Genomic DNA, 144,179 nt, shown 5'->3' on the forward strand with positions numbered 1-144,179 from the left:
TTCATTTGACAGATGAGGAAACTGAGACAGAGTTAAGTTACTTGCCCAGGGTCACATAGCTAGTATCTGAGGCCAGATTTGAACTCAAAAAGATGAGTCTTCTTGACTACAGGCTGACATTCTATCTGCTGCACCTCCTAGCTGCCAGAAGGAAATACATATGTGAGTGTGTGTGTGTATGTATCTATATGGAGACATATATGTATCTATCTATATATATCTATATCGAGACATCACACACACACACACACACACACACACATATATATAAAATAGATAACTATGTGCTAGGTACTATGCTAAACGCCTTACAATGATCTCATTTGATCCTTACACCAACCTTGCAATGTAGGTGCTATTATACCCCATTTTACAGATGAGGAAACTGAGGCAGACAGAGCTTGATCAGACATCAAAGATGCTAAGGTCATCTACTGTGTCTCAGGGCATCACGAATCCAGACTTTTGTCTTGCCACTGAACTGGAATGACTCTGAAAGAGTGAGACTGATGACTGTGCAGCTCTGCCTCAATTAAATCTAATTCAGGTGCAAGTCAAGACATCACAAGGTGATGTCATTGAGCCTCTTTGAAAATAAAGTCTGAACAACAATAACATATGTATATGTGTCTACACATGCATATATACACATACATACATAACACATGTATATATGTATTATGTGTGTGTATATATATATATATACACACACACACACACACACACACACACATATACATATTTGTATATATAGTTTACTTCCAACAAAATCTTCCTCTGATGCCTCATCATGGCATGGAAAATGGTCCTGTCCTTTTAAAAGTTATGCCAACAAAGTATAAGATCTACCTACTATTGACAGACTAGGCCTGCCTGACAGCTTAGTTGAGTCTCTAGATGGGCTGTAGACTGATAAGTTCTTCTGTCATGGTCTGACCATCGACTAAAGGAAAAACAGGTTGTGATCAGCAGAGGGCATGCCTGCACCAGTGAAATCATAGCCCCATTAAGCTTTAAGGTTTACAAAGCACTCTCTTCCCAAGGTCCCTGGTATATATACCTGCTTCTCATCTGGTATCCCATGTCATTTATATTTTTACTCTATCCCATTCTGTAATTGCAAATTTTAGTCACTTAAAAAAAAACCCACCCCAAAACCAAGACTTTGGACAATATGTTCTATCCTTTTCTTTCCAATTTATTTGTTCCTGGGCCTGATTTTTAGGGGAAAATTTTTGTGTGGGTGGACATCTGTGTGGGTGTAACCAAGTTGCAGCAAACAGCAGGTAGAAAAATGTGTTTTTCCCTGACTTGGCTGGCATCAGTGTAAATTACAAGAGCCAATATAGCAGTCCCAGGGATCTTAATATACTTCTGTCATCTAATGCCCCATTTTTAGTTTGTGCTAACATTTCTTGTACATGCAATGAATGAGAAGTGCTTTTGAAACTTTGCAGAAATGGGAAATTGTGTATCTTGAATATTATTGAGTCATATAATTAAAAATTTTTTAGGTTCTTTGTAGTATTTCAGAATTATAAGCTGGTGTCTCATTTTCACCTTTCAGAAATATATGCACAGAGTGTACTTCCAAATTAAAAGTGCACATATATTTTCAGATTTCTTACCTTTCCCTTTGTGATTTTGACTGTTTTATTCCATGTATATTAATACTTGGTTAGAATAGGTACAATATACATTTTATATATGTTATATAAACCTGACATGAAGAAAATAATATTTTACATTCATTTAAAATAACTAAAGTTTATTTATAATTTTTTTTAAATCAGCTTGACATACATATGTACCTTTAAAAATAGTTAATTGTAGTTGATTTTTTTGGGGGGGGTGGTCAGTTGACAATAGTTTTATACCATACTGTGATGAATTTCCTCTTATTGTATGGACCCAAAGTGTAATGTCTTTGTGATAATTGAGCTGAAATCTTGTGAAGATGCAATATTTGACAATAGGGTAATTAATTGTAAAGGTTAATGGATAAATTGAAGATGTTTCTTTGGCTTCTCCAGCAGGAACCAAAAGGCTTTGTTTCTGGAAAAAAACCAACAATAAATCAAAGGCAAACCCAACAACTCTGTGGACGAGAGCTATAGAATAGAGAGGGAAAAAAATTAGTTTAGTAGAACCTGAGCAATAGAGAAAGTCTTCTCTTCAAGGAGAAATCAGCTGGGATCCCACCCTGCACCAGAAGGAGAAGCAGAAAAGAAATGAACTCAAGAGTGAAGAGACCTGGGTTCAAGTCCTACTCCATCACTTGCTCAGTAGTTCTGTAATCTCTCTAAGCCTCTGTTTCTTCATCTGTAAAATGGGGGGGAGTAATGCACTATGTACCTGCCAGGGGCCATATAAAGATCAAGGCAAGTCTTGTATTTCCTTCAGCATATGACAATGTATTGAATATAGTAGGGAATTCAGCACTCTTAAATTAATAAAGGAGAATGTTTAAAACCATGAGTCCTTTGGAATCCTCGGACCACTGTGAAGCCCTGCACAGATGTCAGTTACTGAGAGACACAGAATTTTTAGGTGCATAGACAGGTGAGAGAAGTCTAAACAAAATCATAAAAGTTTCTGGTGCCCATGAAAAGCAGGGCAAAAATATTTCACTCCATGGGTATGCCCACAGTGACATAAGCATTGGAGTACCACGTCACAACAAAAATTCAGGGTCACCTGGCCAGCATGGACCAACGTACAAAACCTCTCTGGTGAACAGCATGGCCACAGAAGCATTGTACAGGTCAGGAACGACAGAGGGATGGAGTGAAAAGAGACTGAGCAAGTTCATGTAATAAGAGAGGCAGACAGTAGCTGGAGCACCTACAGAAAGATCCCAAAAGATTAAAAGAGAAAAGGGAAGGGGCAGCTAGGTGGCACAGTGGATAAAGCACCAGCCCTGGATTCAGGAGTTCCTGAGTTCAAATCCGGCCTCAAACACTTGACACTTACTAGCTGTGTGACCTTGGGCAAGTCACTTAACCCCCACTGCCCGGCAAAAACAAAACAAAACAAAAACAAAAGAGAAAAGGAAGCCGGAATCTGAAAATAGGGTCATTTAAACAAAGGCAGAAATGGTGAGCAAGGATGCTAATGTACGCGGTAGGTCTGCATGGGAGAAAGACCTTGTGTTTTGGATTAGATGGAATTCAGTGGCTCGAACCTCATGAGTGGTACTTCCAAGCTTCTCAGAAAGCTTCAAAAAAACCTCAATAGCATCTTTGTCTGGCATTTAAGGCCCTCCACAATCTTCCACTACTCTGTCTTTCCAGCCTTATCTCATTATTTATTCCCTTCCACTCCATGTTCCAGCCAAACTGAGCTATATCTTCTGAATGCACCCCATGCTTTCTTACCTCCCTGCCCCCTATTCACACCATTCCACATTCCCTTAACGACCTTCCTCTTTTCCTTTTAGATTCCTATTCACCCTTTAAAGCCCAACTCAAATGCCACCTACACCATAACACCTCTCTGATCACCCTGGTTGGTAGTAACCTTCCCCTCAGACCTCACAATGCACTTTGTTATGGACCCTTATCTCTTGACTGTCCCCTCTTGCCTGGAATGCTCTCTCTCTCTTCATCTCTACCTGTTTCCCTGGCTTGACTCAGCTCAAATCTCACCTTCTGAAGGACCCCTATCCCGGTCCCTTCCACTGGTAGTGCTGTCACTCTGAAATTACTTCCCATTGACAATGTAAATATCTTGTGTGTACATAGCTATTTGCTACCACACTTCAATGGAGCTGTGGTCTCATTGAGATAGATATTTCTACCATCAGCTGGACAACCTGTCCATGCATCATCCTACATAATTCTTGTCCCTGTGCACATAATGTGCTAGACTTCTTCCTCTGGATTTTTTTTTCCCATTTCATGTGAACCAGTGTAAGCCTTAAACTATCCTACTTTCCCTATTGCTACATGATCAACTCACCATTTTTATTATAAATTCGCTATCCTACCCAATAAACTCCAGTAAATTCCTATGCCTCTAAGATAAATTATAAACTCTTCCACTTAAAGTCATTTTATAAACTGGCCCCAACCTACCCCCCTAGCTTTGTTTTTCTGTTTTTGTTTTTGTTGTTGTTGTTGTTGTTGTTTTTTGGAGGGGATGAGGGTTAAGGGACTTGCCCAGGATCACACAGCTACTAAGAGTCAAGTGTCTGAGGTCAGATTTTAACTTGGGTCCTCCTGAATCCAGGGCCAGTACTTTATCCACTGAGCCACCTAGCTACCCCTAAAATTGTTTCTTGAGGTCTTTTTTCTGGGGGGTGGGCGGGGCAATGAGGGTTAAGCCTAGCTTTGTTATATATGTTACTATACTTCTCATATTCTAAATTTTACTGTCAGCCAAAATGACCTTCTTGCTTATTCATAAGCATGATACTTCCTCAGTGTCTTTTAATGCCCTCCCTTATCCTCTCTGCCCTGTAGAATTGCTCACTTCCTTTTTTTATTTTATTTTTTTTTTTTGGTGAGGCAATTGGGGTTAAGTGACTTTCCCAGGTTCACACAGCTAGTAAGTGTCAAGTGTCTGAGGTCTGATTTGAACTCAGGTCCTCCTGAATCCAGGGCCAGTGCTTTATCTACTGCACCACCTAGTTGCCCCCCAGAATCTCTCACTTCCTTCGAGAATCAGTTCAAGTTTTATCTTCTCTATGAAACTTTTCTTAACCTTTCTCCTGCCCCTATTTGCCAGGGCTCTCTTTCTTTCTTTTTTTTTTTTGCAGGGCAATGAGGGTTAAGTGACTTGCCCAGGGTCACGAAGCTAGTTAAGTGTCAAGTGTCTGAGGCTGGATTTGAACTCAGGTCCTCCTGAATCCAAGGCCAGTGCTTTATCCACTGCGCCACCTAGCTGCCCCCCAGGGCTCTCTTTCTTAAAATCTCCTGTATTTGCTTTGTATTTATTCTGTACTTTTTTATATGTGTGTTTCTCTCCTGGTGGAATGTAAACCCCTTAAGGACAGGGATTTTGTAGTCCAAGTGTAGAAATCGTTAACTATCCTGCTTTGAGAAGAAAGATATCTAGCAAAAGTCTGCACAATCAGAATCCCTTATTAGTATTGCATATCACCTCAGACTCAGATTTATGTACTGTTTCCTTAACTCATCATCTATTTCCTCTTTTTGTTCAGGTGGTCTATAGTATGCTCAGATGACAATAGTGATTCTTTCTCTGCCTTTCTTTATTTTCATCCATATTCTCTCTTTTATGCTTCCCCCCGTCCCCCTTTGACTTCTTATATTCCTCCCAGGAAAATATTATCTTTATACGCAATGCTACTCCTTCCCAACTTTTAGCCAGCTTGTTCCTTTTGAATGAGACATATATAATCTTCCAGAGCCATATTCCAGTCTGGGTCTCATTTCACCAAGTCTCAGGGATACTTGTAAACTCAAATTTGACTTGCTTTTTTTATCCAGTTCAGAAGACCTGGGTTTGAATCTTAGCTCTGCCACTTACCATCCGTGTGACCTTAGGCAAGTCATTTCTCTTTGGTTTTCTCATCTGCAAAAGTAGGTAATTGGACTAGGTTTTCTCAAGGTTGCCTGAAACTCTAAAACTGCATGAAGCAATTATAAATCAGCTGAAGGCTTAGACAATTATGTCCAGACTGGGGAGATTAAGAATTACTGTCTCCCAAGCTAGACAAAGATAAACGAAGTGCAACATGGCCATGATCATCTATCATTTATAGATTTATTTATCCTTTTGACCCATAATAAAGCACTTTTTACTACGGTCATGACAATATGAACCTGTGTTGTCATTATTGTGACAACCTAGTAAGAGGAAGAATTTAGGAGACACAGGCAAGGAAAGACACCTATAGGAAACCCAAAGACAAATCTTGAGTCTTTTGCTCATGTCAGAAGACTACCTCTGCTGTTATATAAGGCAATTGTACAGAAAAGGCACATCTCTGAACTCTGAAAATGTTGGGGCAGGGGAGGTGGGGAAAGGGAGAGATTGAGGAGTCAAGTGTAATCCATGGAAACTGCCAGTGAGAATAACAACTAATTAGTGGGCAATGTTTTAAAAAAAACAGTGTTTGAACTTTCAAAATACTTCTTGTTACTTTGTTATGTTAAGAATTTTTTAAATCAAGATGCCAGAAATTCATTACCCTTAGAAATTTCAGAAATTCTGGAATCTATTTTTGCCGTCTGAGTGTTTCAGACAAAGTGGAAGAAGTCAGGAAACTCTGGGTTTAAATCTTGCCTCCCACATTTATTAGAGGTATGACCATGAGCCGGTCACTCTCTGAGCCTCAGTTTCCTCATGTGTAAAATGGGAGTAGTAATACCCATTACGTCTCATTGAATTTTAAAGATCAACGAACTAAAAGATGGCTCAAACCTTAAAATACTATGTCATTGTCAATTCTTATTATTGTCTGAGAGTCATAATAGCATGGCGATCAGAGGACCAGCCTTGGAGTTAAGAAGACCAGCCTTCAAGGGATGCTTGTGATGAACACCAGCAAAGTGACTATAGGGAACCACTTCTCCTCTCCACACAAATCTCTAAGAAGATCAATCAGACAAGCTGCTGATCTGCATCACTGGAAAGATTTTCCATTCTAGGGAGTCCCTCACACCAATAAAATCATAGGTCCAAACTCACAATCCCAAATCATTATTGCTTAATAGTGTTATTTTTCTTTAAGCTCCCTCAGTCAGTAGAGTTTTCCCAAAGTATAGAAAATTGGGGCTAGTCCCTCCCTCTCTTGATTTTCAACATTCAGGTTGTCCCCCTCTCTACTCTTGGGATGGGGGAGGAAGAGATGATGTTAAAAATTAAAAAAAAAAACATAAATTAATGAATTAAATTTAGTTAAAAAAATAACACACCTGAGCATCCTCCACAAATAATAAGTTAATAAACCTCTCTAGTCAAACCAAATGAGATAAAATGTATGAGATTGGCCCTCTTCTCTTCCTCTGAGCCCTGGATCAGAGTGCTAGACAATTTATAATAATAATATAATAACTAGCTATATAAATATATAGCACTTTAAGGTGTTTACAAATATTTCATTTGATCCTCACAACAACCCATGAAGTAGGTGCTATCATCGTCTCTGTTTTATAGATGAGAAAAGTTAATGACTTGTCTAGGGCCAAACAACAAGTAGTGATATTTTTGCCCAGACATGGACAAAAATCCCTCCTTCCCTGAATTCAACAGAGATACAGAAAATATTAAAAAAACTTTACTAGAGAATCAAGGGGATAGTAAAATAAGGCCAATTAAGGCACAGAAACTCGAGACCATCAAATATAAAAAAGATGTAATTATCTTCAATAACCTTGTCTCAGGTCCCTTCTTACCCCTGACTTATCTCTATGACTAGGCATGGTGGCAGCTGGTAGCACAGTTGATAGAGTGCAAGACCTGGAGTCAGATAGACCTGAGTTCATTATTAGCTGTGTGACTCTGAGCAAGTCACTTAAAAAAATCTTTTTGCCTCAGTTTCCTCAACTGTAAAATGGAGATAATAATGGCACCTACCTGCACTTGCCTTGTTGTAAGCATTAAATGAAATAATATTTGTAAAAAGCACCTAACATATATTAAGTGTTTAATAAATGCTCGTTTCCTCCTCCCTGAACTCCCTAGCACTGGAATGCCTAGTAGTTATCCCTCTTTCTGACTACATAAATAGCCTAGCTCCTTTTCTGATTATACCTGAACTTTAGAAAATAAAGACACTATACAGCAGTAGTTCTAATCCAAAAGAGTAAGAGTTCAGTTTTTTACAATGAACTACACTTCATATATTTATCTATAACACTGAACTTGCTTTCATCTTGTCCCATCACTGATCTCTTAATTATTTCTCATTACTACTTTCTAATAACAGCACACCTTTATATAGCACCTCTGAGGTTTTCCCACAACAGTCTTCTGTGGTTGGTAGTATAGTTATCCCTTCCACGTCATGACTTTCCACATCTCAATATTCCCCATTGCCATTTTGATAAATCACAGGTCAGCTTAAGAAATTAAATGGGAATTTGGGGAGGGGGAGTTTTGCAGAAGCCACAGACAGCATTTGAAGGCCAGCAGATGACACAGAAATGACTAAAATGTATGTATAGTATTGTAAAATATATGCATAGTATTGTAAAATATCAAACCAAATTTTACCAAAAGTTACTGTGAACACCCCCATAAAAGAAAAATAAAAAATTCTGACTTCTTCTCTGATACTTCTTCTTTTGGGAGGGCCAAAAAATTTTACGTGGATTTTCCAGATCATGGACGTGTGGCACCCTGACCCCAGAGATGTGGAAGGGATAACTGTATAAACATTCATACCCTCATTTTAGAGATAAGCAAGCTGGGGCTCAAGGAATTAAATGATGGCCGGGGTCACACAATGAGAGTCAGGGCTAGGACTTGAACACAGGCCCTCTGATTCAAGACCAAACCTCTTTCTGTTCCCCTATACTGCTGAAATCATCTACAGTCAAAACTGCCCAGTATGCTCACGTGTCATTCATTCCATGATTAGCCTGATGAACATGCTTCTGAAGCTTTCATTTTTTGTCCCTTCTTTGTTCTGTTGTGTACAAGTCTTCAGGCATGTAATTATCCAGCACAGAACCAGCTGCTCAATCGTTACTGGGTAGGAGCTTAACTTTTTCTTTGACACCTTCTTTGGTTCCGTAGGCGTTCCTCAGACCCACACTGGCGATGATTGTCATTAGTTATATGCAGGGTTTTAAAAAAATGTGCTAGATGTAAAATGAAAGCTTTGCCCCACCCCCAGCAGCGTTTGCGGGTTTCTTTAGGAGGAACTAGGAAAAGAGGAACTGACAACAAGCGTTAATTGTCCACTTCCAGGTCACACAGACCCAATTCCACTGATCTAGCTCCCCAGCTTGACCCTGACTTGTCCTGTGCTTCCTTCTCCCCTGGTCTGTTTTTCTCGAGAAGGCTCTTAGTGTCTCTGAGCTTTGCCCCTCTTTCTGTCCTGACTCTGGAATGTTCATTACTTAAAATCTACCCAGTGCATTGCATCCATATCACATTAATCACATTGTTATCTGCCCTCGATTACCTTTCACAGTTGGATAATCTCAATTCTTTTGTCTTTTTTATTGGAGAAACATGTTGGCATGATAGTAATTTACTGGAAGTTTATGGGGAGCATATAAAAAGGTGATTGAGGTTCCATAAATGTGTTTGCAAGAGCATGAGGGGCTCACAGGGACAACCTTGGTCTACTAAGTCCACACACCCTAGCTGAGAAGTCAGACAGCTTAGATTCCATTGCCAGATAACGGTTTATTTTGTAATCTCAGGTAAAGGCTAAATGACCTCAATTTCCTCATTAAAAAAATGAAAATAATAACCAGCCTTTATCAACTATACAAAAATGTGGGGTGTTATTATAATAGAAAGAAAAAAAATCCATTGGACTTAAAGACACGAAGACCTGGATATGAGTCCCAATACTGATATTGGGTGACCCAAAGGAAGTCCTTTGACGTCCCTGCACCTTTGTTCCTTATCTTCAAAATGGTAATATACACATTGGTGATTGGAAGAGTATCCAGAACAGGGGTTTTGAGTCCTTGACCCTTTTGGAAGTCTGCCAAAGCCTGTGAACTCCTGATAATAAAGTTCATAAGTATATAAAATAAAATTCATAGGATTACAAAGGAAACCAGTTATATAGCAAGAGAAATAATTATTTCTCTATTGGATTTGTTAACTAATTATTGAATTAGGATCAAAATTTTTCCCCTCTTCTACTTCCTTATCCAAAAATCAGCCAGTGTGGGATATCTTGCTCAAAGACTTAACCCAGCCAGGAAAGCTAAGATCTAATCAAAGACAGTTTAAAAAATTCTAAATTTAAGCAAATGAAAGGATTCCTGCTCATTGTGTCTACTCAGACAGGTCTGGGAAAATGTGGATTATCCCTTTTGTCAGATGGGTGATAGGGGAATTGATAAATCTCTTTAACAAAGATTTGGGTGTTCAGTGTCACATACCTCAAGACCCTCATTGGAATAAGCCCATATTTCATTATAATGTTCATTCTTTCATTATTTATTAACCAATCAGAGTTGATTGCCACCCTCAGAAACACCGGCTCTTCCAACAGTATATCAACTGTGAACTCACCGTCATAATCTGTCTTTGACATTTGAGAGTGTCACTGACCCATTTTATTGGCAATATGCTAGCATTAGTGATTAAATGATTAATTACCCAGAAACTATGCCTCCTGAACTTTTAAAATGTCACAATAGAAATATTAGTTATCAGAATATTTTTGTAAGTGTTCATGGGTCCCAGATTAAGAACTTCCAGAAGACAACTAGGGCAGTGAAGAGCTTGAAATTCATGCCATAAGTATCTGTTAGAGGAACTGAAGACAGCCTGGCTGTCTTCAAGTATTTAAAGGTGTATCACCTGGAAGCGTGATAACACCTTATCTCTTTAGCCCCAGGAGGCTGATTTTGGAGCAATAGGTGGAACTTGTATAGAGGACCTCCTAATATTTAGAATCAGAAGTAGGCAGCCTCAAGAGGGAGAGGGGCCTCCCTCCCCAGAGGTCTTCAAAGAAAGGTTGTGCTTATCAGGTAGAAATAGACAGGAAAGTAGGGTAGGGGTGGGGAGAAGGAAAGAAACAGAGAAAGGGACAAGAGAGACAGTGAGGGAGACAGAGAGTCAGAGAGAGATAGAGGAAGAAAGAGAAAGGGGGAGGGAGAGAGAATTATTGTACAAATCAAGTTGTATAGATTGTTAAACATTTGCCAGTACACCGGATCTAACCCACATTAACAAAAAAAAAATTGTGGAGTGGGGAGAGGATCCTCAATAACTTTTTAAGCATCTTGAGACCAAGGGATTCCCTAGTCCCCAAGATTATGATTATGACTTGCCAGAGACTTGGAAAGTATCCTTATATTGATCCAACATCAGATGGCTTTATCTTATTGTTTATACCCTGTTTGTTGTGCATTTTTTAAAAAAATAATTTGCTTTAAATTCACTTGGAACGAACCAAGAAAAAGGCTGCACAGGTGTTTAGAGTGCTCAAAAGCACCCTTGTTTTTAAGATCCCAGGGAGTCCAGACATCTCCTGCCCCACACCAAGGGGCACATTTCAGAATAGAAAAACTCCTTTCTGAGTCACTGCAAGTCCATCAAGACTGAAATTCAAAAGTTTCTGAGTTCCTGATCCTGAGCTCTAATGGTATGAACTCTTTTCATAACAATTGTTACTGCAAATTAAGAAAAGTCATCAGGATAAAGCATGCCTCCTGGCTCCAAGCAGAGAGGTGATGTACTAGAGGAGCAGAATAAGACATACATTTTCAGACAAAGTGTTGATTTTTCCCCTACTTGTCTAAACTTATTTGTTACAAAGGAAATCCTGTATTTGGGGGGAGGGGGCAAGGAGGGGGAGAAGGGGAGAGTTACTGGGAAGTGAGAGAGGAAAAAAAATACACAGAAAACAAAAAGAAATTTGAAAAGGGACACCAACAAAGCAATGTTATTACCTTTTAAATTGAATACTTCAGAGAAGTTTGTAGTTTCATGTGCAAGTCTCTTTTTTCTTTGAATATTGGAATGTTTACGTTTGTTGATGATTAAGTTCAAAGTAAAAAGAAATTTATTTCCCCAAAAAAAAGGGAAGAAAGAAAAGAAATCTGGAGTGCTTTTCTGTGGTGCCCAACACAAAACAAAGGAAGGAAATAAGCCATCTTCCTGAATAATAATCTTTGTCTCTTCTTAGTGAGAAGCTGCATGGCATAGTGCATGGAGGAAACTCTGGGCCTGACTCTGACACATATTGACTGAAACCCTGGGCAAGTCATTGAATCCCTTATTGCTCGAAGCAACTCTGTGAGCTTCTGCATTTCAAAGACAGTGCCAAACTGCTTTGGTAGAAGGAGATGCCTCATCCAGAAGTCCCCTGTATCAACAAAATGATAGGTCTAGTCTCTGTCTCTATCCATCCTAGTCCTAGTGACTTATTTTTTAGGGGGCAAGTAGGTGGCACAATGGATAGAGCTCTGGCCCTGGAGTCAGGAGGACCTGAGTTCAAATCTCACCTAAGTAGCTACGTGACCCTGGGCAAGTCACTTAATCCCAATTGACTCAAACATCTGGGGCCATCTCTAGTTAGTCTTGCCACTGGACCCAGATGGCTCTGGAGGAGAGAGTGAGGTTGGTGACCTAGCACAGCCCTCCCTCATTTAAATCCTATTCACTGCAAGCCATGATATCACCTCCCAATGTAATAGTCCTCTTCAAGAACAAGGACAAACAACAACAGTAACTTATTTTTGAATAAGGAATCTTCTTTGGAATACAAAAGAAGACCATTAAAAATGAATGACACACCCTCAGCCTCCTACAGTTTTTAGAGGTGCTCTTGAAGGTCAGTCATGACATCACTTCTCATACCAGGTCAGTTACCAAATCTTATTAATTTCAACTCTCTCTCTCATCCATCCCTTTCTCTCTAGTCCTACTTTTACCACCCTAGTAAAGGCCCTCATCACCAATCCAACTCTACTATTGCAATGTCTCTCTACTAGGTGTTCTACTCTCTAATCTCTCCATTCCATTCTTTTTTGTTTGTTTGTTTTTGGTTTTTCAGGGCAATGAGGGTTAAGTGACTTGCCCAGGGCCATACAACTAGCAAGTATCAAGTGTCTGAGGCCAGTCTCCATTCTTTTTGAGTAACCTTCTTCATGCATAGCTCTGGTCATGTCATCACTGCTCAAAAGTCTTTAGTGGATCACACAGCTGATGTCTGAGATCAGATTTGAACTCAGGAAGATGAGTCTTCCTGACTCCAGACCCCATACTCTATCCACGACACCATCCAGCTGCTAGAACCTCTGTCTTAATCCAACCCCCATCGTTTTATACTTTAGGGAACTGTTTTTCTCAAGGTCACGAAGGTACTCAAAGTCAGAATCAGGATTCGAATGCAGGCCTTCTAACCCCAAATCAAGCAATCCTTCCACTGTGCAATACCTGGAGGTGTTTAAGCAGATGTTAGATAATCATTTGTTAGGGTTACCGTAAAGGACTATTCATAGGCAGGTTGGTCTAGATGATGTCTGAAATCCTTTCTGATTTCAAGTTAATGATTCCACACTGTTTACACCGGCTGTTTATAGTTTTCCCTATTGGTGTCTCACCATTGACCCATGGCTTTGATTTGAGCCATGGGTCAGCACTAATCACAACTTAGCAATCAACATTACTTTAGTCTTTAGTTTGACTCTAGCATCCTGAGCTTGACCAATTTAACCAGTGAAATGGGATTGTATTTTTATTAAAGAGCAGGAAATACATTTAAATTCTACTGGACATACCAAAGAATAAAACGATGCCATTGATGCCATCTTTTCTAAAGCAAACCTCCCGTCCACATCACGGCCCCCTCCCTTTCCTGTCCCAAGTACTGTCTAATGGGTATTAGCAAACTAGGTTCCACACTATCCTAAAGTGACAAAGGAGGAAAAAAAATTGTTTTGCCCTTTAGGAGTAACAAGTTCTGTGCCATAGGTCTGGCTGTGACTGTGGTCTATCATGAACACCTTTCCCAAGTTCTGAAACACTGTCATTTAGCCCACAGGGGAACTTTTTGTCAGGGTTGATAAGAATATTGAATGCTCTGACACACTGTAAGTTCCTTATTGTGGAAGGTTCTCTATTCATGCCTAAGGACCCTATCCTGTGATCTTTCCATAAGCAAGACCCTTTGGGTTGGGAACTATATGATGATTTTTTCCAATCCCTGCTCTGTGGCATACTGCCAGTGAGACTGTGGGTGAGTCATTTCCCTTCCCTAGGCATCAGATCCCTCATTCCTAAAACGAGGGAGTTGGACTGGATGGCTTCTAAGATCAATTCTAGCTCCAAGTCATATGCTGCTGCTGCTGTTCTGAGATTTCATGTTATTGAACATTTTGCATATTAAGGAAAGTTCTCCATATCTAGTGTCCATATATAGTGTCAAAGTGATTGATGCAAACAGCTCCTCCATGCAGTGGTCTACAAATTTCACATACAAGCATCTCTAAGAGGGGCATCCCGAGGACTCCAGCAAAGGACTTCTAGGAGCTGTGAATTACCCTTTGGCCACATGTGCTCAGAGCCTCACCCCATATTCCTCTATGTACTTGAGGGAGAATATATTAAAGACTGGAAGGGGAGAATGATGGGGAGGAAGGATAGGGAATACTTGTACCAATTGTTCTTTCTTATTCTACCACCTTAGTAAATACCTTTCTAAAAGCTAATTGAAGCTGCCTTCTCTGAGCCCATTTCCTCCTCATCAAAATGAGGCTAATAACAGTACAGGGTTATTAGGAGAATCACTTGAGATATTGCATGCAAGGTCTTTGCAGACCTTAAAATGGCAGTTATTATGATGATGCTGATGAGCTACTAAAAGGTTTAGCTTTGAGTTGCAATGTAGAATTATCTGAAGGTTTTTACAAAATGGGATTGGACTCCTAGTGCTACATCCATGATCATGAGAGACATAAAATGAAAACCAGCATGATAGGGCCCTTCCACAGCTCCTAGTGCCCTCCTTCCTTCCCAGTCTCTATTTTTTATGTATTTTGATTTGTATTATGATAAATGTAGGCATTGATTGCATGGATAGAATGTAAGTTCTGTGGGGGTTGAGACTTTTTCTTTCTTTTTTTTTCCTTCTCTTCCTCCCACTCTTTCTTCCATTTTCTTTCATCTTTCTTTCTTTCTTTCTTTCTTTCTTTCTTTCTTTCTTTCTTTCTTTTTCTTTCTTTCTTTTTCTTTCCTTCCTTCCTTTCTCTTTCCTTCTCTCTTTCCTTCCTTCTTTCTCTTTCTTTCTTTTTCTTTTCCTTCCTTCCTTCCTTCTGTTGTTTCTTTTTTCCTTCTCCATCAGCCCAGCATTTAGTACAGTACCTGACACATAGTAGACATTTAATAAATGCTTGTCATTTGCTCGACTGATGAGGAAGACAAAGCATAATAAGGAAAATATATTTTTTCTACTGTCTATACAATTGACTTTCTTTTGGACTTTTCACTCTTGACAGATCCCCATAAGTAAAATGTATAGTTAATGCACAGGTATACTTTGAAGTCATGCTTAAGAAAATCCCTGAAATTCAGGTTACACCATTAGAGACACAGGGTCAAACATCTATATTCACAGCAGACAGAAGGATCAAGTAGTTGCCTTGAGCTCAGCCCTTTGTGGATGGCTTGCAGCAAGGAAGGAAATAACAGGCAGCTTCCTTTCAGAGAATAGGGGCCCTGGAGAAACACATGCAAACAGACCTTGCAGGCTTTCTGTTAGCTAAGGTGCCTGCAAGGAAGAGATTTCTAAACCATTGCTTTCCTAGTGCTCATCAGAGGCCTTAAAAACACATAAAAGATAGAGCTTCAAATGGTGATGCAGAACCATATGGGGGCTGATGCTGTTTAGGATGTAAAATAAATGTTGCATAGTCCTTAGTTCACAGTGCATCACCAGTTATTTCTGGGTTAATTTGAGTTAATGGTCCTTCTAATTATTCTGATGGGGTCAGCTCACAGCACTAATACCCTCTTTCTATTTAGCCTCATCACATAATAGTACCTTCCTGTGTGTTTCAAGGAAGTCAGTGCAGAAGGAGGCAGTCCTGTGTTTTCTGAGTGGTGCCATTGTCCAGTGGAGTTTAGAAGGTCTCCAGATGTTTCCTTATATTCCCTATTGACTTTCTTATGTTTTGTAGGCAATGTAAACAGTAGGGAAGGATCCTAGGATCCCAGAGTCAGAAGGGACCTCCAAGGTTATATAACATGACTGCCATAGGAATCCCGCCTCAGAAGGTCTTAACCTGTTTGTGTGATGGACCCTTTGGGAATTCTCTGGAGAAGCCTATGGGCCCCTTCTCAGAATTCCGTCTTTGAAAAAATAAAATTCATTCTCTTTTAAATGAATAAAATATTTTACACTTTTACACATATAATCAATTCTATGGAAATACAGCAATCAAAATATTTTTAAAACAAGTTCACAGCCCCCAGGGTGAGACCTCCTGCTCTACAACATCTCTTTTTTTTTAATCATAAAATTATTTTATTATTCTCCAGTTACATGTAAAGATAGTTTTCAGCATTTGTTTTCATAAGATTTTTGGTTCCAAATTTTTCTCCCTCCCTCCCCCCCTTCCCTATGCCCCCCAAGACAGAAAGCAATCTGATATCGGTTATATATGTACAATCACATTAAACATATTACTACATATTACATCTCTAATGTGACAATCCAATACCTGAAAACTCCTAGTAAGGGGGAAACCTACCACTTCCTGAGGCCATCCATTGCACTTTTAGTTCTATTTGTTAGGAAGTTCTTCTTGTTATCAAGCCTAAATTTAACCTCCTTGTACAGTCCAACCATTGTTCCTAGTTCTGCCCTGTGGGATCAGATAGAACAAGTCTAATCCCCCTTCTGCCACATTACATGAGGCATCAAAGGTGACTCAGTGGATAGAGTGCCAGATCTGGAGTCTGGAAGATTCATCTTTCTGAGTTCAAATCCAGGCTCAGGCACTTAGTGGCTGTGTGATCCTGAACAAATCACTTAACCCTGTTTGCCTCAGTTTCTTCTGTAAAATGAGCTGGAGAAGGAAATGGCAAATTACTCCAATCTCTCTACCAAGAAAACCTCAAATGGGGTCATGAGGAATAAGACATGACTGAACTGAATTATCATCATCATCAACAAAAAAAAAGTGAAGGAAATTGAGTAGTTGAGGATGATATAGTTAGTCCTATTTAGCAGTCTTTAAACTGCAGCCCATCCAGTTCCTTCTACTATGCGTTGATTAGCCATGTTGTTGGGCCTCTCTTGAGGATCCAGTGTCTCAGGTACTCTACCCCCGCCCCCCCAACCTTGCATTTATTTCCAAATGGCAAAAAAATATATAAAGGAGAGCAACACTTTCTATGGAGTATTCTTGGGAGCTAAGTGGAAAATAAGATTGACAGCCGCAATCAGTTGTCAGTTTTGACACTGAAAATGGAAAGAAAAAGAGAAACAAGAACCTCGTGTAATTTAAGGGGGGAATACAGTGTTGTAGGGGGAAGTGAGAGATAATTCTTGCCCAAAAGTTCTTTTTACAGAATGCGTTCCCCACAGTGCCATGCAATTCTTTTTATCCTTATTCATAATGGAACCAATAACATAAATCTTCCTAAGAGGAATGAGAGTTCTCTCCTGTCCTCTTGACCAGCTGTCTGGTTTTGGCATGCATCTGGATCACGTTTCTATGACAGCAGATGGAAAGCAGGCGACCTTGAAGGGATGGCTATTCATTTAACAACTCACTTTGTCTGGAAAGGCTGCTATGGCTTGGGCCTTGCCAACAGTCATTTAATTTCTGAATAGATGACCTTGGCTTTCCTATGTGAACCTTTTTTCAGTGTAAAACTTTGGACCTTCTGTTCTCTCACTTGTTGAGTGCAGTCATCAGAAGGGGCTCCCTGACCTTTACTTAACTGACCCAAGAGTTGGATTAGGTTTGAACCAGTTAGATCTGGTCCTGTGATATTTCTGAAAACACCCTACCTGAAGCAAATGTCACCACTTCCAGTGTTTCCCCAGTCTTCTCCATGGATTTTCTGTTGTTATGAAAAACAACTTATGTAATAGCTTTGTCAGGTTGTGCCTTCTGTGAGACTCCCTCCCTGTTGAAGCATATTTAAACCCTACCTCCTGTGCCCCTTCTGGGATACTCCAGTCCTTCACTTTTGTGTGGTGTCCTGAATTGCAATTATCTTGCTCACCCCAATTAAAGACCCTCATTGTCGTTGCATATTCCTCTTTATTTCAGGTTGCTACACCATTGTTTCTTTCTGTCATTCCTGAACTATCTTTGAGTGGTGGGTATGCTATAAATAGCAGAGATCAGACAGGGTCACAGGACCTCCTTTTTTAACAGATTTTCCAGGACCAGTAGAAACCTCATGAGGTGGGCAAATCATCAACACTCTATGCCCCTTAACAAAACCTTGGCAGCAAGGTGGAGCAGAGGGTAGAACCTTGGACATGGAGTCAGGAAGACCTGAATTCAAATCTATCTTCAGACCAGCTATGTGACCCTGGGCAATTCACTTCATGTCTGTTTGATTCAGCTTCCTCAATGGTGAGGACCAAAGGAGATAATAATTGGAAAGTACTCAGCACAAAGCCTGGCATATAGTAAGCACAATATAAATGTTAGATAATATAATAATAATAATAATAATAGCAATTATAGGGGGCAGCTAGGTGGCACAGTGGATAAAGCACTGACCCTGGATTCAGGGGGACCTGAGTTCAAATCAGGCCTCAGACACTTGACACTTACTAGCTGTGTGACCCTGGGCAACTCACTTAACCCTCATTCCCCCCCCCCAAAAAAATAGCAATTATATAGCACTTTAAGTACTACAAGATCCCTTACACATATTATTTCATTTGATCCTCACAAAAATCCTGGGAGGTAGGTGCGATATTAGCCCTATTTTACAGATGAGAAAACTGATGCAGACAGAGCTAGGAGGTATCTGAGGCAGGATTTGATCTTCCTGACTCCAGGTCCAAGGCTCTACTCACTGCATCACCTAGCAGAAGAGAGAACTGGCCTTGGAATGAGGAAGGTCTGAATTCAAATCCTGCTTTGGACACACACTGGCTATTTGACCCTGGGCAAATCACCTAAACTTTGAGGGCTTTGGGCAACTATCCTAAGACTGTGAGTTGCAAGATGAATGTCCTCCATTGATAAGAGTTTACTCACCCCAGAGTATTTAAAATAATTAAATCACAGATCTAGTCTCTATCCTACTTCCTAACTCTAAAAAAGTATTATACATAAGTACAGAATGCTAGACTTAAAGAGTCAGGGAGACTCAAATTCAAATCCAGCTCCAGACCTTTACTAGTTGTGTGATCACTCACTCAGCCTCAGTTTCCTTATCAGTCAAATGAGGATAAAAATATCTATATTACCTAATTCATGGATTTATTATTATGGATAAATCACATGTATAATATGTGTAAATCATATGGAAAATTTTAAAGCACTATGTAAAATATTAGTTGTTATTATGGCCTGTAAATTTCAAGAGTCACTTACCCTGAGAGCTTTTTTTTTTTTTTTGAGAGAAGATATCCAGTAAAGGTCCACTACCACAGTAGAAAGAGCACTGGAGGTGGAATTGGGGTTAGAGGACCTAGCTGGATAGCCTGGGTTTCTGGATCATTCAAATAGCAATTTTATGGATTAGGTGGTTTGCTATTTATTTGGTTGTTTGTAATATAAATATATAATAATTTTTAAAAGGGTGAATGGGAAGTATGATTTTTGTCAGTAAGTGGCATGAAGATTTTTGTGATGTATATACATGATTTTATTTCATTAAACAATAATGATTATGCCCATTAAAATGAGGCTTGTCAAGGTCTTGCTGAAACATCAACATTTGTATCCATTACTGTAGTTGGGGTGCTGTATCACACTGTATATAGAAGGATATCTACCGAAAAATACTCACAGACTAACAAGAGGGGAGTCATTTAATACTGAAATCCAGTTAACATAAAGAGACTGAAATTGCACAGCAAGACATGACTTCAAACAATACTGCATAGAGTCACTTACTATCTCTTACATAGTTGATTTTGTTTTTCATACATTATTTTGGATCCAGTAAAAAGACATAGAAGGGACTTCAATAAAAGCCAACCAAGCAAGAATCTTCCCTAGACAAAGAATATCCACAAAGAATACATAGATATTTGGTGATGACACAAGACACCATCAGGACAGTCAGCTTTGAGTTCCAGAGATGCTGCATTAAAACTTAGCAAGTATACTGTAAATGATGAGCAACGTAGGTTTGCTTTGCTAAGAATCATTTTGCAAATAGAAATCACTCCTTGGGCAATGGCTATGTACAAATTTTCTGAAATAAATGCAAATTATCCACTTTTCCCCCCAAGAGGCTTTCCCCCCTTTTTGGCCCAAGGAATGTTCCACGGCGCTGCCATCCAAACGTTGGTGACATCCAAACGTTACAGAAAACTGCAAACGCATTAAAGCACTTGATTCCACAGTATTCATGTCCTTAGAATGGCTGTGGGCTTTCTCTTTGACACCAGTCACTCAGGCAGGGCAGTAGGATCTCTCTTGCCTCCCTCTTGGCTAGCAGAAGACATGCTGGAATGTAAAGGATCCATTTGTGCTTGGATTCCATACTTGAGCTTGAACTCAACTCTCTTCAGAAGTCCTCCGAACCAAACACAGGCTGGCGAGCACTGAATTTGCTCAGAAACAGTCAGACCGTGGAGTCCCTAGCAGACTTTAGGTGTGCGATCTTGGTCCGGCTAACAAATGGGTAGGCAGTGCAAAGGCCTCCGGCCGCCACGATAAAGCCTAAACTGCACCAAGCACAAAATATAGACCAGCTATAGCCATGGTCCACGTCATCGGGCAGGCTGTAAATTAATTTGGGGAGCCGGTTCAAATCGTAGGAAATACTGGCAGCATAAGTGCAGAGAGAAATAGTGCAAAATATTCCTAAAAAACAACACAAACAGAACACAGAGATCAGTTAAAGTCTTTTCTGCTGGCAGGTTAATGTCAATCTGGATTTGCTTCCATTCACGTCAACCATGACTTGTATGGTTTCAGGCAAGTCATAACTGTCCAGTCTCATCTCTAAAGATAAGGGGCTGGAATGTCATAGTGTAAAGAGGGATACATTTGCAGTCCAGAAGACTTGGATCTCAAGCCTGTCTCTAACATTTACTAGCCGTGTGATGTTGGACAAGTCATTTCAACTCACTTTGCCGCAGTTTCCTTAACTGTAAAATGGAGATGCAAGTAGTACATGTGGTACCTCCTCACAGAATTGTTGTGACTTAAATGAGAATGTATATAAAACACTTGGCAAATTCAAAAGCTATATTTAAATGCAAGTTATTATTATTTATTACTAATAATAATTCAATGAAGTCTGTCCCTTCTAGCTCAACTATTTTCGGATTCTACAATAACAGGATAACAATTGTATCTTTTGTGGAAGACAAATGATATCTTTCATAGGAGGCGTAGTGAATGACTCAGGAAGACATGACTTCAAATCCTGACTTAGATACTTAGAAGCTGTGTGACCCTGAAGTAAATCACTTAACATCTCTCAACTTCAGAAGCTTTACTTAGTAGAACTGGGATAATAATAGCACCCATCCCCAGGGTTGTAAGAGTATCAAAGGAAACAACATATGTAAAGCACTTTACAAAGCTTAATGTAACATATAAATGCAAATTCTTGTTACTATATTTTCTTAAGTAGCATTCAAACTATATTATGAGCACCCTTAATGATTCTGATTTATCTAGGTAGCATACTGTTTCCTGTAGCTCATTTCAAATGAATTTCCATAGGTATTTGAATCATTTAATAATTATTTTAACACATTCATTCTTCCCAGGGACTTGGAGGAGGGACTTGGATGGCTGCAATAAGAGATTATATATTTGAACCCATTCAGAATGCCAACAAATTAAGAGACATGATCAAAGTGGCCACAGTCCAAATTAAACCCATTGGCTTTTAGCATCCACTTCCTCCCAACACATACATTTGTACTGATCTCGAACAGCCTGGCCATTAAAAATCAGGTCTGGGATAAAATGGTGAGCCCCAAATGCTCAGAGGCTCAACAACTAGCGGAAAGCTGAAGCTTTTTTAGCAGCTGTAACTGTGCCCCAGTGATGTGAACGTTTCCATTACATAGTAATGACCTTCTGAGGATTCTTACGTTTGATTGGCATAGGTTGACAATGAGGCCCAGGTGCTTATCTAAAAAAGAAAGTGGGGGGAGGGAAGAAGGAGGTCATGGAAACTGAACATGGCCCATTAGCCAGTACATCACAATTTCCAGATTCCATTCCTTGTTTTTCCACTGACTATAGGACTCCAGAAAGCCAGGGCTCCTCTTGATTTCATTTTGTTGGTTTTCTGTTGTTTTTGTTGTTGTTGTTTAACACATGTGTGTGATAAAGGTACCAGCAATTTGAGAGTTGCTTTGAGCTCCTTAGGGATAGACCATTACTAAAAAGATAGTAACAAGGACTTGGAAATTGGAAGGAAAAGGTCTAACTGAGGTTATGGAGGAGACTCATTTTTTTGAGAGCTTCAAAGATCAGAGTAATTTTCAGAAGAACCCAGAGGAGGTAGCCATTTTAAAGGAATTTTAAAAAATATCATTAAAGGTGATCTGTTAAATGCTGACTCAAACTAAGTTATTGCATGTCCCTGTGGCCCTTTTCCCCTAATGCACATGTAGAAAAATATAAGATCTAAAATGTTTAAAAGAAGTGCTGAGATGCTTTGATATTTTCTGTCCTTTTTGGGGGTGGAAAGCAGAGGAAGAGAGATACTAAAGCGTTAGTTTCCTCCTTCTTGTCCTAGTCTATAAAAATAAACATGTTACTTTGAGCAACTCAGGGAGGGGAAAGATCAAGATTAAAATATTTTCCTTAAGGAAATATCTTCAAAATGGAATTTTCCTTTTCTTTCTTTTAAACACTGTGAAAAGCATTCCTATTCCTATATGACCATTTCAGCTAAACCAAAACAAAAACACTGTATGTTTACAAGGGCCTTTTAATGAATGCTGGTAATGGAACAATAAAGTAGTTTGAAAAATTGATCTCTAGGGTATTAACAAGTAGGATATAATAAAGCTATGACCTGTACAAGGAAAAGAAACTGTTCTCTGTAGTTAAATATACACAGAAGTAAGAATAAACAAAAACATTTCACAATAACAAAAATATAATGTCTTCAAAGCTCATATTAAGCCTAGTCCTTTAAACATCTGGACACTGAGGCTTGGGAAAAGACATTTTTCTGAAACTTAGCTTATGTTTTTTAGGATAATTCAGCCAAATTAGAAATGCTATATCCTATCTCAGAAACAATGGTATAGTATGGTTTGATTTCTTTAAAAAATAATAATAACTAGTATTTAAATAATGCTTCAAGATTTGCTCAATTATTTGCATGCATTTTCTCACTTGGACTTCACAATACTATTTTTTATAAGTTGTTTTGGAGGTACCTAGGTGGCTCAGTGGGTAGAGTGCTAAAGCCTGGAGTCAGGAAGATTTACATGCAAATCTGGTCTCAGATACTTATTAGCTGTGTGACCCTGGGCAAGTCACTTTAACCCCTGTTTGCCTCAATCCACCAGGGAAGGAAATGGCAAACCATTCCTGTATTTTTTGCAAGAAAAGCCCAGACGGGGTCACAAATTGGATATGACAGAACAGCAATAAATTGTCTTATGGTGTAATCATGTCAATTAATGGTATATATCCCACCTCTCCATTACCCACTCCTACCCCCACCAAAAAAACCCAAATCTAGGACCCTACACTCTTTCCACTACACCATATAGGTAGCTTGGTATGTTGTAGAAAAAAATCCTGGTTCTGGTATGTATTGGACTAATTGGCCTTTAGGGTTTCTTTCAACTCCTAAATTCAATGATTCTATGAAATGTTTAATATTTAGTATAGCTATCATATTAATGTTAGATAGATCTCATTTATGACACAGTAGCATTTATTGCATATATATGTATGTATGTATGTATGTATGTATATATATAATAGCATTTTATGCACCGTACTTTTATGAACACTTTATAACACTCTCAGGGGCCCTGGTATAATCAACATTTACAGTAAATTTCTGACTATTTTATAAGACCTAAATTTATTTTATTATTTTAACTGCTATAAAGTCTGTGTTGCTTCTTTGCTTTTATGATATACTATTAGTTACAGCGATGACTTCACAGAATCACTGCATCATTTATTTGACACTGAGTCATGGGTCAGAAACACAACCCCCAGTAATAACATTTTGTCTTTGGGGAAGTATGATACATTCCTAGAAATGCCTTATGGCAAAAAGGGAGGACTGCTTGTCCTTCTCTGTATCCCCATACAATTCCTCTCCTAATCTTTCCTCCTCTGCTCCAGTCTCTGACAAGCAGATGGCCCTTCTCCTAGGCAAGATGAATCACTCTACTCATGCCCTTTATTCTGTGTCATTGACCCACTTACCCCCTTAATCATTCCCACCACCACCACCCCTTTGTGGCTAATCTTCAATCTTTCCCTATCCATGAGCTCCTTTTCTGCTGCCTAGAAACATGCCCAGGTCTTCCCTGTCCTTAAAAAAAATACCCTTCATTTGCTCCTAGCATCCCTCAAGCTTTCATCCTCTATCACTCCTCCCTTTCACAGCCAAACCCTTAGAAAGAACCATCTGTGCTAATTGTCTCCATTTCCTTTCCTCTCATTGTTCCCCACCTGTTCTAATGTGCCACAGGACCTCATCCCTCAACTGAGACTGCTCTCTCCAAGGTTACTAATGATCTCTTAATTGCTCCATCTGATGGTCTTTTCTCAGACTTCATCCTTCTTGACCTCTCTGCCTCTTTGGACACAAATGACCATCTCCTTCCTCAGGATACTCTTTCCTCCCTGGGTTTTCATACTTCTCTCTCCTCCCTGTCTGGCTGCTCTTTTGTTGGATTATCATCCATATGACAAATCCTCCCTTGAATCAACATTACTTCCCTTTTTTTGCCTCTATTTCTTGCACCTAGCATAGTGCCTGACAGATAGTAGATTCTTAATAAAAGTTTGTTGATTGATTGGCAGATGCACCTCAAGGCTCTGCATGGGGCCCTCTTTGCTTCTCTCTCTTAACTCTCTCATAGTGACCTCAATAGCTCTCATAGGTTCAATTATCATCTATATACCTGACTTCCAACTCTACATATCCAGAGCTAACCTTTGTCCCAATCTTTTGTCCAACTGCCTTTTGGATGGCTTCCACTGAGCTATCTTAGGGGTATCCCAAACTTCAACACAGCCAAAACAGAAATAATGATCTTTCCCTCTAGATCCACCCATCTTCCTTACTTCCCTATTTTAGTCAAGGACACCACCCTCTTTGCAGGTTGCAAGTTTGTAACCTGAATCACCATCAGCTCTTCCTCATTCCTCATAATCCTTCAGCTGCCCAGGCCTGTTGATTCAAGCTACGTAACCTCTTATGTCCTTTCCTACTACACTCAAAACTGCCCCCACCCTCATTTAGGATCTTGTCACCTCTCACCTGGACTTTTGTCATAGCCTCCTAATTATTCTCCCTGCATCCCACCTCTTCCCTCCTGATTGATTGGGTCCTTCACATAGCCGCACAGATGCAAGGAGAGTGACCATTTCACTCCTTGGCCCAAAGGTTCCCTCTAGGTTCAAATGCAAACTTGTTAGCTTGCAACACCCTTCACTGGCTGGCTCCAATCTCTTTTTAAAACTAATTTCATATTACATTCCATTCTCGTGTATTATAGTCCCCCTTTTCCTCTAGGTTACAGTCAAACTGACTTAGTTACTATTCCTGGTATGCTACATTCCATCTTCTTCCTCTGAGGTTCTTTCAAGGCAGCCCCTGCCCCACCATGCCTGAGAGGCACTCCTCCCCCTAAAGCCCTTCCATCCTGAGCTGCAGTGCCACCTTCTGCCAGAGACCTTTTCTGATACTGCTAATTCTAGGGCCCTTGAAGTATCTTGAAGTGGCCTTGAAGTGGCACAAAATAGAATGACAGGTCATGAGATACCTGAGTTCAAATATGGCCTCAGACACTTCAAAGCTGTATGATCTTGGGCAAGTAACTTAACTGTTGCCTGCCTTAATTTACTCAACTGCAAAATGGGGTTACTAATAGCACCTGCCTCCCAGAGTTGCTATGAGGATCAAATGAGATAAATTTGAAAGGCACTTTATACAATATCTGGCAAATATTAGTTGGGAGGGAAGGAAAGAAATAAAGGAGGGAAGAAGGAAGGAAGGAAGGAAGGAAGGAAGCAGGGGAGGAAGAGAGGAAGGATGGAAAGAAGGGAGGGAGGAACTTGCACTATTGGTAGATGCTAAATAACTCTGTGTTGAATGTATGTGTGCATGAAAGAATGAATGACCAGGGCATGTTTCTTATGCTTATGACTTGCTGCCATACTAATTGTCTCTCAAGATGTTACCGGCAAGATTTCTAAATATCATAGATTCTGTTGCCTGCAGACATATGGGAGAGAGGAAATCTGGCATATCCTAATTATGTTCTTTCTGTTCCCTACACACACACCTTGGTCCCTCCACCCACCGGCCACCATCAGAGTAGCACAGCTGAATGTCCTCACTGTGCCCTCCAGAGTGGCCATGGGAGCTTGGAGATGCTATCCCCTGCTAAGTCTGCTCACTGGGAAACCTCACTGGGCAGCTAAAGAAAGGAAGAAAGCTGTGAGCCTGGGGAACGGCTCCCAAGCATGCTCAGATGCTCTGCAGACGACCTATTCCATATGTGAGTAATTAGGAGCTGTCTGTAAAGAATAAGACAGAAGAATAAAAATCTGACATGCATAGAAAACTTTCCATTTTAACATAGCACACTGACATAACAGTGACATTCTTCCACTGAACACTCTGCTAATAAACAGACACGGGATGAGAATCAAGACCCTCTTTTTAAAAGTAGTTAAGTTGAGCATTCCTGATTTGTGGGTGTCAGGCTGATTCAGGCTGCTGGTGACATTTCTTCTAATAACTTTTCTGCTTGAGGCAAATGGATCTCCCTACTGACCCCTCCCCGCACCCATTTCACTCATATTTTCCATTGCTAAATGTGTACAGTCAGTACTGGATGTGTACACTGAATGTGTTGAATGTGTACGTTATTTTCTCCCATGAGTGGAATCGTCAGTAAGCCAGGTTTTAAAAGTGGGCCTTAGGGACCAGGCTCTGAGAAGGAAAGGATCCAGTCATGCAGTGGGAAATCTCACCTGGGGTAAAGTGGGTGGCCAAAGAGGTCAAAGAGGGCTCACCAATTGGAAGAACAATAACCAATATCTCTGCTGGGTTTGCAAAACTATGTAATGATAACAAATGAATGAATAAACATTTTATTAAGTTCTGGCCATATGTCAGACATTGTGCTAAGTGCTTAGAATACAAATACAAGCAAACTAAACATTTCTTCCCTTCAAGGCTTTTACAGTACATTGGGGTGGGGGTGGAGATAACATATAATGGGGTACCAGAAGGAGGGGTACAGTTTGTTTACATACTACATCATGGTTTGAAAATGCCTCGGAAGGAGTGTGGTAGCCTGGCTTGAGATATAATAAAATGAAAGCTCAACTTTCAGAGCCCAGGGGACAGGACTGGGAAGGGGAGGGGGTTCAGGCTCTGAGCTCCAGGGAGGAAGATGGCTGGAGTGCAGGTGGCTTAATTTGGAAATAAACATAAGTTTGAAAAGAAATGGAAAACATCACTAGGTTGGTCCCAGGGAAGAGAAGAAGAAAACCCACCCACCAGACCCCAGGGCCCCAGGGGCAGAGTCTAAGTTCTGATAAAAAGAGGAAGAGAATGGTCAAAATGTTGTTGATGTTTGTCCTTGGTTCTTGAAGAGGACCATGACATTGGGAGACATTTCCCTGGTCAAAATTAGTTACTAAAAAAAAAAAGGCGGGTGTGTGTGTGTGTGTGATTCTAAGGCATCTTCTTTTGTTGTTAGTCCCAATGTTGAGAAATTAGAATTGAAAGCAGAGGGAAGAATACTGACTTAGCCCAAACTACACTCAACTACACATCTGGTTTCTGAGTTTTGCTGAGTTTCCAACTAACTTTTATTTCAAATTAAATCAGTCTGCCCTACTTTCTCCTGAGATACTCAAGACTCCTGGTTTCTATGGCATTTAGGAGATTTTTACTGTTGCCAAAGATTTTAGATTATTCATTCATTAGCCACATTAAAAGATTTATTTTAAATGTACTATGGTGGGTGGTGGTTGTTGGTGCTATAATTTCTCTGATCTTGTTTGTCCACTTCCTGAAAATCACATGTAGGAGATTCATCCAGCAAGATAGATTTCAGATTCTCTATTTTTTTAGTTAATATAGGGAGGATGATCCATGACATGGGGGAAAGGACTAGCTCTAGTCAGAAGTCCTGGGTTCAAAATCTTGCCTCTGAAACTGCTTCTGTGATTTTTGTCCAAGTCACACCCTCCCTGTAGGTCAGTTTTCCTCACCTTTAAAATGAGAAGGCTTGGTTAGATGGATTAAATTATTTTTTTCTAACTCTAAAACTATGCTTACATAAGAAGAAAATTGGTTATAATAAGATCTGGCATTTACATAGTACTCTAAGGTTTGCAAAGCAGTCACATATGCTATCTCATTTGATCCTCACAACAACCCCTCGAAGTAGGTGCTATTATTATCCCCATTTTACAGATGAGGAAACTCAAGCTATCTTTTTTCATTACAATCAAGAACCACAGGAACACAGAATCCCTTTGGATCTGGGTTCCTGAAGCTCCCAACTCCCCTCAAAGGATGGATTTGGAAAGAATATCCTTGGAAAGAGCCAGCCTGACAACTTCCATTGTCCTAATCCTTTTACCCAGCCCAATCCCAGGGAGTTAAAACACTAGCTTCCTCATGCTTCCTCCTTTGTTATCAATGTATTTCAGCATTGATTTGGGGAACAAAAACAAAACAAAGTTGGGACAGCCCCTCCCCCTGTTTTCAGCTCATGCTGAAATGATACCATTAGGGTTAGCTTTCCTACTTCCTTATTCTTCATTCCTACTTCCCTGTTCTTCATTCCAACCTCTTTATCAGGTAATTTAGAAAACACCTTCATTTTCCTGGTCCTGGACATAAAAGCTTTTTAAACTGTGGGTTGTGACCCCATATGGGGAAGCTTAGCTGAATGTAGGGTTTGAGAAAAATTTGGCAACAGTAAAAGGTTATATATACCTATTTTATATACTTATATACCTGGGGTGACATAAAAATTTCTTGGGCAAAATGGGGTCACAAGTGGAAAGATTTAAGAAGCCATGCTATAGATAACAAGGCAGCTTTCCACTGGTATCATACTGGCTTTTTCTTTCAAATGGCGTATAAGGTTGAAGACCCCAGGGTCTGGGGGGTTCTATTGATTGGATGGTAGGTATTATCCCCATACAGGCCACATGAAAAAAAAAATCATTGTTATCTGAACCTGTTTGTGCCATGATTTTGTGCCAAATATTTGTGCCAAATAGTCTGATCTGATGTTAGTGAAGAATAGTATGCTTTCCTTCACAACCCTTCGAGTAGCAGTTGATGCATTCATGAAGCATTTTTAGTGGATGGTCCAATTAATAGTTCCATAAAATACACCCAACATTGGAACTTAATTACATTTGCCACAGACATGTAATCATTTAGAGTATGCTTGTTTCAACTTTCCTAGAGTTCCATTATTTAAAGCTGCCCCTGCACATGTGTGCCAGGGAATGGAAATTCTCACTTAGTGGGCCACAGATCCCCTAGGTCACTTAATAGCAAGGCTTTAGTTGTCAAGGAGTAACCCAGAGGCTTTCTTAGCTAAAAGCTGCTTGGTCACACTTGGCTGCCTCAGGCCAGGAGCTAATCCGCGATGAGCTGTTCCAGGCCTCACAGGCCAACAGAGCCACATAGAGGTAGCTTTTCCATCATGGGATTGGCATGGTACCCAAAGTAGTGTTTAGTAATCCTTCATAACCAGCTTCTCTGCTCCTTTCTCTACCTTTCCCTTGGAATGGTGCTGCAGTAGGCAGGGGCTCTGTGGCACAGGGGAGGTCACATGAAAAGTGCTGCCCTTCACAGAAACAGCTTGAACCAACTCACAAAGGAAGGAGGAAAACAGCTGTTAGTAAAGGAATAGTTTCAGTGAGTAGCCTCCATGCCCACAATGTGGCCTTTAAAATTGGGCAGGAGTTGGCAGTGGAGAAGTATAGTCAGCCAAACCCTTCTTCTTTCATGCCAAACTGCCTTCCTTAGATTACCCAAAAGAAGATGAACTTGTCTTCCCCTGTAATATAAGAAAAGGAACCAAAAAGAGGTCATCTAAATTCCAAAGGGATCCAGAAAAGCATCAGAATTCCATGAGAGGAACCTTGGCTTCCACAGCAATTAACTCCATGCTCTCTGCCTTTATGATAATTTGATCTAATCTCAGAACTCATATCCTGCTATATCAGTGGGGAAGAAAATGCCCAAGGAAACTCTATCATTAGGTATTATTTATTTGATTACTCCTATACACAAAGGCAGATTATTGAGGGTTAACCCTATATCTTAATAGTATTCTCTGTATTCAAGTACAACTTTATCCCTACAGAATAACTGTGCCCTGTGATCAAAGGCAGTTAAGGGTACAATGGACAGAGTTTAAAATCTGAAGAACTGTGTCCAAGTTCAGGCTCCACCAATCGCCAAGTAAGTCATTTAATCTTGTCTAGTTTTTGTTCCCTTATTTAAACAATGAAACCTTCCTTACCTGGTGCACAGAACTATGGTAAGGATCAGGTGAGATAACGTGTGTGAAATCACTTAATTACTAAAAAAGTGTTAAACAAAAGTAAAGTATCATTAATTATTTTAACCCCAAATTGCATTATTCTATGCACAGAATGATGATGGCAATAACTTACACTCAAGTAGGACATGGGCCTTGAATGGATTTTCCATTAATGAAGGTGACCTGTGCAGTTCTAGCTACAGCCTCTGCCTCAGTGTCCATTTATGACCACAAACACAACACTTTAGCAGCATCTTCTAACCATCTGGTCAAACTGACCACTCCGGTTACAGAAGAAAATAACAGGGTATTTTTTCTGGTCTTTTGGTTTTCTTTGCTTGATGTACCCCTTGACCCTTATTGAGATGATAGACATCTCTTACTATGTTTTAATAGAAGAGCTATAATTGGGAAACCCCAAAACAAAGGTCATGGCTTAGACAGTAATGGCTTGAGAGGTCAAGAAAATCACATGATCCCCCTGTCATAGGTAGAGGAAAGAGGCTCTTTTCACCATACCTGTCATAAGGAAAAGCAGTCCTGCAACATGCTGTGTAAGACTTTCCTCCCAAAAGAAACTGACAGTGGCAACAATGCAGCCGCAGAGGAGCACAGCCGCAGCCATTCCCAGGAAGCCTGCTGTTATCCGTCGTAAGTCTGTTGCCAGAAGAGAAGCAGAAGAAAGTTTTTAATGCGACTGTGGACCAGGGACAATGGAATAAGATGGAGTTTAACTTGGATATTAAAGGGGGTTATCTCCCTGGTTCTCTAGAGGATGACTTTAGGATTCAGGGGCCCTGGGGCAAGGGTAGGTTGGGAAGTCCCTGTTATGAGTGCTTCCAAAGGGCAGAAGAAGGGGAATAGACTGTACAGAGGGGAGTATGTAGATGGACACCTACTTGATTGACTATGTGCACCATTTTAGGTCAAGACAGAAGAGGAGTCCCATGAAAAGCAAAGCTTCAAGGAAACATGCTTCAATCCAAACTTATGGTCTAATTGGTGCAGGAATTCCCAGGGAGTAAGCTCTAGCAATGCAGACTTGGTGACTGTTTTGCATCTTATAACCTTAGAGAGTTGTCTGGGGGTACCAAAAAGTTAAGTGACTTATCCAAGGCCACACAACCAGGAGGAATCAGAGGAGGGCCTTGAACCCAGGTCTTCCTGACTCAGAGGCTGACTCCTCTATCTACTCACTATCCCATACTGCTTCTCATGTCAGGACTACTACTACAAAAGCAGTAATTTATACAGCACTATCCAAGATGGCATCCTTTAAGAAGAGAGATTTCATTAAACATTTTTTTCCCATGGGAAAAAATTCTAAATCTAGATAGTTACAAGAAAATACTCTAAGAATGTAGGCAGCTAGGTGGTTTAGGGGATAGAGTGACAAGTCTGGAGTCAGGAAAACCTGAGTTCAAATCTGGCCTCAGACACTCACTAGCTACATGACCCTGGGCAAGTCACTTAACCCTGTTTGCCTCAGTTTCTTTATTTGTAAAATATGCTGGAGAAGGAAATGGCAAACCAATCTAGTATATTTGCCAAGAAAGCCCTCCCACAGGGTCAGACTTGACTAAAAGACTGACCAACAAGAGAAACACTCCAAGAATGTTACATGAGGCTAAAGGGGAGTGAACTCAGAATTAGTAGGTAACTTTCTCATCAGGACTCTATCTCAGTCTAGTTCTTGCATAATCATACTTGATGTCTGCATGATTTAATAAGGCAACTCATAAATCTGCTCCTAAAGAATTAAGGCATGAGAACAACTTAGATAAGTGTTCAACTTTGATTTGCTGAGAAAAGATTATTAAAATTCAGTGATCACGAGGAATTTTCAGTAAGTCTTACCACTAAGCAACAGACCACATTTTATTCTTGTTCTGATAACTTCAAATTCCTACGGATTACATATTTCAGATCCAATATGTATGGGTGTGAGACAACTCAATATTCTTATTTAAGTTTTGGTTTAGTCCTCTGGAGTGGCATGGAAAGAAAACACAAAGCTATTCTTTAGCACTATTCTAATTCAGGATTTCCATATGATTTATTTTTATACAATGGCTTAACCTTTCTTTGCATCCTCAGGGCTTAGCCCAGTGCCTGGCACTTAGTGGGAGCATAATAAATGTTTCCTGACTAACAACAACAGCAAACAAGACACGTCCCTTGTAGTTGTGTTCATTAGTAAACTGTATAAGTTGTGTGTCTGCTCTAAGTATTTTCTTAAAAAGTCAGCTAATCAACCAGTGCTACCTGATAGCTATCATCATGGAGGATTTTCTACCTCACTCAGCTTCCTAAATGTGATGGGAATTATTTCTGCTGTTCTAATGTGCTTTCCTGATGAGGAAAAAGATAATTGCTGCCTAAGAGACACGTAGGTACCTACAGTTCCTCCCCAGAAAATTACTGACATACATTCACAGGGACATTTAGGCAGATGTACAAAGACCTGAGAGAGAGCTTGAGATGGAAAAAACAATCTTATAAGCAAAGTAAAAACATGAGTAACTAATGGGTTAGATGTGGGTGATGGTTTCTTTTGCTGAATGCCTTCAACTCAGTTTATAAAAACAAAACAAAGAAGCAAAACCCCAGCAATGGAACTAGACATTACCTTGTGCTAAAGGGCAAACATTCTCTCTCTCTCTCTCTCTCTCTCTCTCTCTCTCTCTCTCTCTCTCTCTCTCTCTCTCTCTCTCTCCACACACACACACACACACACACACACACACACACACACACGTACATGTATATATGCACAGGCTCAATTGGTAAACAAGTCAAATCCTCTTTACACTGAATTAGTTTCATCAGCTTCTTACTAAGTGCGATTGGGTCCCAAGGGCAGCCATACACTACACCATCTCTTAATGTCAACACCTTCTCTGCTGTTGTTTCTAGGTGGAATACAGCCTGGGCTCTGGGAAGAACAGTCTTATACAGGAAGTTTCTGCTTCCTCTCAGACACCTTCCTTGTGGTAGATACTTACGAAGCAGGTGCCACTCATCTTGCTGGATTGTCTTGGTTAGATTAAAGGGAATGTTTCGCAAACGGATTGGCTGAGAAAAGTGATACTTGATAGCTGTGCATCTCTGGGCAATACCTTGAAGAAAAGAAGGAAAGAAGTTTGTTGTTATAGCCAATTTATAAAAGGAGTAGTGTGAGAAGGAATAATGGATGTGTTGAATAAAGGGAAAAAGATTTGTCAGTCATCTGTTGATTATCTTCACTAATGAAAGAATCTCTCTGCTCAGATAATCCAAAATAACAAATAATTGTCTTTAAATCACCCCTCTACTTACCTCCTTCCTCCATGTTTCTGTACATGGATATTAAACTGAGTTTCCATCAATATCTGAATACTATAAGGGGGAGCTGGGCCAGGAGAATACTGTATGACTACATGAAATAAGACTGAAATTTAAAATTTGCCTCAGGTAATCTGCATGAGTATAATTGAGAATTGACTAGCTAGGGCTAACAATGAAGAATCCAATGCCAATGTGAAATAAGTATCAATAAAGCATCTAACTTGAAATGAGATCCTCTTTTTGACAACATATTTCCAATTTCTGATTTCATTAAATCCTCATAATTTTGGAAGTTGGGCTCGCCCCATTTCACAGAGAAAGAAGCTGAGGCTACAAAAAGAGAAAAAGGATTTAGCTATAGCAAAATAGCAAATTATCTTACTGAAGATAACTGGCAACAAATTAGTGTCCAAGCCCACTTGAGAAGGATCTGTGTGAACCCAGGGACTTGGATTCCAGTTTTCCTTCCTTCCTTTCTTTTTCTTTCTTTCTTTCTTTCTTTCTTTCTTTCTTTCTTTCTTTCTTTCTTTCTTTCTTTCTTTCTTTCTTTCTTTCTTTCTTTCTCTCTCTCTCTCTCTCTCTCTCTCTCTCTCTCTCTCTCTCTCTCTCTCTCTCTATCTATTTATTTATTTATTTTTAGTGAGGCAATGGGGTTAATTGACTTGCCCAGGGTCACACAGCTAGTGAGTGTTAAGTGTCTGAGGCTGGATTTGATCTCAGGTACTCCTGACTCCAGGGCAGGTGCTCCATCTACTGCGCCACCTAGCTGCCCCTGGATTCCAGTTTTCCTAAAGGTTTTCTACAGGGATTGGCATACCACACTGTTATGACATTCTGTGCTCTAACTCCTTTAATCATTTCCATAACAAGTTTGGTCATACTTTACAGACTTTTTGAATAAAGTTTATATGGCCATTTTGTTTAAAGAGCCACACTAATTTCTAAAAAGAGATCACATTGGAGATTTATGCACTGGTTTTATGGCTGGGGCAAGAAGCCTAGGCTCCTGAGTCCATATCCTGTTTTATTTCAGTTCAGTTCAACAAGCCATTATTAAGCATCTACAAAGTACTAAGCATTATACCAGGCATTGAGGATACAGAGACAGAAATGAAATATCCTTGCCCTTAGATACTTAAGTTCTACTGAGGAAGACAACTTGTAAATACATAGTATGGACAAAGTAATAAGGCCAGGGCAAGGGTGTAACAATTGGGAAAATCAGAAAAGAATTCCTAAATAATAGGCAGCGTGAGCTGAGGTTTCAAGAGGTAAAGATAAGTAAACCATTCCAGGCATGGGGAACAGCCTAGGCAAAGGCATGAAGGGTAGAGAGAAATCTCTTTCTCTTTCTCTCTCTCTCTCTCTCTCTCTCTCTCTCTCTTCCTTTCTTCTTTCTTTCTTTCTTTCTTTCTTTCTTTCTTTCTTTCTTTCTTTCTTTCTTTCTTTCTTTCTTTCTTTCTTTCTTTCTTTCTTTCCTTCCTTCCTCCCTCCCTCCCTTCTTTCCTTCCTTCCTTCCTTCCTTCCTTCCTTCCTTCCTTCCTTCCTTCCTTCCTTCCTTCCTTCCTTCCTTCCTTCCTTCCTTCCTTCCTTCCTTCCTTCCTTCCTTCCTTTCCTTCTTTCTTTCCCTTTCTTTCTTTCTCTCTTTATCTGTCTCTCTTTCCTTCTTTCCTCCTTCCTTCTCTCCCTTCTTTCTCTCTTCCTTCCTTCCTTCCTTCTTTCCTCCCTCCCTATCTTGCTTAAACTACAAATCAGTGACCACTCATGGACCCAATCCCACTTCTGATAACCACGGGAGTTTTTCCCTATTCCATTTCCAACCTGAGCCAGTTTGCCTCTCATAAAACAGCCTAGTGCCTCCCTGTTCCCTCATTAACCCCCTCCTCGGGGGGGCTTTCCATATTAGTGCCAGACTTAATATGGATACTTAATTGGCTTTAGTCTCCTGCACCTCTGAATTCCTGAGCTCCAGCTATCTGCTCATCTCAGCTTCTCTGGTAACTGGGATTACAGGTGTGCTCCACCATCCCTGGCAACAGATGCTCTTTTCACCATATCATCCTGCCTCTTTCAATCCTTTCATTACTGCTGGTATAGAAAGAAGACAAATATCTTCTCCAAGGGCCTGTGATTTCATCAGTATGAGAACTCCACAGACAAATGTCCCCAGGCTGCTTTAAATGTTCCCAAAGATTTGATTGCTGACATTGCTGTACTGTCTTTGTAGAAAGAGATTGTTCATTTGACATTAACAGGTTGTAACAGTTTAGTGCGGATGTTGCATATAGCCATTTGCAAGAGGAGAGCAGAAGAGAGGGAGGGGAGACAAGGGGAGGGTCAAGTTTGTGCCTTCACTTAAGGGCATTTTCCTTGCAACATTTATAACAACAAATGCCTCTCATTTTGGATTTGGACACACTGCACAGTTGACTGAACCATGTGACTCTCTTGTTCAAAAATTTTCAATGTCTCCTTATTGCCCCTAGGATCGACCAATCCACAAGAATTTATTAAGCCTTTATGATGTGCCAGACACTGTGTTAAGTGTCAAGGATATAAATATAATGAATGAAATAATCCCTACTGGTGAGGAGCTCATTTTCTAATGGCAGTAATAGCAAGTACATATATAAGTGTAAGGGCGGGAACTGATTGAGCATATCAAGTTACCCTCCACCGTTTAAAAATGTCAAGATGTAAAGTCCTGATAGTTTAACTAGGTAATAATACTTCTCTATGGAATAAATCAATCATAGGCTTTAGACTAACAGTGGGAAAAGTCCCTGATTAACTGTAGTTGATCAACTGAATGCACAAGGAGTATATTCAGATTGGCTGAGGAGATTGGTCATATCCTTTGGGTCTACAGAATATCAAAAAAGTTTGAGCTAAGAGATTCAAGCAAGTGGCAAGGAAAGAGCATTCCAGCTAAACCCCTGAGAAGGAAGAATTCCAGATCTCCTCCCCAACACTTGCCTTGACAGGAGAACTATTCCGCAAAGAATTCATCAGAAAAGTTATGCCTTATCTATGGAGATCATCTTGAGTGCTCAAGGAAATGGATTCCAAAGCACTGTAAATTACCTCTTTGCGATATGTGCTTTCTAAGCTTGAGGACTATTTCCCCTTGACTTTATATGTACCTGCATGAGACTGTGTCATGGATATTTTTGGGGGGAGTGGGGACATGTTTTATATCAACTACTCTTACCATATCACCTTAGTAAATACCGCTTTCTAAAAGCTAATTGAGAGGGCATCTAGGTGGCACAGTGGATAAAGGACCAGCCCTGGATTTAGGAGGACCTGAGTTCAAACCTGGCCTCAGACACTTGACACTTGCTAGCTGTGTGACCCTGGGCAAGTCACTTAACCCTCATTGCCCCACCAAAAAAAAAAAAAAGCTAATTGAGTCTAGCTGACTAAATTATATCAACTGATAACTATAGCAGGAAATACATTGGGGGGTGGCACAAGCTATAGCATTAGAAACCTAATATCTCTCTTTAAAGTAATATATAAATGTAGTTTACTATGAAAAGAATGATGAGCAGGAAACTATCAGAAAATCCTAAAAGGACCTACATGAGCTGATGCAACGTGAAATGTACTGTATATAAAATAACAGCAATACTGTAAAATGATCTACTGTGAATGACTTGGTTATTTTCAGTAATGCAATGATCCAAGACAACTCTAAAGGTCTTATGAAAAACGCAGTCCATCTATAGAGAGAGAACTGATGGTGTCTGAATATAGATTGATGCATACTTTTTTTGTTATTTCCTTTATCTGGTTTTGGTTTTGTCTGTTTTCTTTTGCTACCTGGCTAATGTGGAAATGTTTTGCATGACTGCTCATGTATAGCTTATATTGAATTGCTTGAGTTCTGTGGGGAGGGAGGGAGGCAGGAAGAAAATTTGGAACACAAAGTCTTAAAAAAATTTGATGTCAAAATTTGTATTTACATGTAACTTGGGAAAATAAAATTCTAAAATGAAAAAAAAAAAGAAACTTAATGTCTTCCAGTTGACTTGTAAAAGTAAACACATCAATGGAGTGCTCATGAGCTATGGTCTTGAGCAGATACAGTTACACAGTATGATGAACCTTGGGCAGCCTTGTCTGGGGAGGACATATAGAAGTTATATGTTGCCCTGGGAGCTCTCTGCAGAGTTGCCACTTACTGAGTGATATATATATATATTTTGTTTGTTTGTTTGTTTGTTTTTTGGGTGAGGCTTGGGGTTAAGTGACTTGCCCAGGGCCACACAACTAGTAAGTGTCAAGCGTCTGAGGCCAGATTTGAACTCAGGTCCTCCTGACTCCAGGACTGGTGCTCTATCCATTGCGCCACCTAGCTGCCCCTTTACTGAGTGATTCTTGAATTCCGGAGTAGAGATAATAAGCTTAACTATATAACAGCTAAACTGAGTGATGATTTTTCTCTGCCTAGGAAATTATGGTCACTCTCATGTAATCTTAACTGTCCTCTGTCCCTCTCTCCTTTTTCTCTCCCACCAATCCCTTGTACAGAATGGTGTCATTATGACAAGCAAGGAAAAGAGCAGAGAATAGTTAGGCAGGTAGCAAGCCTTCCTGTAAGTACTTCCTGAATCCACAGGGGAGAATGATGTGTGCCAGTGATGAGGCAGGCAATAGGCAGATCACAGAATTTCCCTCCCCTTCCTACCAGGCTGATGATCTAAGTGCCAACAGCCAAGAATACTGAAAGGCGGAAAGACAAGTCACATACTTGGGAAAAGACACACAGAAGGGTGCCACACACTTCATCTGGCAATATTCATTCCCTTACCCCATAACACTCAAGGATTGCAAGGATCTGAGGTCCAATGGAGATCTTGCTGCCCATAGGGAGATGTGGCACTGAAATGCCCCCAGGCACCAATGTGTTCTGCTCCCTGAAGATTAGTGTCTCAAGACCGAATTAGTTAGGGAGATATGCTAGAGTCAGAGCATCACATTTGGCTTTTTTATTTCCTTATTCCTGAACAGTTGTTTTAGTACCATAACATAAATTCAACTGGAATGAGAGAGGAAAGTGAATTAAAGTTTAGGTTTCCTAAATAGGATTGGGAAAAGCAAACTAAACAAAAATATAGACAGGGAAAAAAACCAGTTATTGGTAGGGGCTTACTTGGATCCCTTTGCTGGGGATGGGAGAAAACTTTTAAAATAAAGAAAAACCAAGAGGTCAGTTGAGGAAAGAGCTGGCATATTATTCTCTAGTTATGCTGAAACAATCCACAAGGAGGCATTAGATTCAAATCTTTTCTTAGTCCCAGAAGCTATGAAATTACACAACATTCTTGATTTAGAATGCATTGAATCTGGCTCTTTGAAAGAGAACAGAGAGGATGAGTTTACAGCACCAGATGGCATCACACAGTAGGGGGGGAGATACATGCAGGGGTTGCAAAGAGCAACTTATGGACTATATTTAGTGATTAATTAGGCTCTTAAAGGGCCAGGTGGAGCCAGTTATGAGATGACACCTAAGAGAGTATAAGCTACTGAGATATGTAGTAGGACTTAGGAGAGATGGTAAGGACCATATTTGATGATGATACTTTGGTTGTTTCAAGGGCTGTGCCAGTTACCACAGACCCCTGAGTTGAAGCATGGAAAACACTGGTCATGTGCTCACTTGTGTACAGTACTGTGCTGTGTCCACTCTAAAACGAACACAAGGAATTATAGAAAACAAATGTCAAGTCCGGAAATCAAAGTCTTGAGTTGAGGAAGGAAGCACCTTTAATTGAGAAAATAGGGTAGCAAACCTGCCAGCCTGGGGAATGTCCCATGAGTGCAGTGCCCAATGGACATCCCAACCCAGAGACCCATGAAGAAGGTTTTGATACTTTTAGGAGGAGAGGGGAAGGAGGTAGTATGAGGTAGCAAGGTCTGGTCACAAGATGCTGGCTACCCTCGGCAATCTGAGCAAGGAAAACAACTTCATTCTGCCTGTTTTACCCTTTGTGCCATAAATCTCAATGGAAGAGGTAAGGACAACAGGGGCTGCTGTCTGGCTCCAGCTGGCTTTGTTTTCAAGGAAAGGTTCTAGGGTGGACACTTAAGGTGGGGCTCAGCTTAAACTAATCCACACTATCAAGGGTAGGAATGCAAGGACATTACTAGAATTCTGACATTGCTAGGATGATTAAGAGATAGTGACAGTTAATATTACCTTTGGTATTAACAATTTTCTATCACAAATATAGAGGGACAAATGGACATATTAATAGCCATAGACATGTCTTTTCTCTCAAATCTGTTCCTTCCTCTGCCACCACCAACCGATTTAGTTCAGGGTTTCATCCTCCCCACATCTGAATGACTGAAAATAGCATCCTGAGGGGTCACAGGATCACAGATTTTGAACTATAAGGGACCTTTGAGGTAATTTGATCCAAATCACGCATTTTACAGCTGAGGAAACTGAGGCCCAGAAGGAATAAATGACTGGGCATCCATGTAGGCGTTATATTCCACCTCCAATCCATCCCTCGCTGCCATAAAATACCCATTTTCTAGATCACCTTAACCTTTAACCTTTAGGAGCTTCATATGGTTTATCTACAAAATGCAGGTGATGTGTTACCTTACTGGAGGCAACAATATATGACAGATTATCTCTAAGTTTTATGATTCTACCCTATTATTCAATGTCATACCCTCCTATTCATGAAACTACAATGGTTCTTTGTCACCTGCCTATTGAATCCAGACCCTTCATCCTAACATCTGTCCTTGCATTGCTTAAATGAATTTATCCACACTCTAATCACTTAACTCCCTCCTATGTAAGTCAAGATCATTCCTACCTCCTTGACAATCACTGGGGTTTTTTTTCTCTACTTGGAATATCCTCTTCACTTCTTTCTTATAATCCAGAACCTATTCATCCTTTGAAACCAAACTCAAGACCTAATCTTCCAAGAAAATTACCCTAACAATTCAGGCCAAATTGATCATTCCCTTCTTTGAATTGGTGTTGAAGTTTATGTCATATAATACAAAGCTTAATTATATGCTTTTCTTTGTTCCTTCCTTTCTTTTTTCCTTCCTTCTATCTCTTTCTTCCTTTATTTTTTTCTTCCTTCATTTCTCTTTTCTTCTTTCCTTCTTTCCTCCCTCCCTCTCTCTCTTTCTTCCTTCCTTCTTTCCTTCCTTCCTGTTCTCCTTCCTTCCCCTTTCCTTCTTTCCTTCCTTCTTTCCTTCCTTCTTTCCTTCCTTCTTTCCTTCCTTCCTTCCTTCCTTCCTTCCTTCCTTCCTTCCTTCCTTCCTTCCTTCCTTCCTTCCTTCCTTCCTTCCTTCCTTCCTTCCTTCCTTCCTTCCTCCTTTCCTTCCTTCCTCCCTCCCTTCCTCCCTCCCTTCCTTCCTTCCTTCCTTCCTTCCTTCCTTCCTTCCTTCCTTCCTTCCTTCCTTCCTTCCTTCCTTCCTTCCTTCCTTTCTTCCTAGTAGTTACAAAGCACAAGAAACTTTCAATATCTTTTCTGTCCCCATATCACCTAGTACCATGTTGGGTGCATGGCATGAGATCAGTAAATACCTTTTGACTTGTGGTGAGTGAACCTGCCTTTCAGATTCAGAAAGTATGTCTGGGAAAAATGAACAGAATGAATATAGGGGAAAGGTCTGATTGAGGCAGCTATTGTACTTGGGTTCCTGCTGTGCCTGAGCACATCCTCGACATGTATCAGATTAGGAAGAGTAAGTGATAATGAAAGCTGTCATCAGATCCTGGCTAGAGCAGGCAAGCTGAACTCAAGCTCTAGAGAAGAGGTACCTGGAAGTGGGTGTCAAGAAGATAATAGTTATTCCTACACATCTGGGTTTAAAATCATGCTGGCTGGGAGGGTAGAATCCAAAAACAGCTGCTAAAGAACCCTGGAAAGCTAAGCTTCTCACTTCTTCTCCTAGGACATGGTTTTCCTTTCATATAAATACTAGTGAATGAAATCACATTGTATTTACTTTTAAAAAATTAAATGTGAAGACCCAAGAGAGCCATTTGATGAAACATCACATTCAGCCTTTCACTTAATGAAAGTATCCCCTCTACTTACCATCTTGCCTTAGCTGCCTTCTCACCCTGAAGCTTCCTTTAGCTCCTGGGGCCTTCTCATGTCAGGATATCCTTCCACTCATGCCCTCTTTTCCCATTGTTAGTAAATAAACACTTATTAATCTCCTACTATGTGCCAGGCACATGGGGGTATAAAGGCAAAAAGACAATTCCTACCCTCAAGAAGTTTACATTCAAAATGGGGAAGACAACACACAAACGGAAACTAAAAAGAGGGGGCGGATGAAGTTCTCAGGATTAAGCATAAGAAAAAAGTCCAGAAGAGTACAGCTGGGTGAGAAATAAAGGGATGGTTTTCCTGGGTGCCCTCCTTAAATGGGGGTGCTTGGAGGAGCTCTCCAACCTCCAATAAGAGGGAGGGGTCACAGGGGTAGCTGGGACTGATGAAGGGTGAGTTCCAGGGCTGAAGTGATCTTCCAAGATTCAGAGGTTCCTGGGGGTGGGGGTGGTAGTGATGGAGAAATACAGAGGAGTGAAACCTGGTGGGAAATGGAATGACTTCTGGGGGGCTTTTTTGGAGAAGCAACAGCTACCCTGCATTCCCCTCCTAACTGTGCTTCAGACTCAGTATTTCACCATCATACTTTCCACTTCCCTTTTCAGTTCCTTTTTGTGTATTATCTTTCCCCATTAGAAGGTAATCTCCTTGAGGGCTGAGGCTGTCTTTCTTTTTTGGTTGTATTTGTACCGTTACCACTTAACACCATGGAGACACATAATAATTGTTTAATAAGTTCTTGTTACCTACCTACTGGCTGATAATATCCTTGACATAGTCATCTCTTTTCCAAAATATGAGAGGACTTAGAACTTGTTCCATATCTGCATTAAATGTACATATATAAACATATGTATTCATGTGTAGATATAAATACATGTATGAATGGATTCATGTAAGTTGCTGATACACTGAAGCTCTTCATATCATGAGACCTGATCTCTACAGGTTGGGTCTCTTTAAATTCACCTTCATCTCACAGGGAAAGACAACATTGAGCAGTGAATACAGGGCTAGATTTGGAGCAAGGAAGACCTCTGTTTGAATCCTGCCTCAGACACTTACTAGCAGTGTTTCCCTGGGCACAACCTCTGTTTGCTTCAGGTTCCTCATCTGTAAAGTGGGAATAATAATAACAGTAATAATAATAATAATAATAATAATAATAATAATAATAATAATAATAATAATACCTCCCTCTCAGGGTTGTGAGGATATAATGTAGGATCTTTTAATTTTAATTGTTTCTTTCATGCACTCTTTTAACAGTGTCATGAAGTCACACATATATTAATAATGTTTTTAAGTGCATAAAATAAGACAAAGACTTAGAAAGAAAAACAATTGTATTAAAATGGAGTTTTAAAATATTAATTTTAATAAGTCATAGATTCCAAGTTAAGAACAATTGTTCCAATGAGGTGACATACATAAAGAACAAATTTGAAAGCAAAATGTGTATGTCTTTAGTAATTATTATTAATAAAAAATAAATGGCCAAGTGTCACTGTCTTTGGTTTGAAGGGTGGGGAAGTCTTGTCGTTTTATTGCATTGAACAATAGTGTCCAGCAAATCAAATCCCTTTGTCTTGCTTTCTAAACCCAGACCCTAAAACCTCAACCAATAACTTTAAGAGAAACAAAACTAGACATCAAAAATGAAGAGAACAATACTTCACTGAGCATCTCCTGCCACATAAATGCCATTGTAAAGAATTGTTATTTGAGGTTTGTATGCCTTGGTGAGCACTGGCTTGGGGCTCTGCAAACCTCATGGTGATCATGGTTGTGGCCCTTGCCAGGGCTCTGGCACCTCACAGCATCACCACTCGCCGACGCCTACATGGGCCTGGCAAAATTATAATGATTGGAAGCCTAGTGAGGGCAGTCATGTGACTGTCAGAGCAGCCATCCCATTGGCTGGGGCTGGTGTGCGGTTTTTCTGGGATTGGGGGAGGAGAATTGGGCATTCTAGCTGGATGCTGGAATGACAGGAGGTCTGCTGCATATTCTCAGCTGATTCCTGGGTGGTGGTATCTTTTGAGGTTGTATAATTTCCCTTTCCCCATTTTATTTCCTTTCCCTTGATCCTACTGCTCCTGTTTGTGTTTGGTTTTTTTTTAAAGTTTGTTCTTGTTAAAATAAATCCTGTTCTGTTTTGAGGGAGGCTGCCTGTCTCCTTCCTTGCCCCAATATTGCGGCGAGCTGCTTAGCTAACATTCCCCAATTAAAAATTGGTCCCCACACCAAATAAATATTGTTTTGGTAAATTCTTAATCATTCATGGGAATGTGGCTTATTGGGAAAATAGGCTGCATGTTTCTGAATGAGTTGGCTGTGTTCCTAGCATTCTTTAAAAATAATCTATTGGTTGTCCCTTCTAGACCTTTTGGTACATTCCTCTTAATTGAAACAACTGCTTCAGAGGTTTATTTCCTTTATAGAAATGAAGGATCACACTGAATTGACTAACTAATGTATATGGAGATTAGGAAAAGAAGGTTCAGTACTGTTAATTTACAAAAATAAAGGCATGGGAGAGAGGTTTAGGCTCTAAAATGGTTTTTTCTTCCCCTATTTGCTGTTGTTGGTTTCCTTGTCCCATATCCTTCACTAGAAGCATTTTTCAAACAAATGTAAACCTGTGTTCAGTATAAAGAAGCCTGTAGGTTTTAAAGGATTTGTCTGACACAGTTTGCCCACTTGTGTAGAATAAGGCTAAAGAGATAAGATAAAGGACCTAAAATCTGGTTATATATGCATGCATGCATGTATGTATATGTGTGTATGTATGTATAGGTCTAGGTCTAGGTATTTGTATATTATATTTATATCACATGTGCACTCACGTATAATATACACAGGTGTACATAATATATACATACAATACACATATGCATACATATACATATAATGCTGATGTATCAATACATACATTCATGAGTATATACATGTATACATACATATATATAGAATCAGTTTTCTCTTAACCTTCTTTTCTGAGTAAGCTTTCATCCGTGCAAAAAAATTAACTGGTTCAAATCTCATTTCCCTTAACCACCCCTGCCCATCCTCAGGTATTATAAGAGCCCCCAGTTTCCCCAGTGAGGTAATCAAAAAGTTATTTAAGAAGATGAAGGTGGAAAGGCAGTTGGCCGGTAGCAGAAATGATGGTAGAAGTGTTTTTGTTTTTTTTCCATTCTTTTGCAATTTCCTCCTCTTTCACTCCTACCAATTACTTTCTTTTTCTTTTCTTTTTGGACAATTCTTTTCTTGTTTTTTATAAACATTTTTATTTAAAGTTTTGAGTTCCAAATTCTATCCCTCTATCCCTCTCTCCTTCCCTCCCTCCCTCCCCTCTTCCCTCCCTGAGATGGTAAGCAATCAGATATAGGTTATATGTGTGCAATTATGTAAAACATTTCTATATTAGTAATTTTGTATAAGAAGACTTGAATAAAAGAAAAAAATGAAAGAAAGTGAAGTGAAAATAGCATACTTCAGTCTGTATTCAAACAATAATAATTCTTTCTCTGGAGGCAGATAGTATGCATAATCATTAGTCCTTTAGGATTGTCTTGGACCATTGTATTGCTGATAATAGCTAAGTAATTCACAGTTCTTTATTGTGTAATATTGTTGTTACAGTGTACAATGTTCTCCTGGTTCTGTTCACTTCACTATGTATCAGTTCATGTAAACCGTTCTAGGTTTTTCTGAAATCATCCTGCTCATCATTTCTTATAGCATAATAATATTCCATTACAATTATATAGTACACCTTGTTTAGCCATTAATGATTACTTTCTATCCATTTGTAGACGTAGCAATATACTTGCTTAGCATGGCCTGATATATGTTTATATGTTGCCTCCCCCAATAGAATTCAAGCTCTCTGAAGGTAGGGACTATTTTCTTTTTGTCTTTGTATCTGAGGATACAAACTCACAAGTTGCAACCACTCTAACAGCCACATCCACAAACTTTGGGTCCCTTTCAAGGCAAATTGTTATATTTGTTGTCTATTTTCTGGTGAAATAGGAGCAATAGGTAGAGGAGGGCTGGTCCACACCCACACACTCCACCCACATCCACACTCCCCCATCCTCTGCCATGGCCAGGGTCCTCAGTCCATACCCAGGGTTGTGGCTCATGCCTCCCTTTTGTAGCCCCAGAGTCCTTTGGGAACTAAGTAACAGGCTGAGAAGCAGGATGCCCCCACTATTTATTGTAATATTTATGTATTTCTTAAACATTTAACATGCATACAACTATGCTACCACTTTTATTATTATATGTTTTATGTCACTGAGGAAGTTTTTGAGGATGTAATCTCAACCCCATTTCCCCCAAAGGCCCTGTGGTTTTTATTGAGGGATTTTGCATACCATGATTTTTCAGAATGCATAGGTTGGGTTATAGCAGTGTGTTACCAAATAAATAAGATATTAATTAAAAGGGTGTTTGAGAAAAGATAGGCAGAAGGGAAGCCAAGGAGATACATGATGAGTCAATTTAGGGTCTTAATTTAAAACTGGAAGATATTTAAGAGGCCCTCGAGTCTGGCATTCTCATTTTACAGATGTGGGAACAGAAGTGGACTGACTTGTCAATGGTCAGTGCAGTTAATATATGTCTGTGGCAGACTTTGAACCCAAGTCTTTCTGATTCCAAGTCTGGCATTCTATCCATTACAGTATCATCATCTGACCCATAATCTGATTGTAGTATGCCTTAAAGGTGGCAGTGACTTTTTCCTCAGTGATTAGCATCTTGCTGCAGAGGGAAGTCTCTGTTTCAGGAAATCCATGTTTCTAGGGTTTCTGGTGGAGCCTCGGGAAGGAATGAGTGCCACATAACCACCTCTGGTCCCCATACACCTGCTCTCCACTCCTACCCTGCTCTCACTCAAGATTTCAGGCATTTCTAAGATGAGAAATACGATTACGACCAAGTAAGTAGGTTTTTAAGGAAGTCAAAATGGTTCTAAGATAGCAAACAATACAAAAATACTACTACCCGGATTCAAATTCACCCTCAGACACTGTGTGACCCTGGGCAAATCACATAACCTCTGTTTGCCTCAGTTTCCTCATCTGCACCAATGGAATAATAATAGCACCTTCCTCCCAGGAATGTGAGGATCAAATGATATATCTGCAATGCAGTGAACATAGTACCTGGCACATAGAAAACACCATTTAAATTTTGTTATTGTTGTTGTTGTTCAATTGTTTTGGGTGTGTCCAACTCTTCATGACCCCATTTGGGGTTTTCTTGGCAAAGATACTGGACTGGTTTGCCATTTCCTTCTCCATCTCATTTTACAGATAAGGAAACTGAGGCAAACCAGGTTGAGTGACTTGCCCAGGGTCACACAGCTATGTCTAAGGTTAGATTTGAATTCAGATCTTCTTGACTCCATGCCAGGTGCTCTATCCATTATGATACCTAGTGACCCCAATAATAAAAAAAATATTAGCACATATTTGTAGAGTGACTTGGTGAGGAGAGAGCTTCCCTGACAATGATATTAAAAAGAATAAGGCTAAGAATTGAAATGAGTGACTCTCCACTGGAAACTTCCCTAAAAGTTACAACCAATCCACTTAATCGACACTTTGGGGATATGGTTATTCAACTATCTGCATTCCTGTTTAATAGTATTAATATCCAGTTCATATTCAGCCTGATAACCTTTAACAAAATAGGTATTTAATGAATGTGGTTGAACTGACTTAAAGGATCCTCTAACATAATCTTACTCTGAAATCTCATTGAGAGACCTGGGGCTATGCCAGTGGAACACTGGTTCTGACAGGTTTTCCCAAGCTGAAAAAGGCTTTGAGGAGAGATCCAGGGACAAACCATCTCTGCCATCTGAGAGCTAGCTAAATTTGGAAAAGCTCATCACCAGCAGGGTGGCCACCCATTGATCATTTTTCTTTAACTTCAGCAACTCATAAATGTGTTTGCCAAGGTATAGAGGAGTTGTACATTCATTAGTGGAAGGGATTACATCTATTAATATGATTCATCTTTTGAAATTTCCACAAACCATGAATTTCATGTACCTGTCCATGTAACAACAACCAAGTCATCCCATGGGGTGATCATATTTAAGCAATGAGAGCCTGAAACCTAAAGCACCATTTGTGTCTAATTTCAATGACAGTGTGAGATGAGATGAAAGGACCACACAGTGGAAAGGTGCTGAACCTAGAGGCAAGAGTCCTGAGTTAGAATGTTTACTTTGCTACCTACTTATCTGTGTGCCTTAAGTGATTGCCAAGTGACTTAAGCCCTCTACATTGAAGTTTTCTCATCTATAAATTGAGGAGCATAGACTAGAAGTAACTGTGGTCTCTTCCAGTTCTATGTTTATGATTCCATGACTGTTTCCCTTCTATATAACCTTCCCTTGTTACAGCCATCCTGAACCTAGAAATACTGATTTGAAAGCCCAATATACAAGTTGAAGGGCAGCAGAGACCAGTACTTCCTTATGTACATTGATTCCATACCTCCTTATCTCTATCATTGGCCTCCATACCACATTCATAGTGAATCTTTCTCTCCCCCCACAACTTCCATTAAAGCTGGAAAGATCACAGTAAGAGTCACTGAAGATCCTGAAGATCCTGAAATGGAACCTTGGAGCCAATCTAGTCCATCTCCCCATCCCTCTACTTTACAGATGAGGGGACTGAGGCCCAGAGAAGGTAAGTGACTTGCCTAAAGTCAAACAGATAAGAAGCATCAGAGGGAGGATTTGAAGCTAGGTCCACTGTATCACACAGTACTGTTAAATGTAACTTCTGCAGGTATGTAAGCTACTAGAAAACACAATGGTCAGAATTTAGTAAGAGATCAGAACCCAGGAAGATCATGGAAATAAGGGCAGCCCTTTGTTACATCATCCTACTTCCCAAATCAGTAAGAGGATTCTTATTACAGTATGCACATCCTAACACTGGTGCATATGTAATCCTATAAATTATCTCTTTTTTCTATTGTACTGTGTTATGGATATGCATTGCTTTATTTCTTAAGTTCAGAATAAAATAAGATAAATTAAAACTCATTTAATTTGAAAATATTCAATTATATTTCTCAATCTCAGCCACCAAGGACAAGCCAACGCTGCATGCATTAACATTCTTAATACTTTTCCCTGGGGATTGGGGTGGGGATGGGGGAGGAAAGGGGAGGAGGTGAGAATTCTAGTTGCCTTGTATTTAACTAACACCCTAGAACCAAGAGCCTGGGCCTAGCTGTAACTGACAAGGGATGTGTTGATAAAGAAATGGGACTATTCCAGACTTCTAATGGGTAACTAGATAATTAAAAGAAAAACCTAATTTAAGAGAATTCTGAAAAGCCTTCTGGCAGCATCCTTTTTATGGAATATTATCTGTTTACCAGAAGGCTTACATTCTGCCTCTGGATTTGTTTCCAAGGACAGAAGAATCTAAAACAATGAAGAACACCTGAACAGCTCTTAGTATTGACTCCTGGGATTTTAAAAATGGCACCAGAGATCCTGCAGGTTTTTATGAAAAATTTTCCTCTGTTTCCACTTATAGTGCTCATTGGTATCTATGTAGTGGTATCCAAGTTATCCCCAAACCTGAGTACTTGAGAATTTGGTGGCTAGAACTATACAAAAACTAGCAACCAGAGACCCATCCAAGATGGACCAATCATAGAATCTCAGAGCTCAAAGGAGGCAAGGAAATCATCTGAGCCAGAAAAGGCCTAGAATCAGAAACAATGGAATTTAATTAATAGATGTTCTATAAACCAGAAAATGTAAATTACTTAAGAAAGAATTCATTAGATTAAAAAAAAAAACCTGCTGGGCAAACCTGAAAGCAGTCTGGCAAATACAAAACTTAGATCAATACCTTAAGCCACATTCCACAAGACATTCTAAAAGTATGCAAAACTTTAAGTTTAAATATTATACTATTTAAAAAATAAAAAAGCAGATCCTATACCTCTTACACCTATGGGTAGGAGATGTATTTTTAACCAAATGAGGCTTATAGGCAATTACAAAAGACAAAATTGAAACTAATACCAAAAAAAAAAAAACCTTTTCATTACAAGAAACTAAAAATCTTTTGCACAAACAAAATTAATGCACCTAAGAAGGGAAATGGTTGAATGGGGAAAATTTTATTTGTATCGAATTGCTCTGTTAAGGGTTTGGTACCCAAGCTATATAAACAATTAACATATGCATGTACATATATAATATATACATGTGTATATATACACTTATCACAGGTGTATATGTATACATATATATCTACAAAAGCTATTCTCCAATAGATAAGTAGTCAAAAGATATAAACACAAAGTTCTTGAAAGAACTGCTATTAGCCACTGTATGAATGAGTGCTCCAAATCACTAATAATAAGATTGATGCAAATCTATCTCTACAAATTTCATCTTGGTTATGTGCAGAAAAATTTGGGTAATTGAGTACAAATATTTAAATAAGTCAATAACATCTGGAAATAGATTTAGCTTATAATATCCAGTCTTCTCTGCAGCTGTCTTTAGTTAACAAATCTATAAGTAAGTATCACAAGCTCTGAATAAAGTTGGTGCATGGACCAGAAAATTATTAAAGCAAATTAAAGAATTGCTCAGGATTTAGAATAGTTATGCAATATGAATTTGACATGAACAGTTTATGTACTAATGTAATCAAAGAAGAAACCATAAACTCAGAAACCTGCCAAGAGGTCGGCTATTGGCCAGGACAACCAGATAAAACCATCTGGCAGAGAGAGAGAGAGAGAGAGAGAGAGAGAGAGAGAGAGAGAGAGAGAGAGAGAGAGAGAGATATCTAAACATAATCTTGGAAGAAGGACAAAAATGTTATACTGACCTCAAACTGAACCAAAGCAAGCCAACTCATTCCATTCTTGGAAAGATAATGGGTTGCATAAAGGGACAGGGCTTAAGGCAAGAGACCACAGGACTTTTGGTATGTTTCAGATGGAAAGCACCAAAAACAAACAAAAAACAGACAAGAATTTGATTGATTTCCATGGAATGGGAAATTGGTAAGTGGATCAATATTCCCTCTGCCTACACCCACCCATTCACATGAAAGAAATAAGAATTAAAATAAAATTAGGGAATTTGAGATCTTGTTCTTTGGCTGATGGCTCAACATATACATTAGAGGGATACTTTCCAAAACAAAAAACAAAAACAAAAACAGAGATTTTAGCTAGATTAGAAACAGTGCAAAGTTTGTAAGTAGAGAGGTGTCTCTAATTCTCTGAACATGGAGTTGGACCTTACTAGTCAAATATTCCTCATTCTTCTTTTCTTTTCAACACTGTCAGCCATGCTCCCCAACTCCAGGGGTTCCAAAATTTCTTGACTACACTGCTGTTTCAGTATCCCTATATTCCTTACCTTCCTTCCAAGTCAAAGGAACCCTATACCTACCTCAAAAAAAGTCAGCCACATCTTCCTTTCCCCTTAGAAATCTTGGGTTTTCCAAGGCCCTGGGCCTTCCCCCAAGAGAGCACCAATAGCCCTTTTCCCTACTTGCCTTACCCCCTTGTTTCACTCAACTTCTGTGCTATGGTTAATAATTCACTATTCACAAGTCTTGGGGAAATTTCTTTTAAACTTTTAGAGTCTGAATTTTGATCATCCAAGAAAGTTGCTCATATTTGTGACATTTTTTCCCTTGGAGATTAACTCCCCCACCTCCCACCCCAATTCTGTTCTTTTTTGCCTAACATAGAATTTCCGTGGAACCAAGCTACCATAAACAAATGTATGCCAGTATATCCTACAGTGTTTGAAAAGAGGAGTTGGAATTTCTGGTTCAAAGTATCATCTTCAGTTCCTCTGAAGGAACACTCCCCCAAAAAGAGAGAGGGAGAGAAAGAGACAGAAAGACAGAGAGACAGGGAGAGAGACAGAGACACAGAGACAGAGAGAGACAGAAAGACAGAGAGTAAGATAGAGAGACAGAAAGAGTGACACAGAGACAGAGACAAAGAGAGACAGAGGCAGAGAGAGGCAGAGAAAGACAGAGAGAGAGAGACAGAGAGACAGAGAGAGACAGAGAGTGGTATCCAAAGTGTACAGACAAAAATGATGGAATATTTTATCTTGAAAGGAAATGTTAATCTGCTGATCCTACATTATATAAAAGAACTTTGCCCTAGGCCCTAAAAGGACCACAAACTTCCCTATAATGCTAAACTAGCATTAATTAGGGAAATCTCCCCAGGATGCCCTAAAAGGGCTCACAAAAGGCTAGAATTTGATAGGAAATAAATTAAAGTGGAATTAGGAATAAGTCAAATTCAAGGGCTTTGAACTACCGAAAAATTATTTAAGACAAGAACTGTAGTGATTCTTAACGAAATCTTTGAATTTCCACATGTTTAATTTCACATGTCCTTCATTTTCCAACAAGGAAGGACCCAGTTTTTGACTTGTTCTCTGGAGATAACACTTATAATAAAAGTGAAAATGTTCACATCAACTAATAAATGATTATCCTTCAGCACAGAGGAATAAAAAGAGCCCTGATTCATGGACGTGCTAATTGTTCCCTGCTGTAGATGCCAGGAACTCCTGCTGTAGAGTCCCAAAGCTGCTCCCTTAAACAGAGTCTGGTGACAGATGAAGAGCAAGTACTTGGATGCTTAAGAGGCCAAAGAAGCATCTCATCCTGTTACCGAAAGATTTCACCTTCTCTTAATTGTTGCTACACTAGAGCTATTTTGCTTAGTATATAAATGCTTCCATTGAAAGACCAATTTAATTAACACATGTAATTCTTTGTCTAGCCATTTTATGACTGCATTTACACACTGCAGGGAGTAGGTTCACCAGATAATCTAAACATGATTTGGGCATGTTCAACATCTCACTATAGGGCCTCTGGCTTCAGTCTGTGTGTGAGCAAATTGACAATTGTATGGAGAGATAATTTCTATAAAAGAATTTCGCCTCAGGCATCTCTGCAAGCCTAAAAGTTATGACTATAAGTTAAAAGTTATAAATTGATTATAATCTGCCACATTGGAAAGAATTTGACCTAATTCCCCTCCTCTACCTTTTTATGATTCTTTAAGCATGGAGAACAAATAAATATTGACCATCATGTCTCTTCCCCTCAAAAAAAAAAGAGAGATGTTAGAGCTTTTTATCTATTATTTATTACCTGCCTGCTCTTTTCAATGCATTGTAGGCAATAGGCAGCAAGATGGCAGAATGAATAAGTCAGAGTCAGAAAGACTTAAGTTCAAATCTTTTCTCATTCCCTTAGAGCTGTGTGACTCGGGGAGAATCACTTAACCTCTCCTTACCGAGGCTAACCCCATTCTATCCCATGTCCTCTAAAAGAGTGTCCCCTTTGTCATCTCCACTCTCTCACTTCTTTTCAGTCTCTCCTCTAGTGGCTCATTTCCTACTCCCTATACACTTGCCTGTGTCTCCCCTACCATGAAAAAACCTTCACTTGATTCTTCCATCCCTGTTAACTATTGCCCTATAATTTCTTCTGTCCTTTGTGCCTAAGGTCATCTATGATAGCTGCTTCCTCTTTCTCTCCACTCAATCTCTTCCTAACTTCTTACAATCTGGTTTCAGACCTTATCATTCCACAAGACCTGTTCTTTCTACAGTCACTAATGATCTCTTCGTTGCCAGATCCAATGGCCTTTTCTCAATATTCATTCTCCTTAACACCTCTCTGCAGCCGCTGACACAATTGATTGCTTTCTCCTCTGTGATAATCTCTTCTCTCTAGGTTTTTCAGGACATCCCTCTCTCCTGGTTTTCCTCCTACTTCTCCGAGCATTCCTTCTTTGTCTCCTTTGCTGGATCCTTCTTCAGATCAGGCTCTCTAACTGTAAATGTTCCTCAGGGTATTGTCCCGGGCCCTGTTTTCTTCCCCTTCTATACTGCTTTATTGGGGGAGGACCAGTATCTCTGGTATGAGGGCTTGTTTGAGCCCTTTTCAGAGCTGCTCATCCATCTTTGGTGTCCACCTATCACCCAACTTTCACCTGTGGCTCCAGCATGTGCAGTGGCCTCACTTTGGTAAAGCATTTCACCAGGCAGTTGGGGGTAACCAATAGTCCTCAAACCCATCAGTGAGTTGGGGGGTATCAACCCCAAGCATGTGAAGATTTCCCCAGTAGAACAGGTTGATGAGAAGCGCTATGGAGTACTCAGAGTTTGGCCAGACACCAAAGACACCACAATCATCTATTGCACTTTGAGCCATCACCAGTTGTCCTGACTTTTGTCTTGCCACTAGACTTCAATGACTCTGTAGAGAGAGTAAGGCTGATGACTTTGTTTGATGCTGCCTCACTTTGTGCAGTGCTGTGAATCAGACTTACAGTTCACACCCAAGTCAAGATATTACCCTGTAATGTCATTGCTCCTCTTTGAAAACGAAAGACAAACAACAACTTCACTTGGTGATCATATGAGCTCCCATGGATTTAATTACCATCGCTATTCTGGTGATTCTTAAATCTAAACCTCTGATCTCACATCTCTAATTGGCTTTCAGACATCTTGAACTAGATGTCTGGTAGGTATCTTAAACTCAGCATGTCCAAAATAGAAATTATTCTCTTTCTCCCTAGGTCCTCCCCCACTCCTATCTTCCCTATAACTGTAGAGGGCAATACCATACTACTAGTTCCTCAGGCTCACAACCTAGGAGTCATCCTGGCTTCTTCCCTGTCTCCCGTATCCACATCCCAGCTGTCGCAAAGACCTGTTGATTTCACCTTTGCAACATCTCCCTAATATGCCCCCTTTCTCTCCTTTGACACTGCCACCATTTTAGTGCAGACTCTCATCATCTCAGACCTGGATTATCGAAATAGCCTGCTGGGGAGACTGCTTGCCTCAAGTCTCTCCTCACTCCAATTCATCCTCTATTCAGCCACTAAAGCTCAGGTCCAATCTAGTCACCCCACCCTGCTCACTGAATGCCAGTGACTTCCTATTGCCCCCAGGATCAAATGTAAAAGGTTCTATTTGGTATTCAAAGCCCTTAATAATCTAGCCTTCTTTTACTGTTCTCTTCTTCTTCTTCTTCTTCTTCTTCTTCTTCTTCTTCTTCTTCTTCTTCTTCTTTTTTGGTAAGGCAATTGGGGTTAAGTGACTTGCCCAGGGTCACACAGCTAGTAAGTGTTAAGTGTCTGAGGCCAGATTTGAACTCAGGTCCTCCTGAATCCAAGGCCGGTGCTCTATCCACTGTGCCACCTAGCTGCCCCCTGTTCTATTCTTCTTAAACCTTACTCCCCAATATGAATTCTCTCAATCCAGTGACACTGTTCCATGAACAAGACACTCACATCTCTCTGCTCCATGCATTGTTTCTGGCTTTCTGCCATTCCAGGAACACTCTTCTCCTCTGGTTCAATTACTGGCCTCCTTGGCTTCCTTTAAGCACCAGCTAACATCCTATCTTCTACAGGAAGTGTTCCCCAACCTCTAAATGTCAGCACCTTCCCTCTTTTAAGTGTTCCTTATTTATCCTTTATATAGTTTGCTTTGTATATATTTGTTTGCATGTTGTCCCTCCATTAGATTGTAAGCTCTTTGAGGGCAAAGACTGTCTTTTGCCTCTTTTTGTATCCCCAGTGTTTAGCACAGTGCTTGGCACATAGTAGGTGTTTAATAAACATTTATTGATTGATTAATAATAGAACCTTTCTCACAAGGTTGTTTTGAGGATAAAATGAGATAGCATACACAAGCTCTTTGAAAACCTTAAAATGCTATATAGATTTTGTTTGGTAATTTTACATAAATATGTTTTATTATCTGCCATTGTTGTGCCAGACACTAAGGAAAGACAAAAATAAATAAATAAACAAAATAAATAAATAAATAGGCCTTCAAAGAGCTTAAAATCTAGTAGATTACAATGTGAAGCAAACCTATGTGGTTCTTTCTGTTAAATAGATGTAACCATTTGTATTTCTCTGATGAACCTAAATGGCTCTTAAAATTAATCTAAAGAAAATATAGGGGGCAACTAGGTGACATAGTAGATAAAGAACTGGCCCTGGATTCAGGAGGACCTGAGTTCAAATCCAGCCTCAGACACTTGACACTTACTGGCTGTGTGACCCTGGGCAAGTCACTTAGCCCTCCTTGCCCTGCAAATAAATAAATAAATAAATATGGTAACCATCATTTACTCAAACAGGAAAATGAAATATACCAAAGCAAAATGTTTCATTTCGCATGATGCAAAGAACTGGGAACAAATACAGAAAGAAACTTCAGATGAGCTCAGAACTCGGTTCAAATCCCTTTTTGTTTTTCTTTGGTCAGAAAGGCCAACTGCTAAGATACTGTCAACACTGGACTGGGTACATATAGTACAGTCCTTAAGATAATCAAAATAACCTGGGGCAGCTAAGTGGCACAGTGGATAGAGCACTGGCCCTGGATTCAGGAGGACCTGAGTTCAAATCCGAACTCAGACACTTAACACTTAATAGCTGTGTGACCCTGGGCAAGTCACTTAACCCCAATTGCCTCACCAAAAATAAATAAATAAAAATAACCCAAAGCAACCCAGCTGATTACATGATCATCCCAAATCAATTCAAAATTTGCCAATCCAAAGTCACACCTAAGCAAAAGATCTCTTTGAATTTCCATGACTCAAAAGATGTTCATCCTCAGCTAGACTACAATCCTTTATTCACTTAGGATGATCATCGAAGAATTGAGGAGAAACAAGCATTACTGAATGGACTGGTGGGAAAGCAATCTGCCTTTCTATTACACCCTTGCTCATCCACACAGAACCATCTGGCTCCATTGAAAGTGACCAGGAGGTGGCTGAAGTGCCAGAACTGTACCCACCTCTAACTGGAGCCAAGGGTCTCAATGTCATACAATGCTGGCAAGGAGAGTCTTCAATTTCTTGTTTCTATCCAACTTTGGCGCTCTTTATTATAACCCTCCATACTTGTGAAATCAGATATTTTGTCTTGATATTTTTCTTCAAAATGAAATTCTTCATTATCAGAGAAAATCTTCATTATAACCATCAGCTATTTATGTTCAGGACCCAGTCACTCTCTAGTACATTTAGCAGGTACAGGGTGTGGCACATCCCATCTTTCAGATGGGTATTCCAAACCTAATTACATTTGCAGGTTAGTCTTTTTTCTTCCCAGTATGCCAAGAAAATGTAGCAAAGTGATGCCCACTGGGAGACTTGGGCAGTTATTTTAATGAATGATATTTATTTTAAATTGCCTTATTCATTAAAATGCAATAATTAACACTTTTTTAAAAAGTCATACAAGATTTTAATACAAGCTATAATCAGACCTCTTGCTCCTTCAGGAGAAAACTGGCTAAAGTGTGGTATTTGTAGTTGGTGGCCCCCTTCTTTTTCCCTCCTATCTGTGAATTTGCCAAGGGTTCTTTTTTGTTACTGCTGCCACCCCTTCAGAACCTGGAGCTCTGTCTCTCAGCCCAGACATGGCAGATCTGGAAAATGAGCACATCTATCTATCCTATTTGTCAACCAGTCACCCATCCACCAATCACAGTAAATAGATTTTAGTTGATAATTTTATGTAAATGTGTTTTAGTATATACTTCTTTCTTTTTTCTTTCCAGATAGTTCATTTTTCATAATAATAGCAATATACATTTGCATAGTGTTTTATTTGCTTTACAAATATTATTTAATCCTGAAAACAACCTTGGGAGGTAGATTTTATTATTCCCATTTTATAGATGAAGAAATTGAAGCAGAGGTGAAGTGATTTACCCAGGGTCACATAGCTAATAATTGTCTGAAGAAGGATTTGAACTCAAGTCTTCTTGATTCCATTTTCAGTGCTCTATCTACAATGCTACCTAGCTGTCTATGTTATAGAATTTGGCCTATATTAGAGAATGAATGACATTAAGTCAATAAATCATTTATTTTTGAGATTTTCAAAAAATAATCATCACCCAATCAACAAGTATTTGTTGAACACCTACCATGTGTTCAATGTACCAAGTCCCAGAGCTTACATTCAACTAGAACAAATAAACATGTTCCATGGATAGACAAAAATGTACAAAATAGGCTCAAGATAATGGGGGAGGGGCAATAGTGGAGGGGGGCTGGGAATAAATAAAGACTTTATGTAGAAGGTGGTACTTGACTTAAGGCCTAGGAAAATTCAGTATTCTGAGATATAGAAGGGAGGAAGGAGTGTATTACAGGCAAGGAAAACATAGAATTTTTTTTTAACACAGCCTCCATCTCATAAAAGTACATTTTCAGTTGTACTGAGAATGTAAGGTGGGGCTGTAAGGGAAGAGAGATTTCTAAAAAATTGCAAGTTTTCTGATTTCCCAAGCATAAATTAGTGGAGATCGATAGTGTCCCAATTTGTGCTGAAATAGATTAGATTTATTTTGGTAGCTAATAAAGTGATATTATTTCCTTGTAAATACAAAGAGAATGAATTTCCCATTTACCTTTTCTTAATCAATTGAAGGAAGCCTTGAAGATCAATAAAATCATAATCAACTCTAAGCTAGACTTTAGTCACTGATCTCCCTATATTATACCTGCTCCATGTTATAGGGGTAGGGGTGGGGGGTGGGAAGGCAATGGGGTGAAAAGCTATTTTTATGAAGAATATCTGATAAAAAAGGACTCTGCATAGGATGATTATGTGAGGTGCCTAGCAAATGAGATTTTTCTCTTCTGGACAACTTGTATATAATATAATATATAATATTAATAACATATATAATATACATAATATACACACATATATGTGATACATGACTCACAAACAACATATATACAGCCCTTGATATAGGATGTAAATCCCTGAATCCTCTGTATCCTTCTTTTATGAAATCTCTCATTCTATGATTTTTCCTTTTTTTAAAAAAAAGGTAAACCAATCACTATCTTTTGCACACTCTGAAAATAATAATAACTAGCACTTATATGTTGCTTTAAAGTTTCCAAAGCACTTTCCACATTTTATCTCATTTGATACAATAACCCTGTGAAGTGAGTGTTATTTCACAAATGAGGAAATTAAATTAAATTACTTGCCCAGGGACATATAGCTAGCATCAAAGGTAGGATTTGAACTCAGGCATTCATGACTCCCAGCTCAACCCTCTATGCACCAAGCTGCCTCAAAAAATTAAAAATGTTAATACTGTACCAAAAAATGACAATATTGTTACTTAAAAGCAAGATGGCTTAGTGTAGAGATATCAAACTCATGTACTCTAAAGTCCCAACACCCTTGAGTGTTGCCTGAATAAAGATTAAAATGAAACTGGGAGGGGGCAGATAGGTGGCGCAGTGGATAGAGCACTGGCTCTGGAGTCAGGAGGACCTGAGTTCAAATCTGACCTCAGACACTTAACACTTACTAGCTGTGTGACCCTGGGCAAGTCACTTAACCCCCAATGCCTCACTAAAAAAAAAAATGAAACTGGGAAATATATATATATATATATATATATATATATATATATATATACACACATACATATACACTAGAACATAGACAATGGTAATATGTGGTTTTTTAAGTCAACATACTGGCCATCAGGGATTCTTATGCATGGTTTAGTGGTTCCTATTTCTATTTGAGTTTGATTGACTCCAGTGGCTTAGGAGATGGCTGGTCATGGAGCCAGGAATATCTGAGATAAAATCCTGTATCTCACATTAACTAGCTATATGAACTCAGACAAGTCATTCAAGTTCTCTGGATCTCAGTTTCCTCACTGTAAGGTGGGATTGTCATAGCTATTGCACATGATTATTGTTAACTCACATAAGATGATGCATGTAATGGCTTTGTAAATTTTAGAACATTGTGTAACTGTCAGTTATGCATATTCCTCTGCCCTTTTAGCTCCCTTCTCCCATTGGTGAACTCTTCCTGGAACCACCATCTTGAGGAAGGGCCCACACCAGCCATTCTTCATTTTTCTCTTAGCTCTGCTTCTGACTCTCTGGACTTTGTGCTATGCCCCAGTATGGTGGCTTTCCCTTCTCCACCCCATCCCTACTTTTCAGCTCCCTTTTTATGTGTTGACTTTTTCTTTATATATTTCCCATGTATGAGGATGTATGAGAAACTATGTGTGGCAACCTCATCTATCTAGAACAGGGGGTTCTTAACTTGTGGTCCAGTAAATTTTTCTTTTTTAATAATTGGATAACTTATTTCCATATAATTGATTTCTTTTATAATACTATGTATTTTATTTAATGTACTTTAAAATATTATTGAAAAGAACTCCATAGACTTCACTGGCCTGGCAAAGGGGTCCATCACAAAACATTTCAGAACTACCCCTCATTTGGAACATAGCCCAAAGCTAGAAATGACAATGTTAAAACTCACTAAGTAATATATATGTGTATATATGCACATATGTATATATATGTATATGTGCATATGTGTGTGTATATATATATGTGTGTGTGTGTGTGTGTGTGTGTGTGTGTGTGTATGTGAAATCAATATAATTTACTCATAAGAGATCTCTTCTGGCCCTTGAAGTTTGTTCATTGCGACTTTAACCCATATAATTTCAACCCACAGCAGATTAAGAGATGAGTTGGGAAGGTAGACGTGGGCCAGCACAATGAACTCAGTAAGAAGTGACATCTGATCCAGCCTTATTCATAGTGAAGGGAGGGGCAGCTAGGTGGCGCAGTGGATAAAGCACCGGCCCTGGATTCAGGAGTACCTGAGTTCAAATCCGGCCTCGGACACTTGACACTTACTAGCTGTGTGACCCTGGGCAAGTCACTTAACCCCCATTGCCCCCCCCCCAAAAAAAAAAAAAAGAAAAAAAAAACCCAAAACAAAGCATAGTGAAGGGAGTTGGAAGAGAAGGGCCGAAGGGGAAAAGTATTTTTAAAATGCCAACAACACAAGAACTCAAAAGGAATAGACATCTGGATGCATTGAGTGTAGGAGTAAAAATCTATACATACATTGGTAGTTTCTGAAGGTACTATAGAAGACATAATATTCATAAGGATATAACTGTGAGTCATCAAAATTTGTTGTGCTCTGTTAAATAAGACCTGCAAGTAGATAATGCATTTCAGAAATATTTCCAAATATTATGATTAAAAATATTATTTTTAAAGTCAATATGAATTCATTAAACAATCCAGTGTACCAAACACTGTGCTAAGCACTGGGGATAAAAATATAAGCAAAAAGAAAAAGTCTCTACCCTCAAGGAGCTTACATTCTAATGGGGGAAATCAATACATACAATGGGAGCTGAAAAGTAGGGGTGGGGTGGATTAGGTAAAGGCACCATACTGGGGCATGGCACAAAGTCCAGAGAGTGAGAAGCAGAGCTGAGAGAAATGAAGGATGTCTGGTGTGGGCCCTTTCTTATGATGGTGGTTCCAGGAACTCACCAATAGGGGAAGGGAGCTAAAAGGGCCAAGGCATTTTCCAGGGTTAGAAGGAATCTGATGTATGATGGCAAAATTTGGAGAGTCAAGGGGCAGCTGGGTGGCACTCCTGGATTTAGGAGTACCTGAGTTCAAATCTGGCCTCAGACATTTGAGACTTACTAGCTTTGTGACCCTGGGCAAGTCACTTAACCCTCATTGCCCCTGGGGGTGGGGGGGAGTTTGCAGAGTCAGAAACTCCAGCACTTAAAGAGTTAAGCTGCAGTTATTTGGAAAACTCATTTATGGGTAACACCTCATCCTCTGATGATGCTAGGCAAATGAAACATTGCTATAATCATTATTCTTCTGATAAAAGTAAATCATGATCACTAGCAGTTTCAACATATTCCTCACCTGTTGTACATGCTTAGCCTATTTGTCATTTTTTTTCTCCCCCAAATTTCTCTGATCTCCCTTGGAAGACAGCTGCAATATAACGTCAAGGTGGGGTCATGAGTGGCTGCATCCCCTTGGTCTGTGCGGGAGGTTTATTTTCTCACCATATGGAATAGGAGCCCAGCCTACTATTTCTATTCCTAGTAAGGGGGAAAAATTTTCTGAGTGATTAAAATCTTTTCATTAAGAAATTCTTTTGGGGGCAGATAGGTGGTGCAGTGGATAAAGCACTGGCCCTGGATTCAGGAGGACCTGAGTTCAAATCCGGCCTCAGACACTTGACACTTACTAGCTGTGTGACCCTGGGCAAGTCACTTAACCCTCATTGACCCACCAGGAAAAAAAAAGAAGAAATAAGAAACATGTTTCCAAATCAAGTGACTTAAGTTGAGAGTTCATGAGCCTCATTATCATCTTCATTTTCTCTTTTGCCCCTTTTTGCCTAGTTCAATGAAGTAACTGAGTATTTCATAGGCGGGTTTCCTTTCCTTCTCTTAGGCTTATCCTTTGAACAAACTCTGATTTTTCAAACAAAGAGTTGGTGTCAAGGACAAAATTGAGTTGGGTTTGGGTGTGGGGAGTGGAGGGTGAAATTAACTTTAACCAAGTTATTCTGATACTTCCTCAATGTCAGAATATAAACTTCTTGGAATTTGTACCCTAGATATGGCAAAAGGAACCCAAATAACAGGAATGCTTCCAGTGTTCCTTGGTGTAATCACTGTTTGCACGAGTGGATTTGAGTAAAGGCATCTGCTTCCATCCTTCACTGAAAGCTGATCAACAGATCTACATAATCACTGGGGTATGTGACTTAAAAGGTTACCTCCTGGAGGCCCTTTCATATGCATAAAGGAGTAAATGAGGGGTCAAGAAAATTCATTTCATGTTCAGAGTCTTTGAGTAAAGCTTTCAGCAAAATAAGCTATTGTGCTGGTTACAATATGTGGCAAGCCAATGAGAAATATCATTGAACAAAAAGAAGAGGCTGAAATGAATAATCAGAATTCATCATGTGAGTTAAATGTGAATGAACAAACTGAAGTGCTAGGTATTTAACACAGTTGCTCATTAAATTCAGAAAGCACCTTTTTATTTATCTAGGACAAAAGGTTCCAGTAATGGATGTTGTGGATTTCATTGTGTGTGGGCATGGATTATGTATATTAGTGGTTCTCCTGATGCATAAGGAGAATAAATCTATCTTTTTTTTTTTTAGAGCAGTCGCCATGTAAACATAGAAGGTGCTTTTTTCTCATCAAGGTCTTTTCAAGGTAGGGGACAGAAAGTTGAAAACAAGCAAAAGAGGCAAAACTAGAAACCAGGGGAATAAACAAGGTATATTCAGAAGCACACTGGTTTTGTGGTCATAGTCAGAGGAAGACATGGATCTAAATCTTGGCTGTGCTATTGACTACCCTTGTGACCTTAGAAAAGTCAATTCTTGGTGCCTCTGGTGCCTCATCCATAAAATAAAAAGGTTGAATTAGATGACTTCTAAGACCTCTTTTAACTCTAAATCTATAATTTGGGCAAAACCTGGCCTTTAGTATATGTCATTCATAAAGAGTATTCTTTTTACTTCTCCATGTTATAGAAGGTGGTAGAGAAAACTAAACTGTTGAGCGCAAAGTCAGGATATTAACAGGCTAAAATAGAACAAGTGGAAAAGGATGAAATTTACTTCCTTTAGTAGTTTGATGGATCAATGGTGTCACTGGACCATCTTCCAGTTGTGCAAATGACAACCCATCCATACCATTGAACCCTGGGCAATCCTTGTACAGTGTGTTCTTTGTCCTTGTACAGGGTATCTCAAAAGTCTTAGTGTAGCTTTAAGCTATTAAAACTTTTGTTGTTGTTATTGTTGATCAGTCATATCCAAGTCTTTGTGACCCTATTGGGGGTTTTCTTGGCAAAGATACTGGAGTGGTTCGCCATTTCCTTCTCCAGCTTATTTTACAGATGAGAAAACTGAGGCAAACAAGATTGACTTGTCCAGGGTCACATAGCCAATAAGTGTCGGAGGCCATAATACTAATACTAATACTCCTAATAATACTAATATTACTACTACTACTAATAATAATAATCATAATCATTGAGTTAGTATTTATATACTGCTTTAAGGGTTTGCTTTACAAATATTATCTCATGTGATGCTCACAATAACCTTGGGAAGTAGGTGTCATCCCCTATTTTACAGATGAGGGAACTGAGGTAAGCAGAGGTTAAATTTTTTTGAACTTATGTAGATTTTTTTTTGCAGGACAATGAGGGTTAAGTGACTTGCCCAGAGTCACACAGCTAGTAAGTGTCAAATATCTGAGGCCAGATTTGAACTCAGGTCCTCCTGAATCCAGGGCCAGTGCTTTATCCACTGCACCACCTAGCTGCCCCCCTTTTTTTTGCAGGCAATGGGGGTTAAGTGACTTGCCCAGGGTCACACAGCTAGTAAGTGTCAAGTGTCTGAGGTTGAACTCAGGTCCTCCTGAATCCAGGGCCAGTGCTTTATCCACTGCACCACCTAGCTGCCCCCTTTTATGTTGATTTTTAAAATAGTCTCAGAGTTGGAAGGGACCTAACAGACCATCTAGTGAAACTGCACCTAAATGAGAAGCCCTTCTAAAATAATTTGTACTGACAGACGAAGTCAAGAGGCTGCAAGCTCCCTCTATAGCATAAATCACACAATATGCCACCTTCATCTACTTGAGTGTTTTGGGTTTGGGTCTGACTGAGGAAGCTTTGTAATGTTCTAGTCTTAGATGCAATCATCACAATGTCATCTACAAACAGGAGCATCTTGAAGATCTCACCATCTCTAGGGGACATATCTATTATCTGGATGGTGTCCAAGACATATCCCACAAGACTGGAGAACACTTTTGGTGTTCATGTCTATTGGTTCGGGTTCAGGTTAGGTTTAGATGTTAGGGTTAGGGTTAGGGTCACACCCTATTTTGTGCTATGCTTTATATCAACAATCAGAGGAGAGATCGACAGTTGTCTCTGTGATTGCATCTATGAAACAATATGGTGTGATTTGAACACATGCATGGAAAGTACCTGGTTGGAAGACACTCAAAGAGCCTTTGGCTCTACTGAGTCAAATATCTTTGTAACAAATAAACAACAACAACAACAACAAAGCACTAAATAGTTCAGATCTTGTATTTTTTCCACTTGTCAATTGATTATGGGATTGTGGAAAAATACTCTGTTGTAGAAAACCATTTGTAAAAAAAAAATTTACTATTCCCTTCTCAGATTTTGATCTAAGGTACCTTTACTCCATGAAGAGATCATCGTGAGAAAGATTTTGTAAAGAGAGCAAGTGTCCCTGAGTAGCAGAACACTCTCTGCCTGCTTGAGTCACAGTGGAGAATAAAGTACCTGCCTCAAAGCATGAGTGATAGATGGGACTGACAACTGACCTAGACTGAAGAAGAGGCAGGACCTGCAGGGAAGACAGGGACAACTGCATAGAAAAGAAGGATGGGAATTCTGTGACTCTAGAGGGTTTTGCCTTTATCTTGCTCAGGGAGATAGTACAGAAGGACCAAAATATGAGTTGGCAAGGCTACAGAGCAGGAAGCATCATGAGGAATGGCTATAAGTTGGAGAAAGAGAATAAACTCATCACCCTGCCACCACCACTACCATATCATCAATTCAATCACATTTATTGAATATGCCTATCATGTGCAAGGCCCTGTGCTTACAGCTGGAGAGACAAAGACAGAATTAGACAAAAATGAAATCGTCCCTGTCTTTCAACCTCCAGAGGGAAGAAAACCAAGAAAAGCATCTTGATTGAGTAGAATACATGCTGAATTGGGAATCAGAGGACTGGGATGTGAATCCTCCCTTTGCTATCTGTGTGACCTTGGGCTAAAAACCTGGGACTAGCTGAACTCTGTCACTGAATCTGGCCTCAGACACTTGACACTTACTAGATGTGTGACCTGGACAAGTCACTTAACCGGATTGCCTCAAACATCCGGGGCCATCTCCAGTCATCCTGATAGATATTTTGCCACTGGACCCAGATGGCCCTAGAGGAGAGAGTGAGGCTGGTGACTTTGTACAGCCCTCCCTCACTTTAAATCCAGTTCAGTGCCAATCATGACATCTGTCATGGTCCTCTTCAAGAACAAAGGATAAACAACAACAATGTTGGGCTATCACCTCACTTCTCTAGGCTTTCTGATTTCAAATCTTTCCTTGGACACTAATTAGCTGGGAGTATTTATTGATGAATCTTGACAGGTGAACACCAAGTAGATCATTGAACTGGGGCTGGAAGATACTTTAGATCATTTAAACTAACCCTCTCATTTTATTGATGAGGAGATTTGTTTTCGGATTAAATGTTTTTCTATAGACTTCCCCACCACCACCACCACCACCACCATCACCACTTCCCAGCTTTTACTATTTTGTTAAGTGAAACTGCTTATAATCTTGTGTCATTCTTCTCCAGAATGTTTTGCAAGTGGATGTTCAATTGCAATGCTCACTTTTTTATTATGTCTTTCTGCCTGGTGAGGACATGAAGTGTCTGCCAGCTCAGAAAGTCTTTGGACTTTTTTGTCCTCTTTGTCTTTCATATCAGTTCAACTTCTCTGAGAAATAGTGATAATAAGAGTCAATGATGGGGCAGCTAGGTGGTGCAGTGGATAGAGCACTGGCCCTGAATTCAGGAGGACCTGAGTTCAAATCCGGCCTCAGACACTTGACACTTACTAGCTGTGTGACCCTGGGCAAGTCACTTAACCCTCATTGCCCTACCAGAAAAAAAAAAAGAAAGAAAAGAAGTGTCAATGACTTTACAATTATCCACTTCTTATTTTTCAGAATCCATAACTCATTTAAGTATAATTATAAGCAACATCTTATTATGGTCCCTAGTCTTTATTCTGATTGATTTGACCTTTCTTCTAACAAGTCAATGGTCTAGCTGCAAAGGTTCCAAAAGAACTCCCTTATTGGCAACAATTCACTTACTATTCTTAATATTGTCAATTTCATTTCTTGAGATGCTGTTCCGTCCTCACCATGTACGGTGCCTTCTAACTCTCCACTTTAATAAAGATTCCATTATAGACAGACCCGAGACTTCTGGGTTAACTACAAGCCTTCCAGCCATTTTAATACCAAACAGGATTTTCCACCACCTGTGCCCACTTTCACATCAAAGTAATTGAATATATGACATTAAGGTATGTGTCAATATATATAACCTATATCAGATTGCCTAAAGTATCAGGGAAGGGGGATGGGAGAGAGGGAAGGATAGAATTTGAAATTCAAAACTTTTTTTTTAAATAACGAATGTTAAAAATTGGTTTTACATGTAATTGGGGCGGGGAATACAATACCATTTAAAAACACACGCATCAATTTGGTTTGTAGGATCTTGTCAAGTTCTTTTTAGAATTTGTCTGTTTCATCTTCTGGAATAGATCTTGGTCCTCAATCTTCATGACAATCTTTTGGCTTAGACTCATCCTGATCACTATAAGTACAGATGACCGTCTCATGATGTAGTTTTTCTGCCTTTGATACATGAGGAAACTGTATCCACCAGCTCCATTTATTTGCCTCTCTGAGAAGAACCTTTTAGGTGTCCTTCCATTTAACTCTAACTTCCTGGGCTTCTGTTTTAATCTATCATAAAAATGTTGATACAGTTGTGATTTCTCTTATTCCAGTTGTGGATGAACCTGTAGGTTGTTGGACATACAAGGAAATCACATTTGACATACTTACATTTAAAGGAGTGTTTGCAAATAGAGAAATTTTGTGGTTCTCAGTGCCATCTGGATCCTTTTCTGCCACACCTCCACTATTACTGCAGGAGGAGAGGGACTTTGCATGGCTAAGGACCATTTCATATTTTTATCCACATGAATCTTACTTCAATATCTTAATGCTGCTGCTGCTGCTGATAACTAGCATTTATATGGCACATCAAATTTTTCAGAGCGCTTCACAAATATCTCATTTGATCCTCTCAATAATCCTGATGGGTAGGTGCCATTATTATACCCATTTTACAGATGAGGAAGCTAAAGAAGACAGAGGTATGATGGCTTGCTCAGGCCCACACAGCTGGTGTCAGGCTACACCCGGCATTCTCAAAGACTTTATAGAAGAGCATAAGCTTAGGCAGGTTCTGCCACCATGGAAAAGTCTTACATTAGGATGTCAGCAACAAATTGTCTACTATATGAAGATGTATCCAGTTCAGTACAAAAAGGTTCATCACCAGCAGCTTGGCCACTAGATAATGAATCCTTTGGCTTGCACAACCTTTGAAATAGTAAATTTAACATGAATAAATTTACATGGAAAGAGATATAAAGTCCTACCCTTAGGTTTAAAATTCAACTACACAAGCACAGGATGGGAAAGCCAAGGCTAGGTGATAATTCAGTGGGAGTTTAATATATGGGACAACAGCATGACATGACAGCTAAAATGAAAATAGCTATTTTTCCTACCCTTCATTAATAGAGGCACAGTGTCAGTTGTGGGCTGCTGTTGTTGTTGGTTAGTTGTGGGCACCTTTTTTAGGAAGTATATTGAGAAATGGGATGTTTGCCCAGAGGAGTCTTGCTAGAATGTAAATGACCCTGAGATCACACCAGATGAGGATCAGTTGAAAGAAAATGACTAAATTAGCCAAGAGGAGAGGGACATGAAGCTTTCACATTTCCTGTGAACCTGTTCAGTTTGCTCTTCAAAAATCTGGGGTGCCTGTCTAACCATGCCTGCTTTTCTGTCATCTGTAACAAACCAAGATATAAGGGTCACTTCACTCCAAATTTCCCATCATTTCTATCTCTGCAGCCATTCCTTCCCTGTACCAGTAAAACACCTGGAGGGGGAGACGCAAGGCCAGGAGAATCAAACCACCATCATTACCTCAACTACAATCTCCCCAAGATCTGGATGGAGATAACTCTAGATCCTGAAGCCAAGAGCCTAGATAATGATGTCCAGAGCCCTAGTGTTGATTTGCTTTCAACCAAATTTTTAGAAATGTAATTTGGAGAAATAACTCTTACAGAAAAGGGACCAGACATCATTCTCTAGTGTCCAACTAACACAAAGGGGCAGACAAGACAATCTAGCTGAAGGGTTGAAGAAGAGATAGAAGACAACTTGTGCCAGGTGAGTCAAACCACCATCATCACCCTGATGACCACCTCCCATGAATCCCTGATGGAGACAGATCAAGACCCTGAACCCCAGGGCTCCAGGAGTACCAGTGACTTCCAAACCACCAGTTCTATTTCTAGCCCAGACCCTGTTATCATCACTAAGGGGAAAAAACCATGAAAAAGGGACCCATCTTCCTCAGCATACACACCACTAACTGCTGATCAACTGACAGCAATGGGCAGGTAAGCTGAAGAAGCTTGGGAGTGGCAACATCTCCCAGACCACTGGTCTTGCTTCCATACAAGCTCTCACAGCCATCGTCCTGGGACGTGATCCCTATGTTGATGTGGCCTAGTAACCGTATCTATGAGTCCTGCAGCCCCAGCTATTGAAAACCAGACAAGAAAGTTCTTGCTACCAAAGCACTAGCAAGGAAATGAAATGATTCACTATCAGAAACTGATGTGACTTTATCAGTGGAAATGATATTGAAGATAATGCATTTGTTGTTCAGTCATGTTCTACTCTTTGTGATTTCATGACTCCATTAGGTCTTGCCATTTCCTTCTCCAGGTCATTTGATGGATGAGGAAATTGAGGCAAACAGGGTTAAGTGACTTGCCCAGGATCGCACAACTAGTAAATCTCTATACTTGAACTTGTTTTCTTGACTCCAGGAGCGCCAGGCCTGGAGTCTCTATTCACAGCTCCATTTAGCTACCCATAAAGACAATGTATTATTACCATTGGTTTTCCCACTGCACCCTAAAGGCCATGAAACTTTTGATCTAAAAATCTCTTTGTGTTGTCTCCCCTTTTTGAATGTGAGTTCCTTTGGAGCCGGGACTAGCTTACTTTTCTATTTGTATCTCAGCTTTTATTCCAGTGCTACACATGCAGTAAGTGCTTAATAAATGCTTTTCATTAGTTAATTCATTCCCTATTAATGAGAAATAAACAAAATAGTATTCCTTTGTGCTGATTCTTACACCTTTTTTAGGATGAAATTATTGTTAAGCAAAGTCAAGAAGTGATTAGCCTTTCTTCTTTGTATAGAGAAAGCAAGCTCTAGCAGATGTCTGGATAATTGAAGTCCTCTATCACTAGCATATCACAGCTTCCTGTCAAGCTTAAGATTCTGTGACCTGTGATGTCTATTCCTATAAAGGTATGTATGATCTATACAGAAAAGATCATCAAACTGCAGAACAGCATCCATCAGACAAAATAACAAGCATTGTCCCTGCTGAACAGATTTTGTCCGACCATATGTAAAGTACTTACTTCTTCATTGATAACCCCAGAAAACTTGTGTACAAAAAAAAGAGAATAAGCAATAAGAAAACATGCTACAGTCAAAAAATCAAAGAAAAACAAGTTGATGCATTCCTTAAATATAGGAAAAAATGCCCTCAAACTACGGTTGTTATGAACTTTTACTACTCCAAGGGAAAATTGACTTTATTGCATATTTACATTTTGCTAAATTAATTAAGCTGATATTCTCTTGGCATTCTTTATGTTATCCCCAACAACGGCAAATTACTCCCTAAAATAAATGAACATTTCAGAATGTTAGAAAAGCTTTCATCAACCTAGATAGTTGACTCTGATGAGCCAGGGAAAACCAGATTTCCTCCCCAACTATCAGGTTTTTCAGTTGTAATTATAAAAATAACTGACATTTCCTTTGTATTCAAAGGTTTACAAAGTAGTTTGTAATGCATTACTTCATTGATATGACAGGGGAGGGGCAAAGCCCCTACTATGTTCCAGGCACAGTGCTAAATGCTTCAAAACATTATCTTATTTGATAATAGCCATTAGACTCCCCAAGGACAAGTCAAGAACCAAATACTTGTTCTTTATTGCCATGGAGACAATTCTTGGGTTTCTCATAATAATGAATTCTTTCTTATCTGTTCTGCTTTCCCTCTAGAAGAAAGTATGCAATTTCATTTGCTACATTTCATTAAAATATGAATATTTTGTTTCAGGGAGAAACTTGAGGTCATTAAAATAACTTTGCAATTGACTAAAAGCAATCCAGCCTTTTTATTTTAGGGAACAGAAACTGTAAAAAGGAATATATGGGTGGAATTTGGTCAACCAACAAATATGCTTTGATCACCTACTTCATGCATGGAACTATGCTTGGTTCTGAAGATACGGAGAGGGTAAGACTTAGTTCTTGCCCTCAATAATTTAATAAACTTGATGAGGAAACAAAGCATGAAAATGTGAAAAAATATATGACAAAGAATATGGGAATATGCAAATACAACCAAGTGACAGAGCAAAGGGATAGAAAAAATAAATGTCCTATATAGAGATACAGATGAGAGGCAGTGTGATATGGACCTGTAATTTTATTGTTCTAGGACTTTCCCAGATAAAGCAACTCGTCCATCAATGAAAGCTCTCTTCAACTTATATTGTGATTGCTCAGTTTTTCAGTCATGTTTGACTTTTTGTGACCTCATTTTAGGTTTTCTTGGCAAAGAGACTGGAAGGCTGGAGTATGAAGTACCAAACTCCTCCCAATGCCTTCCTTTATAGAGGGAAGAACCTGGACTCTCAAATCACTCTACTGGGCATCTGCTGCCTTGCCTAGTTTCAATTCTCTGTAGATGGATTGCAATTTTCATAAGTTATAGTGGATAATTGCCTTGATGAAAATAACCATGTGCTTCCCAGCAGATAATCTTACACTATTGCTGTTCTTTCGTATACAGTACATTTCACTCTGCTTCAGTTCATGTAGGTCTTTCCAGATTTTTTCTGATAGCATCCTGTCCATCATAACCTTTATATAGTACTTTAAATTTGACAAATAATTTTCTTCACAATAGCCCAGCAAAGTAGATACCATATGTTTTGCCATTATAAGCAATGCCTCATTTCAGTTCTACAGAACAAGATGCCACCATACCAAAAATCCCCCTGTGTCCCTTCCCACTCACTCCCCACACCAGGGTTCCTATCTCCTTTTGTGTGCTGTCTCTCCCTTTAGATTATAAGTTCATTAAGGACAGGGACTTTTGTATCCCCAGCCCTTAGCAGAATTATTGGCATTTCCCCTTGTGTGCTTAACAAATGTTTATTTGATGGATGGAACTCAGTTAAGTGTCTGAAAGGAATAGAAGAGTATAGGTAGAGGAATTAGACTTGGATAAAAGTAATTACATTTTTTTAATACTAAAGACAAGGAGAAAAGGGTGGGTCATTTAATTAATCCACACTCCTCCCAAATAGCATACAGAGAGAAAAGGCAATATATCAATAAGAAATGGAAACTAGAACCCTATATTCTATTCCTGGGGCTGTCCCACAAGCTGTGGGACTGCCACTTAGATGCTTGCTCACTCTTCTGATGAATATTTCACCACTTATCTACAGTACAGTAACTATGAATAGCTGTCAAGTGTTTTATTAATTAAATTTATGACAATTGTACCTACTGACTGAGCCCTAAAGGAACACAAACCAAATGATAAAATTACACAAAATGTACCCTTTGGAGAAATAAAGGATGCCAATGCAGCACTATATCTTGAGGATCACTGGGTCAAGATAAAAGAGGTCTTTACTTTGTATACCACTCTGACAATAAAACTTTATTTATCAATAAATTAACATTTATTAAGCACCTACTATGTACCAGGCATTATACTAGGCATACAAAGAAAGGCAAAGGACAATCCCAGCTCTCAATGAACCCCTAAGTCTAACCAGAAGAAAGGACAAGCAAACCACTATAGACAGAATAAATTAGAAATAATCAAAAGTGGGAAGGTCCTAGAATCAAGAAGAAATAAGGAGGACTTCCTGTAGAAGTTGGGTTTTTAGCTAGGACTTGAAACATATCAGCAAAACCAGAAGAGGAAGGAGTACAATCCAGGCATACAGTATAGTCAGGGAAAATGCCGAAGACTGCAAGATTGAGTGTCTTGTTTGAGGAATAACTAGGAAGCCAGTGTCACTGGTTCATATGTATATGGAGTGGTAGAGTGGGGAGAGGTATAAGAAGGTATAAGAAGATTGGAAGGGCGAGATGGAGGGTAGGACTTTGAATGCCAAAGAGAGAATTCTATGTTTGATTCTGGAGGTGATAGGGAATCACTGAAGTTTATTGAATGATATGTGTGTACATGTGTGTTTGTGTGTGTGCATGTGTGTGCCATAGTCAGGTCTGAACTTAAGGAGGATAATTTTTTTTTTCAGAGCGATGAGGGTTAAATGACTTGCCCAGGGTCACACAGCTAGTAAGTGTCAAGTGTCTGAGGCCGGATTTGAACTCAGGTCCTCCTGAATCCAGGGCCGGTGGTTTATCCACTGTTCCACCTAGCTGCCCCCAGGAGGATAAATTTTTTAAATGGACTATAATATCAAGAGACTTATATCAACAAGACCAATCATTAGGCTATTGCAATCATGGAGGTATAAGGTGATAAGGGTCTACATCAGGCTAGTGGTAGTTTTTGAAGAGAAAAGGGAGCATAGATAAGAGATTAGACATGGGGGTTAAGAGAGAGTGAGAAGTTGAGGATGACACTTAAGTTGTGATACTGGATGAGGAGGAGAATTGTGGTATTCTCAACAGTAATTGAAAAATTTTTAAATAAAAACAGAAAAAAACATTGAAAACTTAGAAAGAGGGGAGTGTTTGGGGGGAAAGACAGTTTGGTTTTGAAAATGGTGTTTAATACATCTATGGGAAATCAAGTTCAGTAAAGAGATTCTAATTGAATCCAAGGGAGTTGGTGAGATCACCAAGTGAAATATTATAGAGGGAGAAGAGAAGAGCCAGGACAAAACCTGTGGGACTTTTATAGGTAAGGGTATGATGTGGAGGAGGATCCAGTAAAGGAGACTGAGGAGTGGTCAGATAAGTAGAAGAACTAGGAGAGAACACTGTCCTGAAAGTCTAGAGAGAAGAATGTATCAAGGAGAAAAGGGTGATCAAGTGTCAAAGGCTCTGAAGAGATCAAGAAAAATGAAAGACCATTAGATTTGGTGACTAAGAGTTCATTGGTGTGGGGCAGCTAGGTGGCACAGTGGATAAAGCACCGGCCCTGGATTCAGGAGGACCTGAGTTCAAATCTGACCTCAAACACTTGACACTTACTAGCTGTGTGACCCTGGGCAAGTCACTTAACCCCAATTGCCTCACCAAAAAAAAATAATAATTAAGAGTTCATTGGTAACTTTGGAGAGAGCCATTTGGGATGAATGGTGAGGCCTTCTTAGTGAAGTTTAATCAAATTCTTAAGTAGTTTAGCCACAAAAGGGAGGAAAGATGTGGAACTATTGCTAATGGGTTTGAATGGTTAAGTGAGAGTTTTTTCTTTCTTTCTTTCTTTCTTTCTTTCTTTCTTTCTTTCTTTCTTTCTTTCTTTCTTTCTTTCTTTCTTTCTTTCTTTCTTTCTTTTTTTCTTTCTTCCTTTCTTTCTTTCTTTCTTTCTTTTTTTCTTTTTCTTTTCTTTTCTTTTCTTTTTTTTTTTGCAGGGCAATGAGGGTTAAGTGACTTGCCCAAGGTCACACAGCTAGTAAGTGTCAAGTGTCTGAGGCAAGATTTGAACTCAGGTCCTTTTGAATCCAGGGCCAGTGCTTTATCCACTGTGCCACCTTGCTGCCCCTAAGTGAAGAGTTTTTCAAGACAAGGGAAGACAGGGATGTGTTTGTAGACAGTAAACAAGTAGCCAGTAGACAGAGATTGAAGATAAGTGAGAGAGTGGGAATAATAATGCTGGAAAAGATAGGATAGGTAGGAGAAGTATTATTCGTGCATATAGAAGAAAGTAGAATAACATTGCTTCTGTATACAGAGCAGTTGCCCTTGGCAAGAAGAGCCACCTCATAATGTGAGACAGGGGTGAAGGTGGAGATAATGGCAGAAGGCATCTAGGAGAAGTGAGGTGAGGAGGCAGGGAAAAAAGGAAGCTCTTGGTGAATGGCCTCAATTTCTCTGTAAAATATAAAGAAATTTAATATAACATATCAACTTTCTCTCAGGGAGTGGGGAAAGGAGAGAGGGAGGAAGAAAATTTGAAACTGAAAATTAAAAAAACATATTTTAAGGTTATTTTACATGTAATCGGGAAAAATAAAACGTTAAAATATAAAGAAGTTTCTCAGCTACAAGGGTAGAAGAGAGGACCACAGGATGTTTGAGGAGGAATACAAAGGCTTGGAAGAGGATTTTGCAGTGAATGAGCTAGTGACTCAATTAGGGAAGTTATAAAGGATTTCTTTGCTCTTATAGTTAAATGTGTAGATGTTTTTCTCCCTCTTAGAACATAAACTCCAGGAAGGTAGAATCTATATCATTCTTCTTTGTCTCCTCAATGGTGCCTGGCACAGGGCTTTGTATATAGTAAGTTCTCAATGAACATTTACAAAATCAATAACAATTAAGTTCAAAAGAAAAGACTGCTGCTTGATTAGACTGACCGGTGACCACAGACAATAGACAGAAAGCAGGCTATATACCTCTTCTTCTGCTTCTGTTTTCTTTACCAATTTCAGAATGAGTGGGATAAAACAAAAATAGCCAACAGGGAACTGAAGCCCTATACAGGATACTAAGATGGTAAGACAGAAGGTATTAGCTTCCCTCAAAGGGTTCAAGTCACCATATTCAAGTCACCATATTCTGATGAATTACAATCTCAGGCACTGAAAAAAAAAACTCTTTATATAATTATTAAATCACTGTCAGTGGTGGTCATGTGCAGTGGAAAGAGTTCTGAGTTTGGAGTCACAGAACCTGGGTTCAAATCTGTATTCTGTCATTTATGAGTTGTGTGACCTTGGGCAAGTCACAACCTCATTGGGTGTCAGATTCCTTATCTGTACTCTAAGGTCTCTTTCAGTGCTATATCTATAATCTTATCATTTTTTTAATAATTAGGGAGACTGGAAGATGTGCAGCAAGACAGGAGACTGACAAAGATTATACCCAAAAAATTAAGAGGGAAGAGGAAGTATGTGTCAGACAGTAAGCTACTGAGCTTGACTTTGGTACCCATCAAAATTGTGGAACATATTATTAATGGGGTGATTTGTGAACATTTGGAAAGGAAAGTGGTGACTATTGAATGCCAACATGGATTCTTTAAGTCATGCCAGACTAATCTCATTTCCTTTTTTGTCAGGGTAATTAATCTGATGGATCAGGGAAATGTTGTAGATAAAGTATATCTAGGTTTCAGGGAAGCATCTGACAGTCTCTTATGAAATCCCCATAGACAATATGAAGGGAAGTAGGCTAGATTACAGCAAAGTCATGGGGATTCAGAGTTGAGGACTGACCATTTGAGTACCTCAGAAGCATGTTCCCTTGTTGTTGTTGTTCAGTCATTTTTCAGTCATTTCCAACTCTTTGTGACCCCATTTGGAGTTTTCTTGGCAAAGATACTAAAGTGGTTTCCTCATTTTCTTCTCCAACTCATTTTACAAATAAGAAAACTGAAGAAAACAGGGTTAAGTGACTTTCTCAGGGTCACACAACTAGTAAGTATCTGATAAAGATGAGTCTTCCTGATTCCAAGCCCAGTGATTTATCCACTGTGTCACCAAGTTGCCCCAGCCACCTCACTGCCCTTGGTCCTGTGTTTACCAGCCTGTTTATCATTGATTTGGATGAAGACCTACATAGGGTACTTATCAAATGGGCAGATGACAGAAAGCTGAGAGTTATTGCTAACATGTTGAGTGTCAAAATCAGAATCCAAAAGCTCTCAACAACCCAGAGCAATAGAACCAATTTAATAAGCTGAAATTAAATAAAAATAGAATAGAAATAAATATTAAGTCCTAAAAAACAACTGTAGAATTATGATATGGAGTAGGAAGGGCTAGATAAAAGTTTATGTGGGAAATAATCTGGGAGTTTAGTGGTCAAAGGATCATAGCATGACATAGTGGCCATAAAAAAACCATAAGCCATCGTACCCTACTTTTATATATGTTTTTGTTGTTTGGCCTTCATTTTCAAAGATGACCAATGACATCATGGATGACATCTTGGCTTGTGCATGAATTGGATTTCAATGAGGCAGAGTTGCTCAAAGTCATCAGCCTCATTCCCTCTTCCAGAATCATCAAAGTCCAGGGGCAAGACAAAAGTCAATGTTGTTCAGAACAACGGATAATGCAATTGCACTCTGCCTAGTCAGAGTGTTTTGTTCAGTACTGGTACTACTTTCCACATTTTAGTATGGCCATTGAAAAACCAAGAAGCATCTAAAACAGAGACATCAAGTTGAGACATTCCACCAAGCAAAGAAGAGTATTTCTCTAAAAGGCATATGATAACTGTCTTCAACTGTCCAAAATACTGCCACATTGAAGAGGGAAAAATGTGTTTTGCTTGAACCCAGAGGATAGAACTAAGAGCAATGGATTTGTCATAAAGAAACACATCCCAGAATTATGTAAGAAAAAGCTTCCTAAAAGTCCTTCAAAAAATGGAATGGGCTGCTGGATAGCTTTAAGCCAAAGCTGGATGACCACTTTTTAGTAATGTTGTCAGGGAATTTACTATTAAGGTACAGGTTCTACTCTTTGAATGACCACTGATGCTCCTTCTAGATCTCAGGTCTGATGGCAGTGGATCTTCACAAGTCCACTGGCCTGAATAGTAGCCTAATTTCTGATCTCCTGCTTTGCCTAAGCCCAGATCTAAGAATGGAGGTAGATAGGGGAGCAACCATCTATCTTGACTCTTATTCAGGTATATGCCTAGATCTAAATCTTCATCTCACTTTCCAGCCATCTTCAGACCATGCCACCTCAACCCGGACTTTAAATCCCACCTCCTCTCCACTGAAAATTTGGACTCCAACTCTAGAACCTCCCTGGCTCTAAGAAATGGGCTTTCAACTGAACTTTCCCAAATCCAGGCATTCAATTAACTTCCCTGGGCCATATCCAGAGTGTGTACCCACAGTCTTCCCCGATTTCCAGCATCTCTTTATGCATTATCTTCCCCCATTAGAATGTAAGCTCATAGAGGTCAGAGACTATCTTGCTTACTTATATTTATTTTCCCAGAACTTAGACTAGTGTATGGCACATAGTAAGCATTTATTGCATGTCCTTCCTCCATCCTTCAATCCCTCCCTTCCTTTCTCTCTCCCTACTTCCTCTCCTTCCTTCCTTCTTCCCCCTTCTTTCATTCTTTCCTTCCTTATTCCTTTACTTATTCCTTTCCCCTCTTTCTTTCCTTCTTTACTATCATCTATCTCTAAATCTAGCATCCACCCATCCATTCATCTATCTATCTATCTATCTATCTATCTATCTATCTATCTATCTATCTATCTATCTATCTATCATCTATCTATCTACCTATCTACCTATCATGGCTATTTATCTATCTGGGGTGAATTAAATGATTTCTAAGGTCCCTTCCAAATCTAAAGATGATTACAGAATCTTGACATGTCTACTATCCTGACCAATCGCCCAATCCATCGATCCCCTGTATTGTCTTGACCCAGAGCCAGCAATGAGGATAGGCAAGATTGATTCATATTATAATATATGCTTATCTCACATAATAGTGAGGACCCTCTGAGATTTCATGATACAGTGAATTAATAAAGGCATATATAGTGGGGAGGTCAGGAATATGTGTAAACTCTATTAGTGTTGCTAAGATGGTTTTATAAACATGGAAGACACTGGGGACCTATTTCCAGGAAACTTGAACACTGAAGCATGTGCGGACATTCTAAATTGACCTACCATATTGTTCATGGTAGGGGGCAGCTAGATGGTACAGTGGAGAGATCAAAAGGCCTGGAGTCAAGAAGACCTGAGTTCAAATCTACCCTCAGACACTTACTAGTTGTGTGACCCTGGGCAAATCACTTAATCCCATTTGCCTCAATTTTCTCATCTGTAAAATGAGCTGGAGAAGGAAATGGCAAATTAACATAGTATCTTTGCCAAGAAAACCCCAAATGCGATCACAAAGAGTCAGACACAACTGAAATAACACCACCATGTTTTTCGGAACAGCCTTTTTCCACTGTCTATGTAGCTGTAACTTTTGGTGTCTTTAAAACAGCTTGACTCAACACCTGCTGGGGCTTTTGCTACATTAATGTGTAAGTATGATAGGACCCCATTCACAGCTCATGAGATGTATGGTAAGGGTAAGGGCCAACTTCCTGACCAATCGCCCAATCCATCAATCCCCTGTATTGTATATATATATATATATATATATATATATATATATTTCCCAGTTTCATTTTTTTTAGTGAGGCATTGGGGGTTAAGTAGAGTAGAGCAATCACTTGCCTGGTTTTGGACACTGTACTTCTCTCTCTCTCTTTTTTTTTAGTGAGGCAATTGGGGTTAAGTGACTTGCCCAGGGTCACACAGCTAGTAAGTGTTAAGTGTCTGAGGCCGGATTTGAACTCAGGTACTCCTGACTCCAGGGCCAGTGCTCTATCCACCACGCCATCTAGCTGCCCCCGGCCCAGCTTTTTGATGTTTCATTTGTCCTTTCCATTCTAGGTGCAAGGTATAGAGTCTTCAGTCTGCCCTGGAAACACAAGCCATGGGAGACTGAGAATCTAGGAATCCAGTGTTGATCTTGCATCCAACCTCACAGCAACGCCCTGAGGAGGACAGGCTGTTGATACAAGGGGCTGATGTTGTCATCTTTGAACTTGAAATTAGTGGGACCAATATCACATAGGATCTGAGCTAAACTGTAAGGCTGATCCCTCTACCCCAAGAGGTAGGAATGATGGTCAGGTCCCCAAGGTTTAGGGATGGGAGCAAAATGTTTGTATGGTTGTCCTTGCTTCATCTCTGAGGCAAATATTCTTCTGTACAAGCTAATCCAAAGTCAAGTGATTATGTGGAACTGGGGTACTACTTACTGGCATCCTAAAATAGCAAAACATCTTGTGGGGGCTAGAGCTGACAGCATAGGAAAGAGACTTGCCCCCATGCCAACCACTGCAGGGTACCAGAGAATGAGGAAGAACAGTTAAAATGTTCAAAGGCCTGGCCTTGAGAGAGTGGGGTGAGAGCAATCATATAACACACCATTAGCATACTGGTCAGATTTTCAGAAGGCACATTGCTAAGAGTGGTAGCCAACATTTTGGATGAGAATCAAGATCCAAATATATCTTGAGAGTCTAGACCACTGGGTCAGATCTGATAAGATGAAATGCAATAGGGATAAATATAAAGTCTTATATTTGGTTTAAAAAAAAGACTTCACAAGCACAAAATGGGAGAGACAAACAGCAGTTTGTCTGAAAAAAAAAAAGATCTGAGGGGTTTTGTGTCTACAGTATTATTCAGAAGGCAAAAAATGTGAATGTTATTTTAGGCTTCCTTAAGAGAAGTACAGGGGGCGGCTAGGTGGTGCAGTGGATAGAGCACCGGCCCTGGAGTCAGGAGTACCTGAGTTCAAATCCAGCCTCAGACACTTAACACTTACTAGCTGTGTGACCCTGGGCAAGTCACTTAACCCCAATTGCCTCACTAAAAAAAAAAAAAGAGAGAGAGAGAAATACAGTGTCCAAAACCAGGCAAGTGATTGCTCTACTCTACTCTGCCCTCGTCAGCCAACAACTGGAGGATTATGCTGAGTGCTGGGCACTACATTTTAGGAATGACATTAAGAAATTGGAGAGCTCCCAGAGGAAGACCATTAGGATGGGAAGGACTTTGAAGTTATACCACATGAAAATTGTTTGGGGAAATGGCATATGTTTAGGCAGATGAGGAGATGGCTTGGTGGGGAAAAGGGGTCAGGGATAGATATGTGATAACTCTTCAACAGTTCACCATTCTTTGAATAAATAACTTGAGAACTCCTTTTTGGAAGCAGTGGATGCTCCATGAATAACACCATCTCTGAAGAATACCAAAGCCATACCACAGATCTCCCAAAACTTAACTCGGGGGACCATGAGTAGAGAACACTCAGTCTCCCCCATAACCTAGTTCAAAATTTATAGATAAATCATAGGTTTAGAGCTGGAAGACACTTGAGAAGTCTGCTGTTGTTGTTTAGTCACTTTCAGTCATGTCTGACTCTGCATAACCCTATTTGGAATTTTCCTGGCAAAAATCCTGGAGTTGTTTGCCATTTCCTTCTCCACCTCATTTTATAAATAAGAAACTGAGGCAAACAGGGTTAAGTGACTTGCCCAGGGTCCCACAGCTAATAAGTATCTGAGGTCTGATTTGAACTCAAGTCTTCCTGACTACAGGCCCAGCACTCTATTCACTGTGCCACCTAGTTGCCCTTGAGAAATTGATACCCAATTATTTTCCATATGAGGAAACCAAGATCTAGAAAATTCAAGTGACCTGTCTTTGTTGTTGGTCCTTCATTCTTAAAGAGGACCATGACATTGAGGTGATGTCATGATTTGCACTAAATTGGATTTAAGTGAGGAAGGGCTGTGCAAGGTCCACCAACCTCACTCTCTCCTCCAGAGCCATCTGGGTCTAGTGGCAAGATATCTGTAAGGCCAACTAGAGATGGCCCCAGATGTTTAAGGCAACTGGGGTCAAGTGACTTGCCCAGGATCACATAGCTGGTAATTGCCTGAGGTCAGATTTGAACTCAGGTCCTCTTGACTCCAGGGCCATCACTCTATTCACTGCACCACCTAGCTACCCGATACAGGTAGTCGTAACACATCCAAGATTTAGACCCAAGACCTTTGATTCTAACTCCTATCAAATCCTGACCACCAATCAACTAATGCCAGAGGCTTTTTTTATTATTGACCTCCATCCTAAAACCAAAAAAAAAATCCAAGATGACTTAGTTTCAATCCTTCCTCACACTTCCCTATTTTTTCTCACTGTTGAGAACACATTACATACTACTGTGGTTAATTTCCTCCAATAACTCACACTTATTCTATTAAATTCTGTTACCTTGTCCTCACTTTGGGAACTATGTATAGCCTCTAATCTCATTCCTCCTATTATTCTCTTTTCTTTGTACAATCTGTCACCACTCTTTTCCCCCCCCTTCTATTCCCATTTCCTATTTTCTTATAATTTAGAAAGTTTCCCTGGTCTCACATCATGATTCCCTACCTCGTTTTTCTAAAAACTCACTTTTTCTGAAAAAAACATTTCTTATCTTCCTTCTTACCATTGGATTTTTCTTCCAGAAGGAGAGTTAGCTCCTAAGAGGCAAGAAGAAAGAAATACACGACTTCAACCCTCCTAGAGCTGACATCTCTGCTGGAATTTTTGTATCTGTTTTTCCACAATGTCAGGAACACTATCAAAACCCACAACATCACAATAACAGATACTGATAAATAGTTAAAGGGGTTTTCTTTCTCTTGTTTGTTTGCATGATAGTCTTTTATTTATTTTTTTTTCATTTTTCCCCCAGAGGAGAGAAGCCAATGAGTTCCCAGAAGATTCTCTTTAGTCTTCACCACTTTTATCCCCTTCTCTTTGGTTCAGTTCTTCACTTTGGCTTTTCAACATATGTTAGTTTATCTGCTTTCAAATCTTCTCCCTTTGTCTGACAGTCAAGTGAAGTTTAAGCACTTGAATAGGTACCCAGTGCCAGTCAGTAGACACTGATGCCAGGAGTAAAGGAAGGCTAAACCACCCAAAATAGGTAATTCTCAAGTACCAAGGGCTCTGAGTGCACAAACCATCCTCAAATTTCACTCACATTCTATTACCACAAGACTCATAATTATGTTTTCATTCCCGTTTTGTCTTCGGCAAGATACAACATCACTGGGAAAGCTTTTTCACACTTTGAAAACTACATGACACTTGATCGATTCCCTTGTTTTAACAACGAGGAGAACATTCAGTGACTGTTCTAATGGGCATCAAAAGGCCATAGTCCTGTCACAGTTTAGAGCAAGTATTTTCTGGAATTGTAAAGTCTACAAAAATTGTACACAACCCACAAAATACAAGGTGGTATTATCCATATCCACTAATAACGGTCTCTTGTCCTTCTTGTCATACCTACAAGTTTTCTGGCCAACATATTACTAAATTAAAGTGAATTCATTCTTGGAGTATTATACCCTTGTATACCCTTGTACCTTTCAGTCAGCCAATCAGCGTTTCTTAAGTACTTACTATGTGTCGCACACTATGCTAAGCACTAGGGGTATAAAGAAAGGCCACAAAACGTAATCATCCAAAAATATTTTAGTGTTGAGTACTTACTGAGGCAAACATTCTTGTTTTTCCACAAATATAAAATCCTTAAAAATCAAGGGGAAAGGGAATAGAAAGAAGAGTAGAAGAAAATGGAACTAGGGGAGGTAGGGCTGGTTTTCCTGATACTTTTGCCCCTATATGTGCTCTTATTTTCATGACCAATTTGTAGCTACAGTGTTACCTTATAACTTAGTCACCTAAGTGGCACTGTGGATAGAGCACTAGGTTTAGAATCAGGAAGATTTCATCTCCATTAGTTCATATCCAGCCTCAGACAGTCACTAGCTGTGTGACCCTGGGTAAGTCATTTATAACTATGTTTGCCTCAGTTTCCTCATGTGAAAAATGAGCTGGAAAAGGAAATGGCAAACCGCTCTAGTATTTTTTGTCAAGAAAACCTCAAATGGAGTCACAAAGAGTCAGACATGATTGAACAATAACAACAAAAAAGTATAGTCACCTAATATTAGATGTACAAAACAATGGCATTAATTCTACATTCAAAGTTTCTCATTTTTTTATTAGAATTCCCTCCCCCCCTTCTTCCTTTAGGAGTGACACAGACCTGTAATTTTATTGATTAGAGGAACTCCCAGTATGGAAATTCCCTACAACTTGTAGTCTTAAAAAAAAAAAAAAGGTGCCTGGGAGTGACTTGTTCATGGTCACAAAGCTAGTAAGCATCAGAAACAGGACTTGAAGCAAGGTCTTCATGATTCCAAGGTTGGCCCTCTGCTGCCTCTCAAATAGGGGCATAGAAGGGAGATGGAAGAGCAAGATATATTCCTTTTGTCCTCAGAAGATATTAATAGCATCCCTTTTGGATCTCAAGGGGATAATTCGAAATGATTCATTGTTTTTATAGGCAAAATAAAAAGAGCTCTCAGTGATATTGGGAACTACTCAATACATTGCCACAGCTAAATCCAATCTTTTCTGAGAAACTCCTGATAACTGACCCTAGAATGAAGTTTGTGCTATTCTCTTTTTCATAATACTATTGTTTGGTCTGCAATCAGCTCGTCTGGCTGGCTTACAAGGAAGATGGAGCACAGTGAGTAGATTCCTGATATTTAGCAAGAAACAAAGCCTGTCAGCTTTAGACAGCCTCAGCCTCTCATGCTCCAAGAAGTCCAGTTAAATCTTGCATTCGAGCAGATTAATCACCACAATCATTTTCAAGCACGGGAATTCACAGGGTGAAAACAAAGGAGAGCTGGACTCACGAGTTGCCAGTTTGGGGGAAGAGAATCAATTTCTCTAATAATACAAATGCCTTTATTATGATAAGAATCATTACAACCAGAAGGGCAAAGCATTAGAGAGTAGAAATTGTGGGTTTCTTCAGCTACTAGGAGAGAAACAGATAAACTTGGTCTACCCAGCCACAACTGTGTTTCCGGAATTGCCAGAATAATTGAGAAGGGAAAAAAGTTTGGGTCCAAATGAGTCAAACTTGACATACACGTCACTTTCCTTGACAAGTTCACTGCCAGTCTTCTATTTCACTTTCAGTAATGGAGAAGTACCTTTTTATTTTGTCCATATGGATGACTTCATTCATTTCTCTCTGATACAGGTTAGCACCTTTTGAAACTTAACAATAGCAACAACAACAATAATGGCATTTATGGAGTGCTTGCTATGTATTACACACTGTGCTAAGTGCTTTACAATTACTAACTCATTTGATCTTCACAATCTTAGGTGGTTCTTTAGAACACTAAAGAATTAAGTGACTTGCCCATAGTCACACAGCTAGTTCATAATCATCAACACCATTAAGGGGCAGCTAGGTAGTGCAGTGGATAGAGCACTGGCCCTGGAGTCAAGAGGACCTGAGTTCAAATCTCACCGTAGACATTTACTATGTGACCCTAGGCAAGTCACTTAACCCCAGTTGCCTCAAACATCTGGGGCCAGCTCCAGTTGTCCTTATGTATATCTTGCCACTGGACCCAGATGGCTCTGGAGAGTGAGGTTGGTGGTTTTGCAAAGCCCTCACTCACTTAAATCCAATTTAGTGTAAGTCATGGCATGACACCAATGTCATGGTCCTCTTGGAGAATGAAGGACAAAAAACAACAACGATCACCATCATCAATAATAACAATACTGATAGAATTTCAAGAGCCTTAAAGTTTACAAAGTGCTTTGTTTGTTGTCTCCTCACAACCCTATGAGATAGATGCTATGCTTATCCTCATTTTATGAATTAAGAAACTGAGCCTTAGAGATATTAAATGACATAGGCAAATAGCTAGTAACTAGTTTTTTTTTTTTTTTTGGTTTTTGGTTTTGGGTTTTTTTTAGGGAGGCAATTGGGGTTAAGTGACTTGCCCAGGGTCACACAGCTAGTAAGTGTTAAGTGTCTGAGGCCGGATTTGAACTCAGGTACTCCTGACTCCAGGGCCGGTGCTCTATCCACTGCGCCAGCTAGCTGCCCCCGCTAGTAACTAGTTTTAAACTCATATTTTCCTGACTCAAGGTCCAGCACTCTATCCACCCCTTAGCTGCCTCAAGCCCAAATCTTGCTGACTCAAAAGGATGCCATGCTATCCACAACTCTATGCTGCCTATCTTTGTATTAGGTATTTTAATTAGGAGCCTAATGTAATTTGAAAAGTTTCTTCCCCTCAAAACTTTGTCTCCTACTACAACAAAGAGTACCTGAAATTATAGTCTGCCTTATGGGATTTAAGATATTTTGAGCTGTGAAATCTTATGGGATTTAAGATATTTTGAGCTGTGAAAAAGCCAAAATCAGTAGCTAAGAAAAACTATATGAATCTAATCAATCTGTGATGTAGGAAACACTTTTTCCCTCAAAGCTAAATGTTAACCACAAAGTAAAAAAGAATGAAATGTCAGTGATTCTGGTGAATATGATTACACAATCACTTAAAGCAATTTCTATTTTTTGTATTTAAAGCCTAATTTAAAATTTCAATTTCTCTGTGAAAAAAAAAAGAACTGAAAAATGTTTGAATTGTGCTTATTTTATGCATAGTGCCCATCCCTTAGGACACTGCAAGGCCCATAGTAGGCACTTAATAAATGTTTATTAATTGATGTTCAAGAAAATGTAATAAATAAAAAATCCCGTACTTTGTCAACTTCACAATTATATTGTACTGAGACATCAACTAAAAGCATCAGCTAAAAGCATTTCAGATGAAACTACATATCCAAATAAGATATATTTTGGTCAAAAGAATCTACGTCATACAAATTGTCAGATGTTTAGTGGGAAAAGCTAATTTTCAATACTTCATGTAATGTCAGAAATGGACAAATGAGTGTGCCTGAATCTCACTGAATCATAGAATCTCAAAGATCAAATGTACTATGTAAACCATCTTGTCTAAGCCATACACGAATAAGAATCCTCTCTATGAAACACCTAACAAGTAATCATCCAATCTTTGTTTGAAGACCTCCAATGAGAGAAAAATCCATCATTTGCCCCATCCCACTCTTAGATAGGTCTAATCCTTATATCCAACCTAAATATGCAGGGAGACCAAAATAGACCATTTCAAATAGCCCTTGGAAGAGGAAATGAGGACCTGAGTTGGGGTAGTAGTTGTGTGAATGGAAATAAGAGGACAGAGGTAATAGATGAAGAAGTGGAAAATTCAACTACACATAGCAGGCTTATCAATATCTTTCTTTAAATGTGGCACTCAGAACCAAACACAATAATCCTGATAGAACCTGATTAAGGTAGAAGACAGCAGTACAATTGCTACCTTCCTAGTCCTAGACCCTGTACTTTTCTTAAAGGAGCCTAAGATTACATTAGCTTTCCAGAGTGTTGTATTATTGTGCTGAATTGTATTGAGCTTGTGGGCCATAAAATTCCCAATATCTTTTTCAGATGACTTACTATACCATCATACTTCTACTGACTTGTCCTGGTGAAGATGATTTTTTGAGCCCAAGTATAAGACTTTACATTATCCCTATTATGTTTCAATTTACTGATACCTGAACCTAAAATGTATATTGCGCTATTCTATTCTTTACTTGCTAATGCAGTCTCTGTTAACTATACTCATACATTATTGCTGGTCTGCAATCAGTTCATCTGGCTGGGTTACAAGGATTAAGTCCAACTTTTTAACTAGCTGAGATATATTGGATCTGACTCTGTCATCCAATGGGATAGCACCTTGTCATCTAAAACATAAATACTGGAATACTTCAATGGATCTATGGGCTCTTTGATATGGATAGTCTCACTAAATGCACAATATGACCTATATATGCTTCAATTCTGAGCAATTCTTGTCCATGTCCACTTAGAAATTTGTCTCCATCAGATATCTATGCAGTGTGTTAGAGACCTACGTCATGTTATCTTAACATTGTCTAGATACCATAGCAGGCTATGAGTTTTCTCTATCTCTTGTTACATGCATAGCCCATTTTTTTTTCTAGCCATCCGTTCCTCTATTGACATTCTTTATCCTGATTCTCCTCTTCATTTAGAATGTGTGAAAGATGTTGAAGAGGGGAAAAGTTCAAAGAAAGAGGAAAGGGACCCATATATTTATAACAGCTTTTTTGTGTTAACAAAGTATTAAGGGGCTACCCATCAACTGGAGAATGGCTGACTGAACAAGTTATAGTAAATGATTGAGATGGAACACTATTGTGCTGTAAGGAATGATGAAGATGATTTCAGATAAACCTGGAAAGACATATATGGACTGGTGCAAAGTGAAGTGAACAGAAACAGAGAAGGATTTACATAGTAACAACAATATTGTAAAGATCAACACAATGACCAACTACAATTATAAAGGACTCATGATGAAACATGCTGCCTACCTCCAAGTAGAGGACTGATGGACTCGGTTCATATTGAAGTTTATTTTCTTCTCTTTCTTTTTTCTCCTTTGTTTTTGTAGAAGTGGCTGATCAGAAATTTGCTTTGCATGTCAGTACATATTTGTAATGGGCATTAGTTTTTCTGCCTTCTTAATGGGTGGGAAAGGGGGAGGAAGAGAGAGGGAATTCAAAACTAAAATAAAATTGAATTAAAAGAAAACATGGAATGTATGGCAACCTACTCACATCTTTCATGTGCCTCTCCAATACCCTTGAATGATCATCTTCATTTCTTTGGACATTGTCATATTTCTTGGTCCACAGCTACACAAAATCATGGAAAGAATGTTGATTTAAAAAAAATATGGGGGGGCAGCTAAGTAGCTCAGTGGATAAAGCACTGCCCTTGGCTTCAGATGCTTGACACTTACTAGCTGTGTGGCCCTGGGCAAGTCACTTAACCCTCATTGCCCCACAAAAAAATATGGGTCTTTTATGACTTTCAGTGATGCATGTTTCCCTCTCAACAGAGAGTGGTTGGCTACAGGTACAGATTGAGGTATGTATTGTGAGATTTGAAACTATGTTTAAGAGTTGGAGGGGATTGATTAATTGGGGTTTTAGGCCAGTAGACAAACATTATCCTTTTGGACTGTAGGTCCAAAGGATGAAGTTTACCTGAATCCCCCAAGTAATCTATTCCACCTTTACATTATGTATTTTTCTTCTAAAAATCAGTAAAATATTGATTAGATGATGGGCCTTTGCTTCAGGAAAGAGCTCATTAAAAGTCCTGTAGCATTTCCTGAAGGCAAATGCTCTTCTCTTCTTGTTCAATTCTGAGTCCAGTTCATTGTCCACTTACCCTGTATATCCAAGACATATATACCCCCAGACAAGCTTTCTGGTCTCTCTGTCCAATTGCATATTAGAGACAGTACAGCAAGTATTCTCATGCACTTGATTTTTCCTTTGATGTTAATCAAGCCAAATTCATTTGAGTGATTATAGATCTAATTTAGGAGGTTCTACAATGTTCCAGGGCTTGATGCCAGCAGCACAATGTCATCAGCAAACAGAACCATCTGAGTGATTTCACCATCTATAGGGAATCCCTCTTTGATTTGGGCTCCATTCTGGGCTACCATGACAGTGATGAACACCTTAGGTGAACATCTGTCTACCTATTTTATGCCTCACTTCATAGAATAATCAATGTGTCATCAACAAAGTTGCCTCTGTTGTTACATCTTTCAAGGACTCTTGTGTGATTTTTGACATTTATTTATGTGTCAAGACTAAGTCTGGTTGTCCTGCACAGACTATTAATTTCATAGAGAATAAACAGAAGAAGAAACAGATAAATCATTAGCAGAATGAAGAGAAAATATTGTGAACTCTTAGAAATCCCTCCTACTCCTTTATATAAAAACAACAGAGCTTTTAAAGCTTTATCTATGCTTCTATCTTTTATATCTTTATCTCATGATTATAAAATAATTATGAAATCACTAGTATTGTAAGTATTTGAGTAAAACATCTAAACACAGATAACTTACATGAGTTATAGATCTCCTATTCAGTATTTCAAGCTTTAATTTCTGATATTACATATACATCAGTAGGATAAAAAGCACAATATTGATTTCCTGTAACTTATCAGGTATGATAAATGATGTCAGATTTTGGTTTGTATAAATAAGTTATAATACATATATATGCCTACATATATATGGAGAGAGACATTGATAGACTATACCTTTTTTTTTAATTTTTTTTTTTTTTAGTGAGGCAGTTGGGGCCAAGTGACTTGCCCAGGGTCACACAGCCAGCAAGTGTTAAGTGTCTGAGGCCGGACCTGAACTCAGGTACCCCTGACTCCAGGTCCGGTGCTCTATCCACTGCGCCACCTAGCTGCCCCTAGACTATACCTTTTAAAATAAATGTAAAATTAAAGTTAAGAAGCAATTTTAACATTTCAGTGATTCAATTTCCTCTCCAAATTTCTCCTTTTAAAATTCTTTAACCTTTTGTTCTTAATTACATATTCAGAAATGTTATCAGTGTTCATTTGCCAAACACAATGCCTCCAGTGACTGAAAGAAGCATTATCTACATTATATTTTATTAACTGAATTTTTTTCTAGTTGTCCACCTGTCTATTGATTGAAATTAAGGGCTGATTGGGCTATGGACTGCCCACTCCCCAACAAAGACCAGTATTTTGACACTTCATAGCTCATTCTCACCATTCACCTTTATTATTAAAAGCCCCTCTCCTGAGAGAAAACATTAGTCGCGCCTCACACTTACTTTGGCCATATGACAACCTCTCTGAAAGAACTTAACCTGAATTCCCAAACTCCCTTGCTATCCCATCTTACAAATTTCAATTAAGATCCCCATTAAGGGCATTGCAATATCGACAATAGACCCAGAGCAGGGAGGTGTTTAGAAACTTTTAACTGCCAGTTTTGCTCTAAATACTAGCAATTCAGGTTCAAATCATAAATTGCCTGAAAATTCACCCCCAATCCATTCAAGGAGCCTAGGAATAGGTATTAGAGAAACAATTCCCAGCTTTGGACAATAAAAATCCAATGCCTAGGTTGGTACCTATAAAATAGGGTGGAATACTGAATAGAATGCACCAGTTATTGCTGTAAAAAAGCATTTTTTCAAGATTTTGAACTGAATTACTAGAAAAAATGGTCCAATTGCTCTCTAGGATAGCTCAGTGCTTTTTGTTCAGTTTTGGGAAGGACATTTTAAGAGAGGTATTGATGAGCTAAAGTATTTCCAGAGAATAGCCACTTGGATAGTGAGAGTTTTAGAAGTCATACATATTATTGCTTCAATGATCTCATCAGCAGATGTTGCAACTCACCCATGCTTCTTATCCTATGTGATATTTTTCCACATTCTCACTACTTGGAGGAAAAAAACAACCAACTAGAAACCCTGACATATGGAAAATGGTCAAAAGAATTGGGGTCTTCAATGGGAGTGTGATAAAATAATGAAATTTGGAAGATGCCCAGGGGTCCCACCTGATTGATCTAGTATTGCTTGAGAAACCAATTAAGTACCTACTTGAGATGCTTAGTTATAGGCCACACCTGACCTGCCCTGAGTGACATATACTATTGATGTCATTAAGGGAACCACTCTTGGCCAAATAACTTGAAGGACCTCCCTTTTGGGGGAGGGAGAGAAAAAGTAGAAAAGGAGAACACTGAAGCTGGGAGCCTTCTTTTTTCCTGTTGGTGAGCTTCCAAGAGTGGACTGGAGAAGGGCTGCTCAGCTGACTCCTATAGAAACTACAGACCCCAGGTGGTGAGTTAATAGAAACAAGGCCAGCTCTTCAAATTAGCTGAGCTGGAAGCAAGTTTTGGGGGGGGGGTGTCAGTCTTTGCTAGAACCAGGGAGCTTATCCATTTTTCTCTTCCCCTATTCCCTTGTCCTTGGCTTTATTAATTTCACCTTTGTTATATATTTTATTCCCATTAATAAAACCTGATTTGTTTGTGGAAAAGTGGCTGTTCATCTCCTTTCTTATTGGCCTGGGAGAAATAACTAAAAAAGGCAATTTAGAAGGGAGGAAACTTTGGATGTAGAGGTCCTTCATTATTTTCTGAATCCCAATATTACAGTGAGCCACCCAATTAACTTTCAAGCCACCCAATTAACTTTCAAGCCACCCAATTAACTCTCCCCATATTAAATTTGGCCCCTACAGGAGAGATATCTTCAAGTACATGATAATATGTCCCAAAAATAGACAGTTATGTTGCTCTGGATCTCACATGCATTATGTCATGAACTTCTTTGATGATAGAGTCTGGGGAAGACTCTGAAACCCTTCTGAAAATAATTCTTTAATGCACAAAATAAAATGCATATGACTACAAAGGAAATCAATTATATTGAAATAAAGATGTCATTTTGTTCCCATCCAATTTTATAGACTCCCTGAAAGCTATCCATAGACTTCCTTCCCAGCTTAAGGAGCTTTGCTTTAAAAGGCAAAATTAGAAATGACAAGGGATTGGATTCTAACTATCCCAGTCTATTGTAGATACTTTCGGAACCAGGAACTTTTCCAAAAAGCATATTTGCCTGCTGAAAGCAAGAGCCCTTTTAGTGCAGGTGCATCTGAACTGAAAGAGGCTCCCTTGAAAGGGGAGGAGTCAGGATAAACAATCAAGGATTCCCCTGGCAGCAGGGAAAGGGATGGAGAAGGCAAGCAAGGATATGACCAAGAAGGGCACTAGGTCTGAGATGTCATGATCTCTAGGCCACAACAGGAAGAGGATCAAGAATGGTACTACAGGAAGTAATTATCCAGACCTGGCACATCTACATCATGAAAACTTCTTGTGACTCTTCCTAGTTCTATTGGCCTTAATACTTTGTCCTCTATACTGGGGGACCTCAGTAATGTAGGCTGACATGATACCTTAATAATTCCTGGGACAATTTAATTTACAACAGTTGTCCATACAATGGGGCAACCCACATCCCAGAGGCAGCAATAAAATAGGTTCCCATGGCTTTTATAGGGAAGCAGAATCTCACTTAGGCATGTCTAATTTGTTTCCTATCATGGATATCACAGAGAGATGCTAAGTACTAGTTGGTGACACATGCTGGAGGACAGCACAGGTCATGGGTTTCCAAATAGAGACATTTCCATTAAAATGTACAGGGTTATTAGATAGTAAAAGGAAGCACATATAAGGCAGAAATAACCTGTGACAAATAAGCCTTATAGACCAGAGGGAGGCAAAAACAAACATGAAGGAAAACAAGTAAACAAACAAAAAACAATAACAGAGGTTTCTTTAGACTATCATATCAACTCCATATAACAAGAACATTCAGACATCAAGAGTTGTCCAAAATCAAAACAGGCTGTCTTGTGAAATAGCGATTTCCTCATTACTAGAGTTATAAGAAGAGACTATTTGTGCCAGCTGCTAGACATGTTAGAGAAGGCATTTCTTTATCACTGAGTAGCAAATTGAACTAGAAGTCCCCCATTCTTTCTAACTCTGAGATTCTGCATTTTTAGGAAGGAAGCAGGGAGGGAGGGAGGGAAGGAAGGAAGGAAGGAAGGAAGGAAGGAAGGAAGGAAGGAAGGAAGGAAGGAAGGAAGGAAGGAAGGAAGGAAGGAAGGAAGGAAGGAAGGAAGGAAGGAAGGAAGGAAAGAAGGAAGGAAGGAAGGAAGGAAGGAAGGAAGGAAGGAAGGAAGGAAGGAAGGAAAGAAAGAAAGGAAAGAAGAAGGGAAGGAAGGAAAATCAAATTGATATTGTCTGCATTTTTGTAATTTATTTTTGTTATGAATTGCATTGTATGTTGCTGTTTACATTTTTTGTAACTGTCTAAGTCATGTTTCAGTTGTCTCAGAGTTAAGGTTGGAAATTCAGCTTTCTTGTAAATCACTCATTGTCTCTGAGTTAAGTTTAGAAGTTCACTAATCATTGTTCTATTCTTGCCTCAAGGACATTTGTTATTCTTGAAGGATGCAGGTGGATGCCAGGGAGTCTGGTCTGTTATGCAAGGTAGTTTGGTCCACTCTTGCTATTCTCGTAGGTGGACTCAAACAGTAAACATTCTTAGCAACATGGTGGAAGGGGGAATTATTGCCAGCACCTCGTTCCCAATTTCCAGCTAATCATATTGCTCCTTACACCTGTGAAGCTACAAGCTTTGTAACAAATCATATTGTTTTTCACATCTATGCAGCTGATTTTTTTTTCTTTTTTGGATGCTCCTCCTTTTGTCTATAAAAATGATTTGCCTGCCCTGATTCTGGGTCTTTTAGCTTGCTGGGTGGCTGAAAGATCCATTTTATTGGTAACTGCTAGACTTACCAATAAATTTAATGTGCTTGGAACTTTGTGCCTCAGTTTACCTTAATATCAATTATGGCATTACTATGTGCCAAGCACTATGCTAAATTTTTTACAAATATTTCCTCATTTTATCTTCACAACAACCCTAGGATGTAGGTACCATTATTATCTGTATTTTACAGTACAGTGAGGCAAACAGAAGTTGTGGCTTGTCCGGGTCACACAGCTAGTATGTGTTTGAGACTAGATTTGAACTCAGGTCTTCCTGACTCCAGATCTAGTGTTCCAACATGGCACTGCCTGGCTGTTTTTTATTTCTTCTAATAAATGTTCAGGACTTTCAATAATTTACTGTTATGGGTTAAGAATATTTTTGTTTATATGTTATATAAATACATGGTATACATATATTTATTAATATACAATTATATAATATATTGAATATGTGTGTGTATATACTCACACACATGTTTAAAGAACATAGAAGACAGCATACAATGAGCATTTGGAGATAGACCCAGAAATTACTCAATTCCACTGCCTTTAAAAAATAAATTTAAATATAAACTCTATAGAATTTTGAGAAATTTGTTATGGCTTCCTTTCTGTATATTATATAGGATAGGTTTGCAAAAAAGTTCATGTTCATTGTTTTCTTCTCAAGAGCTTCCTCAGACCCACTGCCCAATGTAATGTCCCTTTGATTCATCCTTCCCAGAGAGCAATCTGCTGAATGCCTAGCTCATTTTGTGCATACCTGTTTTGGAACAGGCCCAGGAGTTCCTGCCTTGCATAGAAGCATCACTGACCCCCCCCCCATATTCTTCCTGTCATGTATTAAAGATCATCACATAAGGCTGTGGTTGTTATACTGGATTCTAATCCATTCCAAAACACAGGACATTCAGGAGGTTTGAGCTAATATGTACAATTTACTTGGAAGTACACATCTTCTCTAAGGCCAGTCTGGTATGCTCTGCTAATCCAGAAATTACCAAGACACATTTACATTGGGAATTCATCACATGAGCAGAATTTCAGCTCCTGAACAAACCTTCCCGATTATTCTGTTCCAGATTCCCCCAGGTGAGATGAGTACTTTGGGATCTTTCTGTGTTGAAATAGATGTATACCACTACCCACATTTAACATACCAAAATGGAATCAGGATCTTAAGCCATTTGTCAATTGCCAAGAACTGTTAAGAATAAGGGTAAAAGGGCGACTATGTGGCACAGTGGATAAGGCACCGACCCTGGAGTCAGGAGTACCTGAGTTCAAATCCGGCCTCCGACACTTAACACTTACTAGCTGTGTGACCCTGGGCAAGTCACTTAACCCCAATTGCCTCACTAAAAAAAAAAAAGAAAAGAATAAGGGTAAGGAAAGAGTCTAAGAGTTCAGGTAACCAAACTAGTTCTTGAGCCATTAGTCATTTTTTTTTAAAATATGACTCATTAAGGCATAGAACATGAAAAGCAATGGGGCATAGTGGAAAGAAGAATAGCAGTGGAGTTAAATAGTCTTGCTTCTGTTGCATATTATGTGTATGACCCTAGTCAAGTCTTTTAATCTCTAGTCCCAGGAAACAATATAACACTGTATTATACAAATGAGTTGTTAGCCTATATGGCTGAAAGTTACAGTTGTGAGTTCCACACACCATTGAATTGACAAGTCCATATTCTTCTTCCAGCATTAAGAAAAAAAGGAAGGAAGAAGAAAGAAAGGAAGAAAGGAAGGAAGGGAAACCACATAATATCTATTGATGTCAAACAACAAAAATTAAAAGTGGAAATCCTTACCTCATATTAGTGCAAAAGGAAGGCCTCAGCATGAACAAGATACATTGGAGCTATGATTATTATTCTCTGGATTTTAAAGCTTACAGCTAAAAGATATTTTATCCATTATCTAATCTAACCCCCTCTCCTAGGAGATATGGCTACTCAAGCCCAGAGAGTTTAGTTGACTCAACTAAGATCACCCAATTGGTTTATAACAGAACGGAGCTGGGAAGATCATACCAGCTTCTTTTCTTACCTCCAAAGTTTTGATTCCTTTTTAAATGAAGCTCAGGTCTCATAATATTGGTCTATCAATGATTTCCTGTTACCCCTAGAATAAAATACAATTTCTTGGACATATCTTTATCATGCTCCATAATCAAGTTCCAAACTGCCTTTAGAGCCTTATTCATTCCGTTCATATTATTCCCTTTTGTATGTTCTGTGTTTTAGCCACACTGTACTAATAGTGATCCTCCGCACTCAATATTTTATTTCTTATCATTGCACATTTTATATGCTGTCTCTGATCCCTTGAATACAGTCCATCCTTGTCTCTGCCTCCCAGAATTATCTTCCTCTGAGGCTCTCTCTCTCTTTTTTTTTTGAAGACTCTCCTGATCCCACCAGTTGTTAATAATCTCTTCCTCCTCGAATTGTCTTGAATTTATTTATCTGTATATATGCTGAACCCTCCCCCACCCCGTGCAGAACATAACCTCCCTGGGGCTCAGAACTGCCTGTTTTGTCTCTGTATTCCCAGCACCCAGAACAGGTATTGTTACTTATTGGGTAACACAAATACCTTGGCTTTCTCCTCCTCTACCACAATGGCTTCCATTAAAAACTAGAGTCACAGAGACACAATTACATGATGCATCAAGTGTTAGTCCAGCAAGGGACCTTAGATCTGACATAGTACAATTCTCTCACTTCGAAGATGAAGATGCTGGGGCCCAGAGAGATTAGGTGATTTGACCAAACTCACACAGTAAGTTGGTGGCAGATACAACATGATACCTCCCATCTCTTTATTCCCCATGCAGTACAAAAAAAATAACTTGGTACCATCAATATAATAGAGCCAACATAATTTTGACTCAAAAAAATCTAAAGGTATCTAGTGATATCAAATGGATTCATAGCTGGAAAACTCTGGGTTTTTTTGCTAGTATAAATGGGCTGTTTTGTAAGACCATTGAGCTCTCCATTACTGGAAGATGGATGACCATCTGTCAAGTAATGTTAGTAAGTGGGATTCTTGCAGTAAATTGGATTAGGTGAGCTCTGACTTCCCTCCTAAAATTCTGTAATCTCAGAGTGCTAATCCAATTCAATTCTGCAAGGATTCATTCAGTACCTACTATGTGCAAGGCTGGAGACATGAAAGTGAAAACCACTCCCTCCCCCTGAAGGAGTCTGCATTCTACTGAGTGAATAAAAATAAGTCAATAGAAGATAACATAAGAGGAGAGAATGGCCAACAAGTGCCAAGTGGCTTTGTATCTGAATTAATCACAATATTTTCTAAAGTCCACTGGGGGAGGAGGGGCAGGATATAACAATCCTAGGGGTGTTCCTACTCCCTCTATTTGGATCTGAACTCTGCCCTGCTATTATTCAGATACTAGTGAGGGCACTCACGCACACACTCACACACAAACACACACACACAGAATCTGGAGCAGGGTGTGGGGGGGAGGGTGGAAAGTATAAGGAAATACAGCATTGTCATCTCTCTAGAAAGACTATACACTACTTAGCTTTTGCAACTGCTTTGTCTCAATGCTGTTCTATAGCTGAGTGGACAAATACTCCAAAATACCTTTTTTATGTGCTATGCTATGATCAGAATTAATTATGCAGCCTCTCCATGAGATGAAATCATATCGGGATGCTAGTGAGATGGGTAAAAAAGATCTACTTCCCTGATGAGGTTATTGTCTCAGACCTTCATGAAAAGAGTTGGAATCTTTCCATGCACAGGCAGATTTCGATGGCAGGATCCAGCTGAGTTCGCTTTGGGAAAGGGGAAGTTGACATGTTTGAGAAATGAGAAATGTGGCAACTCGAATCACTCTGAAGGCCAACACATTATTAACTTCTCCTTTCAATTTCATTTCAAGCAATAACTGGATATAAATCTGTTCAGTTGTTTATAAGTTAAAGAAGGGGTCTGGAACATCAAGATGAACTGATTTGTGGGTGTTTCTACTACCTTAATATTGTACCAACAAGAAACAGGCTTTTTTTTTTAATTTCCAAAATTTGCTCAGGAAAAAAATTTCAATATTAAATGCGAGATTCTAAAAATACCCGGAACATACACCTACTAAAGCAAAATGTTTACAGGAATGTGATTGCTGTGAAAACTTTTAAAGTACACCAACAGTTTCAGGCATTGAAGTAGGTGTTTCGAAGATTTTTTTAAATGAGCTTACTGACACTATTTAAGTCGATGGCCCCTATAAACACAAAAACAAAATTTAACACCTCCGTGGCATATGATCAGAAGAGAAACATGTTTTGGAGAGAGAGAATGTGTTAACATTTGAAGTGCTGAAGTTCTACCTTCAAAGGGTTATGGCTGATTCTCTATCTTTAGCTTACCCTGGTGTGCCTAGGCACTGCAGTTGGTGTGGTGATTCATCGGAAAGCCTTGGAAAGTAGGTGTTAGTATGTGCCATATGGGCTGCTATAGCTTGCCTGCAACCAATGCATTACGGGCACTTTGGGTCTAAGCTGCAAATTCCTTGCATCTTGTACATTGGCAGCTCTAACCTCTGTTTCTTTTGTATTATAGCTCTCTATTAGCTTCTGCTGGCTGCAATGAGTACATCAGTTCAGTCAGAGCCCAATACAGCAGGCTGACCAAGAGAATGCCGGCTTGTCCCTTCCGGGGTTTGGACCACTTTCCATCCAAGAGAAAAGCTATACTCTAAAAGCATTCGGAAGCAAAGCATAAGTTGTGGAAGAAGCCTAGTTGGAAGGGGCCTTTTTGACGGTCACTAATGGAGTAGAGAGGTAGACAGACACGGCGAACACATGCAGACCAAGACGACAGACATGCACACAAAGACAGATAGGGAAGAGGGGGCTGAAAAAGGAGAGGAGGCAAAGGCAGGAACGAAGAGGAGGATTTGGGAGGTAAAAGCAGAGAGAGGGATAGGAGGGAAGAAAAAAGAGGGAAAACGAAGAGAAAGAAGAGGGGAGCCGGAGAGTACAGAAGGGGAAGGAAAGAAACGAGAAGGGAAGGACAGGTGGAAAGAATTAGAAGCAGAAAAGAGTGGCAGAAAGGGCTGGTGAGAATGAGCCTTACTTAATGCCCGTGCCAAGGCGAGCCGGGGCTACGTCCCGCCTGCCCATGCTCTGCCCCTGCCCAGACCCAGAGGTCCGACGCCGCGGAGCGTGCGCGCTGTCTAGGGAGCTGTCCAAAGGGCCACCCGCGAGCCCCGGGCTTCCCTGCCGCCCCTCGGGGGGCAGCCCCCTCCCCCTTGGCTGCCCCCTCACCTTTGAGGATCAGGTTGTCAATGTCCCTGTCGATGCCCAGGAAGTAGCACTTCCTCCAGAGGCCGGAGTAGGTGGCGAAAAGCGGGCGGCCGCACTCGGACTCCAGCACGCCGAGCCCCAGCAGGGACCGCCAATGCTCCAGCAGCAGCAGCTCGTCCTCGGGCCGCCCAGAGCCACGGCCGCCGCCGCCGCTCTCAGCACCGCCGGGGCCGCCGGCGCCGCCGCCGCCTCCTCCGGCCGCCGCCGCCTCTGGGGCTGCGGGGCTGCGCCAGCCCGGCAGCAGCTTGCGGCCGTGCGGGGACGAGTCCCGCAGCGGCAGGTGGGACAGCGGCATGAGCCGGTTCTTCTGGTCCGGGGGGTCTGCGCCCGCGCGGCTCCGCTCGCAGCTCTCCTTATGCCGCCGAGGGTCCGTCTCGTACCAGTGGTCGGTGAAGATGGCCGTGACGAGCAGCCCCAGAGAGCAGAGGCTCAGGCACAAGCTGAGCGCCGTGATGAGCGCCCGCGGCTCCATCGCTCGCCTCGCCTGCCTGCCTGCCTCTCGTGCCTCTCCTCCCCTCGCGTCCGCGCCGGGGCCGGGGCCGGGGCCGGGGCTGCAGCCGCCGCCGCCGCTGCCGCGCCGACGACTGGCTGGGCTCCGGCGCCGCCGCCGCCGCCGCTGCAGTTAGACACAATGCACTTTGCTTCCCTCTCGCCTCTCGCCTCTCGCCTCTCTCTCTCCCTCCCTCTTCTTCTCTCCCTCGTTCCCCACCCGCCCCCAATCTCGCTCCCACGGTCTCCCCTCCCTTCTCTTCACTCCTCTCTCCCTCCCTCTCCCCTCTTCCTTATCTCTCTTCCCAACCTCACTCCCCACCCCTCCTCCTTTCCCCAAATCCAATCCCCCCTCCTCTTCTCTCCCACTTTCTCCCCCTTTCTCTTATCCCATTTCTCTCATTTCTTCTCCACCCCCACCCCCACCCCCACCCCCACCCCGCCTTCTCCAGCTTGCCTCCCTCTTGGTCCCTAGCTTTTAATTCCTCATTTCTTCACTTTTCCTTCTCCTTCAAATCTTTTCTTCCTCTTGCTTATCTTCCACTCTCCCTTTCTCCTCTCCTATTCTTTTTCCCTTTCCTTTTCCTTGTTACCTCTCCGTTTCCTGCCTCCTCGTCTCCTTTCTCCCCTTTCTTAGTCTGTCATTAAGTTCCCACCTCTCCCTTGTGACCTCTAGTCCTCACCTCGAAAACTACCTCAGAACAAATCCACCAACATCAGACTCGGTCTTGTCACTTGTCCAAGTCGATTTTGATCACTGCCCCCAGTGGCTTCCAGGATGCATCCAGTATTAAAGCCCCATCAAACTGGGTCTGCATAATATTGAATGCTTCAGTGCACTGTGTGCCATGTGGTGAGGTTCTTGTATCCCGGGTTTCTAGCCGTTGCCTAGTGAGCATTTTGAATGCTCATTCTGTCATGATATCTCTTTCGAGAAAGAGCACTTGTCCACCTAAACCCTCCCTCATTCTGCTTCAGCTACTCTTCTGGAAGAAAAGTCACTAAGATCATTAAGGGCGTCTCTGGAGACTCACAAAAGCTTTGGTTAGACAGATCTCTTTGTTCTTCATTCAGGACAATTTGGGGCAGGCTTCCCCACCCCCACACACACGCACACCACACTCCCAGCACTGGTCAGTCACCTCCTTCTCTTGCTTGAGTAAGCTTTCTCCTGGAATTTATAGATGACTCCATAGGCTCAGTGAACACATGTAACGGGCATCTGCTCTGCAAAGTGATTATTGCCAGTGAATGAAGGAAGACTCTACTAATAAATCAAAGTAATAATTTTCTTCAGAGTAAGTTTCCATATGTACACTTTACATGAAGCATTCAGTTCAGAGTAATACACCAAAATGCTCAAATCTTGATACTTGGATCATACAGCTTTAGGTGGGTGGTGATATGTGCTCAGGTCAGGACTTGTGACTCCATAGATTTGGAGGAACTCCCAGTGTGGGAACTCCCTCCACCAATGATCATCTACAATTGATCTATAACTTACGCTCTTACAGAGTTGACTGGGAACCTGAGAAGTTAAGTTACTTACCCAAGGTCACATAGTATGAATCAAAGGCAAATCTTGAGCCTAGGTCTTCCTGCTTCCATCCACTGTGCCAGGGTCCCTCTCTCATGGAGTTATAAATGTTAATTTTATTAGGGGGCAGCTAGGTTGGCACAGTGGATAAAACACTGTGCCTGAAATCAGGAATTGGTTGTTCGGTTGTGTCCAATTCTTTGTGACTCCATGGATCATGCTGTCCATGGGGTTTTCTTGGCAAAGATTTTGGAATGGTTTCTCTATTGGACTAAGGCAAACAGAAGTTAAGTAACTAGCCCAGGATCACACAGCTAGTAAGTGTCTGAGGCCTGATTTGAAGTCAGGTCTTCCTGACTCCAGTCCGAGTCTATACACTGAGCCACTTAGCAGCCTCCTGAAGGTGGGAATATCTGAGTTTAAATCCATCCTTCGATATGTATTAGGTGTGTAGAATCTGGTGTTACTTGGTATTCAAACTCATCTTGGTTAGTTGCTTAACCTCTGTTTGCCTCAGTTTCCTCATCTGTGAAATGGGGTAATGATAGCCTCTACCCCTCAGGGTTGTTGTGAGGATTAAATACCATAAGAATATCAGCTGTTACTATTCTTATTGTGACTGAAGCACAACTTCAGGTTTCTCAGAGTTAGGGAAAGTATCTGTGAACAGTGTTTCTAAAGGGCTAGTTGATTAAACTGGAGTAGTACTTGGAAAAGTAACTTAGTGCCCTTGGCACTGCTGACAAAGGATGAATATAATATTAGAGACACCAATATGGCATTTCTTGGGTTCTTAGTTTATGAAATATTCAATGATCCAAAGGTTATGAGGCATTCATTAAATGCTAGATGTCATTAGTGCATTGTTTAATGGCACTTATTAATTGATGTCCCACATAAAAATTAATGTGAATTAAATTTTATTCCGAAATGATATATAAAGGCAGAATCAGAACCAGACTTCAAAAGTGGTTGTATTCTGAATCTATAGGTGACATTTTTCCAATTGAAGAATATAGATCTTTCATGGGATGTTCTCTTCATCAATAGATCACTTAGGCAAATGTCAGTCTCCCAAGGCCCCATACCTATTTTTCTGGGGACCTGATAACATGAATTACCACTCATATTTTCTCACAGCTTTAGCTAGATCTACAGTTATTCAAGTCTAATTAAGGAAGATAAAGAATTGTAATTTTTACATTGTTCCTCTCACCTGTAAGCTTTATAGTAAGAAATGCTAAGCTTGTCACAGGAATCTTGTCTGTCCTTATACAAAGATTTTATAAGACTGGGAGCTTTCTTTTATTAATATGCTATAGTATAATCTTCAATTTTTACTCATGCCTACTTTCAGCTGTGAGCAAACAATTGCTATCTAAAATTCATTCAGGGTGGCATATGCTCTTTTATGTCTTTTAAGATGAAATTACTTGAAATCTTGAATATGTCCCAAGAGCCTCTAACCTCTCGACTAACCCTAACCCCTTTCCAAACACTATGCGCTACCCAGAATTAATACTCAGCCACATTACCTGACCATGTGAACAGTCTTCAGACAAAAGCCATTCCCCTCCTCACCAGAATGAAGCTGAAACATTCTATTTTTTAGACATTTCTGTTACATTTAAAAGAACATAATAGTTTCCTTCATTTCCCTAGCCAGAACACTTTGATCATGCCCTTCTTAGAAAATAGCGTTACCCTTGAATTTCATTTATGTCTATGTTTTAAACCAGCCTCAGCATATAATCTGATGGATTACCTTTGACAATACTTCACAAAAATATCACCTATTAAAAATATGAGCCAACACTATATAATTAAAAGACTGGCTCTGCCAAGGTATCATTAAAGGTATCAATGGGGCCACAACGTAAGTCATTTTTACCACAGGAAAAGCACAATGCTCTGTGTTTTTGTTAATAAATTCATTTGGATATTTCCAAATAGGAAATCACATCACCCATTAATCAAATATACCAAGCTTCCATTTGCTATTGATTGCTGCATTAAGAAAACAGAAGCTGTGGTGTTAAGCTATTGTCAGTAAGCTGTCTGTTTCATAATTTTTAGATCACAAAGACAACACAGTTCAATGTTCAACTACAAGCTAAACATTTACAAAATATAGGAGACACATGATGGAACAAATGAGGCACGTTAGAAGGCTGGGTCAGAAGACAGAAGGTTATCACAGCCCCTTGTCAGACAGAAAGCTGAGTCTATGATATATCAAATTCTAAATTGCATCACCAACCCTTGTATGTCTTGTTAGTGATGTGCCCTTACTTCTTAGACATGTTAAGTTTTTAACTTTTGCTAACCTTCCTTCCCCCTACCATTCCAGTTTTAGTAGAATATCTTTTAAAGAATATCAATGACACTCCCAACACCTATACAAGTGATAATGAGATAGGCGGGGAATTTCTTCATAATATCTCACTGTTCAGTCAAACTTGGCATGATAAAAACCAAAATCACAAACTTCTCTAATAAACCAGACCCCAATCCCAATTTCCCTGGTTCTAAGAAGGATTATTATTTTAATCACTGAGTTTTGAAATTTTGGACCATCACCTATGCAAAATAACAACAACAATGACAACAAAACACAAAAATAATAATGATTCTGAAGACTTTGAGCCTGAAATGGGAATTTACATTGAGCCAACAAATTAAGGCAACACAAACAAATAATGTATGTTCTTCCAAACAAGACACATCAAGTATAAAGATGTCAAAGAGAAGACTGTTTATGAATATGTTAAGAAACTAACTAGCAGCCTGAAATCAAAGCTTAATGGGAATTGTAAAATAAACCATAACAGATTAGGGAAGGATCATCTTAAAATTTTGTCAAATTAGTAAAAAAAAATGGGGCCAAAAAGAGAGGAAAGATTGATAGACATTCCTACAGCACATAATCAATAGGTTAAAATTATATTTAATACTTTTAGAGTAAAAACACATTGTTTCACCAAGCAATAGTAAAAACTGATTACATGTATAGGCTATCATATTTGTCAAAGGTAACTAAATAGTTTACATCCAGATGGATCCTATGAAATATCTAAGATCGAAGACCAGAATCAAAAGACCCTCTATGGACCCACATGAACTTAGTCAACAATAGATTGACAAAGAAGTATAGAACAAGTAAAAAAAAAAAGTATGGAACAAATGACAGAGTCATGTGGATTTACTTATGGAAATGGAGGGATGTATGATGGAAATTCACAATCAGGTAATTGTCATTGTCCTTTTTTCTCAAAGAGGATCATTACAGATGTCATGACTTGCAATGAATTGGATTTAAGTGAGGTAGGGCTGTGCAAGGTCACTAACCTCACTCTCTCCTCCAGAGCCTTCAGAAATTATGGATAAGTTATTCTTTCTTTTTTTTTCTTTTTTTTTTTTTTGCGGGGCAATTGGGGTTAAGTGACTTGCCCAGGGTCACACAGCTAGTAAGTGTTAAGTGTCTGAGGTCGGATTTGAACTCAGGTACTCCTGAATCCAGGGCCGGTGCTCTATCCACTGTGCCATCTAGCTGCCCCGATAAGTTATTCTTGAGGACATCAGACTCTAAACCTTTCAACCATTTTTCAAAGTCCATCACATGGCCTCATCCTACCTAACCAAACATATGTCCCGCTACTATATACATGGTCCCTTAGATCTAGGCAAGGTGGTTTCTTCATTGTGCCAAATATAATTACACTCATTTATGCCTCTGTGTGTTAATTCAAGCTGTTTCTCTTGGCTGCATATTCTGTATTTCCCTACTTTGTTGATTCAAATCCTACTCACCCTTCAAAAATCAATCCAAATGACAGTCCTTCATAAAGTTATCCTTCACTAGTTCTTCCTACATTGATCTCCATGTCCTCTCAACTTGTGAAGCTGAATAAAACTCATATTGTAACTCAGTGCTCAATTATATATTATCATATATCATTCATTGTTTTAGAATATATTTGCTTTTCCTCCTAACTAGAAAAAAATTCTTTGAAGATGAGAATAGAAATATTGCTGACATAATTTTCCATTCACCCAGATTCATGACTGCAAAAGACTTCCTTCTCCCTCAGTCCCCATACCTAATCAGTCATCTGTTTTTCTTGATACTCTCTTCATAATAGGATTCACAACCTTCTCTTCTACTCATGCAACCACCAACCTAGTTCATGTCTTTACCACTTCTTACTTGGACTATTGCAATATCCTCTTATTTGGTCTCCCTGGATCCAGTCTTTCCCCTTTCTGATGTATCTATCCTCTATATATCTGCCGAGTTGATATTCCTAAAACAGAGATGTGACCATGTCACCTCCTGACTTTAAAAATTGCTATGGCTTTTTTATTGATTCTAGAATAAAATACAAACTACTCAACCTAAAACTTTTACTCCAACCTGCCATACTGGTTTTATTTAATATTCCTTTCCTTCACATAGTCTTCATAATAATCAAACTGACCTAAAAGCTTTTCTGTTTATATGATATTCCTTCTTCCTCTAGGTGGTGCAGTACATTGTACACTAGATCTAGAGTCAGATCTAAGTTCAAATCCTGTCTTGGAAACTTATTAAATATGGACCATGGACAAGACATGAGTTCTTCCTGCCTCAGTTTTCTTATCTAAAACTTTTCCCACTTGAGACCCCTTTTTGCCCAATAAAATTGTTTGTTAGTATATAGGTTTATACCATATACACCTATATATACATACATACATACCTATATATGTATATGTGTATGTGTGTATGTATATATATATATACATATATATATGTAGGTATATAAAATAGGAATACATAACCTTTTACTGTTGCCAAATTTTGTGACCCTCACATTCAGTTACATGACCCCATGCAGGGTCACAACCCACAGTTTAAGAAGCCAGGATCTAGAAAATGAGAGTAATGGTATCACCTACCTCCAAGGATTATTGTGAGGACAAAGAAAAAAATGTTTTCAAAGTGCCTTGCAAACCTTAAAGCATTATATTCATGCTATTATATTCATTACACAGGCTGTCACTAGCATCTGGAATGCATTCCCTCTTTACCATCTAACTTCATTCAAATCACAGCTCATGAGACCTCTCCTGAAACCTTGCCCCTCCCCACTAGTACTCTCTCCCCTTTGAATTATTTGTGTTATGTTTCATAATTTGCATGTACTAACCTATTTACATGTTGAATCTCCCAGTAGAATGTAAGTTACTGAAGGTCAGTGACTGTTTCCATTTTGTCTGTGTATCCCTAGATACTAGTGTAATGTGGAGCTGGCCAGTGGTATCTCAGTCTTCTGAGTATATGCAGTGTACTCTGCCTATTGACAACCTAAATGGGAACTTGGTTATCCTACCATCTTTCATACATAGGTTGGTAGCAAACACAGTACACTTCTCATGCCTGAAGGACTGGGTCCCTATTGACCCAGTTATCCTAGAATAGTTCCTTGAATAGAAAAGATGCTTAATAAATGTTGAATTGAATTGAATCCTTGAAGTATAAATTGATTGGTGAGAAAGTATTTATTAATTGCTAAATGTATATGAATACTATTTCAATGCTTTATTAGGGCATAAAAATGACCTAAGATTCTTAAAGACAGTTCACAAACTTTGTCTGGCTTTATTAAACTAAAATTATTATAATTTGAGTCCTGGCAACAAATCATGTGTCCTGTTCAAGAACCAGCCTCAGCTACCTGTAAAGAGATTCAACACCAGCAAAATAGCTAGTAGGCCATTAATTCTTTGGTCATGAAAATCATTGATATTGGAAAAAATGCAAAATGGTCTTGTTTTATTTAGCCTCTTTCTTCTTTGGCAGCAGTTTAAAGAGGTAGAAAAAGGGAGGCAGAGGAAAAACATGATCATCTACAAACATTCATTTAAATGTTGGAACTCTAAATATGAGATCTTTGCTCAGTGACCATATTGATATACTTCTAGAAGAAATGGAAAACACTCATACTGATAGTCTTACTATAAATGGTATCATAAGACGTAAAGAAGTTGGAGTGAAATGGAAGGATTACCCAGAGGATGCTCTTGAAGAGCTAAATAAAGTTGATAGAATTGGTTTCATGATGCTCCCAAGGGCAATAAGTATCATTTCATAAGATCTTTGGTCATCTTCCTTAGCAGTGTTTGTAAGGAGGATAAATAAGGATATTACCTCATGTTGACAATGGCAATTTGTGTCAATATTTGTTGCAAAGGATGAAGACATAGAGATATTCTGTCTAGAACTGAAAAATAGCCTCAGAACCAAGTCAAGTGCAAAGATGGACACAGAGGAGGAGAATGATAAATATGCTAAAAATATAATTCAAGATTTAGAAATTAGATAAGACAAAGACTTTTAGAAAAATTATTCTGAAGTCTTGATCTTATATCATGAATACCTTCTTCAAGAAGAGATACAGAAGGACCTGAACCCAAGTAATATCATGCACTCAAAAAATGAAATTAACTACCTTAACAAGTACAGCTTAAAAAGTGAGAATAAGTGGCTACAACAAAAGTCATAATTGATATCAAATTATGAGAAAGGATAAAGAGCCCAGAGCACAGGCAATGACAATAGCTACAGCTTGACCTGTTAATTTTTTTCAGTTACCAAATTTGACCTATTTAAATGAAATGTTAACTCTGACAAGTAGAGAATTGATTTTTTCCAAAGTAATTGGGAATTCCCTCCCCCTGCAAATCCCAAATGGATTCACGGAGTACAGACATTGATTCTATCATCATTTCTTAAAGACATTTAACAGATGTAAAAAATTTCCATAATCAGGAGGCTAAAAGTGTCCTGAAACTGCCTCAGACAGCAAACACTTGACATGCTTTGCAAGCAAAGATACATAGCAGCCAAGAGCAATACTTGTTTTGCATATTTTATCATTTACAAAATCTTTTGGAGTAGTGAAGATTACAATCAGTATTATCTCTCAAAACATAAAAAAGCAAAGAAGGGGATGATGAGTATGAAGAAAACATTTTGTGAGACCCAACTAAGCTATGTAATCATAAGAGCATTTATAGATATATCTGGAACCATAAATAAATATGACAAATAAATATCAAATGGGACAGATCTTTCAGAATTGCCCTTATGATCCATTTTCCTCATTGAAAACTGCAGAACCACCACAGTTGGGCTTTTAATACCTCAGTACCTACTGTGCTATATGAGGAAGTGGGAAGGCACTCTAGAAAATGACAGAAGAAAAAGCAACTGAATTGTACCAAACAGATTTGAGAGGAAATCTGTGCTGGCAGCAGCATAATTTTAAAAGTATTGAGGGATCAATTTCCAACATACTTTAAAGGGGAAGAGTCCAAAAAATGGAAAGATGACAAAGAAGGTTAAGTCTAAAAAGAGTTGATAAAGAAGGCGTAAGTGTTTACCAACCTATATTTATACTTGCTGTTCTATTTTAAAAGCATCATAGAAGAAAATATAAGAAAGGAATAGCAAGGCTATTGGAGATCATTCTCTACCACAAACCACATCTTAAGAGTAACAAAACTCAAAGATAGTTATACAGACTATAAGACCTCATTGTTTATGGTTTATTGATTCAAATGTGTGTTTTTTATTCTATAAAGAGAAACACCACTTTAAAGACTTTTCTTTAATAAGGTATTTTGGGTGAATGTTCATCTCTAGGCTACACTCACGAACTTCCTCTACCATTCCTGGAAAGCTTCTTCATCTTGAAGCTCACTTCTTCCCTGGAATTACACACATTTGAGGGTAGAGACTATCTTTCAGCCTGCTTGTATTTGAATTTCTAGTGCTTAGCACAAGGTGCCTGGCACATAGTAGGTGCTTAATAAATGTTTGCTAACCAATGAGTATATTAAGATTGTACAAGATCCATTGATTGACACAACTTACAAGATAACTTTCTTCAATGATCATCTGACAATTGACATTGACTGAAGAATAAAACACAGGGTCCTCTACCATAGACCTTCCCTAATGTCTCATCAAAGCACTAAGACAACTCATCAGAGGCTATATCAGTTGAAAAACCAGGTTGAAAAACCTTCAAAGACGAGTCTGGTGATGGACTCTATGCTTATTTTCCAAAAAGGAATGTAGCTAAGTCTGGAGGGGCTCATCACCATGTTGACCACAAAATGATGAATTGTTTTGGTCATGTTGATATCTACTAAATCATATGGTAATGATATCTGCATTGGTGAAGGAAATATTCACAATGGCAACAGTCACAAACCTTCAAAGCATTGATGAGACTAACAAACAAGGAAACATACACACAACAAAGTTATCTGCCACTATCACGAAGAAGTCAGAAAGAAGATAAGACTTGATTCTTCTCAGCAATACGATGATCCAAGACGACTCCAAAGGATTCATGATGGAAAATGTTCTTCACATCCAGGAAAAAAGAACTGTGAATTCCAAATGTAGATTAAACCATACTGTTTCTACTTTTTGGTTGTTTCCTTTTCTTTTTTGAGGTCTTTTCCCTTTTGTTTTGATTCTTCTTTCACAACATGACTAATTCAGAAATATGTTTGATGTGATTGTACATATGTAAAATACATCAGATTGCTTTCTGTCTTGGGGAGGGGAGAGGGAAGGGAGGGAGGGAGAAAAATTTGGAACTAAAAATTTTATGAAAACAAATGTTGAAAACTATCTTTACATGTAACTGGAAAATAATAAAATACTTTTATGATAAACAGAAGAAGATAGATTGTTTATGAATGATTAGAATCTACAGGTGATTTTGGTTGAAATGACACCATGCATCAAATCATAGAACAAGACTGAGTATTTTAAATGACAACCATGACTACTTAAAAATGATTGATCAAGTAATTGATCCAGTAATCCATTCAGGGAGAAGCAAGTAAAAGAAAACTGCATATTACTCATGACACAGAGCTGAATGGGCTGTCCATTGATTAGCTGATTAATGTATATATGTGTTTGTGTGTGTGTGTGTGTATGATCAGCACTACAAGTGGATGATAAGCTGATACCAGAATTCAATAGAAAGAAAGCAGGGTAGCTCACATTTGGAAACTGTGCAATAATGTTTTTAATTATTCTAACCTACTCTATACATATCTAACCCTTAATTGTTCTAAATATATTTTTATCCCATCCCCCCTCATTGCTATTAGTGTACCAGGCAAATACCTGTTTATAACCTCTCCCCCTATCCACATACATTCCAGAATGACCTAGGTCTTTGGGAATATGTATCCATTAGTACAAGGGATGTTCTGTCATTCCCAACTCCTAATTGATTCAGAAGAATCGGTTGAGACCCCAAGTGATTCCCCCATTCCTACATTCCAAACTGCCCTACCTCCAAAATGAAACATGCCTTTGGGGAACTGCATCCTTCCCTTTAGAGGATGTCTTTCTGCCCCCTCCCTTCTCCCATTCTGATTCAGAGATTTCTTCTTTAAGGGACAGATTTCCTGCTCCCTACTGAGTAGAATTAATGCAGGCAATTAATGTTCATGCTTTTAAAGGTGTCCTCATGACATCTATGGCAACAACTTGACTGACCAAGAACCTAATTTCAGTTTTTATTTGCCCTGGCTTCCAACATTGGCTTTGGAAAACCCAGGATCAAACGTCTAACTTATCTGCTCACTATATTTCTGCTAATTCCTGTCCTGTCTCCATTCACATCCAAACTTCCCCTGTCTTATACTTACCTGTTCTACCTAAAGTTCTTGATAAAGTCCTTTGCTCCATCCTCATCCTAGCTCTTCTTTCTGTGCCACTCTGCCTTAGCTTGAACCCTTCAATACACCATCCCTGTCTCACTGCCAGACTCTTCTTGTGTTTAGCTATCTTTCACATCTCCCACACTGCCAGTCACTGCCTCACTCTCAACCACCTGGTAACTAAGAGCTAGTATAAGTTAGCCATGGATCATCACAGCCCTTAACTTTGCTTAGCTCTAATATCTCCAGGGAATTCCCCAGCATTCCCAGCCATCACTGACCAAACTGAACAATTATTTAGGTCAAGGATGATATTCTTGAATTTTGAGACATTTTGACCTTGTAAATTGTTGAAACCCACGGGGTGGGCGTATCTGTATACTTCCAAGGGGACTGCATCATTTGCCATAAAACTACCAAAGAACATACTACTTTCTACACAAACATGGTAGTTTTTAAAAATAATTCTTCCATTATATGGTATTTTTGCAAATAACTGCAGTACCTCCACTGAAGCCTTCACATTTCTGACACTTTCTTCCCCCCATTGCAAAGTTGATTTAGGACAAAACCAGAAATAGATCTCACAAACAGAATTCACCATTGTGACCTACAGTGCCCACTCCTATGTTAAGTCATCTTGGCGATACTGACTCGCAGAATGACTTAACTCAAATATCACAGGCCCAAAAAATAGCTGGTCTCTTTTTGCTTCCAATTTCATCAACATTCCACAAAATACCTTGTCTTTTTCACATGTTGGATGAAGCTACTTCCTTTGGAGAGCCTTCATGCACATATGGTGAAGAAAACCATTCAAAGTAACCCACAGTCATATTGATCCCCTTCAATGTGTGATGTTGTAACAGATGATGGCAAAATAATCTCCATACATTTCCCAGATGATCTGTATGATATAGGACTGGGATCTCATTCAGCTCTGCACTAGAACACTAGCCCAGGGACCCAGAGCAGAAAATAAATCATGATTTGGGTCCTGTCCATGTACTTTCATGCAGTCATGATCTCATCAGGATGGTACTCATTTCACTCCTGCACATCCTCAGCCCACCTCTCCACATCTTCTCATCCTGTGTTATTCTTGTCTATGTTTTCCTGTAAACTCACCACAGAGGAGGTACTCAAAGCACTGGGGATCTTCCTCTCTTTCTTTTAATGTCTCATGGTTACCAGTGCAACACCCAGTTGTCCATAGGCTATCCTAAGCTTATGCTACATGACTGAGCCACCTCATTTACCAAACACACATGTCCCAGATCATGACATTTACACTACTTTTCACGCATGATTTCTTCACTGGCAATGCTCTGTAGCTGACACACCCATTAGGCATATTTCCATTGCCCTTTGGGTCATCTCCAGTTTTGATTCTTCTAAGAAAGTGGTAGCAGCCCATTGATCACCACCATATAGTATCACTGGCAAAATATCGATATTCAAGAGGCTTTTGCAGCAATGACCAGTTTGGGAGACTTTGAACAGTTGCACAATTTCCCAAATATGATACAAGACACATCAGAGGCTCATATATTCAGAGTTGAGAGGGATCTCTGGGGCTATACAATGCAACCCCTTATTTAATAGAGCAAGCAAATGAAGTCACACAGGTAATAAGTGGCAGAGGTAGGATTTGAATCCAGATCCCCTTGATGAAGATGTATTGTTCTTTCCAATGAACCATACTATCTCTAGACTCTTCCCATGAAGTTCTAGGATTAGCTTATTCTCTATCTGCAGCAGCTGTTCAATATGGAGGGACGGATGGACTAATTCAACGAATTCTTTGGACAACTAACTACATGTCATAATTAAAGTGATAAATGCTTTTACTCCACTTTGTTCTTCTATGGTAGATAGATGGCTATTCTAGCTAGTCTCTTTCAAATGATTATGGCTCTCAATGAAAAGGGCTTACAGTGTTTTAAGACTTGGTGCAATCAGTAAAATGTCATCCACAAGCAGGGACATATGGAGAAACTCATCGTAAATGAGGACTCCCTCTTCTATTTGGACACTGTACAGGACACCCGCTATAACACTAGAAAACAGCTTGAGTGGGCATATTGCACCCTGTTTTATGCTGTTTCATGTTGATATTCAGTGCAGAAGAGATAGTGTTGCATAATGAATAGAAGCTAGGAAGACCTGGGTTCAAGTCTGCCTCCTACATTACACCTGCTGTGTGACGCTGGGCAATTCATTAAACTTCCCAGTACCCTGGATAGAAAGTCACATAAAGAATGCCAAGTTATATTGCTAATAATATATTTTATAATATAACTTAGTTCTACCTAATCCTAGAACTGAATGGGAAGAGTCTTGAGGTAGTATGATTCATTGGCAAGAACAAAGGGTCTTCATCAAGGGGATCTAGATTCAAATCCTACCTCTGTCACTTATTACATATGTGACTTGGGGACCTCATTTGCTTGCTCTGTTAAATAAGGGGGTTGCATTGGATGGCCCCAGAGGTCCCTCTCAACCCTGAATAGAGGGGTTTTCCTCACCTCGTGTTGTTGTACAATCATGTCTGATTCTTCATTACCCCATTTCCTTGGCAAATATACTGGAATGGTTTGCCATTTCCTTTTCTATCTCATTTTACATATGAGGAAACTGTGGTAAACAGGGTAAAGTGACTTGCACAGAGTCATGCTGTTCATAAGTATCTGTGACCTATTTTGAATTCAGGTCTTCCTGACTCCAGACCAGAAACTCTGTCTACTGCATCACCTAGCGTCCTTTCCTTAGGCATTGCCTATACCAATGAAACAATAATTTAGGGTACCAGTGAATAAAACAATTCCTATGGTCACTTCAATCATATATTTTTCATTATTTTAACGTGAGGCATGGGAGCCACCTTGTTTGAGAAGAACATTTTAAGTAGAATATTATTCTACCAAGTCAAATATCTTTGTCTTAACAAACAAGATGCATGGGAACCTTTTATTCTTTGTATTTCTCAGGAAGGAGCAGTTAGGTAGCACAATGGCTAGAGTACTGGGCCTGGAGCCAGGAAGATTCATCTTCCTGAGTTCAAATCCAGCCTTACCAGCTGTGTGACCCTGGGCAAGTCACAACCCTTTTGCCTCAGTTTCCTCATTTGTAAAACAAGCTAGAGAAGGAAATGGCAAACCATTCCAGCATCTTTGTCAAGAAAGCCCCAAGTGGGGTCATAGAGAACTGAACATGACTGAAACATGTGAGCAGCAAAAATTTCTTAGTAATAGCTTGTTTTTACACAGCTGTTTGCCTGTTGTTTCTTTCATTAGACTGTGAGACCTTTGAGAGCAGGTGTTGCCTCTTACATTTTTGGTATCCCCTGTGCACAGTATAGTGTCTGGCACATAGTAGGTAATTAATAAATGTTTATTGACTGATGGTAAAGGTGTTGTCTGCTGGAGAAAATCATCTGTGAAGTAAGCCTGTTGCCCTCTCATTTTCCACAAGAACACTCTCAATTTATACAAAAAAAAATTCTCAAGAACATTTTATAGAGACAAGAAAGTAAGCATATAGGTCAGAATTTACCGATGTTCACGTGGTGTCTTTTTGGCAATTCTGTCTGTTATCTCTTCAATTCTTTTGGAATATTCCCTCTTTGAGATATTTTAAAAACCAATCCCTGAGTGCCTCTAAAATTATGTTGCTTCCAGCATGGATTTCCTCCAGATATAGTTATTTGGTCAGAGTCATATGCTATTTCCTACTTCATCTTCCATATAATTGGCACTTCCTCATATAGGACATTGGGCACTGACGTGATTGAGTACACAATATTGCAGCTCCACTCTCCCTGCTGTTGAAAATGTCCCTCTACAGAAATACAAGTCTAGCACTGTGACTAGCTAGGTACCTCTGAGGCCACAGGGGCTCATGACCTAAACCAATTCATGTTCTTTTTTTTACTCAGGATTCAACTCTAGAGGAAGCCTGACTTCCCAGTAGGGAAAGTAACCTCCTCAAGTCTTACTTTCATTAGTTCATCACCCCAGTAGAAACTTCCTGAGAAAAATCACTAATTGTAGTAATGTCAATTTGGGCTGTAGTCTAGGGTTCCCCTGGAAAAAAAATGGAGAAAGTTATTCAATCAATTAAGCACCTACTCTGTGCTAGGCACTGTTCTAAGTGCTGGGGATACAAAAGGAAAAAAATAAAACAAACAATCCTTGATATCAAAGTGTTCATAGTCTAATGGGGAGAGACAACATGCAAACAACTACATACAAACAAGATAGATACAGGATAAATTGGGTGTATTCTCAGAGGGAAGGAATGACTGTGTATAAATAAGATAAGTACAGGATAAATTGGGAGTAGTCTCAGAGGAAAAGCACTAAGATTAAAAAGGACTGGAATAACTCTTGCAAAAGGGAGGACTTTAGATGAAATTTGAAGGAGGCGGAAGAAACCAGGAGACAGAGATGAGTGAGGAGGGAGAGCATTCTAGGAAAGTAAAAGCAGTACTCAATATAAAAATATGTATTGGGTAGAGAGCAGGTTTATTCCTACAGAGAAAAGAGATTCCTAAACATAAAAGAATCCTCTTTAAAGCTTCTATCCATTACTCCTAATTTTGCCTTTCAGGATCCAGAACAAGTAAAGTCAACAAGCATTTATTGAGTGCCCATGCACATTACACACACACACACACACACACACACACACACACACACACACACACACACACACACACACATGGCAAAAGATAATCCCTGCCCTCAAGAAGCTCAGAGTCTAATGGAGGAGATGGCATACAAGCAACTATGCAGAGACAAAATATAGGCAGGATAAGTTGGGGAAAATCAATAGAGGGAAGGCACAAAGATTAAGGAGGACCAGATGGCTCCTTGCAGAAGGTGGGAAATGGAAATGAAGAGGAAACAAATCGCAGGCATCAGGGACTACTGGTGAAAATTGCTGGAATCAGGAAATAGAGGGTCAAGTATGAGGAACAGCAAGGAGACAAACATCACTGAATCACAGAGCACATTGTAAGGTGTAAGAAAACTGGAAAGGTAGGAAGGGGTCATCAGGTTATGAAAGGCTTTGATTACAAAATCAAATACAAGGTTTTATATTTGATCTTGGAGGTAATAAGGACACACTGGAGTTTATTAAATGGGTGTGTCTGTGTGTGTGTGTGTGTGTGTGTATGTGTGTGTGTGTGTGAGACATGGTCAGCCCTCCACTTTAGGAAGATCAATTTGACAGCTAAGTGGAAGATGGATTGGAGTGGGAAGAGACTAGAGACAGGGAGACCACCCAACAAGCTGGTGTAGTAACAGACTACTGAAGTAATTCAGTGGGGCTGCCCCACGGTGTTGGCAGTACTGAAGTCTGGTTCCTTTTCCATGTGACTGCCCTTCAAATACTTAAAGATAACTATCATCATCACCCCTCCCCATCTTCACCAATCTCTTCCTTTTATTTATGGAAAGGATGACAATTTTTTTTTTGGTGAGGCAGTTGGGGTTAAGTGACTTGCCCAGGGTCACACAGCTAGTAAATGTTAAGTGTCTGAGGCCAGATTTGAACTCAGGTCCTCCTGACTCCAGGGCCAGTGCTCTATCCACTGTGCCACCTAGCTGCCCCAAGGATGACAATATTGAAGTATTCAGTGCCTTGAAGTAATATAATATGCTATGTGTACATTTTAATGTGATATATTTGGTATATTCAGTCTTACCATGAACTTATAAATGTCCCTGCAATCTTGGCTAAATTGGATGTAACTGATTCAGTCAGTCCAATTTACTGTGACTTAGTAATATAGGCCAATGAATAGTAGGGGAAGTATTTCTAGGAGTTTCCTTTCCCCCATCCAGACTGTGCACCAGGCAGCAGAGAATTGGATTGACTTAATCTCTTAGTGAATTTGAATTTTCCATAGCCATATAGACCTGGATTTAAGCAAGTAATTTTTTCATTGAGAATATGACCCTCAGCCATAGTACTATTTAAATATCCTGAATAAACATGCATAACCAGACAATTTCTTAGTAATTCTGTGACTACTGGAAAATATGCCAGGAAGTATGGGAAGCACAGAGAATTCTGCAGTCACTTGCATAGAGTGTGCAATGTTAATGTTTCTGCTTTAGCCAAGGGATGGTTATCTGTTTAAAATATAAACTGGTCTCTCTCCCAGGAGAAAAAGGAAAGGGTTTGAAGACTGCCTCTCCATTCTCCAGATTCTTAGAGAGAATGAAACATTCCTTGAGGGGAAAAGAAGAAGAAGAAAGAATTTAAGAATTAAGAAGATCTGAAGAGACAGAAAGGAAAACATGTGTTGTGAGGTTTGAAGGTGGAAGAATGTCACAAAGAAGGAAAAAGGAAGAAGGAACATGGAATAATTGAAGTTAATCAATAGGCAGGAGACTTTTCCTAAAAGGGATGGATCCTTGAGGATGAAGCAGCTACTGTCCTCCAACAACAATAAGTCAATAAGGATTTATTAACCTGTTTGACAGACATTGTGCTAAACACTGGGGATACAAAGAAGACAAAAAAATCCCAGTAGACCTTACCATTCAAAGGAGGAGATAACATACAGACAACTATGTATAAATTTTATATATATATATATATGTATGTATATATATGTATATACATATACACACACACACATACATACATATACATATACAGGATAAATTGGGACATGAGAGCGGAAGGAAGGCACTAGTATTAAAGGGGACCAGGAAGGGCTTCTTGTGTCATACTTCAGTTAGGATGTGAAGGAAATAAGGGAAGCCAGATGATGAACTAACATTCTTCAGGGAACAACAATGGGGACGAAGGAGTCTTATCAGGCAAGAGATTAACTAATAAGATTCAGAAGAAGAGATAAGGAATGGTCATTGGTGATTCCCTGTTGAAGAGTCCTGCAGTCTGACAATGTTCTATGGACCTCAAACAATAGTAGAGAGGTGTACTTTCTTGCCAGGTCATGTATACAGAATAGGAAAAATAACCTGCCAATACTTGACAAACTTGATACTAAGGCACCCAGGTGGTGCTGAACTTGGGGGTCAGGCACTGCCTCAGATACTTATCGACTGTGTGACCCAGGGCAAGTCACTTGACTTTTCTCAGCCTCAGTTTCCTCATATGTAAAATGGGCAAAATTATAGCACCTACATTATAGGGTTGTGATGAGTGTGTAAATACAAAAATATGTGTAAAGTGTTTCAAAAATCTTAAAGGGCTTTATAAATGTCACCTATCATCATTATCATCATCGTCATTATTAAAGTCAGTTCTGGAGGGGGTGGAAGGCTCTCAAGAATAAAATTCTAAAGACAAAAAAAGAGAAATTATTCTGATGTAGAAGATATTATTAATTAATTGATTGATTGATTGATTGATCACCAAGAATTTTATTAAAAGTATCTACCTAGTGTCAAGCATTCTGCTAAGGAACTGATTCTATTGAAAGGGAGGCCAACGTGGAAGGACAAGAAATTCATCAATGAACAGAAAGTTTGGTACAGTGGAAAAAAGCATTATATTTAAAGTCAGAGTATCTTGGTTCAAATCTCAGTTTGGCCATTTATTCCCTAGGCATCAAGGCGATGTAGTGGCTAGAACACCAGACTGGAGTCAGGAAAACCTGAGTTTGGATCTAGTTTATGAAATTTACCAGCAGTGTGATGCCAGACATGTAACAACTCAACCTCAATTTCCTCATCTGTAAAATGAGGAAATTAATAGCACCTACTTCCCAGAATTGTTCTGAAGATAAAAATGAGATATGTGTCAAGAGCTTTGCAAACCTTAATGCACTATATAAATGCTAGTAGCTATTATTATGTGACCTTGAGAAAAGTCCGTTAATCTCCTTAAGCCTCATTTTTCTTATCTATAAAATAATGAGGTTGAACTATTTGACCTCTAGGGTTCTTTACAACTCTAAATCCTATTATCTTTTTTTTTTTAAATAAGACATACATGAAATAGAAGTAAAGCCAAATAATTGAAGATGAATGCATAAGAATACACACACAGTGAATGCTCAACTCAGGATGAGCTGAGGCTGGTTAAGAAAGTTGAAGACAATGCAAAGAACACTTTAAAAGCAAAAGAGGCCATTCACTAAAGGTAGATGATAAAGAGAGGATTGGGTTCTTTAGTTCTCATTTTGCTTCTTTTTTCTCTGCCAAGGAAGAAAAAGACCAAAAATGACTAATAGGGGAGCCCAATATCAATATCAATAGAGAGTTTGTAAGAGAGCAGCTAGCTGCTTCTGATAAGTTTGAATCACTGGGCCATGAGCAATTATACCCTAGAGAACTGAAAAAAAATGACAGATAAGATAGTTGAGCCAAAATGAATGATATTCAAGACTATGGAGAATAGGAGACATCCCAAAGGAATAGAGGTCAAATATTGCCCCAATTTTCTTCAATAATGGGAAAAGAATGAAGTCTGGAAATTATATTCCATTGAACTTGGCTGGTTCCTAGCAAAATTCTAGAACATATAAGGAAGCAGCATTTGCAAAGATAAAGTACAGCATCGTCAAGAACAAGTCATGCCAGACTAACCCAATTTCCTATCTTGACAGGGTTACTCAGCTGATAGATCAGGGGAGCACTGTAGATATAGTTTTACTCTGATTTTAGCAAAGTATTTGACAAAGTTTCTCCTGCTATTCTTGTGGAAAAGATAGAGAGGTGTGGATTGGTCAATAGTACAATGAGATAGATTCCAAAATGGTTGGATTACCATGCCTCAGAAATGATCATTAAGGGTTTAATGATATCTTGGAAGAAGTTTGGCAATGAAATGTCCCCAAGGACCTGTGCTTGGCCTGGTACCAATTAAGGGATAATGGCATACTTATTCAATTGCATATAATACACGGCTAGAAGGAATAGCTATCACAAAAGATGGAAATGGATTCCAAAAAGACCCAAACAGGTTGACACTAATAATAAAAAACCTAACAGGGATAAGTGTAAAGTTTTTCACTCGGGTACAAAAAACAACAGCCTCACAATTGTAAGACAAGGAGGAATGGCTAGGTAGCTATTCATTTGAATATGATCTAGAGATTTTCATGGGCTGTAAGGTCAATATCAGCAATCAGAGTGATATGGAAACAAAAGCAAACTCAGGTGCTCTTAGGCCTCAGTAACCCAGATCAAGGGAGATGATCATCCTGGACTCTGTCCTAGTCAGAATACATCTGGATTGTAGCATCTAGTTCCAGATTCCACGTTTTAGAAAGGCCATGAATAAGTTGAAGGGCACCCAAAGGAAAGTAACCAGGAAAGGGAAGAGTCTCAAAATTGTGACATAGGAAAATTAATGATTAGCTTCATTCTTTTTTTTTTTTTTGCAGGGCATTGGGGGTTAAGTGACTTGCCCAGGATCACACAGCTAGTAAGTGTCAAGTGTCTGAAGCCGGATTTGAACTCAGGTACTCCTGAATCCAGGGCCAGTGCTTTATCCACTGTGCCACCTAGCTGTCCCCTAGCTTAAATTTTCTTAAAGAAAATTAGCTTAAAGAATTAAGAAAAAACTTAAGGGAATCCATGACTCCATTCTTCAAGAAGTTGAAGGTTGTCATATGTAAGAGAGGTTCAATTTGTTTTCCTTTACCCCAGAAGTCAATAGTAGGAGGAAGAGGGTAGAAGATACAAAGGGGCAAAAATTTCCTAATAGAATTGTCTAAAAGCAGAATCAACTGTCTCAGAAGGTAGAAGAAGAAGACTTTACTAGATATTTCCAAACAAAGGCTGGATGACTGATTTGGGGGTATGTTTGAAATGAGTTTCTTATTTAGGCCTCAGTTGGGCTACATCATCATCATCATTATCATTGCCAGCATTTACATAGCACCTACTATGTGCTAGGCACTAGGCTAAGCACTTTACAAATATTATCTCATTTGCTCCTCATAAGAACCCTGAGAGATAGGTGCTATTATTATCCCCATTTAACATATGAGGAAAGACTGAGGCAGACTGAGGTTAAGTAACTTGCCCAGGATTATACAGCTAGCGAGTACCTCAAACCACCTGTGAACTCAGGTCTTCCCTGACTCTGGGCCTGGCTCTCTGACTGCTAAAGGCATCTAAGTTTTCTTCTACCACCAAGATCTTCTTTATGACTCTCTAATCTGCTCTTTTGTCAGAGTTTGCCACATTTCACTTATTCTCTGAAACTTGCCCTATCACTCCTCCATTTTCACAGGTTTTCCATAAGGTTCTCCAAAGTATTACTGCTATTAATTAATAAGGGCATGGTAGCTGCAGCAGCCTGTTACTGTCTGAAACCTATATAGAACAGAAAACAGAATGCTCTCCCAGGCATCATATTCTAAAGGAAAGAATGCAAAGAAAGTATTCTAGCACAAGAGATTTAAAAGCAGAAATGGTGCATAATGAATCCTGGTGCAGACGTGCCATAACTTCAAAGGCAGGAGAAACTGCAGTGCTTTTCTCAAGTTGTTTCCACTTTGTAACAACCAAAGGGTAAATGCTGACGTACAAACAGCAGAGATAAACTGCCAAAGGGCTAAAATGGATCTCCATTTCACAAAAAATCTTCAAAATACAGCAGATGTGTTTGTGCACCCAAGGCAGTTTACTTCCTGCCCAAAGACTAGATAACTTCTGAAGATTCCCTTCCAACTCTACAATTTTTTGGCATCCTTAAAGACAGAGGGATCACCTCTATATCTACTATTTGTATAGATTAAAAGCCTGTTTGTCAGAGAAATAAAGAAAATTATTAGGTTTCTGAGCAAGAAGATGGCTAAAACCAAATGTGGTTCCCTCACTGGAGTTAAGACAGAAGGGAATGAAGTGAGCTGTGACTGGTGAGGGATGAATGGCGGTGACGGTCTAGAAGAGGTGTCTTAATCTTTTTTGTTTCATGGACCTCTTTGACAATCTGACGAAATCTATGGACCTCTCTTCTCAGAATAATGTTCATTGCCAATTTCATAATTGAAGGAAATGGTCATTTTTGGTTAAAGGTCAGTGAAAATGAACGTGTACTTTTTGCCATCAAAATTTGTAAATCCGTCCATGAGCTCTGATTAAGAATCTTTGACCTAAAGGCAAGCTGTAGTTGGATTCTTTTTCCAATTAGACAGTGGGGAAAGAAGTCCCAGAGTGGAAGAGCTCAGGAAGGATTGTAGAGACCATACCCACAGCATGGTTGTTAGAGGCAGTCTGATGATAAGGAAGAGAAAACTTGTCCATCTAAGGTTTTTCTATTACTTCCTTTTTTACAACAGAGATGGATCTCTGTGAATTGTAAAATTTAATGAAAAAAAAAAATCTGTGTCTACCCCAGCAGGCAAGGTCATCATTACGTACAATGTGGCATAATGGATAGAGTGCTAGACTTGAAATTTGGTGTTCAAATCCTGCCTCGTACCTACTTCTTTCCCTCAGTAAATCACTTAAGCCTCAGTTTCCTTATCTGTAATATGGGACATTTTATGATGGAGATTGTCTATATGGAGATTATATGATGATAGCACCTAACTCATAGTGTTGTTGTGAAGATAAGCTAATACATGGAAAACATTTAGTAAGCTTTAAAGTAGCATATAAAAGTCAGCTTTAAAAAACATAATGTTTCCTTAAAACTGTGATTTGAACAATATTTTGACACTTCAAAAGATTCACGATTTCTCCAATACGGGCTCTCCTGTCACTGAATCTTTCATATACAAGCATTATGAGATTCTATGGCTGAAAATATTCATCACCTCATAGTCAATCGTTCAGTCAATAAAATTTATTAAGTGCCTACTATGTGCCAGATACTAAGCTAAGTGATGAGGATATCAAGAAAGGCAAAAGATAGTCCCTACCCTCAAGTTACTCACGATTGGATGAGGGAGACAGCAAACAAACCATTATGTACAAACAAGCTATCTACAGGATAAATGGAGAATAATTAACAGAGGGAAGGCATTAGAATTAAGAGTTCTTGAGAGAGTTTTCCTGTAGAAAATGCAATCTTAGCTGGGACTTGAAGGGAGCCAAGATGTGGATATGAGGGTGGAGAGCATTCCAGGCATGGGGAATGGGCAGGAAAAAAAATGTTGTGAGTTAGAGATGATGCTTCCTCACTTGAGACACTTCTTGTTTGCAGGACAGTGAGGAAACCAGTGTCATCAGATCGGAGTATGGGAGGAGGTGGTGTAAAGTGTAGGAAGACTGGAGATGTGGGGATCGGGTTAGGCTATGAAGGGCTTTGTTTTGTTTTAAGATAATAAACTTTTTTTTTTTTTAGTGAAGCAGTTGGGGTTAAGTGACTTGCCCAGGGTCACACAGCTAGTAAGTGTTAAGCATCTGAGGCCGGATTTGAACTCAGGTACTCCTGACTCCAGGGCTGGTGCTTTATCTACTGAGCCACCTAGCTGCCCCCATAATGAGCATTTTTATTTAAAGTTTTGAGCTCCAAATTTTATCCCTCCTTCCCTCCCTCCCTTCCCCCCTCCCTGAGGCTCTAAGCAATAAGATATAGGTTATACATGTGTGTAATTATGTAAAATATTACCATATTAGTTCTTTTGTATCAGAAAACTTGAATAAAAGAAAAAAGATGAAAGTGAAAAATATTGTGAAAGTGAAAAAAATATTGATTGAAGACTTTTAGTTAGTCTTCAATCAATATCAGTTCTTTCTTTGGAGGTGGATAGCATGCTTTATCATTAGTCTTTTGGGATTGTCTTGGATCATTGTATTGCTGAGAATAGTTGAGTCATTCACAATTCGTCAAACAATATTGCTGTCTCTGTGCACAATGTTCTCTTGGTTCTGCTCACTTCACTATACATCGGTTCATAGAAGTCTCTCCAGGCCTTTCTGAAATCATCCTGCTTGTCATTTCTTATAGCACAATAACATTCCGTCCCCATCATATACCACAGCTTGTTTAGCCATTCCCCAATTGATGGGCATAACTGATTTCCAATTCTTTTTTGGGGTTTTTTTTGTTGTTGTTGTTTTTTTGTTTTTTGTTTTTTTTAGGCAATGGGGGTTAAGTGACTTACCCACGGTCACACAGCTAGTAAGTGTCAAGTGTCTGAGGCCGGATTTTGAACTCAGGTACTCCTGAATCCAGGGCCGGTGCTTTAACCACTGCGCCATCTAGCTGCCCCTGATTTCCAATTCTTAGTCACCACAAAAAGAGCCACTATAGATATTTTTCTACAAATAGATCTTTTTCTCCTTTTTGGGATGTCTTTGGGATATAAACCTAGAAGTGGTATTGTTGAATCAAAGGGTATGCACAGTTCTATAGCCCTTTGGGCATAGTTTATGAAGGGCTTTGAATGCTAAATAGAGGATTTTGTATTTCATTCTGAAGGCAACAGGAAGCTATCAGAGTTTATTGAGTATGAGGGTGACATAATCAGATCATCACTTTAGGAAAGTCATGGCCAACCTTCTCTGTGTGAATTTAGCCAGGCTGGCCCTTGGATAATGGAAACCCGGGGCCATCACCGGGCTTATAAATCCTTTCCTTCTTACGACAATGTCTCAGAATAGCCTTCAAGTCAGTCAGTCAGCATTTATTAAGCACCTGTTGTGTGCTGGGCACTGTGTACAAGAGATACAAAGAAAGGCAAAAGATAGCCTCTGCTCTTAAGGAGCTCAGTCTGATGAGGAAGACAACATGCAAAAAAAAACCCCTCTGTACAAATAAGCTATATATAAAATAAATTGGAGATAATTAATAGAAAGAAGGGATTAAGAGGGGCAGCTAGGTGGCAGAGTGGATAAAACACCAGCCCTGGATTCAGGAAGACCTGAATTCAAATCCAGCCTCAGACACTTAGCTGTGTGATCCTGGGTAAGTTACTTAACCCTCATTGCCCCACAAGAAAGAAAGAAAGAGAGAGAGAGAGAGAGAGAAAGGAAGGAAGGATGGAAGGGAGGAAGGAAGGGAGGAAGGGAGGAAGGAAGGAAGGAAGGAAGGAAGGAAGGAAGGAAGGAAGGAAGGAAGGAAGGAAGGAAGGAAGGAAGGAAGGAAGGAAGGAAGGAAGGAAGGAAGGAAGAAGGGAAGGAAGGAAGGAAGGAAGGAAGGAAGGAAGGAAGGAAGGAAGGAAGGAAGGAAGAAAGAAAGAAAGAAAGAAAGAAAGAAAGAAAGAAAGAAAGAAAGAAAGAAAGAAAGAAAGAAGGCAATAAGGAGGACCAGGAAAGACATTTCATAGAAGATGAAATTCAATCTTGAAGGAATCCCGGGAAGCCAGGAGGTAGAAATGATGAGGGAGAGTATTCCAGGCATAGGGACTAGCCAGCCAGGATCACCTCTGTATCATAATCAGGCACTAGAATGGAACATTTAGTAGAGCAACTTGTATAAACATCACAAAAATCATATGATTCAATGTAATCATTAACCAGTGTTTCAAAGCTATTCTGAACTAGCTATCAGAAGAATGCACGAAAATGTTGTATTCTTTCATTGATCTCAGTGTGCCAGAATTCATCAGACACTGCTGAGTGCAATCATCTGATGCGCATGGTGCTTGGAAAACCATTCTGTTCTTTTTGGAAGGGATAACTAATTTGACAGGATTCACAGCACACCTCCATAGAGCTGCACCTGGGCCCCTTTGATGGATGGCTGCCACATAGCAGTGACGGGTCACTCAAGTGAGGAAGCAAATGAAAGCTAGAGAAAAAAAAATTACCATTTCACCTCTGACTATTGGTATGAAAAGGCAAGACTTTGTCAGGGTCACATTTATGGGGCTGATTAAGAAAGAAAGGAGAGGGAGAGAGAGTAAGAGAAAAACTGAAACAGAAAGAGACAGAGATAGAGAAGGACAGAGACAGGGACAGAGAGACAGTAATGGAGAGAGATACAGAAAGACGGAGACAGAATGAGCAAAAAGTCCAAATGAAAGATATAGACAGTTTTGATGTATGGTTTCCACTTGCCTACTTTATATAGTACAAAGCTTCTTAAACTGTGGATCATAACCCTATATGGGGTTGTGTAACTAAAGGTGGGGATAGAGAAAAATTTGGCAACAGTAAAATGTTATGTATACCTATTTTAGGTACTTATATATGGGGGGTTGCATAAAAGTTTCTCGGGTGAAAAGTGGTTGCGAGTGGAAAAAAATCTAAGAAACCTGATATAGTATATTATTCAATCTGGATGTGACCTCCATTATAATAGGATATAGTATATTATTCAATCTGGATGTGACCTCCATTATAATAGGATATAGTATATTATTCAATCTGGATGTGACCTCCATTATAATAGAAATGGCATTAATGTCTGAGAAGGATGGTAGGAAAGAAGATCCCCCTATCTTTGAAGGGCACAAAATATACTGGACACTATGCTGTCATATGGACTTGGTACTCCACTTATAACTCAAAATTACCAAATTAAAGTTTCTCTCTTAGGGATTCCCATCCATGGCTCTGGGAGGTCCCTGAAATTCAAGCATTCTTAGCCCTGACATTTAATCCTAACTCCAGTAGTGACTTTCTGGGCAGCCTCAGGCAAATTATTTGATTTCTCAGTTCCTTCATCTCTAAAATGTCTGGCTCTTTCAGTTCTGAATTCAGAGGGATTGTATTCCATTGCTTTTAAAAAAAAATAATTCTTATTTTCCAACTTATCTTTCTCCATATCAGCCCTTCCTGCCAAGAAGCCTGGAAGCTTTTTTTTCTACAGAAAAAGAGCACTGTTGAAATGGATCACTCCCTGTGATATTAACCAGCTTTGGAAAGGCCTATTTATTTTGTTATCTCTGGCAGAGGCTGCATACCAGATCCCTACTCCTGAAAATAGAAGGTGCTGGAATATTAACAATGAGACCCCAGAATCTAGCCAAGGTATTTCTGGGTAGGGCCTAGAGTATGTTGTAAGTAAGAGCCCTGAGATCTGGCTGGGGAGATGGAGGAAAGGGGAAGCAGGAATACCAAATCAGAGTATAAAACAAAAAGGGTAGTTACAGTTTTGAAGTACCACCACTGCTTACTCTACCCCGAGCCCAGTAATAGGCAAAAACCTTAATCAATGTATGCACAGAGAGGTTGAATTGACCTATGGGGACAGCCCATGGAGCATACTCAGACTTGCCATTGCTGGCTCCTGGATGACAGCTTCTAGGCTTACTTCCCAACATGTGTGACTCAGGGCTAAAGATGAAGGGAGAAGGAGAAGAGGAAGAGGAAAGGGGAGGAATAAGCATGTATATAGTACTTACTCTGTGCCAAGCATGGTGCTGAGTGCATTTAAAAATATTATCTCATTTGATGCTCACAAAAAACCCTGTAAAATAAGTACTGTTATTATCCCTTTTTTTTGACTTGAGGAAAGAGGCAAACAGAAGTTAAGTGACTTGCTTAGGGTCACACAGGTGGTGTGTGTTTGAGGCAAGAATTGAACTCAGGTCTTCCTGACTCCAGGTCCAGTGCTCTATGCACTGAATCTCCAGATGCCTTATTCACCTTGGAGCTAGAAGATTCAGTGGAAGTATAAAAGGAACCAACCACTCCCTCAGCCTCTCTGCTCCTTTCTGATTTTCTTTTCTTTTCTTTTTTTTTTTTGCAGGTCAATGAAGGTTAAGTGACTTGCCCAGGGTCACACAGCTAGTAAGTGTCAAGTATTTGAGTCTGGATTTGAACTCAGGTCCTCCTGAATCCAGGGCTGGTGCTTTATCCACTGTTCCATCTAGCTGCCCCCTCCTTTCTGATTTTGAATTGTATCCAGGCTGCTTCACGTTGTTCCCTGAGTGACTTTCCTTAACCCACAAACCAGTCTCCTTGCAGCCAGGAGCATGTGGCATCCACTAAGCCATCAGTTGTTTTAACTGAGAAGTCAATAGATAAATAGATTTACCATAGACTCAAATTGCAAGCCTTTCACTCCTAAGTCACACATGGCCAAAGTCAGGCCTTAACCAGGCAAGATTTGAACTCATGTCTTCCTGACTCTAGAGCTGGCACTCTATCCACTAAACCACCTAGCTGTCCCATTCCCTATTAAATATGAACTTCTCTGCTTGGCATTTACATCTCTTCACTGGATCCTTCATACATAGGACCTCCCTCCATGCCCTCTGTGGTCCCGACATATTTCCCTCCTTACTGTCTGTCACATGACTCCTGCTTTATCTCTATCTCCATAGAGTCAGGATAGCATGGTAAGAAAGAGCATGGAATTTGCAGTCAAAGCATCTGGGCTCCAGCTCTGTCTCTGTCACTTACTACCTATGCATATGACCCTAAGGAAGCCACCTATTGTATGCCTCAATTTCCTCATCTGTAATAGAAGGAGGTTGGACCCTATGGCATCAAAGATCCCATTCACCTTTACATCTCTGGTCCTCTCAAGCTTCATTTCCATGCCTTTACACTGACTATCCCTTCTCACCTCTACCTACTGGAAATCAGAGTTTCCATAAAAACTCTTTCATAACAATAATAATACCTAACATTTACATAATGCTTTTAAGTTTTCAAAGAATTTTATAAACATTTATCTCATCTCTCATTTTATTCTGACAACAACCCTGGGAGATTGATGGTGCTGATTACCATTTTACAGAAGAGAAAACAGGCAGATAGAGGTTAAATGACTTGCTTAGGGCCTCAAAACTGGTAAGTGTCTGAGGCTGGATTTGAATTGAGATCTTCTTGACTCCAGGTCCAGCAATCTATCCACTATGCCTCTCAGCTGCCTACCTATCTTTGCATCTCCCATCCCAAATTGCTGGTGTCTTCCCATTCAAAGTTACCTTGTGTCTGCTTTTTATGTCTCAATATACCTCCATATATACATGTGAGGGGGCTCAGTGGATAAAATGCTGGGCCTGGAGTCAGCGAGACCTGAGTTCAGACACTTACCAGCTGTGTGACCCCGGGCAAGTCACTTCACCCTGTTTGGTTCAGTTTCCTCATCTGTAAAATGAGCTGGAGAAGCAAATGGCAAACCACACCACTATCTTCTCTAGGAAAACCTCCAAAAGGGGTCATGAAGAGTCTGAAAAATGACTCAACATCCATAACATATATTTTGTCTTCCCTTTTAGAATGTAAGTTCCTTTAGAGCAGGGACTTCTGCTTTTTCCTTTGTATCACTGGTGTTTAGCACAGTCTGGTACATAATATAACCTGGGCCTCGACCCATTTGAATAAACTCTTCTCACTGAGGGGACTGATTACTCAGCGCTCCATGTCTGCATGGTGGAGTTGATGAGAAGGTGGGAAAGGAGGGATCTTTATCTTCTGGCTTCCACCATCTCTTTAGGGAGAAGTTCCTGGTGTGAGAGAACTCTGGGAAGAAGCCAACACGTAGAGAAGTCAGCACCTTGATTGCGTACCTGTGCCCAGCTTACCACACTAGAAATTTCAAGGAATTCCCCCTTGGGTGAGATCTGGAATTCTCTCTCTTGGTTGAGCTGAGAGGTCTTGCTTCTATCAGGAGACCTCATTCGCTCTATGTATTGTCTGGTATGTTCTCATCTGTATAACTTCTCAGATTTCTGTTCACTCTTGGCTTGGATAGATATGTTTATTTGAGATTCACCATATGTGACCTTTTCTTTGGTGGGGCAATGAGGGTTAAGTGACTTGCCCAGGGTCACACAGCTAGTAAGTGCCAGTGTCTGAGGTCTGATTTGAGCTCAGGTCCTCCTGAATCCAGGGCCAGTGCTTTATCCACTGGACCACCTAGCTGCCCCCCACTATATGTGATCTTTGTATATCTGGCATTTGGTGGAAAACAATTCAGACCTTAGCTAGCTTATGGCACTCCTTCCCAAAGAAGCAATCAGGAGTAAAGCTTTAAATTAAATATAATTAAATTTATTAATAATTAAATAATAATTTATTTAAGATATTTTATATATTAAAATTTTAAAATAACAATTAATAATTAAACATTATTTCCCCTAGACTAACAATATTAAAAGGAAGAGAGATGCCCCTTCTCAGAAAAGAGCAGAGTGACCAACTTTGTGGCATCAATTTCCTGTTCCTGCCTGGCAAGAATCTGAGTTTCCCTTGGAGAAGAGTGGGCAGAGGAGGCTAGAGTTATCTACTCATATCTCTAAATGAGCCACATCTAGAATGAACCATATGGACATACAAAATCCACATAGGCAATATACACATGCACACATACATAGACCCTACAGTACGAAGAGCTCAGTAAATGCTTGTTGATTGAATGACTTTTTAAAGCTTAGGCCCATTAATAGAATTGTGAAATTTCTCAAAAGCATTCCAACCTGCTCTCCTTCTGCATAATCCTAGGCCCAACTCATTGTTCATTTGCTGCATCTGTGGAAAATGTATAGACCGATGGACAGGTTCTACATGTTGCCCATCTACCTGCATATGACAGTCTAGACAACAGGGATCCTTCTTCATCCTTGATTTGTCCTCTCTAGTTGCTCAGGCCAAGCTCTTTTGAGCAATTATGTATCTCATCCAGTAATCTCTGCTGTTATAGGGCTTGCAACAATCAGCCCCATCTTTTGCAAGTGAGAGCATACAAAGGATGTCTACCACCTCTAGAGAAGCCCTCTTCAGCTTGGATTTGGGTCTCCTCCATGATTGAGATGAATACCTTTGACAAACATCTAACTGTTTTATACTTCACCCAGTATTAATGATCAGAGGCTGAACAAGGCAAACAAGTTTTTCTTTTATGTATATTTCAAGGAACCTTACATAATTTTGACACAGACGTAGGAAATGCTTCACTGAAGGCGAGTTTTGAAGGTGGCACTTTGCTTTATGAAATAAATAATGACAAATAAGTAATAGGCAAAGGGATAGAAAGGGGAAGGGAAGAAGCATTTATATAGCATCTATTATGTGGCAGGCACTGGGCTACAAACTTTTATAAATGTTATCTTATTGTTTGATATTATACTCTACATGTTACAGCTTATTGTTGCGTGGTGACAATGTGGTCTGCTATGGAATTTTGATTGTGAAAGCACATTTACCACAGTTCCCCACACATAGTTGTTGCTGTTTGTTTTTCATTTTGGGGGCACTCCAACTTCTTGGAGCCATGGGTGAGAGTTGAGTACCAGGTGGACACCAAAGGTTGATGAACAGCCCTGAAAAGGTCTCAGCAAGCCCTCTCACAAGAAGTGCTAGTCCTTCTAAACACCCCATACATTCTTCCACATAGGAAGTACTTAACAAATGCTTATTTCCTGCCTCCCAGTCCCCAATACCATCATCAAGGATGTCTTCCGTGTGTGTAGATTATTCTCAAAAAATTGTTCTGCATGTAGGATACTAGACAGATGGTTCAGTGGTTGTCAGTCACCTTTTCTTGGTAGTAATAAACTCCGAGATTTCTTCCACACTTTTGGTATTTTTCCTACATTTGGCTCGCTCATAAATTGACCCTTAATGCCCTTGTGACAATATGACAATTTTGTCACCTCCAGGACAAACATCTCCTGTGAGTGATGGACATTTGGTCTAATACAGTTACTTCCTCCATGTTCATCCTCTTCAGTGGTATTTCCACCTTTTCTGTAATTATAAAAGCTATCCATTATATAGCATTTTAAGATTTTCAAACATTTTACATGCTCTCTTTTGTTCTTCACAATGACCCTATGAGGTAAATGTTATTGTTATCCTCATTTTACATATGAGGAAACTGAGGCAGAGAAAGGATTTTCCCAGGGTCACATGACTAGTGCCTGAGGCAGTATTCAAACTCAGGTCTTTCTGACTCCAAACCTAGCACTCTTTTCACTCCTCCACCTACCTGCCTCATTCACATCTAGCCCTGAGATGCAAGTATGAGGGAATCAACTATCCTACCCAAGCCCATTGTGCCTAGAAGGTGCATGGGTACCTGGGTGCCTGAAGGCAATGTCAGGGGAACACAAGCTCTGTCAAGCTGGAAAGGCTTCAAGTCTGCTTCCCAGCAACAGAGGGGTGGTCTGCTTTTCCAAGGACATGCCCAACTAGGTGCAAAGAGGCTCTTCCTTGGTGATGAATCCATTGGCCATGAAAATCTGTGAAACAAACAAAAATGTGCAAAATGGCCTTGGGTCCTGTGTGGCCCCTTTTTGCTTCTTCAGTAAACAGTGGCAGGAAGATAGAAAAGGAGGAAGAGGTTTCTAGTATCATACAAGTTTTAGACTATCTGCAAAGTTCAATTAATTTTGCATTTACTTATCTGTGTGCATGCCCACTGTCCAGTAAAATGTAAATTCCTTGAGGGCAAGAGTAATTTTATTTTAAAACTGTTGAGGCAGCTAGGTGGATCAGTGCATAGAACACTGGCCTTGTAGTCAGAAAGACTCTAGTACAAACCGTGTCTGAAACATTTACTATCTATGAGACCCTGGACAAGTCACTTAACCCCTCTTGGCCTCAATTTCCTCATCTGTAAAATGGGGATGGTAATAATAGTGCCTACCTTACAAGGTTGTTGTGAGGATGAAATGAGATAACTTTTTTAAAGGTTTTCCAAATCTAAAACATGCTATAAATCTTAGCTATTATTATTATTTTTCTCATCATAGTACCCAACACATAGTAAGCACAACAAATACTTGTTTTTCTTCCTCCTTCCTTCCCTTCTTTCTTTCTTCTTTCCTCCTTTCCTCCCTTCCTTCTTCCTTCTTTCCTTCCTTCTTCTCTTTTTCCCTTCTTCTCTTCCTCCCTTTCTCCTTTCCTCCATCCTTTCCTGTCTCCCTCCCTTGCTTCCTCCCTCCCTTCTTTTCTTCCTTCCCTCCTTCTCACTGCCTTGGGATCTCACCTACCACAGTGCCTGCTACATGGTAATTGCTTAATAAATGCTTATTGAATTAAAGAGAATTACTGGAAAGGTTATTGTGATGACCCTAGTCATTCTGAACTTTGGAATTCGATTCTTCTCTCTTTCCTCCACTCAAGTCCCACTCCAAGTGCTTCATCATGGCAAAGACAGCCCTGAGTTATTGTGGGCTATGTCTGTGGAACATAAGCACTGGCAGGTCCTAGTAAACCGGGAAAGCTGCAAACACAGACCTAATGATGGACTGTTGTGTCTGTCCTCCAAGGAGCTGCCTAGGCTTATGGAGCCTCCCCACAAGAAGGCCAGGTACAGGGAGATTTCTTTTTTATCATGGAAGTGAGGCTACGAAGTCATAAAGGATATGGGAGCTGTGTCAGCAGAAGGAATACCTACTCGCACAAAATTATGGATCCTTGAAATTGAAGCATTATTTTTACCCTATTTACAGACTGATTTCTGTAAATGAATAAATGATTTTTGTTATCCAAGTTGTGTTTAAAGTCAATAGTGCGATTGCAAATCACTAATTAGTGATAGAGGAATTGCTATGTGCAAAGCTTTATGCCAGGTGTGAGGGGGAGGGGTAAATATAAAGTATAGGGTTATGTCTATATCTTCAAGGATCTTACAGCTTAGTTGTACGTATAAGACTTGTATGTATGTAAGTACATGTAGTAGGCATGTCTATGAGCTCCTCTCAGTTTGTTCACAAAAGATACTGTGGGCAGGGGCAGATAGGTGGTGCAGTGGATAAAGCACTGGCCCTGGATTCAGGAGGACCTGAGTTCAGATCCGGCCTCAGACACTTGATGCTTACTAGCTGTGTGACCCTGGGCAAATCACTTAACCCTCATTGCCTGAAAAAAAAAAAGACACTGTGGGCACATAAACAAGACTATATCATGGTCTCAGGAAAAAAAAGAAAGATAGAGGCCCACCACTTGCACTGAGTACGAGGCACCAGACAAAGGTATTGAAATGGAGAGAGAACTCCTGTGGAAAGGAGCAGATCCACAGATCTTGTTAGTACTAGAAGGATTGATACAGTAGGAAGCCGAATACACCAAGTCACCAACTGAATGTATTATTCAGTCATTTCAGTCCTGTCCAGCCCTTCATGACCTCACTTGGGATTTTCTTGGCAAAGGTACTGGAATGGTTTGCCATTTCCTTCTCCAGCTCATTTTATAGATAAGGAAAGAGAGGCAAAAAATATTAAGAGACTTGCCCAGGGTCACACAGCTAGTAAATGTCTGAACCTGGATTTGAATTCAAGTCTTCCTGACTCTAGGACCAGGGCTCTATCTATTGTGCCATCTAACTGCCCTAAAACATAATATATACACCTTCTTGGTACTGTGAATTGTATGGACTCTGTAGGTCCTAAAGGACAATAGGATTTCTCCTTTTCACCTGGTCTCTCTCTCTCTCCTTCCCTCGCTGCCTCCCCCATCTCTCTGTCTTTGTCTCCCTCCACTTTCCTCTTACTCAAATTGTTCTCTCCAAAGTAACCAAATATCTCTCTCTCTCTCTCTCTCTCTCTCCCCCCCCCTTCCCATTTGCCATGAAATCTCGCATCTAAATCCATGCCCTAGTAGTCTTCTGAGTTTCAGATTTTCCCCAGAAGGTCTGATTCCCCTTTCCTGGGGCAGGATGAGTCATCTCTCTAAGCAATTCATTTCATTACTCAATGGTTGGGACAACAATGTAATCTATAAGTTGGAAGACCCTTATATCAATGAAATTACACACACGCGCGCGTGCGCGCGCACACACACACACGGGGATGCACACACATGGGGATATACACACACATGTATATATATATATACATGGATACATATGCATATACATACACACAAATGTGTATTTATCTATATTAAATTTCTTATACTTAATTACATAGAAGTTTATTGGATTACCCCATCATTTATATAACATATATTACAGGTGCATATATGTTATACTATGTAGTATGTATTAAAAGGTAATTACTATGAGACTTGCAGGATTTTCTCCTGGAGTATACCTCCCAGAAGGCATAGGGGTAGAGAATCCTGTAGGTTTCCCAAGAGCCAATACATGCTGTCATAATATTTTTTGATATAAGACTTTTCAAGAAGGGCCCTGAGAGTCTTAATGGCGATGGGATCATGCCAGTCCCCCTGCCACTACAAATGGTAGAGTTGTAACAATCTGTATCACGTGGGCATAGTCCCTGGTCCTCCCTTTGGGGAGTAATTTTGAGGGACATGCAAGCCCAATTGAGCTTCAAGTCCTGGGGAATAATAAAACCAAAACCACTGGAAGCAGCTGTTTGTATTTACTGTTGAAGCTGAAACCGGAAGAGGCACTCTATCCATGGTGTTCAAGCCAACCACGAATCACCTCATAGCATTTTACTGAGAGCTGGTATATTTTTTTATCAGACACTGAATTCCTATAGCCCCAAGACCTAGCCCTTGACTAGAGAGGTTGGGAGAAAGGACTTCCACCTGAATGGGGGCTTTGGAGTAGAGCTTGATTGTATGTTGTCATTTGCGATACCCAGGACTACCTTCTGACCCAGCTAAGCTTCCAAATCCCAGACTACTTTTCCACTGCTGTCTTAGCTGGTAACAGCTGGCAGCACATCTGCCACTGGAGCCTCCTTCTCAGACTGATGAGTTCCTCCTCCAGAACCTCCATTTGAAGAAGTGTCCACCCCAGTCATGTTCACTGTTAACATGATGCTCAGCTCCTGACTCTCACTTTTCCCTTTTCTACTCCTTATGTTTTTTTCCTTCCTGCATTAGAATGGAAGCTCCTTAAGAGCTAGGAATATCTTTCTTTTTGCTTGTATTTATTTCCAGGCTTTGCAATGCATGGCATATAGTAAATGTTTAATAAGGGCTTTATCTGTATCCATTATATTGATAAATCATATTTAGTTTGTGTTTAGCCAATTAATAGTGTCTGATTCTTGGGGACCCCATTTGGGGTTTTCTTGACAAAGATACCAGAGTAGTTTACCATTTCCTTCTCCAGCTCTTTTTACAGATGGGAAAACTGAGGCAAACAGGGTAAAGTGACTTGCTCAGAGTCACACAGCTAGTAAGAATCTGAGGCTGGATTTGAACTCAAGTCTTCCTGACTCTAAGGCTGGTATTCTATCCACTGTGCCATTACCATATGCTGGAAATACTTTTATAAAATGATAACATTGATATACATGGCCCAATGCAAGACATACGGAACAGAAATGAAATGGGAATAGATTGCAGATGAAACCCAGAGCCCAGTGGTTTAATTGGAGGAGAAACGAGCACTCCTCTAAACAAAAACAGAACTAGATGCTACCCAAGCAGGGGAAGAGAAAACCAGCTATCTCCAGATCCTGACAAAGAGCAATGAATGGCTTAGGTGATAGTCACACCACTCCCTCATGTTGAATGGTATTCACCACACTGATGATACAAAGCAAAATTGGGATGTGCTCTGGTAATTATCACTGTGTCATCATGGACTATGTTAGCATAACATTCAAAAGAATCAAGTCATTTCTATATATTAGAAGAGGAAACCAAAGGAAAAAAAAAAGAAGAGGAAACCAATGGGGGAATTTGAATAGATCCCATAAAAAAATCTCTCTCTCTCTCTCTCTCTCTCTCTCTCTCTCTCTCTCTCTCTCCTGTCTGTCTGTCTCTGTCACTCCATCTCTCTGTTTGTCTGTCTGTCTCTATCTCCATATATATAGTGTAACGATTGGAATGACGCCACCTGCTGGGTACTTACTGTAGAAGAGTTCTGCCCATGAAGCGAAGGTCTTTGAGGGCAAGACCAGGAGTCAGGAAGTGACACAGGCTAGTGGGAGGAGGAAGGAAGAGACTGGCGCTCAGTCTCGCGCGCTCTTTCCTGAGGACGCTGGTGGAGAGTGGAGCTAGAAATGCGTTCTCCCTTTAATAGATAGAAATCTAGGCCTTTCTCTCTCTCTTTACCAAATTCTTATTCTCCTTAATAAATGCTTAAAAGTCTAACTCTTGCTAAAGCTTATAATTTATTGGCGACCACTCATTAGATATTTTAGACAGTTTAGCTAGAATTTTAGCCCTTAACAATAGTATGTGGCTATTTTAAAGTCAAAACTCAGAAAACAGGAATATGTTGTGTTTAATAGCATAGTTGGGTTATTATCAACATAATGGAAAGAATCTTGGGAAAGCCAGGATGTGAATTCAACTTCAAAAATTGTAGGGGAATGGGGAAGATATTATAGGATGGAATTCCAGGATTTGGGAATGGCATGGAGCAAAGACTCAAAGATAGGCATATAGAAAGTATGATGGAGAGCCCAGTGGATAGTCTACCTGACCTGTTAGGTTGTTAGTTGTTGTTGTTTGTCTTTGCTTCTTGAAGAGGGCCATGACATCAGGGTGATGTCATGACTTGCACTAAATTGGATTTAAATGAAGGAGGGCTGTGGAAGGTCACCAACCTCACTCTCTTCTCCAGAGCCATCTGGGTCCAGTGGCAAGATATACATCAGGATGACTAGAGATGGCTCCAAATGTTTAAGACAATTAAGGTTAAGTGACTTGCCCAAGGTCACACAGCTAGTAAGTGTCTGAAATGAGATTTGAACTCAGGTCCTCTTGATTCCAGGGCCATTACTTTATCTACTGCTCCAGGCCTGATAGGAGTTTTATATAGGAGAATAGTAGGACAAAAGGCTGGAAAGTTATGTTAGGTCCAGATTACAAAGGGATTTGAATTCCAGGCTAAGGTGTTTTATTCTCATCTCTTACTCATTGGATGGGTTGTCAAAAGTTAATCTAGCAAAGAATATTAAGTAGAAATTTATTTTACAACAGTCTAGATATGGGCAAAGAAGGCCTGACCATGGAATTAGAAAGGAAGTGGATTCATGGAGCATGATTTATAAACAGGTAGATGGCACAGTGAATAGAGTGCTGGGCTTGGAATCAGGAAGACTTGAGTTCAAATTTGACCTCAGATACTTCCTAGCTGTGACCCTGGGCAAGGCACCTAATTTCTGTCTGAATTTCCTCAACTATGAAATGCATGTAATAACAGCATCCATCTCCCAGTTCCGGGGTTGTTGTGAGGATTAAACGACACATTTGTAAAGAACTTAGCACAGTGCCTGACACATAGTAGGAATTTTAAAATTCAAGTTTCATTCTTTTTTTGTGAAATATTACAATTGATAAGATTTACTGGCTGGATATAAGAAGCAAGAAAAAAGAAGAAAGATTTTAAGCATGAGTGAATTGGGAAGATAGAATAAATTGGGAAACTAGGAGAACAAAAGATGAAATCAACTTGAGACATGAACAATTTGACATGACAAGCATCTCATGGTTGTGGATAGGGAGCCCTTTGGCACCTGGTGGAGAAAGGGAGAAGGAGAGAGGAAGAACTGAGACTGGGAACTTAAAATAGGCTTTGAAGAATGAATAGAATTTAGAAGCTGGAGAAAAGCAAGGAAGGTAAACCCTCTGAGAGGAAGACCCAGGAAATGGTAGAGATAACTAGAACCAAGGCATTAAACACAGAGAGAACAGGGAACACAGACTACCCCATGTCCTATAGATGTTTTTTCCTCTGTTACAATATAAACCTCTTGAGGGCAAGGTGAAACAAATTTTCTTTATCTTTGTATCTCCAGCACTTAGTATAATGTCTAGCACATAGTAAAATTTTAATATAGGCAGCTAGGTGGCACTGTGGAAAGAGTATGCAGCTTAGAATAAAGAAGACTCATCTTCCTGAATTCATATCCAGCCTCAGACACTTACTAGCCGTGTGACCCTGGATAAGTCACTTAACCCTGTTTGCCTCAGTTCCTCATCTACAAAATGAGCTGGAGAAGGAAATGGCAAACCACTCCAGGATCTTTGCCAAGAAAACTCCAAATGGTGGGGGTAGCTAGGTGACGCAGTAGATAAAGCACTGGCCCTGGATTCAGGAGGACCTGAGTTCAAATCCGGCCTCAGACACTTGACACTTACTAGCTTGTGACCCTGGGAAAGTCACTTAACCTTCATTGCCCCACAAAAACAAACAAAAAAATTTCCAAATGGGATCACAAATAGTCAGACACAACTGAAATGATTCAATAACAACAAAGTGTAAGTGTTTAATACATTATTTTTCCTTCCTTCATTCAGTTATTTATTCAGTCAGAGGAGTCATCATGGCCAGCAAAATCTGTGTGCTCATCATCCTTTGGTTGAAAGGCTCTCATCCTGCCCCCTTTACTCTTCCTAACCACAGCAGAATTTCTTTCTCCGATTCATTTTACAGATAAGAAACTGAGGCAAACAGGGTTAAGTAATTTGCTCAGGGTCACACAGCTAGTGCCTGAGATCATTCTTCCTGACTCCAAGCCCAGTGATCTATCTACTGTGCCACCTAGCTGTCCTTAGAACCTCTAGAATAATATTAAATAAGAATAAATATAAAATCAAATCAAATATTAAATAATAATAGAATAGGGATAGAAACTAGACCTGTATTGGTATAGGGAGCTCCCAGAAGAAAGAATTCCTTCTACCAGTGAAGATTAGCACCTTCTCCGCAACTTGGAGTCTTGGGGAGTTACCTAGCAAAGGTCAACAAGCTACTGAAGAAGGGCCTAAACTAAGCTCATAGGCTGCACAAAAGCAGGTAATACACCAGATTTGACACTTGGGCCATTGTTTGCTAACCCATGGCTAGAACACTGAGAAGTAGAATTAGATTGTATGATCCTTTAAGGGCAAGGGCTATCTCCCCCCCCCCTTTTTTTAATCCCCAGTGCTTAGCACTGTACCTAGAACATGGTAGGTACTTAATAGCTGTTTATCGATTGATTAAATGACTTGCCCAGGGTCACACAGCTAATAAGTGTCAGAAGCCTGACTTGAACCCAGGTATTCCTGACTTTCCATCCACCACATCCCACTGCCTCTCCCGTTTGTACAAACATGGCCCCCAAATCTCATGGTATATGAAGTTACTTATGATTAATTAATTATTTATTGAATGTCTATACCCTAGAGGTTTTTGTTTTGTTTTGTTTTTTTGTTTTGCGGGGCAATGAGGGTTAAGTGACTTGCCCAGGGTCACACAGCTAGTAAGTGTCAAGTGTCTGAGGCCGGATTTGAACTCAGGTACTCCTGAATCCAGGGCCTGTGCTTAATCCACTGCGCCACCTAGCCGCCCCTACCCTAGAGGTTTTGAGAATAAACTACCCTTTGGCAACAAGGTAAAGGTTCCGAAGGCCTTTCATAGGAAGTGATTGTGGTACCTCCCCGAAGTCATAGATCTCCCTACTCCTGAAACATTTCATCTTTGCTAAGTACTCCCAGAGCTGTCATACCGGCTGCCCTGGGGAAACAGAAAGGATACTGGGAAGAAAATGAGAGATTGTGAAGAAGACCAGGCTTGAACATGACTAAAGTCTCCATTTCATCTGATCTGAATGGACCAGAAAGCAACAGAAAAGCCCACGAGCAAATGGTTTACTTCTAGTGTAGACACACCAACACAACATCCCAGATGAGCTGCTTGAAATGGTTAAGAAGGCTGTGCTGCCATTTTGTACCTTGCAAAAAGCAGATGCAAGAAATTGTTGGAGAGAGAAGGGGGTAGATTAACTTCATAGCAAAACCACCCCGATCAAGTTCAATTGACCATTTGATGGGAGATAGACACTAACACAATTACCTCACCCCAAAGTGTCGATACCGTCATGTTCTCACCTGTCTACTACAGAATTGCAAACACTTTCTTCTCCAGTAATGTCAGGGGACGGAGATAAAATGATCTCAACTTGGGGCACTCCTGCTTTGGTCTCCCCCTTTCATCCCAAGCCACTGATACTGTGTATGCAACTCTAAATACATCAAATGACAGAAACAGCCTGAACAAAGCCACATAATCCCCATCACTTACCAGTGTCATAGAAATGATCCCTAGGATGTCAGTATGTAGAATGGGCATGAATATAACTGTGTGTGCTTTTAATACTTAATGCTTAAAGCCTTTAGAAACCATTTTCCCCAGATGCCTGTTTGAAGTCTTTCAGTGTTGAAAGATGCTGGGTGACAAGTACTCCCAGGAAGAAACTTTTAAAGTGCTTGGAAAGAACTGTATCCAGAAGGATAGAGGATGAGAAGGGGGCTATGGAGGAAAATGCCAGAACAGGGGAGGGAGGGAGGAGGGAGAGAGGGAGGGAGAGAGGGGGAAGGAGGGAGGGGTGGGAGGAAGGGAAGGAGGAAGGGGAGGAGGAGGAGGAGGAGGAAGAGAGAGAGAGAGAGAGAAGAAGAAGAAGAAGAAGAGGAGGAGGAGGAGGAGGAGGAGGAGGAGGAGAAAATAGGGACTGTGTAGGTCATGGCTGTGGGAAATTTAGGTGGCATTTCCTCCTAAATTTAGGAGGCTCTCAAGGACATCTTGCTCTGGCTGAGATTCACACTCCTCACAGAATCCATGCATGCTCCTTGCATGCATGTTGTCTAGAAACTGTAACCTCCAGGCTTTAGGATACATCCAAGAGATAAATTTTTAATATGTCTATAGCCTATAGTGCATGGGAGGTGGGGAACATCATGGGAAGTAGGGATAAATGGATTCACAACCTTCAGTTCCTATGGGGTTTGGAAGCCATTTTGGACAATGGATATTGTGAGCATTTGGTTTTTTATTTAACCCTCTGTTATTCAACGTGCATTCCATTTTAAGGAGACTGTGCAATATAGTGGAACAACTGATGGATTTGGAGTCAGAGGAAGTGGGTTCAAATTTTGACTTTCCCACTTACTAGCTGTGTAGCATTTGGCAAGTTACTTAATATCTCTGTGACTCAGTTTCTTCATCCATTAAAATGAGAGGGCGATAACAGGTGATTCTAAGGTCCCTTCTAGCACTAAATCTATGATCCTATGGTGCTGTAAGTAAATGTTCTGTGCCTTACTATAATGACACATTAAATTCTGACTTGGTCAGGAGACATCCAGTAGAAATGGGGACTCATGATGTGTGGATTAAGATACTACCCCCTTAAATACTAAGAACCTGAGAATAGCTGAAAGGGAACTATGATGGGAGGAGAGGGGGCCAGAGAATGTTACATTTGTGGGGACATTTTTTAATAAGGTTACTTAATTATTGGGTCCAATGTTGGAGCCATTTGCTCTATCGTGTGATAATATTGAAGATAGTTTTCTACAAAAATTTTAAAATGTTTTATTGATGTCTTTTGACCTAACATTGAAGTTATTTCTGGATATCTGTCCCACTCCCACCCCTTGAGCCTTCCCTTGTTAGAAAGAAAAACAGGCGGGGGCAGCCCAGGTGGAGCCCTGGATAAAGTGCCAGCCCTGGATTCAGGAGGACCTGAGTTCAAATCCGGATTCAGACACTTGACACTTACTGTGCAAGTCACTTAACCCTCATTGCCCCACAAAAAAGAAAAAAGAAAAGAAAAAGAAAGAAAGAAAAACAGGTAACCATAACCAGTCAACAGCATATGCAACTTTCTGTACCCATGACCCTCCACCTCTCCTAAAAAAAAGAGGAAGGTAATGTTTGACTTCACTATGGTGATCTTTTCATTAACCTTATTATAGTCATATTGCATGTTATTACGCTTTCTTCATTTTGCATCAGTTCTTATGTCTTCTGTTTATCAGAATTCCTCATATTTGTTATTTTATGATATAATAACATTCCATAACACTCATAAGCCACAATTTGCCTAGCTATTCTCTCCCAATCAATGGGTACTGTGTTTCCAGTGTTTTTGCTGTTATCAAAGGTGCTGCTATGAACACTTGGCTATCTATGGGGCATTTCTTTCTGCCATTGACCTCCTTCAGGGTATATGCCCAGCAATGGATCTCTGAGTCAAAGAATAAGAATGGTTTTGTGGCTTTTCTCACCTAATTCCAAAGTGTTTTCCCAGAACATTGGACTAGCTCAGTTCGACCAACAGTATCTTTCTTCCCTCAGTCCCTTTTATATTGTTTCTTTCTTTTCTCATATTTAATTTGTTGGGTATAAGATGAAAACTCATTTTCATTTCATTTGCTATTACTCATCTGGAGCAATCAGTCATATGATGAGTGAGCTACTGAATACTAACAACAACAACAACAATAACAGTAGCTACCATTTACAGAATGGCTTAAAGTTTGCAAAGTACTTTACATGTTATCTGATTTGAACCTCATCGCAACCAGGTTATTATTATTATTACAGATGAGGAAACTGAAGGAGACAGCAGTTAGGTGACTTGCTCAGGTTCACACAACTAGTAACTATCTAAGGCTGGATCGAAATTCAGAATGTCCTGGCTCCAAGTCCAGCCCTCTATCGGTTGTATCACACTGGCCACTTCTCCTAGATCTGACAACTGGTTTTTCTAAGACTATCATACTGTAGCGTGTCCTGTATTCTGAAAGTTTACTGTTGAATGTCCTGCATTTTTTTAGTGACTGGGACATTCAGCCACTAGAGGATGGGTGTTCCCTGGCAGGGCTTAAATCTCATCAAAGACCATTGGCTTGAGTCATACCTATTGCTTGTGATAATGAGGTACAGACTCTAGGTCATGCAGTGAATAACTTGATTAAATGTAAAGTACAGGTTAGGAATGAAGGGGAGGCAATAACTGCATTAGGAGAACTGCCTGAGACTGATTGGGAGCTAGTGACCCCTACTTCTGACCAGGAGTTAAAGAAAAAGTTTAAAGCCTTCCCAGGGAGAAGAAGGGAAGACAGAGGAGATTGTAAGAGGCCTGCTTGGGTGGACAACATCCTCAGCAGCCTGTCCTTATCATGCAGCAACAATTTCATCCAGCTGTTTTATAATAATTATAGCATTTCTCAGCAGTGAGCGCCTAGGAATCCATAACTAACCCAATGACCAGTGGTCATGTGGTAGGGATTACTCACAGAAGGGCAGACTGTCAGCCCCAACAGCCCACAGGAGACAATAGTGTAGGGAATAGCAGATAATGTGAAAAGCTGTAGTCCTTTTCACGGGGCAATCCCTATCTTTCAAATGAAGATTCCTGCCTGGCCAATCATGTCACCTGGATGATGCAGTAGATAGCACAGGACTCAGAATCTAGAAAAACTTCAATTTAAATCCTACCTCAGACCCTTACTAATTATGTGATCCTGATCAGGTCACTTAACTTTGGTCTGCCTCAGTTTCTTCAACTGTAAAATGGAAATAATAATAGCACCCTTAACAGATGTAAGGATAGGATATTTGTAAAATGCTCAGCTCAGTGCCTGCCACATAGTAGGTGCTTAATAAATGTTTGTACTCCTCCTTTTTCCTATTTTGC

General features: G+C 39.7%; 1 protein-coding gene across 1 annotated transcript; it reads right to left on the reverse strand.

The window, feature by feature from the left end:
- Positions 1 to 19,603: 19,603 nt before the first annotated feature.
- Positions 19,604 to 99,974, reverse strand: TMEM178A (transmembrane protein 178A). The gene is made up of 5 exons (XM_043988716.1): positions 99,903 to 99,974; positions 99,244 to 99,855; positions 33,532 to 33,645; positions 31,046 to 31,183; positions 19,604 to 20,624 (listed from the first exon to the last, which is right to left on the reverse strand). The coding sequence occupies exons 2-5, from the start codon at positions 99,752 to 99,754 to the stop codon at positions 20,383 to 20,385; spliced, it is 1,005 nt and encodes a 334-aa protein (XP_043844651.1). The 5' UTR covers positions 99,755 to 99,855; positions 99,903 to 99,974; the 3' UTR covers positions 19,604 to 20,382.
- Positions 99,975 to 144,179: the final 44,205 nt, after the last annotated feature.

Source organism: Dromiciops gliroides, chromosome 2 (genome assembly GCF_019393635.1).
Source record: "Dromiciops gliroides isolate mDroGli1 chromosome 2, mDroGli1.pri, whole genome shotgun sequence".
NCBI classification, from domain to species: domain Eukaryota; kingdom Metazoa; phylum Chordata; class Mammalia; order Microbiotheria; family Microbiotheriidae; genus Dromiciops; species Dromiciops gliroides.

Bases quoted from the DNA above. Each gene is read 5' to 3' on its own strand.
- TMEM178A (XM_043988716.1), bottom strand. From the start codon at position 99,754: ATGGAGCCGCGGGCGCTCATCACGGCGCTCAGCTTGTGCCTGAGCCTC. The intron at 31,184-33,531 runs GTAAGTATCTAC...TTCTGGCAACAG, and splicing joins AGATGAGTGGCACCTGCTTC to ACTTACGACGGATAACAGCA. The intron at 20,625-31,045 runs GTATGGTGAAAA...GTTGTTTTTTAG, and splicing joins ACTGCTTTTCCTTATGACAG to GAATATTTTGCACTATTTCT.